The sequence below is a fragment of the Bos mutus genome, chromosome 2, assembly GCF_027580195.1.
Source record: "Bos mutus isolate GX-2022 chromosome 2, NWIPB_WYAK_1.1, whole genome shotgun sequence".
Classification (NCBI taxonomy): domain Eukaryota; kingdom Metazoa; phylum Chordata; class Mammalia; order Artiodactyla; family Bovidae; genus Bos; species Bos mutus.
This window is the reverse complement of record NC_091618.1, coordinates 32420726-32546160: the sequence shown is the minus strand read 5'-3', so window position 1 is coordinate 32546160 and position 125435 is coordinate 32420726. Positions and strand designations below refer to the sequence as shown.

The 125435-nt window shown below is 39.4% G+C and overlaps 1 protein-coding gene across 12 annotated transcripts; it reads right to left on the bottom strand.

Annotated features, from left to right (window-relative positions):
• Positions 1–7194: 7194 nt before the first annotated feature.
• On the bottom strand, positions 7195–76337 carry FN1 (fibronectin 1). 12 transcript variants are annotated; one of them, XM_005909594.3, is made up of 46 exons: positions 75953–76337; positions 74902–75030; positions 73783–73920; positions 72181–72312; positions 70850–70987; positions 67682–67840; positions 65225–65416; positions 64171–64350; positions 63374–63550; positions 61680–61832; positions 60186–60314; positions 59020–59163; positions 53755–53876; positions 50737–50917; positions 50083–50259; positions 49172–49300; positions 48990–49079; positions 48025–48219; positions 47016–47288; positions 45500–45766; positions 40381–40475; positions 38786–38954; positions 38004–38090; positions 35434–35625; positions 33896–34168; positions 32624–32806; positions 30202–30291; positions 29396–29665; positions 28573–28689; positions 27457–27621; positions 26775–26930; positions 25986–26099; positions 24948–25217; positions 23580–23767; positions 22670–22757; positions 21613–21789; positions 20738–20827; positions 20342–20521; positions 19150–19239; positions 17729–18195; positions 16503–16641; positions 13624–13788; positions 11657–11782; positions 11028–11134; positions 8305–8415; positions 7195–7951 (listed from the first exon to the last, which is right to left on the bottom strand). In XM_005909594.3, the coding sequence occupies exons 1-46, from the start codon at positions 76101–76103 to the stop codon at positions 7880–7882; spliced, it is 7437 nt and encodes a 2478-aa protein (XP_005909656.2). In that variant the 5' UTR covers positions 76104–76337; the 3' UTR covers positions 7195–7879. The 12 variants fall into 12 exon arrangements, with proteins under 12 accessions (XP_005909656.2, XP_070243107.1, XP_070243152.1 ...); XM_070387006.1 differs by having other exon boundaries at positions 17729–18120; XM_070387051.1 differs by having other exon boundaries at positions 17729–17835.
• Positions 76338–125435: the final 49098 nt, after the last annotated feature.

Genomic DNA, 125435 nt, shown 5'->3' with positions numbered 1-125435 from the left:
AAGCACAAGCTGGAATCAAGATTGCTGGGAGAAATATCAGTAACCTCAGATATGCAGATAATACCGCCTTTAGGGCAAAAAGTGAAGAATTAAAGAGCCGCTTGATGAAAGTGAAAGAGGAGAGTGAAAGAGTTGGCTTAAAGCTCAACATTCAGAAAACCAAGATGATGGACCAGAGGTCCCATCACTTCATGGCAAATAGATGGGGAAACAGTGGCAGACTTTATTTTGGGGGGCTCCAAAATCACTGCAGATGGTGATTGCAGCCATGAAATTAAAAGATGCTTACTCCTTGGGAGAAAAGTTATGACCAACCTAGATAGCATATTAAAAAGCAGAGACATTACTTTGCCAACAAAGGTCTGTCTAGTCAAAGCTATGGTTTTTCTAGTAATCGTGTATGGATGTGAGAGTTGGACTATAAAGAAAGCTGAGCCCCGAAGAATTGAGGCTTTTGAACTGCAGTGTTGGAGAAGACTCTTGAGAGTCCCTTGAACTACAAGGAGATCCAACCAGTCCATCCTAAAGGAGATCAATCCTGGATATTCATTGGAAAGACTGATGTTGAAGCTGAAACTCCAATACTTTTGCCACCTGATGCAAAGAACTGACTCATTGGAAAAGACCCTGATGCTGGGAATGGTTGAAGGCGATGACAGAGGATGAGATGGTTGAATAGCATCACCAACTCAATGGACATGAGGTTGAGTAAACTCTGGGAGTTGATGGTGGACAGGGAGGCCTGGTGTGCTGCAGTCCACAGGGTCACAAAGAGTTGGACACAACTGAGTGACAGAACTGAACTGATTCAAGGACAAGGCTGTGGTTTGGATCTGGAGACCAATGCAACACCTCTTCTCAATCTATATGGGTGCTAGTGGGTGTGTCAGCATATGCTAATACATTACAATGAGCATATTACAAGACTCCTGGGCTAGTGAAAGTCAGCTATGTCAACATCTTGGGCCTAGGTGATTATCTAAACAGTTCTTGTTTCTTCTCTTTGCAGCTTCCTTCTGAAACTTAGATAAAAGTAATCAGTCTCCATTTGAGAGAGGGGCAGGGATGTGATTTTGGAGTGACAGCCTTACATTACCAGTAAGCAACAGGATATTACAGAGGCTTTCTGTAACTAAAGTGCCATTTTTTCCATTGAAATAAAATGCACATATAAAATTTATCATCTTTTAAAACTGTGAAAATCAGTGATTTTTAGTATATTCATAAAGTTGTAGAGCCATCAACCACTATTTAATTCTAGAACATTTCCATCACCCCAAAAAGAAGGCACATTCTGATTGCCAGCTATTTTCTGTTCTTCTCTCTGGTAACCATTAGTATATTCTCTGTCTCTATTAGTTTGCCTATTCTGGACATTGTGTATAAATGGAGCCATATACATCGTGTGGTCTTTTGTGCCTGACTTCTTTCATTTAGCATGTTTCTAAGGTTCATGACATAGCATGTATGAGTACTTCATTCCTTTTTATGATCAAATAATATTCCATTATTTGAATATACCACATGTTTATTCATTTATCAGTTGATAGACATTTGAGTTGTTTCCACTGTTTGGAAGAAAAATGGTGAACATTTGTGTACAAGTTTTTATGTGAACACATGTTTTCAGTTCTCTTGGGTATATACATGGGAGTACAAATGCTGGGTCATGTGATAACCCAAAGGTTAGCTTTTTTTTCTAATGAATTACTTTCTTTTTGGCTGGGTCTTTGTTCCTATGTGAGGGCTTCCTCTAGTTGTCGTGCGTGAGCTTCTCACGGTGGTGGCTTCTCTTGTTGCAGAGCACAGGCTCTAGGGCCTGATGGCTCAGTGGTTGTGGTACATGGTTTTGTTGCCCCACGGCATACGGAATCTTTCCAGACCAGGGATCACACTCATGTCCCCTGGATTTGCAGGAGGATTCTTAACCACTGGACCATCAGAAAAGTCCGATGATTAGCCTTTTAAGGAACCACCAGACTGTTTTCCACAGCAGCTGCACCATTTTTACTTTTCTACGAGCAGTGTATATAAGGGTTCCAATTTCTCCACCAAAGTGACATGATCAGCGCTTGGCTCCACATATTACAGCTAATGCAGAATTATACAGCACAGCAGGTTTCATTGTAAAATCCTGTCCAGCAGTCTCCAAACATGAGAAGTCCCAAGAGTGATCTTTTTTTTAATGGTTGAAATGTATCTACTGAAAATGGGTTTTTTTAATTGGAACTTGCCACTTTTCCTACCACAGTAATGGGAGTTTACTGAATGGGAAGCAATTTCAGCACTTAAATGTGCTGATGTTTTGTTTCTTAATCACTTTAATGAGTTTCATACAACTAGAAATGGAATAGAATTTTCAGTGGAAATATAATTAAACGGAAAAGTCATTTCCTGTACTTGTAATTTCCACCTGATCATTTCTGTATTCACCTCCACAGAATATCTGCCTTATAGGCTTATGTCATCAGTATTAGTCACTCAGTCATATCTGAATCTTTGCGTCCCCATGGACGTAGCCCACCAGGCTCCTCTGTCCGTGCAATTTCCAGGCAAGAATACTGGAATGGGTTGCCATTTCCTTCTCAAGGCGATCTTCCCGACGCAGGGTTTGAACCCAGGTCTCCTGCATTGCAGGCAGATTATTTCTGTCTGAGCCACCAAGGAATGTAGCGATATTTTAATACCCATTAACTTGCATAGTTCACTCAGGTCATGAAAGCTGAAAACAACAAAAATACGTAATAAGTTTTCTTACAAATCAAGTGCAGCAAGACAAAGTGTAACTTCAAAACCGCAATTTTTCTTTTTTAAGGCTCATATGTTTACAACTTTATCTAATTTTGCTTGAATTGCCAATGTCTTACCTATATCCAGATCGGTGTTTTAGTTGTGCCTTTTCAATCTGGACTGCTTGAGAAGGCAATGGCAACCCACTCCAGTACTCTTGCCTGGCAAATCCCATGGATGGATAAGCCTGGTAGGCTGCAGTCCATGGGGTCCCTAGGAGTCGGACACGACTGAGCGACTTCACTTTCACTTTTCACTTTTCACTTTCATGTGTTGGAGAAGGAAATGGCAAACCATTCCAGTGTTCTTGCCTGGAGAATCCCAGGGACGGGGGAGCCTGGTGGGCTGCTGTCTCTGGGGTCGCACAGAGTTGGACACGACTGAAGTGACTTAGCAACAGCAGCAGCAGCAATCTGGCCTGCTTAAGACTGTTCTCAGAGACAACAGTAACATGAGTCAGTAAAAACTGAAATGCTCATGTTTGAATGATTTTGCTGAGAAGCAGTAAACAAGAAAGTTTTACCATTTTGCATTGTGATACCAACACATAATAGGCCACTGATTTTGTTTAATTTGTTCTAATTATCTAAATGTAGTTCAGTCGCTCAGTCGTGTCCGACTCTTTGCGACCCCATGAATCGCAGCACGCCAGGCCTCCCTGTCCATCACCAACTCCCGGAGTTCACTCAGACTCACATCCATCGAGTCAGTGATGCCATCCAGCCATCTCATCCTCTGTCGTCCCCTTCTCCTCCTGCCCCCAATCCCTCCCAGCATCAGAGTCTTTTCCAATGAATCAACTTTTCACATGAGGTGGCCAAAGTACTGGAGTTTCAGCTTTAGCATCATTCCTTCCAAAGAAATCTCGGGGCTGATCTCCTTCAGAATGGACTGGTTGGATCTCCTTGCAGTCCAAGGGACTCTCAAGAGTCTTCTCCAACACCACAGTTCAAAAGCATCAATTCTTCGGCGCTCAGCCTTCTTCACAGTCCAACTCTCACATCCATACATGACCACTGGAAAAACCATAGCCTTGACTAGACAGACCTTTGTTGGCAAAGTAATGTCTCTGCTTTTGAATATGCTATCTAGGTTGGTCATAACTTTCCTTCCAAGGAGTAAGCGTCTTTTAATTTCATGGCTGCAGTCACCATCTGCCGTGATTTTGGAGCCCCCCAAAATAAAGTCTGACACTGTTTCCACTGTTTCCCCATCTATTTCCACTGTTTTCCCATCTATTTCCCATGAAGTGATGGGACTGGATGCCATGATCTTCATTTTCTGAATGTTGAGCTTTAAACCAACTTTTTCACTCTGCACTTTCACTTTCATCAAGAGGCTTTTGAGTTCCTCTTCACTTTCTGCCGTAAGGGTGGTGTCATCTGCATATCTGAGGTTATTGATATTTCTTCCAGCAGTCTCGATTCCAGCTTGTGTTTCTTCCAGTCCAACGTTTCTCATGATGTACTCTGCACAGAAGTTAAATAAGCAGGGTGACAATATACAGCCTTGACATACTCCTTTTCCTATTTGGAACCAGTCTGTTGTTCCATGTCCAGTTCTAACTGTTGCTTCTTGACCTGCATACAGATTTCTCAAGAGGCAGGTCAGGTGGTCTGGTATTCCCATCTCTTTCAGAATTTTCCACACTTTATTGTGATCTGCACAGTCAAAGGCTTTGGAATAGTCAATAAAGCAGAAATAGATGTTTTTCTTTTCAGAATGGACTATTGAAATAACTTCATTTGTAAGTTTGGTATATTGCTTTTGAGACTCTAGCAGGCATTTTGGAAAGGTGGTACTTTTTTTTAATCTTAAATGTGAAACTTGCAGGTTTTATATTTCAGTGTGCAAGTTGTTGAGAGGCTCACTGTGCATTTAATTAATATAATCCAGTTGGATTTACCTAAATGCACATTGGGGAAAATAGTTTTAGGCTTGTGATTAGATAAGTAGTTTAAAGCCAAGTCAGTCTCAACTCGTTCATTTTTTTTTTTTTTTTTGACCATGCCAAGTGGCATATCAGATCTTAGTTCCCCGGCCAGGGATTGAACCTGCACCTCCTGCAGTGGGAGTGTGGAGTCTTACCCACTGCACAGCTAGGGAAGTCCTTCCTTTTTTTTTTTTTTTTTTTTAAGTAATTTATTTGTCTGCACTCAGTTTTTCTAGTTGCAGAGAGTGGGGGGCTACTCTCTAGTTGAGGTGCTTGGGCTTCTCTCTGGGGCGGCTTTCCTTGTGGAGCACGGACTTTAGGGTGCATGGGCTTCAGCAGTTGTAGCTCACAGGCTCAGTAGTCGTGGCGTGGGGACTTCCTTGTTCTGCAGTATGTGGGATCTTCCTGGACCAGGGATCGAACCCATGTACCCTGCTTTGCAAGGCAGATTCTCAACCACTGGACTAGGGAACCCTCCTCCTTATGTTTTTAAATGCAAAATTTTTCAACAGGATGGAGCTGAGGTGCAGACTTTCACTAGTGGGCCTCTTCACCTTGAAGATGGAGGCAACAGCCACTTTCTCTTTAGCAAGCCTACAGTAGGGTTTCCCCTTACACCGTGAGTGGATTTGTTCTGGGTCACATCCTCTCCCCATAAGCACTGATGACTCACATTATGTGGGACAGTCATCTAATATCACTGTAATCTCTTCTTCCTAAATGATTTTTCTTATCTTTCACATGTACAGTGCAGCTATCTTGGTAACTACCAGCTTGACAAAGCTGTACATTTACTGATGCTAACAGAAGTGTGGGGTCTGTGTCCTGCTTAGGACTCATCTGAGCTGTAGTCTCTGTAAAATTAGACCATAAGACCTCTCCCAAATGAGATGCTAAATGGCAAAGGAACTTTGTAAGCTATACTATAAACCTGTTCCAACCTGAGGTTTTGGTTTTTTAAACAAATGAACCCTGAGAAAATCTCTTTCTGTATTTAGTCTTAATATTCATTGCCAGGTGTTTCTTGAAATAGTTTCTTTCATTGCACAATGGTGTATTAAAAAGTATTTTCCATGTCTTGTATATTATGAATTACTAATCTTTTACTATTTACTAATTTATTTCCAGTGCTGCTGTTTTACTATTCTAGATGCTAGATATAATCTCAAAAGTTTTGTGGTTCCTCAAAGTTAAACTGAAAAGAAACAGCCTTTCCAGACCAGGACTATGCAAACTCTTCATCTGAGCACTTCAGGGTCAGCTAGCAGTAATTAAGGCAAGTTGGATTGAGGTTATTACACCACAGTGCTTCCCTAAGATTAGACTCCTCTTGGCCATATGATTTAAGTAGTTTGAACACCTCAGTCATCTTTTTCTTTCCCTTATATTCCCTCTTTGAACAGATGTTTATTTAATGAAGCGAAGAAAGGAAGTGGGAAAGAGGAGAGAATTATAATGGTTAGAAAAGAATAGTGAAAAGGTTATTTCGATTATACTTCTGAGGAGCTAACTAGCAAGTTAAATAAGTATTTGAATCCACCTAAATGTGGTAAAGTGGAAAATATAAAATTACCTGGAAGAGATAAAATGACAAGACCGAATCTGGGTTTAGGGACTGACAGACTTAGCAAATCGTGTTTTTAAATCACCAGAATCTATGAGACTGACGCACTACCTACTGTGCTAACGAGGCACCTTGCTGCTGCTGCTGCTGCTAAGTCACTTCAGTCATGTCCGACTCTTAGCAACCCCATGGACTGCAGCCTACCAGGCTCCTCCGCCCATAGGATTTTCCAGGCAAGAGTACTGGAATGGGGTGCCATTGCCTTCTCTGATGAGGCACCTTGCTTGCTTGCTTGCTAAGTTGCTTCAGTCGTGTCTGACTCTGTGCAACCCCATAGACGGCAGCCCACCAGGCTCCCCCATCCCTGGGATTCTCCAGGCAAGAACACTGGAGTGGGTTGCCATTTCCTTCTCCAATGCAGGAAAGTGAAAAGTGAAAGTGAAATTGCTCAGTCGTGTCCAACTCTTAGCGACCCCATGGACTGCAGCCTACCAGGCTCCTCCATCCATGGGATTTTCCAGGCAAGAGTGCTGGAGTGGGGTGCCATCGCCTTCTCTACGAGGCACCTTAGATCACCAAAATTTAGAGCCATGTACATAAGTTTTCAAATGTTTGCTGAGTAACAAAGAAAAAAAAACATTTAGGAGGAATCTTTATCTTCCCCCTGAAGTTCTTTCTTTTCGGCTGCATCGGGTCTTGGTTGCAGCAGCAGGATCTTTTGTTTCGGCACAGGGGCTTAGTTGCCCCGTGGCACGTGGCCTCTTAGTTTCCCACCCAGGGATCAAACCTGTCTCCCGTGCATTGGAAGGCAGATTCTTGGCCACTAGACCACCAGGGAAATCCGGCCCTCCCACCCCACCTCTCGCCAATTTCTTTATGTAAAAAAGAAGACACAATATTCAAGTGATGGAATGTAAATCTTTTATTAAACAGTTGTCTTTCCACAGTAGTAAAGCTTTGGCACATACAGTATAAAAAATAATCACCAACCATAATTAGACCAGATTCCTCTTATCAACTGCATACTAAGTATCTTCAGTACAATTTTTTTTCCATATAAAAATACTGGGGAAAATTGATAAATAACAGGTAAGAAAAAGATATTTCTAGGCAATTACTAGAATCATTTGGAAAAAGTGAGTACTGTGGCTGTTCTGAATACCACAGTACAAAGGACATGCTGTTCCTACAATATTGCGGGCCAGTCAGTTAAGTGGAAGCAGAAGTGTTCAGGTAACTTTCCTACTTAAAATTTTGGTAATATCATTTCAAGACATTTTGTATCTTGGTTGGTGCATGTGCTTCCCTATGGATCCCAATCCAAATCACAAGTTAGAATCACTTCATTTAAAATACTGAGCGGCATGGAATATTTTGAAGAATAGATAACCTACTGCTCCCACGTATGAGAAAAGTCTCAAAACACTCCCAGGGTGATGCTTGGAGAAGCTGTGAGTTGAGCTGAAGCTGGAGAAGTTACTCCAGAGCAAAGGGCTTAAGAAAGGAACACACTAACATGGGGTCTGCGAACACCACTCCAGTTTGGATGGACCTTGGCAGAGATCCACGCTTGTTTCTCTGGGTTGGAAATATTACTCTCGGGAATCTTCTCTGTCAGCCTGTACATCCAAAGGCATGAAGCACTCAATTGGGCAGTTGACATTCTGTGAAAATAGAAGAGAGAAGAAAAATCAACAGCAAATACTGTAAAGCCTACAGAAGAAAAAAGGGGAAGGGTGGCTTCTCTGACAATTACTTATAGATGGGAGAATACTTCTAGCTTTAAGCACTTGAGCTATACACTGGGCAACAGGAGATGCTCAAGAGAACCCACATTATATTACAGGATACAGTATTCTCCTCTTAGGTCATTTAAAAGAGCTTTTAAAAATGTGGTTCATTCAGAAGAAAGGTACTTCTTTCTTCTGAATAGTAGGGAAATAGTAGGGAAAGAGACTCCCTACTACATGCCTAATCGCCTTTTAAGGAGAAACATGCAGGGCGCCAATGTACTTACAGTGTTTGTTCTCTGATGGTATCTCTGGGAATACTGGTTGTAGGAGTGGGCAGTGGAGCCTTCGTTACCCGGTTCAGCCCCAGGTCTGCGGCAGTTGTCACAGCGCCAGCCCTGAGAGCAGAGGCATTTAGAAGAGGTTTAGGATAACACAAGAAGATTGCAATTTAGTGCTTGTGTGGAAGAAGAATTTCAGTGCTCAAGCTGGCAGAATACACGCAATTTATCACAAAGGAAGTATTGGTGATGATTTCATGCATTTATAACTCAGAGAATACATTCTGGCTAGCTTCTCACGATTGTACAGCTGCCTTTGTTTATGCTTTTCCTTTTTCTTGAAATGTCCTGTAAACTCCCATGTATGCTAGGTCACTTCAGACTCTTTGTGACCCTATGGACTACAGCCACCAGGCTCCTCTGTCCATGGGATTCTCCAGGCAAGAATACCGGTGTAGACTGCCATTTCCTTCTCCAGGGGATCTTCCCAACCCAGAGATCGAATCCATGTCTCTCATGTCTCCTGCATTGGTAGGTGGGTTCTTTACCATTAGCACCACCTGGGAACCATCTGGTAAGGCTCATTCCACTCCTTTCTTAATAAGCTTTCCACACTAGATGAAGGGAGAGGTTTTCCTAGAGTCCTAGGGCTTTTAAACCCACTCCAGTACTCTTGCCTGGAAAATCCCATGGACAGAGGAGCCTGGTGGGCTGCAGTCCACAGGGTCGTGAAGAGTCAGACACGACTGAGTGACTTCACTTTTCACTTTCATGCACTGGAGAAGGAAATGGCAACCCACTCCAGTGTTCTTGCCTGGAGAATCCCAGGGATGGGGGAGCCTGGTGGGCTGCCATCTATGGGGTTGCACAGAGTCAGACACAACTGAAGCGACTTAGCAGCAGCAGCAGGGCTTTTAAAAAGGACGTAAGATCACTTGGACAGACACCCTTATTTTACAGGTAAGGGTAAAGAGACCCAGATAAATGACTGGCTGTGAGGAGCCTGAAAATCACAGTGACTTGCCACCCAGCTGGGTGAATACCAGTCATGTTCTTTCACTGGAAGGTCCTGGGACTTTCCAGTCAAGTGAGCTGCCTTTTGCCTAAATTAACCTGAGTTGGGCTTTTTTTCTTATAACCCAAAGAAACCTAAATAATACGATCACTTTCTTTTTTATATTGCCAGTTAAATATTTCAGAAGTATTTTTCCATTTAAAAGCATATTCCCATAATACATTACCAAGACAATTCAGGTAAATACATATTATAGAATCAATGAATCTTGCTTTCATATAAATGATGTAATAGTACCCACTCCTGTCTCTAGTGTTTCATTTAGCACTTTGCTTTAGAAGAGGTGTCACACATGAAAGATTTTATGTGCATAAATCAAGAGGCAGAGTCTAAAGTGAGACCAAAACTGCACAACAAATTCACTCACCAGCACCCATTTATACAATGAGCACATGACTAGAAATGACTAGGTTCTGTGATCTTTATACATGTAAATAAGAGACCAAGACTTCCCCTCTACCCAACTACAAGTGGTGGGATAAGATCAGAGTAGCTTCCGGGGCTGCCCTCAGCCAGACTCCTGATGACCCTTCCCTGCTGCCAGTTTAATTTTCCTAAAAAAAAAAAAGAAACCCATCTTCCATCACGTTCCCTTTCTTCTTGGGCACCTGCAACTGGCTAATACCAAAGGCATCAACTGGTGAGTCCTACCCAGGAGTGTGAGCATGTTCTTGAGGTACCAGAATTTGAAAAAGCTATTGGGGAGGCTATGTTTTCATTGAAAATAAAGCAATGTTATGCTCCATTGCTTTTATGTGAGTTACAAAGGCATTTTATTTTGATGTTTCAAAGATTAGAGGAAAGAACAGGACTTTGGATTAGAGGAAAGAACAGGACTTTTTTGTTATACTGAAGTAAGACAGATTAGAAATGGTTGAGAAGTACTGGCATAAATAATGGCCTTGCAAGGCCCTCCGTAAGTGGCCCCCACTTCTTCCCATTTAATGTCTTACCACTGACAACAGGCAGAGGGTGATTTCCCCAGAGCCCATCTGTGCCAGCTCCTTGCCATCCCAGGAGGTGTACTCTTTCTGCTTCCCTGCTGCCTCAACCACAATTTGCTCATCCTAAACCCCAGCCAGTTCATGATTCTCTTTTCCACCAAACCTTGCCTGCTGACATCAGCCTACCTGGGAGTTGGATTTGTCAGACCCACTCAGAACCTGACTTACTCAGCCTGACTTTCAGTGTATGCTAATTTAATTTAATGCCTCCAACTGTGTTGTTAAGATCCAGGACCATCTTGTACTCTTTTTATTTGTCCCATATTCCTGAGCACAACACCCGACCTATGGTAGGCATCTATTTGGGATTAAGGGAGGATATAAAGAAGTGATATTTTCTAAGATCTGGGTATTATTCAGAATATTTAACAGCAGTGTCACAGGGCACCTGCCCATCAGAATGGAGCAGGAGGCCTAGTGCTCCCCAAACATTTAACACTTTAGTTGCTGAAGAACGGAGGCAGTCTGAGAATAGAAGGTGTGGGGGAGAGGCTGAGGTTGCCAAGAAAGGGGAGAACTGGAAAGGGGTATGCGGTAGTCTTATGTGCCAACAGGAAATGGGCACCCATAGGAAGGGTAACTCTTAATCATTAGCACAGAAACCTCCCCCCTCATCTAAATAGCAAGGAGCCTGGACTATCTGGTCTTACCCGCTGGCCTCCAAAGCATGTGCAGGAGCAAATGGCACCAAGATATTCCTTCTGCCACTGTTCTCCCACGTGGTAAGTCTTCCCATCGTCATAGCACGTGGCCTCATCTACACAGACACACAAGTCCGAAGTGTTTACAGACCGATAACAATAATACAGACTTGATCCTTCTATGAGGGTGGGTTCTGTTTTTTTCCTAAGTTTGTATCATCACAGCCCACATTCCACATGTTAATAGGAATCATCCGTACAAGAGGTACTGCTGTACAGATCTGAGGGCAGTATTTCCAAAGACCAGATATAATGAACTAGAAAAAGTTCAATGCCAAGACAGAGAGCATATTTTAAAAGTTGAATCCAAAGACTTATAAAGCTTTCTTGTAACATTTCACTGCAGATTATAGTCAAAATACTCAGGTCGGAGAAGTGCTAAAGCGCCCTACGATAACATTAAATCATGGCTCATTTTTGAAGCCTATCTCTGCTTTGCCAAATCAAAAGATTAACAAACCCACTGTTCACTCCTCAAGAAAATCTAAAGTCAATCATTTCCAGGGATGAGAGTTACAGCTTAGTAATGAAAAGCAGGAGTATTCAATAGGCACTAAAAATGATCTGTGGCAACGTACGAGGATCACACTTGAATTCTCCTTTTCCATTTCCAAGACACGTGCAGCTCATCATCTGGCCATTCTCTCCCTGACGATCCCACTTCTCTCCAATCTTGTAGTTCACTCCATTGTCATGGCACCATTCTGGGAGGTGGGGAAAATCAGAGGCAAGGAGTTATTGGCATTTCTGACTCATACGATGCTGAGTGAAAGGGGACATGCCCCCGAATTTTCAAAGCCCTGTATCTGGAAGGAGTAGTAAGGAAAGTTGAAGGTCACGATTCCTCTGACAAGCCACTTTTTTGGTTGGATTTTAAAATATTATCTTTGCAGCTTAACATTTTCTCAGACATCTTAAGAACCAATTTATTCCATCATAATCATTTCACGAGAATAGTCAACGACCTTCATTTGACTTCTCCCTATTAAGATTTAAAATTGGGAAGGCTAAACTAGGATTTGAGTAGGTTTTTAGGAATAGATCATAGATGAAAAGTCACTTTCGCAGAGATCCTGGGTACAAAGTTCAATTAACCAAAAAACAAAGATCGGTTGGCTTCTTATAAATATGAAAAGTGAAAGAATAAACCTAAACATCAAAATAAAAACAAAAGTAATGATAAATCAATGGTTGTCATTCCTACAAATAAAACTGGTTCCAAGGAATATCTAAAATTCACAGTTATATATTCTTTAACTTCTATACATAAAAGATGACTTTTTAATCTTCAAAGTTTATACTAAAAACAAACTTCAGAAGTTTGTATAACATACACAACTTCTATTTTATCAACAAGTCAGTCATTCCTAAAACTTTAAAAATGTTATTCAATAATTATGACATCAAGGAAAAAAATATGTAAGTTGAGCCAAAGAATCACATAAATCAGCTTACAGCTCTACTCTCATAACTGTGCCTAAGTACTTACATAGGTAATAAATACATAGACTTAAAAACAATTCAGTTTCAGAAATTAAAAACCACCTAATTGATACCAAGTGTTAAAGCTTCCAACTTCTAAACAGCAGTACGACACTTACACAGCTCTTTCCATTTTCAAACGGTCAAGCATAGTAGTTCTGCATTGAAAAAATTAGTTGTTTTTATATTTCAGTTTGAATTAAACTGTTTCAAATACATAAGTAAAATACTCTGAAAATCTTTAAAAAGTCTATTATGTTGTATTTTCCAGAATACAATTTTTGTATGTGTATGTAGGAGGCTTGTTATAAGGCATAATGGTTAAAACCTATAAAAATAAACCAGTTTTCAATAATAATCACATCTCCTAAAAACAAAGACATAAATGCTAATACTAAATCTCAAAGCATGATAAGCAATTCCTAGGATTATTTTAACTAAAACATATTTTAAAATATTAAAATCTCTTTTAATTAAAAATCAAATATTTTTCAACTGAAGTTGATTCTTGACTATCTACAAATGGATACTCTTTACTCTCTAGATTACTTGGCAAGGTTCAAGCTATCCAATGTGTGTATGTGTATGTATGATATCTGTGTACAGGAGATGTGAAAGAGTTAAGTGTGTGTATATACTATGATATGTGTGTATTTGGTTTGAACTGAAACAGAGTGTTTGTGAGTATAAATGTTCATCTCTTACCATGCTAAACACTAAAGATTCAGAGATTTGAGGTTTCTTTGTGTCTCTGCTACCCTTCATTAGACTTGACTCATTAAGCCTGACTTTATTCATTTATTTTAACAATAAAACTTAAAAAATCATATTACCATTGCAAATTAATGTTTAATAGTCATATTGAAATATAACCTTTGAGATGAAGCCATATTCAACAAGTAAAATTTCCCATCATTTTTATATGATGCAAAATGTTACTTTGAGTCAAGCAATGTCCCTTCATTTGCTTCATGTTTGGAAGAGGCTTGTCTGCCAAACATGCTTCCTGGCACACTGTGCGATTGCATGGAACTGCAAGAGATGGACAAAGCAAGCTACTCACTAGATGAATCGCATCTGAAATGACCACTGCCAAAGCCTAAGCACTGGCACGAGAGTTTAAAGCCAGAATCAGACAATCGTTCCCACTCCTCTCCAATGGCATAATGGGAGACCGTGTAGGGATCGAAGCAGGAGTCATCTGTGGGCTGACTCAGGCCCTGGTCAACTACAGGAAGAAAGAGAGAAGGAAAAAAGACATTTTATTATAGCTCTGGACCATAAGAAGAAAACCAAATTATCGTATATGATGACTTATTCTAAACCAAAAATCCCAGCAGCATTAAGAAGCACTCAGTGCTCCATCAGTGCATCAGCTGCTCTAATGAACAATGCTTAGATTTTGCTGGTCAACACTTGCCACAGCCTCTTAAAAGGAGTCCATCTTCCATTTTTGCCCTCAGTTCTAAAAAAAAAACTACATCATTTCTGGTTAGTATAATTCATAGAACATGGAACAGATCGTGAGGCAATTAAGAGCTTCATGGGGTGCAAATGCTGGAAATTCCTCTCCATCAGTGTATGAGTGACCTTAAGCTAGTAATATAATGTTTCTCTGCCTTTTTTCCTTCCTTGGTAATGTGGGGATAATAATAAAAATACTTCCTCCTGCTGAGGATCTTGTGAAGATCACATGCGATCATGAATTCCAGGTACTGGCCTATTGCCAACACTTAGAACATGCTCACCAAATAGAGAGTAATTATTAGAGGGCGCCTTTTGCTTTTAATGCAAAAGTCATAGCAATTTTATATACCATTAAAATGTAATCACATAAATGTGATAGTCACTTTCACTGCATGTTTTGCATAATCGTGCAAAAAGCCTAGATTTTGTACATTATTGTCATAATGGTCAGACTGCTTTACTTTTATCAATAAACCCAACTGTTCCAAGTAAAAGGAAATAGTGGAATATCAGTGACTTAGGAATCACTAATGGAATCTCTTCATGTTGTCTAAGATCCAGTCTTTTATGTTTTGTGAAAGCTGATTTTAAAATAATCTACGCAAATAAAGCATGCTTCAATTCAGTCTCTAAAAATTAAATAAACTAACTTCTGTGACTTTGAATACCACTGCGTACATTTCTTTTCACAGTGCAAAAACAAAAAACTCAAAAGCAATAATATTTGAAGTGCCTAATATTTTGAAAGGGATCAAACTGGAAGAAAATAAGAGTTTTGTTAAAACTAAGACATCTGTAATGTCTCAGAGCTGGGAGAACCTGGCTAGAATGCAGAATATTGCTGTTGGTAATGAGTCGGAAGGAAAAATGGAAGGAACTTAAACTAAGAGGGTTTCAATAACCCTCCTAAAAATAACCAGAAGTAAAGTTTTGGAGATGGAATCTTTTTAAAAAACGATGAGGAAAAAGCACAAAGTCCTTTGTGCTCTTGAAAATTCCTTTCACGTGGCATTCTACTTGCAAAACCACACGAAGCAAAAGGTGTGCATTAAATGGATATATAATTCAATAAGCATAAAATCATCCATGACCCCCCCCAAAAAAAATTCAACTGCTAATTCAGAGGAGTTTATATGTAAAAGAACACAGTGATCTATCAAATGAGAAAGAAGGCTGAGGTTAAGTATCTGGCCATAGGAATAAAACCTATCACTGGGCAGATAGAATTTAGGGTTAGGAAACAGAGAACTCTCCGGTGGGAAGATTCATGGTTCTGATTATTTCTCTATTTCATGTTTCTGGTGAATATTTAGCTGTCGCAGTTTGAAAAGCTAGCTGATACACTACTGGTTTAAAAGGACTTTCTAGGGAATTCCCCAGTAGTCCAGTAGTTAGGCCTTGGCACTTCCACTGCCATGGCCTGGGTTCAATCCCTGGTCAGGGAACTAAGATCCTGCAAGCCACAAGGCATGGCCAAAAAACGAAAACAAACAAATATCCAGGTGCTATAAAGAAGAGTCAATGACCATTTAACCTCTATTGCAGGTTTGGGCCTCTATAATCATGAAATATCAGCTAGAATCTGCCTGCCAACACATGAGATGTAGGTTCAATCAATCCCTGAGTCAGAGCCCCTAGTATTCTTGCCTGGGAAATCCCATGGACAGAGGAGCTTGATGGACTACAGTCCATGGGGTCACAAAGAGTCAGACACAAGTGAGTAACCGAGCATATATACACAATCATGAAATAATGTGGGAATAAGGGAGCTCTTTGGACAGAAATGGGCTATGTTGGTAGCATTTTACATCAGGAACAAAACCCAACAGGCACTGATATATATATGCAGATAAGGAATTTCCTTTACAGGTAATCACCAGGACTTCCCTGGTAGCTCAGATGGTAAAGAATCTGCCTGCAATATGGGAGACCTGGGTCCCAGGTTCAATCCCTGGGTTGGGAAGATCCCCTGGAGAAGGGAATGGAAACCCACTCCAGTATGCTTGCCTGGAGAATTCCACAGACAGAGGAGCCAGGCGGGCTACAGCCCATGGACTTGCAAAGAGTCAGACATGACTGAAGCAAGTAACACTTTCACTTTTAATCGTTTCAGTACTTAAACATTACTCAGGAGCAGCAACCTAGTAAGATGAAGAGGGTCTGGCAATAGAGATCTGGAGACTTGTGTCCTGTGTCATACCCGGTACTTACAGCTGGAACTCAGAGTGTTGGACTAAACAATATTTGAAGTCCCTTCCAGGCCTATCACCAAATCATGTTTGAGACTCTTTCTTATTTATTTTACAAACATACTAGGATACTTTGAGGGAAAAAGGATGGAATTTAAAGTTGCTCATTTTCTTCACGGAATTATTTCCCAAAGTCAAAAGACAAAAACGGGAAAAGAACAGTTGCTTGAAGAAGCATCACTGGGCTGGTCCACAGTGTGCCCGAATAACCTGGACATTCACATACCAGAATTGCCCACGGTAACCACCTCCTCGCGAACCTTCTGCCTCTGCTGGTCTTTTACTGCCTCCACTATGATGTTGTAGGTGGCCCCTCTGGTGAGGCCCGTCAAGGTGGCACTAGCAGAGGTTCCAGGAACTCGGAACTGCAATGATTAGCACATCCAAAGCGGGGGAGACAGTGTTACAGTGAGGAATTGACACGACTTCCCCTATTCTTTTCTCAATAACCCCTACTGTGTAAACAAGCAAAGGCAGACAAATAAAAATGGAGAGTGCAAAGGTCCCAACCAATCAGGGAGTGAAATGGAACTTAAGTGAGGGGTCGTTCCTATCTGCCGGATTTTCCTGCCCCAAATCTACCCTGTGAGCACCATAGTTACCAGGAACCCTCACTAATTCTAGAGACAGCCTCATTTTCACTCTACTTTAGCTGCAAGTCTGGGCAAGCGGAAGCCCGGGCCATCCCCCCTCACATAAAAGGGGGACACTGTGCTATGTGAGGGACATTCATCCCACCAAGTGGCATCTGACTCCAACATGGGGTCCTTCAAACACTTTGTTTGAGGGGCAAATCCTCAAACTCCTATTTCTAAGCTCATAAGTCTTCAGTTTTTAAAATTCTGCCACTTTCTAAAACTAAGAAAACAGTAAAAACTGGTATCAGCAAAACAAATTAAAGAAGAGAAATTTCAGTGAGCGAATCAATCACTTATAGGCACAGCTTCAGCCAAGGTCTTTCTCCTTTGACATATGGTAGATAATGGGATTTGATTCTTCAAAGACAAACCATAATGATAGCATTTGAGCCCTTCCTAAACAAAAGTCAATTCAGGCAAGATCTCTCTCTCTCTTTTTCTTTGTCTATATTACTGTGGAACCTCAAACAATTGAGAGTAACAGAAGTAATTTTATTCTCTCCACTAAATGAAAGCTAATGACACTGTCTGGTACATCTCTTAAAGTAGAGTCATCTTGAGATTAAAAAAAAAAAAATCAGGACTTTAAGGGATAAATGTATACATATAGCTGATTCACTTTGCTGTACAGCAGAAACTAATACAACACTGTAAAGCAATTAAACTCCAATCAAAAAAATACCAAGACTTAAGCACATCACATTTCTAAGAGGTCCTAGAAGTAGGGTCACTGGACATCAGAGCTTTGGTCATTTCAGTAGCCTAGCTTACTTTTTCCCCAAGTGTCCCAGAAGTAAAAGGAAACATGAGTTACCTGTAAGGGTTCTTCATCAATGCCAACTGGATGACATGAAATGATATACTCAGAGCTTTCCTGGAATGGGGTCCATGAGATGGTTGTCTGAGAGAGAGCTTCTTGTCCTGTAGAAGCATTTGGATTGAGTCCCACAACGTGAGGGTAGAGATGATGGTCTACGTCTCCCCTGGGGACATGACCAATTTGGATCTCCTCATTTACATTCGGCGGATACGGTCTTGGCCTATGCCTTACGGGGGTGGCCGTTGTGGGCGGTGTGGTTCGCCTAAAACCATGCTCCTCAAAGATCATTTGTTGCCCAAGACTGGGCTGCTGACCAGAAGTGCCGGGAAGCTGAATACCGTTTCCAGTGTCATACCCAGGGTTGGTGATGAAAGGGGTCTTTTGAACTGTGGAGGGAACATCCAAGATCTCTGGTCCATGAAGATTGGGGTGTGGAAGGGTTACCAGCTGGGGGAGCTCATCTAGCCAAGAGAGGTTAGAGCCAAAAAAGCAAAGCGTGTTAAGCTCCCAGAAGTAGCCTCAGGAAGTCATTATCAATTCAGGCAACAACAACTATTTTACAATCTAATCAAAGCTCCTGAAAAATTAGCAGTTTTTAAATCACAAAACACTTTTTTTCCCCAGAAAGAAATCTTTATGATTTTTCTCAAAGTTTTCTTTATAGTTTAGAAGGAAAAAAAGTGTTAGTATGAATTTATCATACAAAGCTTTGAAACGCTAAGCCACATAAAAGCTGCCTCTGCTTGAATTAAGCCTAATGGAACTGAAATATGCAGGCTTTTTCCCCCTCTTTCTCACTTGAGAATCATGTTATAATTACTAGAATCTAGACTAATTATATCAGCATCTGAAGTATGAGAATATCAGAGGTTTGGTGCAGTAGTTTTTCATCATTTGAAATGTTAAGAATAGGTTAAAACACATAACGTAAAATTCATTTAAAAATTCTATCAGCATAAATAAAGCACTTTATTCAAATTAAACTGAAATTGGATAAAAAGTAAGACATTATTTAGTTCAAGCTTCAGAAACCAAATAGTAAATAAAGACAAATGAGAAAGAGTTTTCTCTTCCCTCCCCTCTTTTTATAAAAACACTTTTAACTCCAAAAGAATATACAGACCAACAGCAATGATCGAAACTTGGCTTTTACATTCTAATATCTGGTTTGAACTTTCTAAAGATGAATAAAAGGTCTTTATATTGACTGGCTAGGAAAAAAATAAAACTGAACTCTGCAGATGGTCAGGCCATTCTTGCTATCAAAAAGCACAACATACATGCTAGGCTGTTAGAGGAAAAAGAGTTCCATGAGAAATACATCAAAACCCGGAGCATTTTTTCACTGCAAGATAAATCGTCTGTAATTAGTTTTGTCATGGCCGGCTCCCCATTACCCAGAAGGTGCTCGTTACCTGTCTTTTTCCTCCCAATCAAAGGCTCACTCTTCTGATTGTTCTTGAGGGCAATGACTTGGATTGTGTACTCTGTTCCTGGTTCCAGACCTGATGGAAGGACAAATCATTACATTACATCTGTGGGCTCAGCTCATCAAATGGAAGTTGATCTTTGAAGCAAGCATCCTCTCTTCAGCTGGTCGCCAGCCTCTTGAAAGGCAATGGAGACTTTGCTTTGCATCTGTAAACACTCAAATACTCTGTATACAATGGGCACTTAGCAAATTAATTATCTTCCTATCAAATCTGACACCCGAATAAGCACTTTAACTTCTCTGGGGTATTCTTTTAACATGTTGTCTCATCTGCTCTTTGAATTCAATAAAACCTATCAGCATTGTACACTGCCAGCGAAATACACATGTAGGAGCAATCAATGCAGACTGCATACATGAATCTACTTAGTGCCTAGGCCAGACCACTCCCAGTGGCAGGATCAATGAAAAGTCAGACTACAGAACAGTGCTCTGCAGAAAGAATGTTCACTCTTTGTGTGGTCCTGGTAGGAAGTATCCAAATCAACACCTTCCATATCTGATTCTGTTTTCCTAACTCCAAAGTTTCTAAAAAAGCAGTGTTTCCTGGTACCTGTATGTTCTATAGGATATTTTAAGTCAAGATGATATCCTATATACACAGTTTTAATTTCTTGGACAAAAATGATACCAGAGGCCTATGATCTCTTATTCCCCATCCCAAGCACACTCTCCAGTATGAGTGAGAATCAATTTGCCTCAAGAACTATCCTGAGAAACTGGATATGAAGGCCATGAGAGGTGGCACTCTGGCAAATCTTCTAGCTTATCTTTCTTTAGGTTGCCGAGTAAGAGAACAGTGTCAGCATTTGGTAGTTTGCTTTGAAAAATGTCTTTTTCTAGGAAGAACTGATATGTGTTTGGCAAACATACAGCAAATAAAAAGATTCCAGAATACCATTATGACAGTACTGAAATTATTGCATTTTCATGAATTCATGACTTCTGAGATGTATTGCGCTTAACAGCTCCTGTGTAGACAATGCCCTCTGAAGTTATCAGAAATGGGCTTCTTGATCTGATGGTAGAGCACCAAAGACACAGCTGTAGTCTGCTAAGCACTTTGTGTGTCCCAAAGAGTAACAAGGAAAATGGTAGCATGGATGCAGCAATACCAGTAATAGTAGCTTCTGTGACACCAGGGCGGGGCCGAGGGACCACTTCTCTAGGAGGGGACCCAGGCTTCTCGTACTTGATGATGTAACCAGTAATCCTGGCACGGGGTGGCTGCCATGATACCAGCAGGGAGTTGGGTGTGGTGGCCAGGAAACGCAGGTTGGATGGTGCATCAATGGCTAAAAGAAAACAAAATTACATTTATGTAAAAATAAACATTTATGCATTTCCCTAGACTTTAAAAATGGACTTGAATCTAAGAATTCTATAAACTGTAAAAATGATTCACTGTGATCTTAATACAGAAGTATCAACCTCATTTTTGTTGCTCAAGTCCACATGACTGATCATACATACATATAAAGGGGCATTTCTTCAGTAGAAAGTGTAGTTACCAGTGGAGGCATCGATGACCACAGGGGAGCTCCGGGCATTGTCATTCAAGGTGTACAAGTGGATCTTGTAGTCAGTACCAGGTTGTAAACCTGAAATTGGTAAAGAGATGATTTTTATCTGATCTCCATTAACTAGGAAAATTTTCAAACTCATCTGTGATTTTCATGATTCCTCCTATCATTGCCTACTTATACAAACCACTAAAGTGGTTCAAACTGAATAAATTAGAGCATGGTATGGGTGTTAACTGTCCATGAGAAATATATATATATCAAAAGAAAGGCACTGATGCACACAAAGACAATTCCTAAAATAAATTTTAAAATACAAAAATGCTGTGTTAAAAGTGGCCATTTTGGTGATAAATAGGGGTGAGGACCTATTATCTGTGTTTTAATCTGATGGTCACTGGTTGGTAACTGGGATCAGAACTTTAAACCTCAAAAAGTTCTAAACTGACCCAGATATTAAACATTCTCTGACAACAATTTTGATCTCTGTGAAATAGTACTGTTTCCTTTTTAAATTTAATTTTGCTTTACAATCTACATAAATGTTAAAAACTATACATTCTTTCTGAGTTTCTTTTGGATTTCAAGCGTTTGTATAATTTTTTTTTTTCATAAGAAAGGGTTCATTGCTGAAAGATCAAATTTGATGAATGGGACTTTCTCTGGCAAACATTAGCAAAACCAGGCATTTACAGGACAAAATTTTTGATCACAGGATGAAAACAGGTTGTAAACAATAGAGCTGGGTTATCATAAAACACTGAAGATAAATTTAATCAGTGTAAGTGGTAGAAAAACTAATAAGCTAATTTATGTTGTGAATTGCAATTAACAAATGTGGTCAGAAGAGTGGGTTCTCAGACCTGTGATGGTGTAACTTCTGACATCTGGCCTGATGGTTCTCTGAATTGGGGTCTGGCCATTTGCTGGGATAGCATCAACTTGGAAGCCGGTGATCGTCTCAGTCTTAGTTCTCCAGCTAATGGTGATGGTGGTCTCAGTAGCATCTGTTACACGGGCCCTTCTTGGAGGGCTGACATCTGCATGGGGTGATAGCCATAGATTAGTATTAGTGCCTGGCTGGCTCATATAGTTAAGGTTTTGATACTAATTTTTTTTTATATACCAAATATATCCATTTTTATATATTACTAATAATGTGTAGATTTTCTCCTGTGGCAACCAGAGAGAAAAGCTGCCAGTAGTCAGGAAAAAAGAAAATATTCACCTCGTGTATCTGTTTTTTTGAGAAATGAAAAGCTTTAGAGATATGGCCAGTGTTTTCCAAGGCTGGCTTTAGATATCTATAAATACCTCAGCAAGTGTTAAAATTATTGTTATCACAATATAAAATATATGTAGTAACAGAAGGAAGGTATATATATTATACATGTATATATAATATATATATAATAATACATTGCTAGTATTTTGTCATTCTTATAAGGATTCATATTTTTTCTCAACAGGTATGATGCCATCCCTGCTTTGTAGATCAGAAAACTTTGACACTTTATTTGATTTCTGAAAGAGAATAACTGTGGGTTATTGATATTGCAGAAAACTAGAATCTGGGCCACCATTGTCTAATACTCACGACACTGTTAAGATACAACAGAAGCCAGCATGCCGGCATCCCCAACCTTCACTCTATGAAAACAAATTCTAACCAGTAGAACAGAACCTAAGTGTAAGTCCTAGTTCATTGCACTAACACTATCACACCATGATTCTATGTATGTGCCAGTACACCACTTTCTGGAGAGGGCCACAGAAGTAACTCAAAAAAATAGGTAAGCTAATCAATTTCCAAATCGGGAATCAATCCATTGTTAACTTAGTGATCTAGAAAGCATTTGCCATTCTTTAATTTTTGTTTATAAAGAATGTTAATCAACACTAAAAAGTTTGATTACTCACTCTCCAGAGTTGTAACGACTCCCTGAGCCGGTCTGCTTGTCAAAGTGTCCTTAAGAGCATAGACACTCACTTCATATTTGGTGGCAACCTAGAAAGAAGGGCACGGTAAGCTTCAGCAATGAGATATTCTGAAGCCCGGGAATTTTCACTCCAGCATTCAAAAAAATGCAATGGTTAGAAAAGAAAAAGACAAAGCTAGCGAAAACCACAGACATTCTTAGCTTAATCTGCAGATGATCAACAACATATTTAACTACATGACTTTAAAAATGTATTTAGGGTTAAGCCCAAGTAAGCTATAATTCAGTTATTTCCACTCAGCTGACACAAAATGAGGAAAATGCTATTAGCCTGTTTTCTCCTTTGTGACTTGAAAGGTGCAAACCATGAATCTGTCTGATCATAGAGAGGAAAAGAATAGTCTTATCTCTGAACCCTCTTTCTGTAGTTTCTCCTGAAATTGGCCTTATGTTAAGAAGTACACTAGTTTCCTAGGTACCTGGCTAGCTCTTTGCATGTACCTCTAGAGGTTAAAAATGACTTCAGGAAGGTAGTATTAGGCTGTGTTGGTAAAAATTGGAGAGTATTTCTTGCAAGGGTAATAACATTCAGAAAAGCCAAAAATAAGATGGATTTATGCATTCAGCCTATGGCTATATAAATTGCTCCCCCCACCACACACACACACACTATTTTAAAATAAACAGAATACATGTAAGAGCTATGCAACATCCAGTGCTCCTCATAAAATCCTGTCATCTGGAAAAGCTTCATTCTACTTGACACAAAATTATGACAAAATTAATCTGACAGCAAAGAACACAGATTTCTTATGACATTTTTTTCCACCACTGTCAACTGTGTAAGAGATGACCTAATACTTTACTCCAGTGAAAAACACACTTCTTACCATGAGTCCTGACACAACCACAGATGAGCTATCAGGAGCAAGGTTGATTTCTTTCATCGGTCCGGTCTTCTCCTTCGGGGTCACCCGCACTCGATACCCAGTGAGCTGAACATTGGGTGCCGTCCACTGGGCAGTCAGGCTGGTTGGTGTCACCTGAGTAAACTTCAGGTTGGTTGGTGCAGGAATGGCTGTTGGGATGGTTATCGGTTAGAGTTGATCTTATATAAATGGGGGAAAGGGGGAAATAAAGTGAATTCCAACGAGTACATAGGTTGTGCTTGTTTGGTTTGGTAGGTACCCCAGTCAAGCAAAGATTCAGTATAGAAAAGTACAAAAGGGGATGCAAAATGAAGAAAATGCTTGCTGAAAAATAAAGTGCTTTTTAATCCAGCAATGCTCAGGATCACTGGAAACATCTGGGTAAATGCCAACAGTCTAAGAGAATTTAGGTTTTAGTAGTTTGGTTTTTTTTTTTCTTCTTTCCCTTAACAAATTAAAAAAAAAAAGTCACATTGGTTTATTGACCATTAGGATTGATTTTCCATTTCTAAGGGAAGATGAGCAGCAGCCCCTTTCTGACAAAAATTATCTTTGTACAGAAAACCATTTCACAGAGTATTCCATTCCAAAGATAGAATTATGTTTTTATTGTCTTTATTTGGACCCCATCACTGCTAAATCTGAAGTATTCTCCGTGGTGCAGCATAGGAAGAAAATTGGCTCACAAGAGAAGCAGAAAAGAGAAGCAAAGAGCAATAATACGGATTGTCACCTCCAGGTTTTACGCTGTCACAAGGGGACATCTTTAGCATCCCACGCTGCTTCAGAGACAAAGCACAAGAAGATAAAGCATGGTGGAAAGCATCTGCCCTACCAACTCTTTCCTATGCATCTGATTCTTAGGCCTTTAAGCAAAATTATACACTGAGCATGTGACCTCTAACCAGAGAAGGAAGGGCTTACCCATGTTTTCTCAGAATCCTGCTACTATGAAATGGCTCAGTTTGGGTTCTTTTCTGAGAGTAGGCTCTAAGATGCCAGATTTCTTTCTTTTATACACAGTGAGCATAACCACAGGGAGACAAGAAATAATCCACAATTTTCATGTTAACTTCAAATGTCTTGCTTTATGGCCTTGGAGGTAAGCCAAGCCACTCCAAAATTTCCTATTATTAGAATTTCTCTATGTCACCTACACTTCACTGCTTATTACTGTTCCCCTTTAAAGAGGGGCTTTCCTAATAAAGAGGCTGTGTTTCTGGGTACCCCCTTACATGGGAATCAATAGCCTGATAAAAGTGTGATGCACTCAGCAGGGCATAAAGCCACTGCTCCCATGAGCACCCAGTGGTGCGATGAACGATATACCTGTGGACTGGGTTCCAATCAGGGGCTGGCTCTCCATATCATCGTGCAAGGCAACCACACTGACTGTGTACTCAGAACCCGGCCTGAGGCCTTGCAGCTCTGCAGTCTCTTCTTCACCATCAGGTGCAGGGAATAGCTCATGGATTCCATCCTCAGGGCTCGAGTAGGTCACCCTGTACCTGGAAACTTGCCCCTGTGGGCTTTCCCAAGCAATTTTGATGGAATCGACATCCACATCAGTGAATGCCAGTCCTTTAGGGCGATCAATGTCTGTTAGGCAAATTAATGGTAAGAGGTTATGTGAAAAGCAAGTTGTGAAATAAGCATTTTGATAACATGCAAAGCAGTTCTGCAGATACCATTTTTTCTTTGATGAATTAAATTCCAATTAACCCACTATTAAATAGAAAATTACTTGACCCTTGCTTAAGGCTTTTTGGTTCAGAAAATATTTAATGTCGCATCACTTACTAAAACATAGGTGTACGTGAGATGCATAGATACCCTGCAAAATGTCCCCAAATAAGGATTTATTTATATACATTTTAGGATATTCTACCAAGATTTGTTTTGGCAATGTGATGTTAGTCTCACAGACCTGGATTTTTTTATACTTGGAAGTGGTAAAGTTGATTTTAAATGTTAGATTCAGATTGTTATAATCTTTAACTACCTCCCACCCACCCATTGAGTATTTAAATTAAACATTGGACCAGCCACACAAATGCTCCAAACATAATAGCTTCATGTGGCACGCTTCAATCAACTTTACCATCCAGCTGTCGAAAAGGAGGTGCAAGCACAACATTTTATAGATTTGCTATAGGCTAATAAGATTTTGCTGAGGCCATTTGAGCAAAAGCAATTCAAAGCATAGCACAACTAAGTATGGTAGTTCCCCAACTTCTTTCCCTGTATGTTCATCACTAAGAAGGAAAAGTGTTTGCAATGGGCTCAGCTCAAGATACAAACTAGGTATCCAGACACCTAAGAACAAAGTTTGACTTTGAACATGGGAAACAGACACTGGTTACGTACTGGTTACCGCTGTCTGAACCAGAGGCTGACTCTCTCCGTTTTGATTCTGAGCATAGACACTGACCACATACTCCACTGTGGGCTGCAAGCCTTCAATTGTCATTTCTGTTTGATCTGCAAAGGGAGTGAAAAGCAAATGCAGCTTCCATGTCATTCATTATGACAACCAAGGACTTTCAGAATTCGTAATACACGTGTGGTGGCCAGGAATTTTCATTTGTAGAATTATCATGAAAACATTAGAGAACTCACACATGGATTTCCTCCTGGACAAACATGTTCATTGCTAATACAAATTACCATATTGGAGTGAAGTACATCAAAGGCTAAACTCTAAAACTGAATATGATGGTGCCAACAATGAATGATGCTGCTCTTGAAAAAATGAAAACTAACTGGACTTTAAGATATCGCCTAAAGATCTTAATTTCACAATGATTTTATATGAAAACAGAAACAAGAGGTAAAAGAATCTAGTCAGCTAGGCCCATCTGTCTTTTCTTAATGTGCATAATAAACAAAAACACAAAGATGAAATCTAATAATTTAAGATGTGCACACCATCAAACACTACTACACATATAAAAACAGAAATGCACTCCTCCTAAAACTTCTACTGTATAGGGAGTTGGTAACAACCTTGAGCCCCAAATTCACAAAAAGGGAAACTTTGACACGTGATATGAAACAGTGTAGTACTCAGAGCCAGCTGGTCATTTATTTACAGAAACATATCATGTGGTCCTCCTCTGTTTATCCTGATGTATGTGAGATGTTGGCTCTTCTTACCTGGACCTACAGTTTTCGTTTTCGATGGTCCTGGGCCATTTTTAGGAGCAGTGGTCACTCTGTAACCAGTAACAGGGGAACTTGAAGGCAGCCACCTGACACTAATGCTGTTGTCTTGGACATCAGTCACTTGCATCTGGGATGGTTTGTCAATTTCTACAAATAAAAACCAAGAGAAACCAATGAAGCCCCAGCTCCTAGGGACAAGACTAGACTAGTCTTTGTCTCCAGTTCTGTACAGACAGAATAATCTCTTACTACTACTAATGACTCTCAGATGTTTATTTTGCAGATGCAGAGAGAACTTTTGAGAGCTGGTGCTTGGATCTTGATACATTGCCTATTTTCAATATGACTGTTTCATTCACAAAGAAATTGTATTTCCTATAGAGGCTCGTCTCCTTATCTTATCAGCTCATCCACTCATTCATTAACAAGTATTTACTGAACATCCTCTGTGCCTGTCTGTATTACAGGCACATGAAATACAGCAATCAACAAAACAGACAAAAATCCCTGCCCTTAGGGTGCTTCTTATATATCTGGCTCAAAACTCTGTAGCTGCTGCTTCATCTTTTTTACAAAAGAAAATCGGTTCCACAATGAGGAAAATACTTTGGGAGAACACTGTAAAAATTTTTTGAGTAAACAAGCTTGGGTCATCCAAGAGGAAGATAAGTACCTGTTCGGTAATTGATGGAAACGGGCTTGCTGCTTGCCGGGCTGTCCCCACGGCCGGTGACAGCATAGACAGTGATGGTGTAGTCCACTCCAGGTTTAAGACCACTGATGGTAGCTGTAGACTTGCTCCCAGGCACGGTGAACTCCTGGACAGGGCTACTTCCTCCTGTTTGAAACGGGGTTAGTTCAAAGTGTGAGGGACTGACAGACACTTGGGGATTGCTGAGTTACTGAATTAACATATTGAGAGCAGCAGGTAAGTTACGCCTTTGCTTATTCACTTTTAAAGAGTGCTATTAACAGATCCTGAACAGAAAAGTATATTTACTTATGTATGTAGTAAGCCTTGAGTGTGTAAAAATTGAGAGAAAAATTGCAGTTAAAATGCTACTTTAACCTTGTAGCTTTAACATGTGGTAGGTTAAAATTAGAAGGGAAAAGAAGGTAAGTCCTCAACTCAAGACTGCCCATATTGGGCTTCCCTGGTGGCTCAGTGGTAAAAAAATATCTGCCTGCCAAGGCAGGAGATGTGGGTTCGATCCCTGAACCCACATCCCTGGAAAAATCCCACATGCCATAGACCACATGCCGTGTACCACAACTACTGAGCCTGTGCTCTAGGGCTTGTGCTCTTCAGCAAGAGAAGCCACTGCAATGAGAAGCCCGTGTACCGCAACTAGAAAAAGGCCTATGCAGCAACAAAGACCCAGCAGAGCCACAAACAAATTTTATATATATATATAAAAGATTTCATATACTGGGGTCCTTTTCCAAAATCTTAATGGAATACATTCATGTTAAATAAAGTCTTGAAAATACAGGAAAGTAAAAGGAAGAGAAATACAAATTACTTATCATTTCACCACTGATAATATAGTTGTGAATTTAAATCCTTCTTCCTCAGCTCTACTGTTCCCCTCTAGTATTATACAAACAACGTTTTATCTTGATTTTGCCAAGTTATATCATACATATTTCCTACACACTCTTAAGAAAAATCAAGGCTCCACTGAATGGACTTGCCAAAGTTTCTTTAATTAGGCATCCAATACTGGGCTTTAAGGTTACCCATGACAGAAGACTCGATCGGGTGTGAAGAAGCCCTTCCCTAACGCACCTGTTTCTCCATAGGTGATCCTGTAGTATCTCACTGTGACGGCAGGAGCATCCCAGCTGATCAGCAGGCTAGTGGGGGTTGCAGCAATGACTTCCAGGTCCCTTGGAACATCAGAAACTAGAAACACAAGGGAAAGTTTTTACATCCGTAACTTTCAAAGGATGCCCCGATCCACCTTTTGTTCACTCTCTGGAACACTGCTTTTGTGTGTCCTCCATATAATAATGTAAATGCTATACAAAATCAGCAAAATTAAAAATTATGAACAACGCTAGGTTAGGGGTCAAGGAGACAATTCAAATCGTGGCAAGATGATTATTTCAAGTTTATTGAAGAGTTTTCCCCTCAACTTCTTATTTTGAAAAAATTTTGGAACAAAGTAAAAGTTATAAAAATAATATAATGAACACCCATATTTCCTGTCTTTAGGTATTTGCTATTTGGTGATATTTGCCACATTTCCTTGCCTCTGTGACTTTTTGTTAATCCATTTGAGATTGAAGTACAGAAATGATATTTCTTCCCTAAGTACTTAAGCATCTATAGCCTAAGAACAATTTATAATGTTATATTAAAATGATTTTGTTTTTAAGAGAACTTTGAAACAGAACATTTTCAACTTTTCGAATAAAACTTTAGTTCTTAAAAATGCACATACACCTAATTCAAGTAAGAAATTTCTTGGAATAAAGAAGTTATCTCATAACCATAATCTATTTTGTTTAAGATATGATGACTTAGACAACACAAAGCTGTGTCACAGAGCTATTGCCTGCATAGGAAAAGTCCTCTGCGTTTCTTTGCAGATGGGAAAACAAGTTACCTGTTGATTGTTGGCCAACCAAGGGCAGACTTTCCTCTTTGCTATTAAGAGCAACAATGCTGACCACATATTCTGTGCCTGGGTTCAGGTTGGTGAGGGTGATGGAATTCCGAGAGGGGGGCACTCGATCTTCCCGAGGTCTTCCACCCATGTGTTCAGGATGATGGCGGATCCTGTAGCCAGTGATGGTGGCTCGTGGAGCAATCCAATGGACAGTGAAAGAGTTGGCAGTGATATCAGAAAAGTCAATGCCACTTGGGGAGTCAAGAGCTGTTTTTCCCATCCAGGGGAAGAAGAGATAAAGAGGAAAGTTATGATATAACTTCTGGCAAAATCAAGATAAAACATTGTTTGTATAATACAAATGGCATTATTATTTCATTGTTTTAAAATGACTGAGTAGTATCCCAATAAATATATGTACCACATCTTCTTTAGCCATTCATCTGTCGATGGTCATTTAGGCTATTTCCATATCTTGGCTATTGTAAACAGTGCCACTATGAACATAGGGTTGTGTGTGTCCTTTTGAATTATAGTTTGGCTGTGTATATGCTCAGGAGTGGGATTACTGGATCATATGGTAACTTAATTTTCAGTTTTCTAAGGAATCTCCTCACTGTTTTCCACAGTGGCTGTACCCATTTACATCCCCATAAGGTGTCTTAATTTTTAAGAACAGTGGTTAAAGATAATGGCCGCTCCCTCCAAAAATGGAGATGTAGTGTTAGAAGCAGCACCAAATCTTGCTCTTCAAAACTGGTAGGTGAAAGCCACTCTATAAGCGTGTCACCCACGTGACTCACCGGTTTTCTGTCTTCCTCTAAGAGGTATGCTCTCATGCTGCTCGTAAACACTGGAGACGCTGACTAAATACTCGGTGCCGGGCAGGAGATCTGAAAAGACAGATGAGAATTATTTTTATACTGTGCTTGAAAGAATGAAAAACTGAAGCACCCTTGGTACTATTTCAACTAATAAAATATCCAAGAGTCCAGTTCTAGAGCCTATTTACACTGAAGTGAACATTGCTACCTGGAGAGGGGCTGTCGGCAGTGATGAGGAAGGGCCGCCCTACCCTGTAGCATCTTCAAGCCTCAACTCCACTTCTGTGGGTGTGACTCAGCTGCATCCAAAATAAGCTGGAGCTTCTGCAGCACAGTAATATTTCTGTCACTCACTTAACAGCGCGTCTGTTGAGGGCATGTGATCATGACTATGGCGCTGCAGATATCATTTATACTCCTCACAACAACACAAGGAGGAGACTGCAACTTTTTAAAACTGGTTTGTTGCCAAACAATAAACTGCCAATATTTAAAATGTCTAATTTGAAGGATTTTGACAATCGTATAGACTTCTGAAACCATCACCACATTCAAGACAATGAACATATCCATTACCTCCAAAAGTTTGGTTTACAATTATCCCCAGCTGACAAATGAGAAAAATAAGGCACAGAGAAGTTATCTTTTCTGATATATGTGCCCAAGATGACGCAGGAGATGACCCAAGCCAAGACCAATGGTCTTAACAATTAACCTTTACTTGAAAAGAGTCATACTTAATATCAAGAGTGATGGATTCTGCCATATTAAGGTAAGAACAGAAAATTTAAGGGGCTTCCCAGGTGGCTCACTGGTAAAGAATCTGCCTGCACTGCAGGAGATGGACAAGACATGGATTTGATCTCTGGGTCAGGAAGATCCCCTGGAGTAGGAAATGGCAACCCACTCCAGAATTCTTGCCTGGGAAAATCCCATAGACAGAGGAGTCTGGAGGGCTATAGTCCATGGAGTTACAAAGCCAAACATAACTGAGCAACTGAAGCACACACACACAGAATATTTGAGTTGAATATACATTCCTGGGTCTCCTTTCATTCTGAGGCACGAAAAAGATACAGAGTAAGGTTTCTAACCTTTGAATTCCTATTCACAAGACCCTTTTCCCGCTACACCATCTCCCCTTCTGCAGGGGACCCTGAAAGTTTTGAAAAATCACGAGACTAGGAAACAGGATGTTTGGACTCCCGTTTCCTCCTTCCTGCTTGGCCAGGGGCAATGGACTTGGCCCCTGGAGACCTCAGTTGCTTCAACTGTATAATCAGGATAATTAAAGGCTTCTCTGGGGGAAAATGGCTACCTTGAGATCTAGAATTGGATCTAGAATAAGACCTTAGAACATTTGAACACGTGACAGGTCTGTGGCTAATGTGGGACAGACAGTGCTCCTGAAGCAGAGCCTTGTGTATGGGTAATGCTGTAACTACTGATTCCAGAATGCTCCAGAACAGAATCATAGCCCCACTGAAAGGCAGACATAAGGATTTCTCACCCTCAGCCACAAAATGAGAAGCCAGGACTATGGTCATGCTGAGTTGCTTTTTCTTTGTATTTCATTCTCTAAAATACGTCTGAAAGATGGAGGATGTCTTCAGCCCATCATTAGGTAGTGTACCTAAGTGTGAGCTAGTGTTCCCTCATGTAAAAATGTTTGCTGTTCTTATATGTGTATTTTACTATTATAGCAAAAATAATGAGAAGCAATATTTATGTGAAAAGCAACATGTAGCAGTCTCCTTTTATTTTCTTTAATAAAAAATATCAATTTCAAAAGGGTAGGAACTAGAAAGAAACAATTTCCATAAACTGTGGCTGTTTATTTTAGTGTCAGTTATTTTCAAAAGTCCTCCGCCTTCAGAGAAATCCTGCTAACAGATTCTTTTTGAAGTACAAATTAAACTTCTGGCTCCTTCTTCAAAATAAAATCCTGATCTACCCTGAGTGACCAGTCACTGTTTCTAAGTTTCAAATACCAAACAGATTACCTGCTGACACTTAAATGAGAATAAAACAGATGCCATGACACTAGCTTCAATCCTCATTTTTTTCTCTCACTAAACACTGAGATTTAGTCATGTAACGTCTCTTGGCACACATTTGTTTTTAATGTGCTTATTTGGAAGCAGAACTTGTTTGAAGTCTTTGAACTTCACAGTTGGTGTTTCTCCACTGATTTTTAAAAAGTTGTAGATATCAAAGATATATTAAAATAACAACAAATGTAACATCTTTCAAAATTACAGAGCTGTGCATTAGATTTGGAATCTAGTTTGTAGTTCTGTTTTATCTGTCTTAATCTCTGTTGCTCCTACCCGAGAACACAAAATTCTTTTCCTTATGCGCTAGCCTAGTATTTATTGAACAAATACACTTGAATGCTTACTTGTTAAGACCACTGCGTTGTCTGAAGGAGAAATGGACAGCTCGGCAACATCCTCCTCATTTTTCACAGGCGAGTAGCGTACCAGGAGGTTGGTCAGTTCAATGGATGAGGGTGGAGCCCAGGTGACACGCATTGTGTCAGGACCAACATTGGTAAATCGCAAATCAGTGGGAGGAGGGACAGCTGGTTTCAAATAAGAGGGAAGATTCAGTTAATGTCACTTAAAAAATAAAGCTTAACAAGGATAGCTGGAAAGGTAAAAACCAGTATTTCATGCATAAAGGAAACGAGTCACCATCATGCAAATAGTCTCATCTAAAGTCATAGTGAACTACTGTTAAAAATAAAACACTACACCCAGTACTGTTAGGCCCCTTTAACCTTTCTGCCGTCCATATATTTTAAAGAAAACTTTTAATTCACTTTCAAATACATAAAATCAAGGTACATGATTAATATCACTGATGATTATTTGATCCCAGGCTGAAGAGGCTTAAGTTGCCACACAGCAAAGAGAAACATAGCGATACTTTCCAAAGAAACACATGCACACAGACAAGACAGAAGGGCCCTAAATGTCCCCCTGAAGGACTGACTACAGCTACGCCACAGCTACAATTCCATCAGTGAATCTACTCACGAGTGAGAAGGGTTCATGCAAATGGGTTCTCAGCATGTTTCTTACCATGCAGGGCAGAGAACCTTTATAATGTTGCATGCTGGTCCCCAGTCTGTGGTTAAAGAGGAGCTTCTTCACCTTATCATGGCATTAAAACCTAGAATGTACCAAAGTCTCTTTTTCTCCTACCACAAAAAAACCCTCCTTCCACTCTAACCTAAATTTCAATTAGTTTTTAGACACTCACAAACAAGATGGTAGAGTTTATGAAAGAGTAGAAGGAAGAGTCTAATGGTACATTTTGGAAGTACATTTCTTCTTATTAACTGGTGCTCTTGATACAATTTGGTATAAATGTTAGATTTTTTAAAAAAATTCCAGGTCTGCAATTTGATAGATTAGGTATCTATATTTCTCTAGCTTTATACAAATTCATATTCATGGCTTCAGTGAAAATGTACTTAAGACTACGGCATATGTCTTCATCCAATCAGTGAAGCATATGCCCTCCACTCCTTACCCCCTGATCTACCCTCTCTTAATCTTTGGGAAATTGCTGGGTTTTCCCCTGAAACATCCAAATTTAACCAGAGTGACTGGGGACAGCATGCAACACCATCCATGTCTCAAACACAGAAGTTTTCAAAATTCACCCGTTTGTTGTGTCAGTGTAGTAGGGGCACTCTCTCCGCCATTAATGAGAGTGATAACGCTGATGTCATAGTCAATGCCGGGCTCCAGCCCTGTGACTGTGTAGTATCCTACTGAGGAGTCCACAAAATCTTCAAAAATAGGGATACCTTCTCCTGCCGCAACTACTGTGATGCGGTACCCAATAATGGTGGAAGAGTTTAGCGGGGTCCACCTCAGGCCGATGCTTGAATCAGTTATATCAACAAAGCTTAGGTCAGTGAGTTGGGGCACCTCTATTGAGTTACAAAGCAAAGGAGGGCAAAAGGAAAACAGAGGCAAAAAAGAGGAAAAAATAAAGCAGTGTACATCAGGTTACTAGTGGTAAAATAGTGCTAAAGCAATGATGGTAATATGCAATCTGTTCCAAATTATCTGAAAAGACTTTAAGCACCATGAATAGTTTGCTTCCCTGGGAGAATAAAACAGGTTACAATATTCTTTTAGGGATTTTTGGTTTGTTTCTTTTTTGAAAATCCCCAAAACAGTAAAGTTTGAACCTCTCGGGGTCTAAAGATTATAGTCCTGTTTGGGATATCAAAACCATTCTTAGAACCTAGATATAATATCTATAGTAAGTAACAGCAAAGTTTAAAAAATAATCTAAAACTTTTTAGTAGGAGAATAAAGCTTGCATGAAAAAGGTCCAAAAAATTAACTGATGAGTTTTTCTTTTTTTTCCCATAGAAAAACTCATGACAACATCAGGGCCATAATGCTAACGCATTATGAATGTATGGTATAAAATGTGCCATTCAAAAGCACATTCAGGTGAAAGACAGGCCTGAGTCCAAGGCCACTGTTAATATTTTGTTCATTTCATAATCAAAGTTATTTAATTAGTATTAGTAAAAGCATTCTACCAAATTGTGCAAAGAACACAATCTGTCCAACGCTTTCATTCCGTCATGATTCATTTTGGACGAACAATAGACCTATCCCAAGGCAGGTCTCTTCAATGTTGTCATTCAACCACAAGAAAGTACACCCTAAAAGTGTGGCCTTTCTTTTTCCTTTTTCTTTTTCAATTAAAAAAAAGAGGGATTTGAAATAGCAAGATGAAGAACTGAATGTGTGTGTCAACCAAGAGCTATTTCAGTGCTCACATATGGAGACTGTAAGATCAGGCAAAAATGTACAGATGGGATGCATTTACCATATTACTTTTTGCCTGTTGGTACTGAGTACAGACATATGACATCGTTTTAGTAATATTTCCACGTGAGCGGACAGTACAGAGTTAATGCCATGGTTGCCACTCCACTGCATACCCATCGCGACAAAAAGCATCCCAGTGAAGCACAGACAGTCAAGCAAGTGTTAACAGCAAGCATTTGTCCAAATAGTGGCTTTGACGTCATGGTTCTAGAGAGTGTGGTTGGGAGCTCAGAATTAAATCCCAAACATATTTTGACACACTCAACCATCTGGGAATGAAGAGGTTAATCCCCACTCTTATTGGAACTACCTCTCTGAAGATAAGAGCTGATTTTTCCATTACCTGGGATGATGGTATCAGAGATAGGGACACTTTCCTTGTCATCTTTGACAGTGTAAACACTGACATTGTACTCCAGGCCCGGACTCAGGTTTTCAAAGGTGCAGGAACTCTGATCGGCATGGACCACTTCCTCCAGAGAGTATCCCTGCTGGCCGTTTGTTGGGGTGGTGGTGATTCTGTAGCCAGTAATGTCTGCAGAAAACAAAAAGGAGAAAGTTACTGCCCAGAACCTTTGCCACCCAGAGCCAATTACTAGACTGATGCACCCTCGAAGGGTAATGGGGAAAGGACTCAATATTCACGTGCTGAAGACTCCACCAACTGTCATTCAGCATTTACAACAACCCTTTGAGGAAGGTATTAATATCCTCAGTTTAAAGACAACCTTGGAAAGGGAAAATGATTACCAAAGGCTCTTCTGTCTTACATTCCATGTTCCTCCTACCATGTGTGCCCTGATTTTCCTTAGTGGGTCATTTGCAGGACAGCTGAAGGATATTCTATTATACCTGCTTAGCACGGAACTGGCTCTCACCCTTAGGCATACTCCCCAAAATAGGTTCTCCTCGTTTATTAAAATAAGGTCTGAACCTAGGGGATTTATAGGTGGGGAAGATCCCCTGGAGAAGGGAATGGCTACCCACTCCAGTATTCTTGCCTGGAGAATTCCATGGACAGATGAGCCTGGCGGGCTACAGTCTATGAGGTTGCAAAGAGTCAGACATGACTGAGTGACTAATACTATTCAACAATAAGGAAAGGAGAAAAAGTGAAGAACAAAGGTGACTCTATTTATTCTAGGAAAAGTATATTGGGATTTCCCTGGTGGTTCAGTGGTTAAGACTCTGCGCTTTCAATGCAGGGCCTTGGGTTTGATACCTGGTCAGGGAATTAAAATCCCATATGCTACATGGCATGGCCAAATTAAAAAAAATAGTGTATTAACTGCTGAAGACTTCAGAAATCATAGAAGTGGGGCAGTGAGAGGGTTGAGGGGAGGAGAGAGACATTCAAATTAAAATAGCAATGACCAGAGAGTCACAGGGACAGACAAAGAGTAAACTGAGAAAGTATGTTTAAGTTAAACTTACTAAAAAGGGAGAAAATGATGGTATATTTTATAATTAGGAATAAGGTGACCACTTTGGAAGGAATGATGCTAAAGCTGAAATTCCAGTACTTTGACCACCTCATGCGAAGAGTTGACTCATTGGAAAAGACTCTGATGCTGGGAGGAATTGGGGGCAGGAGGAGAAGGGGACGACAGAGGATGAGATGGCTAGATGGCATCACTGACTCGATGGATGTGAGTCTGAGTGAACTCCAGGAGTTGGTGATGGACAGGGAGGCCTGGCGTGCTGCGATTCATGGGGTTGCCAAGAGTCAGACACGACTGAGAGACTGAACTGAACTGAACTGAAAGTAGTATATACAAGGAATTCCAACTGGATGGGAAATGAATGTTTGGGTCATTACATGTGCTAATGACCATTCAGATGGACAGACTAAACCATCCATTAAGACTAAATATTAATGATCTAGCTTCTGACAAGCATGAAACTTGCCAACCTAAAAGTTTCAACTTAAGAGTGATTCAACTGGAAATAGTGTAGTTTGGGCTTAAATGATGCTTCTACAGGTAATGAAAACTTCACAAAATCACTTTACTTCAGAGGGAATTAAAAAGGATATTCTGAGCTAGCTTTATTGTGTGTGACAGCACATATTGATCCGATTTAGAGATAATTGCCTCAACTGTGTATCCCAGCAAAGGTAAGAACTATTTTTAAAAAATGAGAGTACAAATCAGAACAGTGAAATAATAAGCAAAATAAAGCCATCTAATAAGTACACATAGTAGTTAATGTTAATGCCATCAACATTAGTTGGCATTTGTTTCTAATTTGGAATTTTCCCAATAATGAATATCCTGATATCTCAATAGTAATTCCCCCAATATAACCAATGATAAATATTTTAGTTAACATTTCTCATAGACTTGACAAAGATCAGGAATATCTAAAATTTCTCTTGCCATTGCCCCATTCCATAATGATACTTGAATATTGTCATAGATATCTCTACACATATTAGGATTGTATGGGGCTTCCCTGATGGCTCAGCAGGTAAAGAAACAGACTTAAATGCAGGAGATACCGGTTCAATCCCTGGGTCGGGAAGATCTCCTGGAGGAAATGGCAACCCACTCCAGTATTCTTGCCTGGAAAATTCCATGAACAGAGGAACTTGGCAGGCTACAGAACATGGGTCTAAATATGTGTGAACGAGTTTAGATAAAAGCTTTATGTAAAGCTTTAAAAAAACAATCATGGAATGCATTTAGCCAAATTTCTCAGTATTGAGTATAAGTAAAACTAATAATTAAGATCCAAATACATGACGCTGAATGTGAGAGGTAGTCTGAACACTTAAGTTACAATCCCAGTTCTGTAACATTTGTGACAATGGATGTAAGTTAATTTTTTCCAAGTCTTTTCATTCTGTAAAAGTGAGGTCGTTTCTACCTGTCATCACCCTTAGAATTCTGTCCTGACGCATAGCGGGCTTACCGGGAGTGGTGCTCCTCTCCCAGGAGACAGTAAGCACTCCGGTGTCAGGGTTTGCCTCCAGGTGCAAGTTCGTTGGTGGGGACAGTGCTACACAGAAAAGAATTTTAATTAAAAGTTAAAGTTCGGATGGAGTTTCCCAGCTGGTGCTAGTAGTAAAGACCCTGCCTGCCAATGCAGTTGTTGTAAGAGATGTGGGTTCAACTCCTAGGTCAGGAAGATCCCCTGGAGGAGGGCATGCAAACCCACTCCAGTATTCTTGCCTGGAGAATCGCATGGACAGAGGAGCCTGGAAGGCTACGGTCCATGGGGTCACAAAGAGCTGGACACGACTGAAGTGACTTAGCATGCACACACACATGTACACAAAACTAGCATAAAGTGCTTGAGCTGTAGAACTTCTCTCCCTTCCTCCCCGCCCCTCCCTCTCTCCCTTCCTTCAATTACCAGTAAAAATAAAGAAGTTGTACTGTAAAACCATGATGGATAGCAATTCTCTGAGAGCACTTTTTTTTTACTATTTTAAATTTTGCAACACTGCTGAAATCTTTTTCTGTGTTGTCAATTCACAGATAACTTTTGATATGGAAAGAACACTTCTGATGTCATGAATTATATGATATCAGTTGAACTTGCTACTCCAGACTTAGAGAATAGCTAATAATATAAGTAGGAATGAAATCTTTCCCTTGTGTCATTATCATAAGTAAAAAGCGATACCTCTATCAGTTACCTTTAAAAAGTGCCAACAGTTTAAAATATGAAAAGAGGCAAGGAACTCTTACGTGTCACCACTTTCTTCACAATTGGCGCATCTCTCTCTTGCCCGTCTCTGAGGACAGAGATGGTGTAAACGTATTCCACACCTGGAGTCAGGCCAGACACCACGATGCTTCCTGACTCTGAAGTCACTTCTCGGGGTGCTTCTCCTCCCTGGCTTGGTCGTACACCCAGCTAGGAGAAAGAAGACAAAATCAACACCAAGGACAAATATTTCCAGAGCTGGGTTACTGCTGAGAATCTGTGGTTACGCTTCGCATAATGTGGACTCCTCAGGAACTGTACTCTGCTTTTAGTTGGGAATAAGTTGGGACCTTACTTTAGCTCTACTAAATAATTTCACTGGAAATTCCCCAGAACTGTGGGGAGGGTGCCAGTTAAGGCAAGTATCTTCCAAAACTAAGTTAAGGTAGTTTATAATGGAAGGTTCCAGAGAAACATCATTACATATTGCTTCGCTTGATAAACAACCTCCTGGTACAAACCAGAAGTACACAAAGGCTTTCTGCTACATGTCCATTCGTTTCTTATTTTCTTTTTGCTGGAAGAAATCCTCGAGTTCTCTCTTTAATGAGTTACTAACATTCAACTTAGGTACCAGCCCCTGTAACACTTTGTACTTCAAAAACAGTCCTTTTGAAGAAGTATATTCACAGCTTCAAATGCAAGATTGTTATGTTACAAAAGAAGAATTAAGATTACTATGCCCAGAATTTTCAACCCTTTTAGTATTTAATTAAAAAAAACCTAGGTAATATTGTGTCATCAGGGTTCAACTCTGCAGGCAGCCTTAGTAAGGTATAAGGCTTCTGAAAGTCCAAATGACACTACTAAGGGAAATTTAAAAGATACATTGATGATCTTCAAAAAGGGATTCTCTGTATTTAAGTAGTGTAATTATCAATATGCTATTGCATATTTCAAAAAAGAAGTGGTCTTTGGTATATATTTTAAAACAAACAATTATTAGGATTTAGTCTTGATTTTCAAGTATAATAAATATTTCTCTCTCCACACTCTAAATTCCAAAGAAAGGAAATCTTTTAAATACATTCATTTGTATTCCTCACTTCCCTAATACCATTAGTTTAAAAAAACAAGTATCCAGATCTATAGGGAAGAGCTTAATCTTAACTTCTATTAAGAGATTCACCCAAGGGGCTCTGAACAAGTTGAGATGAAACTGATTGAATAAAAATGTGATTTTTGAGCTATTCTGAGTTTAATTGGTCTCCCTAAATTGGTTTTTGTGAACTTGATACCTATTTAGAACAACACAACAAATGCGGTTTCCCTATATATATCTTTAAATGTAATTCCCTGGGGGAAAGGATAGAGAAAATAAGATAACAACAAATAACAGCTTCATACTAATGTTTTCTTCTTTGCAAAGCACTTTTACAGCCTCAATTCATCTTTCCAGCAATTCAGGGAGGCAGAAGTATTGTAATGCCCTGACAATGTGGCCAGAGAGGTATGAACAGAAACAGGATAAAACCCAAGTCACCCGATTCTTGAAACATCCTGTTTTAACCACATCCAGAAACACGAGGGCACCTCAGGGCTATATCACTAGAGATTAGGAACATCTGCAATTTACCTTAAAGCCAATCCTTGGGGCAGGTGTCCATGTAATCACAATGGTGGTCTCAGTCACCTCTGTGTTGTAATGTGGGATAGAGCCCAGAGGCTGCACTGTGAAATGGAATCAAAAAAGCATGTGTTCAAACCTCGGAATCACAAAGAATGCAGATAAATGTTTTTTATCTGGTACCTCAGTTCAGCCGACTAACGATCCAAAATGTAACATTTAACATACATGAAAATTTGGAGTAGATCAGTGCCTTTCAATCTTTCATGTACCACACAAATCATCTGAGACCTGGCTTAAATGCAGGATCTGATTCTATAGGTGCATACGTGGCTGGGTAGTTTGCCTTTCTGTAACACTAATGCCGTAGGTCCATGAATCACATTTGAATAACGAGGAGCTGGATGACCACAGAGGACACATTCAACTCCTTGGATTCTGTAATCTGTGTATTTTCACTATGTTTGGGATTTGAGTTTGATGACAACAACTTTCCCTATCATCAGTATAAAATCCCATATAAAATGTAAAATTGGTTATCACAAACTGATTATCACTCTGCTTCTTAATCATTATTTTGAGAACAATGGTTAAATTATAGATTATGCTGAGTCATTCCATGATGATGGCCAATTATTATTTTTTATTTCATATAGGAGTAACTAACTAACAATACTGTTAGTTTCAGGTGGAAAGCAAAGGGACTCAGCCATACATATACACGCATCCATTGTCCCCCAAACTCCCTTCCCATTCAAGCTGATGGCCAATTATTTTTGGTTGCAAAAAGAGATGTCATATTACAGTTAAACAAAATCTGCCACCATGGATGAACTTATAAATTCTAAATAGTCTTTCTTTAAATATATAATTATTCATTCAGAATAATCACACTACAGAAATTTAGCATTCTGCCACTGGAATTAGGTATTATAAGAAAAGTTGATTTCAAATCTCCTAGATCCTGACATCATTTTTATTTCTTAGTGAAAATAATACTTAAAAAAAAAAGGAAGAGTATGTGTACACAAAGTTGAAATACACATTTTCAACAGTCTTACAGACTTTATCATAAACTTAAACTCTTTAAAATATAATTGGCAGAACAACTAAACCTTGTAATAAGGGGAACAAGCATTTTGATAACTGGCTGCTATGGGAAAGGTGAGGTCTTAGACGTTAAGGCATTTGTATCAGGTGAGTCAAATTCCAGGTTTTCAAGCATGTGGCCATGGCACATGGCCTTCATAATCTCTTCCTCTTTGCATCCCAACCAAATTTTTGTACCCACCGAGAAAAAACTTAAAAAATGCATTTTTCTTCTAAATTATGAATGGTTGATTTGACAAAGACATCCTGCAGACTTAGACAAATGAATATTAAAAGTCTTTAAGACTACTCTGTTATTACTCAGCTCCAGTCATGGGAAAATTCAGGCCCAGCACTGCAATTGTCTTCCAATCTAGATTTTCATGTGCAACTTTTAAAAAAATTACTTTTAAAATCCTGTTGTCTGAAAAAACAAAATATGTGTGTGGGCTCCTTTGTAATGACTGCTCTAATGGCTGGACTGAAGTTCTACTGGTTTAGAGGCATGTTTCATGAGTATGTTATTATTTTGATGATGTTTTCAGGAGAATTAGGATGGGTGACCCATGATGCCTTTCCAGACTCACTGAAATCATACACTATTTGGTTGCCACTGACTTTGCCAAAATGCCATGGCCATCCCTGAGTGACAATTTAATGACCACAAGAAACAATTCAGGGAGCAGTCAGTTTCTTTCACTGAACATCTGGGAAAGCCACAATTTTTTCAAAAAAAACATTCTCAACTGTCTTGGGCTTTACGATTGGGTGTTTTCTATTGCTTGAGCCAGCCAGCTAAAAGGTTCCCAAGTTTAAGATGATGCTCTCTGCCTGGGAACACCATTACGGGAAACCCTCCAAACCACAAACCCACAAACGGATGGCAAACAAAGAATGTGACTGTAAGTATGAGCTATGGATTCTGGCAGGTCTTGTTAGGTGAAGGACAGCCTGGATGTTAAAAAAATAAAATTTGCCCTATTTATAAAGGAGTAGGCTGGTTTTCCCCCAGAAACAGCTCTCCTACCCCCACCATATGCTCTTAAGAATTTAGTACAAGTTATAAAACCCAGAAAAGTTATTCCAGAATTTAGTTTGGTAACAGTAAAAAAAACTACAGAAACTTAGAGCAATTCCAAAAATATGCAAGTCCAGCTGATGTTCACAACCTCAGAACTCCCTGCTAACAGAAGCTTATTTAAATCTAAAGTATGGGGAGGCTTCCCAGGTGGTCCAGTGGTTAGAAGGCATGGATTCTACCCCTGGTCAGGGAACTAAGATCGTGCATGCTGCACAGTGTAGCCAAAGAAAAAAATGTTAAACCTAACTTTGATTGAGCTGTTTTCACAATCATCTAGTCAACAAATATTTTTTGAAAGCATACTATATGCAAGGCATAACTTTTATCTAATAAAAGAAGTTTTGTCAGTTAACTCAAATAAAATTTTATTTTTATAAATGTACTGTGTACACAATAAAATAACATGTCCAATATATCAAAGTCTCCAAAAGTACTTGAAATAGCCAATAACTGCCCCACCCATGCCACTTATTATTGTTAGTATCATTAAAAATGCTTTTTCTTAGAGAAATGCAAATTAAAACTACAATAAGATACCACCTCACACCAATCTGAATGGCCATCATTATAAAGTCTACAAATAAAAAACATTGGGATCGCTTCTCGGCCTTTTGGCTAAGATCAAGTGTAAAAAACATTGGAGAGGGTGTGGAGAAAAGGGACCCACTCCTACACTGTTGTGGGAATGTAAATTGGTGCGGTCACTACGGAGAACAGTATGGAGGTTTTTCAAAAGAACTCAAAATAGAGTTGCCATGTGATCCAGCAATTCCACTCCTGGACATATACACAGACAAATTATAATTCTGAAAGATACATGCATCCCTAGATTTATAGCAGCACTATTTACAACAGCCAAGACACAGGAGCAACCTAAATGTCCATCAACATATGAATGAATAAAGATGTAGTACATACATTAAAATAGAATATTACTCAGCCATGAAAAAGAATGAATGCCATTTGTAGTAACATGGGTGGATCTAGAGATTTTCATACTAAATGAAGTCAGAAAGAAGGACAGATGCCATATATCACTTATGTGTGGAATCTAAAATAAAACACAAATGAACATATCTACAAAAAAAAAAGTCTCACAAATGCAGAGAACACCCTTGCGACTGCCAAAGGAAGGGGAGGTGGGGGAGGAAAGATTGGGAGTTTGGGCTTACAAAGTTCAACTAGTATACATAGGATGGATATACAACAAGGTCCTACTGTACAGCACAGGGACCTATACACAATATCCTGTGACAAATCATAATTGAAAAGGATATGAAAAAGAATATATTTTCATATGTATAACTGAGTCATTTTGCTGTTCAGCAGATATTAACCCAACATTGTAAATCAACTATTTTTCCAATAAAATAAACAAGATGCTTATTCTTTTATAGGCATTTATCCAACAAAAGGAAACTATGTAAAATATGTTTCATGTTAAAAAGTAAAAAAGATAACAGTGGTCAGTAAAAGACTACTAAACTCTCTGTTCTAATGCAATGAATGTCATCTATAAGAAGCAGGTATTTATAAGAAATACAAAGATACTGATCTCATGTTAATAGATTTTAGAGTCTTAGTAACATATAACATAAAATAGCAAAATTCAAAGGTCAGCTTATAGATAAAAAGTACGTTTTACTTGTTTATGACTAGTAGTTACTTAGGAAAAAGCATTTACTGCCAAGCTTTATACATGCAATTTAAATAGAAATACATTTTTAGTAAATTATGAATTCCTACAAAGAAAATTTTATAGACACTTTCTTTGTGTGAAATAAATTCCACAGTAATTTATAAACTAAACTTATATTCACTTTTTGAATGCTTTTTAACATCTATTTTTCAAGTTAAGAGTAAGATTTGTGGAAAGCTTTTAGGAAATCGCAAGCTAGTTCACAGTTGCAATATATGCTGAAAAAGTGTTAAGTTAGGTCCTTCTGTAATTCAAAATGAGCTAAAAACAGCAATTAATGCTTATCTAGAAATTATGGGTCTCATATTTCTTTGTAATGTAAATGAGATGCATTAATAGAAATCAATTCATGAATACGAATTTAATAGAAATCAACTCATGAATACAATCCTCTATTGTGATATAGACATGAAAGAGATTTAAGGTCACTTCCTGTAAAGTGTTGAGCAAAAGACAGACATGACCAAAAATTACTGTCAATATTTTTCCTTCTGCGGAATTGAGAGTGATTTAAGAAAAGTTAAAAAAAAAAAAGCTATCCTGTTCTGCAGAAGTACTTTAATCTGCTGTTGTCAACACTCATTACTTCCTTAGCTTCTTGTCCTGTTGGTTTCTATTCAACTGGTAGATGTTTTTCTTCCACATTTAATGCTGTCGTTCGATGCTCAAAGTATCAGGATGTAGACACAGTGGCTGATTTTTTTCTTGCCTTAACTAGTATTTAGTAAATTCATTTAATTCAGTAGCATTCAATTTTCGAATAACTTGGGTGTCTTAAACCATGCTACTCAAAGTACTGGTCTAGGAGGAAATAAGGATCTTGGTAACATATATCATATAACCCACTGCTTCCTTCATCAAGAAAACTTTGCTTCAAAAAAGTATTAACTGAACAGTGTGCTCCTTGATCCATTCTGGCATAAGCTCATTAGTCCATGTAACAAACAACTCACAGAGCAGCAGTGGATCCATGGATCACACTTTGAGTAGGACCACTTTAAATATCTCTTTCAAATTAAAAATAATTATTTAAAACTTGTACAAAATTTTTAAGTTAACTTTGTTCTTTTTTGGCCACACTGCACAGCTTGTGGGATCTTAGTTCCCTGACCAGGGAACTAGGCAGGGACAGCAGAGAGTCTTAACCACTGGACCGCCATGAAATTCCCTAAGTTAACTTCTTAAAAAATGGATGAAGGAGAGAGAATGTAAATACAGATGAGACATCACCAAGAAAAGACATTTAAATTTTGACTTACGAGTGGTGAAGACTCCGGTGACTCTGGGGCTCTGCTGATTGCCCTTCACGGCTACGAGGCTTACAGCATACTCAGAGCCAGGCTGCAGGTTCCTCAGTGGGTACTGCGAGGCTGCGGGCCCCACGTTGTACTGCTTGGGCTGGCCTCCCCGGGTCAGGCCCACGGTCAGTCGGTACCCAACTATCCGGGCGCGAGGTGGAGTCCAGGTCACTATAACCGTGGTATCAGTTTCATTGATAAACTGGAGGTTGGTGGGAGCATCCAATTCTAGAAAAAGAGATGAAACATGTCAAGAAATAGCTGCACTTCAGAATTATCATACTGAAATCCTAAAGCTTGACTGAATTTTCTAAGTTCTTTCTTCTCAAGGTTGAAACAAAGATCAGAACCTTGGAAATACTGAGCCATGAAGAAGAGACTGAGTGCTACAGAGAACTTCACAAAACTCTTGTCAGTCATGAGAAATCACTCACTGTGTTTGCCTGACTTTGATCCTGTGGAAAGTTTATAATTTTCCAGCATGATTTTCCCATTACCCTCAGAAATTACACTAACATTGCAGAGATGGTATTTAAAAACAAAAGCCAGTACTTGTGAAGCTATAGTTTGTTCTGCTCTGAGCCAAATAGGTGAAGAAAACAGAAATAAACCCATTAAAATGAGGGTAAGAAGAAAGTTCCACGTGGAGCACAGTGACGTTTTCTGCATTTATTCAATGACTAATCCTTTGCTTGAATAATAAAAGTAACTTTCACCTGATTCAGATGAGACAAAAATGATAACATATACTCAGAACCTCAGATTCATGGCAAGACCCTTGTGAGTTTGCTCTAGCACAAAGAATCACATAAATTGTTGGTTTTCTTCTTGAGTGTGATAACTGGCAACTTCCCTACAATAATTTAAAACACTTTTCAGAGGGAGGAAATGTTTAAGAGGTAGTCAAGTATAACAACAAAGCATGGGCTTTGGAGTCAAAAAGACATAGGTCTATGTGGATCCCCACTCCATCATTTCTCAGCTCTGTTACTTTACAAGTTGCAGCGTTTTTTATAAGCTTCAGTCTCTTCATGTATCCCGTAGGGATAATAATAAGACCTTCCTTATTAACTCAAAATGAGGATTAAATATGAGGATAATAAAGAACTGAGCATATGACCTGGTGCTTAATACACATTGAATGTTTTAGTAATTACTATTTATAAATAATTTTGCTATAAAAGAATTAGGAGACTATACTTGAAGTCTGACTTAGGTATATTTAGTTACACAAATAGTACTCAAATTTTCAATCCATGTCTCCATTAGCAAGGAAAATTAGGCTAAGTTTTGCTCCTTTCATGTCATGTCCCCATGTATTTGGGAAATGGATTACCATTTAGCCTCTATGGAGGCTATACATTTCCTGTTCTCTGAGTATGTTCCTGTTTCTAATTGTGAACCCAGGAGTGAATGGAGTGCTGCCCATTGATCACAAGTGGAAAGGGAGGGTAGAGATAAAGGACCCCAAACCTACTGGTTGCCTGCTGTGCCGTCAGAGGCTTGCTCTCCCTCCCCTGGTTCACGGCGAAGACTTTGAAGTGATAAGTGACCCCAGGGGACAGCCCGGTGACTTCCGCAAAGGTGTTCCTGCTGACGGGCAGCCTCTGCCCATGCTCCCCGGGCAGGTTGACGGGGATCACATCCACACGGTAACCGGTTACTGGACTCTCTGGGGGTGTCCACATGATGGTGATCTTCACATCTGTCACCTCCACAAACTGCAGGTCCCTGGGAGGGGGAACTTTATCTAACAGACAAGAGCCAAGCGGTCATTCGCAATTCCTGCTGAGGATTATTTTTAAAAAACCAGTTTGCCAAATGTGTATAAGGCAATTCATAGAGCCCCTCTCTTCAGAGCAAAGCTGTTTTCTCTTTAAATCTAAGAACACATTTTTGGGGTTATATTTTCATGGTTTAGTCATCTTGCTTACATTTGACATTTAAAACTATTATGTAAAATGTGAATGTAAGCAGATGAGTTTCCATCAAATGAAGTGTCCTAATGGCGGGTTTAAAATACACATACCCCCCAAAACCCCTAAGCAAACTCTTGTGACAACAGAAAAAAATGTGGTTTTTACTTTAATGAATCTTTTTTTTAATACTTAAGAGCAACAGATGAACTACCCCTTAGGTTTCTTGGGGAAAATATGAAAGCTTTATGCTGTCAATTTTTAATCAGGAAAGCCAATAGCCAGCTTTTATTAGTTACTTTACAGTGAGAACATTTCAGCTAAATTTCATAAGTTCAGGGATAGAGTAATCTATAGGATGACTTGCATATAGGAACCGTAGACAGAGACAAAATAAACCCCCCAAAGAAACAATTATTCTTTGATCTTACACGTCTGGTTGTCCCTAGTAGGCTCATGGAGTGAACACAAGCCAAGGTTGGTTTTGTTCCTCTGGCAAAAGGGAGGTTCAAGATGTAACTTTCTTAAGCCTTAAAAGGTAAGACAGCACAAGAAGCAGCTTTAGGTTACCTGAACGTGGGACTCCAGTGGTTTCTTGCTGGATGAAGACAGGAGTACTTTCTTGATTTTCTTCCACAGCATAGATGGTGATGTTATACTGAACGCCAGGTTGCAAGTCACTGAGAGTGACAGAGTTGGCCGTTTCAGGAAGATTGAGTTCTGTGCTACTACCCTCTACGGATGGGGAATAGACGATTCTATATCCTGCAGATTCAGGAGAAAAACAGTAAAACACACTGATGAAACACAGGTTTCAAAAGGCATAAATTCCCCTTTCCTAATAGCCCTTAGCATCTTGGTAGATCACTCTTGAAGAGTGAGCAATTCTTCTGGACTCATTCAATAGTGCTACTTCTTATAAGGACTGTTCAGTCCAAAGATTAAATAAGAATAGTCATGCAAAGCTTTTTAATAATAAAAATCATCCTCAAAGACCGAGATCCTTAATAAATGTCTATTAGAGAAGCCAGGAGGTGAAAATATTCATGTTAAATCGATTTCTTTTTCTTTGAGCTCTAGATGATGGGAGCAATCAAGGAACCACTCTGAGCCAGAGTTGTCTAGCCTGTCTATGTCTTTTAAGAACTTCAGAAACAGTTAAATCACCTAATGAGCTAATAAGGCATCTTGGCTGCCTCTAAGAATTAGTCTCAGAGTGAGGTTTTCAGAAGAATTACCCCTCTTCTATCATGGGAATGCCTTGTTTAATAAATCCATGAGCTGGATTTCGAGGTTTGTGCCTGTGTGATTGTGTGTGTGCATGTTTGTGTGAAACAGGTTAATTAAGACATATTTAAGAGGAAATTATTCATAAGAAGGTAAGGCTGTACAGACACACATATATCTACACTGTGGTCCAGTAATTACAGTAGAGATATATAAGTGATTTGCCTGCTCATAGATCAGAATCCACTCCCTCACCTCTTAGGGCAACAAGATTAACATAGGAGCCAAGAAGAGGCAGCTAAGCTGACCTGTGATGGGCGCCCTGGGTCTGCTCCAGCGAACGACAATGGAAGTGTCATCAACCTGGTCCACGGTAGGGTCAGGAGGGGCGTCAGGTGCTAACAAAGAAAGGAAGAAATGAGAAAAGCAGCAAATACTGCTACAGGTCTGTTTCACAGGGGGAAAAAAAGTCTTTTCACACCACACATACCTGTGGTCTGTGAGGTAGACAGGATCAAATTCTGCTCTCCTTCCTCGGATATCTCGTAAACATTCACAGTGTATTTTCGGCCGGGAAGCAGGTCAGGGATGTTCACGGAAGTGGCTGTGCTGGGAAGATCTTTGAAATAAAAGGGAAAGGTTACTATCAGAGGATACCAATCCCTCTAATGACTCCATAACCTTTGAGAAGGATAGTTTTAAAACTATATATTCATGGGGGTGGGGGGAATGAATGAAGAAAACTATAAAGAAATATACTAATGTATAGTCAGTAATTATCAGTGCACTATGAGATAATTTTTTTCCCCCTTTCTCAAATATTTTCTCTAAGGATATATAATTTTAAACCACCCCCAAATTTGTAAACATTGTCCTCTGTAGTTAGAAGTCTAAGTAGTGGTTATGGGTGAGGGATGATGGGGGAGGAGGGATGTTCTTTTTCTTGATCTGGGTCCTGGTCACGTGGGTGTGTTCTTTTTATAAAAATTCACTGAGTTCTATGTTTATGATTTGTGTACTTTTCAGTGTGTATATTTCTCCACAATAAAGTTTTTAAAAGTCTGTTACACATGAGAATCTGAAAAGCATGAATAAGGGTACTGTGTCTCTCCCAAAGCTAACAGTCCCCATGCTGGCAATTACTTCCAGGAAGAACACACTATTGTTATGTGGACCTGTGCCCAGGCTAACACATAACACAGCTCCCACCAGGGGCCAGGAAAGTGAGCATGGTTTAGGAAACACCCAGGTTGGTTCTAAAAGGGTCAGTTGTTTTCCATCCTCACACTGGAGGGCCAACTAGTTCCAAACTTCCCAGGCCACCTGCGTGGATGCCCCCCCCGCCCAGCCCCACCCCCAGCAGAATCTGCCAGCAGCTGGTCATCAACACATCGAGCTCACCCAGGTACTGTGGTTCATCTCCCTCTTCACTCAGCTCATACTCCACCCGGAATCCAGACACAGTGTCCGAAGCCGAGACCCAGGAAACCACAAAGCTGCTGGCTGTGATTTCAGTCACCGACTCAGAGGTGGCCACAACAGGAGACAAGGGTGTGGTCTCTCCCGTCACAGTGTTGCCTAGAGTCACAGAGAGGACAAAGAGCCTTCAGCCACGGATAAAACTTACTACCACCATCTGTAAAATACCATTTAAAAAAAAAAATGTAGTTGCCAGACTTCCCCATTAGTCCCAGTGGTTAAGAATCCACCTGCCAGTGCAGCGGACACAGGCTTGATCCCTGCGTCCAGGAACTAAGATCCTACATGTTACAGGGCAACTCAGCCCATGCACCACAGCTACTGAAGCCCATGCGCCCATGCTCAACAAGAGAAGCCACCAGAATGGAAGCCCACACTGCAACAAAAAGTAGCCCCAGTTCACTGCAACTAGAGAAAGTCAGTGCAGCAGTGAAGACCAGCACAACAAAAAAAAATAAAATGTGAGTATTCATATTCATCCACGGAAGAAGATGAATCGAGAAGGAAAGCACTTCCTCTGGGGAGCCCAGGTCTGAGAAAGGCAGGCACAGATGGATGGGCCACTGGGGTACATACTGGTCACCGCTGGGCTCGTGCTGGTGGTGGTAAAGTCGAAGCGCGTCACCTCTCTTTGGCCATAGTGCTGGACGCTGATAAGCTGGCCCTCGTATACCACACCTGGCCTCAGGCCTTTGATGGTGTAGGAGTTTAAGTGGCCAGGAATGGTAGCTTCCTTCCAGCGGTTTGGAGAATTTTTCTAAAAATTTAAGTGAAAAAAAAAAAAAAATCACACAAGAATTTACAAAGATGAATGCTGGGAGAGGATGTGGAGCATTTTTCAAAGAAGAACGAGGAGTCTATGAAGTTCCATTTGAGGGGGATATCACGGAAAATTGGGATCAGAATAGAAACCTGCAGCAGAATTTGTTAATGTTAATAATAATGGTTATTACAGCTAATATTTACTGATGGTTTACTATGTTCCATGCTCCGTGCTGTTTTCCTTCCATTCTCTTATTTAAGGTTTATCTCTTACCTCCTCCAAGTTAGTGGTATTATTGTCCTGATTTTACAGATGAAGAAACAGAGTATGTGACATGCCCAAGATTACACAAAGGGAGGCCCTGGGCACCTTCCTTTTTGCCAGATTAACTATTCAGTTTAATAACAGCAACCCAAGTTTTGCCTTTCCCAATTTTTAAATTTCCACAATGAACTGGGATATATTCCTCTTTGAAGTGGGATAAGGCTTTATAGTCTATATTTATTTAGTGGGATACAAACCAAGTTTCTTACAGAGCAAAGGCATAATATTCTTTCATGACTCAGTTCCCGGGACCATCACATATGAGGTTTAACGCTGCTCTGGTTTTATGACTCATTCTTGGATATGAACTACTCCATCAAAAGTGGTTAGCCAACTTTGGGCAAGACTGCAGAAGAATGTGATCTCAGTTTATTTAATCTTTGTCTCCAGTTTATATTTTCACATCCTGTCCGAATTTATTAATATCATGGATCACAAAATTTATGGCAATAAAATGTGTGAAAAAGAAACATCCTTACTTCAAACAAGTTGAGACCATTTTAAGTATAAATATTCTACACTAATATAAGTCAAAATACATTTTTAATAGCCAGTGATTTTACAAAATTATCCAATCAACCAGTTCCTCAATAATTCAGATACCCTAGTGTCCCTTTATAATTTTTAAATAAATGAAAGTGATCCTGGTACTCTCTAAATTTAAACACCTTGTGAAAAACATTAAAAGTAGTCATTATAATTAGCTCAGATTTAATAGTAAGCCTTTCGCTCAATGTGAAATTTTTGGTTTGTTATTAGAAGAAAATACTCAAGAATACTTAACTATCAGGTGACAAATATTAAAGAAAAACCTAAAAGTGTTAAAAAATTTCAAAGAAATAACCTCCACTCTTTGGAGACTTTCTAACTTATTATACACATTTTATATGTGTGCTAAGTCGCTTCAGTCGTGTCTGACTCTGTGTGACCCTATGAATTGTAGCACACCAGGCATCTGTCCATGGCATTCTTCAGACAAGAATACTGGAGTGGGTTGTCATGCCCTCCTCCAGGGGATCTTCCCGACCCAGGGATCAAACCCACATCTCTTAAGTCTCCTTTATTGGCAGGTGGGTTCTTTACCAGTAGCATCACCTGGGAAGCCCTGATATACATTTTATGCCTATGTGCAATTATCCCTTATTACTGTGGTCTCACAAATACTTCAGAGTTAAGTTTAAATTAAATAAAATCGATGAAGAGAAATGAGAGACAATAAAGTGTTAGAGGGGAAATATATTCATCCCATCGACTAACATCATTAGACAAAAAGTTCTGCAAATGGCTACTACATATCCTGTGGACATTAACAAAAAATGGGTGAGAGAAGAAAAAGAATGATTTCAACAGCTTGAATTTTTCAAAAAGAATTGAATACAATTGCATGAGTTGGTCAAATGTTTTATTTTACATTGCTTTTTTAGTTCCTAGAAACCAATAGCTGTGATTTAAAATGGGCACTTTTCTCCTGTGCTTAAATAGTTTCTCAAATTAATGTCATACATTTTGGAGAGATATAAGGGCAGGCTTGAGAGGGTAAGAGAAACTACAACATAATAGATCAATATCCTCCCTAGTGAGACTTAATAGATCAATATCCTCCTTAGTGAGGTTTCTTCAATTTCTAGATGATTAGTGGGGAGTCACAAAGTCATTCATTAAATACACTAACTATCCTTCATCTATACTTTTCTCTCATCATCTCTCCCTTCTATCCAAATAACTGCAAAGATTAGAAAGTAAGGTTTTATGAAATGATCATGGAAACTCCCTGGAGGTCTAGTGGTTAAGACTTGGGGTGTTCACTGTCATGGCCCAGGTTCAACACCTGGTTGGGGAACTACGATCCCTCAGGCCATGCGGCATGGTCAAAAAAAAAGAAGAAACAATCACTTAAACAGTGAATTAAAAAAGAAAGATATTAATTTAGCTATTTTGTTTTACAAATCATGGAAAATGATGCCAGTAGTTTTCTTTCCCTTTGATGGAGTTGCAAGACTTTTAAAAACTTTAGATTCTCTTCCCGTGGTGGGTAAGAATAATTTTAAGCATTATCATTTCTACTCACAAACAAGATGTTTCTAACATGAAGAGTTAAGTTCTCCTAAATACCAAAAGACAGCTAAGTCTATATGTGAATTAGACTGACCACATATTGTTTGGTCACTAAACAAATATAATGCCAAGTGAATAGTTCGTCAGATCTACTGGCTCAAAAACTGAAACACATTTTCAGAATCTGTTCATTTCCTTCTCCTTTAAAAAAAATATTCGATTATTTACTTTTCTTTATTTCGCTGCACCTAGTCTTAGTTGTAGCACGTGGCATCTTTTAGTTGGGCACGCAAACTCAGATATGACATGCAGTATCTAGTTCCCTGCCCAGGGACTGAACAGGAGTCTCCTGAATTGGGAGCAGGAAGTCTTAGTCACTGGACCACCAGGAAGTCCCCAGAATCTATTAATCAAGAGCTTCAATATCCAAGGTTTCTGAGCAGGATACTCACAGGTTTCCATCTGAGAATGTACTTGGAAATGTGAGATGATTCTGGTGCGCTCCATTGGATGGGGTGAGAGTTGGGTTGACTTGGGGTCTCAGTGATGATTACTTGGACAGGACCACTTGTATCTGCAAATGAAAATATGAGAGTTGGTGATCCTGAGGATTCCCTTACTTCAACTTAAAATTTAGTGCACATGGATGGCCATCAGTAAAGACAGTTTTGCTTATGAGTAAATGGGAGCACAATAAAAATTATCTGGAGTTAATTTTTTACATACTGACATTGGAAATCAATGAGACAAATCCTTTTTCTCTTAATTAATCACTGTCAAATAACAATATTGTGTTAATCTCTGCTGTACAGCTATGTGATTCAGTTATACATACACACACACACATATATATATTCTTTTTTATATTCCTTTCCATTATGGTTTATTACAGGATATTGACTATTGTTCTCTGTGCTAAACAGTAGGATCTTGTGGCTCATGCATTTCGTGTGTGATAGTTTGCGCCTGCTGACCCTTCACTCCCGCTCCATGCCCTCCCTATGCCCTTCCTTTTGTCAACCACAGGTCTGTTCTCTATGAGACAAATTCTTTTTTAGCAGATAGCTTCTTGTCTTTCACATGAAAAATGCAACTCAAACTTATTTATAAGCAAATAAAATAAATTTTTAAATGCCACTTAGTTTGCTTTCTTCTCCTTTTTCAAAGAATTGTGAGAAAACTGTGGAACCACTCTAACACAAATAATGTAATACAGAATACAAACTTCATTTACTTATACTAAACGTCTTTGAAGGAAATTCTAGCTTGTGGAGCTTTTCATCAAGGACAAATCTACCATCAAGAAAGAAAAAACATTCCAAAGGCCATATGACATGATGTAAAACAAACACATTTCTAAATGGGGTAGAATCTTAGACAAACAGACAAAGGTAATAATTAAAGACTCAATTTTATTCCTCATCCTCTCAGTCTAATATCCTATCAGTTTCAGAAAATGTTTTATTTTTATTCAATAAGTTTGCTCTAAAATCATTCCATTGATTGGTCAAATTGCTGAGATCAAAATTACATTTTTTCAAAAGTAGTTATCAATAAAATGACATTTTGAAGTGTATACTAAATTTAATATTTCCACATCTTTAATGTGTAAAACTATTATCAACAAATTTAGTGTGTGGTTTTGGTTCTGCTTTTTTTTAAGGCAAAACAAGAGAAGTAGAATCAATTTCTTAATAGGGTAGATTCTATTTAGGATAATTATTAAATAAATGGAAAATTTATGCCTGCAGAACAGAACACTATTAAATACTGTCTTTTTTATGATGTCACTCAATGTTCAACTTATTAGAAATAAAGTTCCTTGTAATAACGTTTCCAAGAATTTCTAACTGACATTCTGTTAAACAGAGCAAAATTTTGCATGTTAGCTAGAGCAGTTCAGCAGATTATTAACAGATTTAAGTTTTCCATAAGGTCGTAGAAAAAATATTGATTTTCAAACTTAATTATTATCCTCACTATTAAATTTTATTTGAAAATAAAGTTTTATCTAGCAGAACAAATATACAACTTGCATATAATATACTCACTTCCATGATGAGAATAATTCAGTTAGGCTCAAGACTAATAAACATTCTTTAAATCTTAATTTCATCTAATACACATATTTGTAAGCTGTACAAAAACCAAAATTAATAAATAAAATTCTCAATTTTTAATTCTAAAGTGTATATTTCATAGATCATGGCAGGGTATTTGTTTTAATTAACTGGCAGAAGTCAATTCCACAACCCTCTTTGAATCACTCCTTCACCATTATATATATATGAATATAAATACATTTTTAAAAACAAACATTGAGGTAAAATTTTAGAGATGTGATTATTTACTCCCATAATCAGTAAATATAGAACTATCACATTTTTATATTACAATAATTGGTATAAGGCTATTTAAATATTGATCCTTAAAAGAAATCCTACCATAATTTCCTCATGTGAAGAGATGCCTGATATGTATTTTAGTTTAACAACCATGATTTTGAGAGAAAAAAGTTTATGATGCCATGAATGTACACCACCAAGAGTCATTCCTAAAGCTAACCAAGGACTTCGGATGATTAAATGCCAATAGTAGGTTCATTGATTGTAACAAACGTACCACTCTGGTGGGGATGTTGATATTAGAGGATGTTGTGCTGTGTGGGAGCAGAGGAAACACAGGAAATCTCTGTACCTTCCTTTTGATCTTGCTGTGAACCTAAAACTGCTTAAAAATAGTCTTAAATTTTAAAAAAAGATCATGATGATTATGGCTGATTCATGATGATTATGGCTGATTCATGTTGATGTATGGCAGAAACAATACTATAAAGCAATTATCCTCCAATTAAAAATAAATCTTAAGAAAATTATGATGGTTACATGTTTATCAAAATTAAGTTTTAGATAACATAAGTGACCTTTACTGCCTACCTTTAAGCTTAAGCATGCTGCTATGTCCACAAGGAGGAGGATAGTGAAGAAAAGGGGAGGAAAAAGAAACAGGCGACTCAGAGGTTTTTACTCAGTGATGGAGCAAAACAACATAAGGTTTCCTCTAGAACTTCAAGTGCTGGTTTGAAACCCTATGTTTTCAATGTTAGCCTTGTACCATAGCTCACCTTTAAGGGAACTACCCTAAACAGTAATAAGATATCTTGCATTTAGCACAATTTTGTTCAGAGAGTAAAAAATTATCCATGATTTGTAAGGTCAATTAAATTCCAGCTATCACTCTATGCCACTTTTTCCACATATGATTAGAAGACAAGAAATTTGAAAATTCTGACATCATTTATATTTAGACTTAGCATTTTGATAATCCTTTTGATATTGGTTAATTGGTAAAACTTTGTAAAGTAACCTGAGCAATGACTCACACCATTGTGAAAACTTGACTCCCTCTCTTATTCAATATAATCATACTAATTATGAAATAGTTATGAAGAGATATGACAAAATGTCTATACTTTCAAAACCAGTTTGAAAATAAGGCCCAAATGAATAATTTCCAGTAATAGTGACCCTGGAGAAGTTAAACATTCATGCATTTGCAACTCAGCCCTTTTTTTCTTTATTTAGTTTGCTGAGATCTGTGCTTTCCTGGTTGTTTATTGACAAACCAAATGCCTCTTATCTTCTGTTAGTTTGAACAACTCTACTGAATCCTCTGTAGGAGGAACAAACAGGGCAAGGCTCAGAGACAACGGACTGGTGATCTCTTGTTCCATCATCCTTCCCACACTCTGAAAGCCCCACAAGCCAGGCAGGAACCATTGAGTAAACCAAACACACAGATAAGACCCAGACTGTGTACTGAGGCCAATCTCCTCTCTGCTGAAATCGCCTCTATGCTCAATGGGCTCTTCTGTTATGAAGAGTAGAAACAAGGTCAAAACATAAAAGTCCAACACAGGAGGATTCCCTCCCGTTTAGATTTCATCTCTGGCGTGTCAACCTACAGGCTTCCAGCAAGCTGTTATGTGAACAGGCTTACTTTAAAAGAGAGAGCAAAAAAAGTTCTCTCTAATTCACCAAGAAGGAAATCACTTTCAAGACCACCACACCATATGTGGAACCATAAATAGACAGTAAGAGATTTTTTAGAAATGTCGCTGACTCGATGGACGTGAGTCTGAGTGAACTCCGGGAGTTGGTGATGAACAGGGAGGCCTGGCATGCTGCGATTCATGGGGTCGCAAAGAGTTGGACACGACTGAGCGACTGATCTGATCTGATCTGATCCTTTGGTTGTATCATTAAAAAAAAAAAAGCTTCAGTTATATACTTTCTGAACTTACAGTAATTCTGCAGAGCTTTAAAAATTATTGAACAAAAAAAATTATTTTAAGTGATTCCTACACACAAATCTACCACAAAATACAGTTTAAGAGCCAGGTCAATCTATGCTGAGAACCTGTTAAGCAAAGTCATCTTCAGTAGCCCAGACAGCGCCTGAAGCCAGGGGAGAGGAGGGGCTCTTCTAAGTTCAGAAAGGGTATATATGAACAGTTTTTAGGATCACAGATTATTAGTTTGTTGGTGCTGGAAGGAACTTAAAGGTAATCAGCTAAAATCTTCCTGTCTTACAGCTGAGGAAATAATGAATGAAGCTTGACTTGTATCTACTTAGCAGCATGTACAAACCTGGATCCATGTCTTGGCAAACACTGTTTTTGGCCAAGTTGTTCCATATCTTTTTCTTTATGACAGTAAATCTCTTATCACATTAAAAAAGGATTTAGTTAACTGAATCTTGATTTCTGTCATAGGTAGGTTCCAATGTCCTGACGATCTCTCTATTTCTGAATATAGGCCACATCTTAACTTAGCAGAGAGTCAAGAGACTTTGATCTCAGATATTGCTTAAGTAACTGATGCCTAAAAATTAATTTTATTTTTTGGTCACACCACAAGGCATGTGGAACTTCTCTGTCTAGGGATCAAACCCATGCCCCCTGCAGTGGAAGGGCAGAATCTTAGTCGCTGGGCTATCAGGAAGTCCACGATGCCTAAAAATTAGTTTCAGAATTCAACCCATCTTACTGTTAACTCATCACTCAGCAAAAATTAAATTCAATTTTTTAAAAAATGAATAACACCTCCAGCTAGGCATTATGTCCTGTGACCTGAAAAAAATCCAGTAATAAACATTTTTGAGTATTTGAACAGCCTGGGCAGAGAACTGACCAAGTTACTCAACTCTGGACCCAGGATATTTTGTTCCAGACTCCAAAAGATCAAACACATGAACATTCTGACAAAAAAAGGGCCTGGATGAAACACTGAATGAATACATATCATGTGTATGATACACATGAATGAATGTGTATACATTTCATGCGATTTCTCCATGCAATCTTTCTGTTAAGTAACATAACATAAAATCCTGACCTTTACTCCCAGCATCGGTTACTCCATGGTTTCCACTTACAGGTACAGATGAGAAATGAAATTTAGCCAGTGTTTTAACCTAATGGAATGTTCTACAATGTTAAGAAACAAATTTACATGCAGGCACTTTTTCACAGCCTTCTACTCCTACTTGACTAGGGAGAAAGGAAAACCATTTAAGTAAAAAATATTCGATTAATGACTAGACAGTGAAATGAGAAAAAGATAGGAAAAGGAGGAGATACCAATTTCGGCCTCAGAGTGTTAATAAACACTGCTGTTGCCGTGTATTTTATAATACAGTGGCATAAAGCTACTTACCTGGATAGGTCTGTAAGGGCTGGCAGGCCCACTCCCCAATGCCACGGCCATAGCAGTAGCACTGGTACCGGACTCCCTGCAAATACTTCTCCCATGAGTCTCCAATTTGATAAAAGGTGCGGGTTTCTGAATCCTGACATTGATCTGAAACATACACAAGTAGACTATTAAGCAGTCTTCAAAACTTAAAGTGACAAATGTGAATTTGGTGTGCTAGTGCACAGATTCTTAGTTTTAATAAAAACTTGCAACTGTCCTTACAAATACAGCAGTTCAAAAATGTTTTGTTCATATCTTATACCTTACTGGACAGTTAATGGTCAAAAAGTACCCATTGGGAGGAATAATTAGCTTTCTAAAAGAATAACATTTCTAAATAAAAATGTTAAGATTTAGATTTCAGTATATACTGACAACCTGAATCTTAATTTGAGAAAAATAAATTAATTTTATATTTTACCCATCTTAATGCAAACAGTTTACCATTTGAAGAGCAAAGATAAAATACCACTTTATACATGTCTTCAAAATGTGGATGACTTAATTTTACATATAAATGAACTGAGCTAAATTTCAACTAGTGAATAACTTGCTGAGCAGCTTCTAAGAAAGCCTTTCAGGCCTCTCACAGCTTTGACAATCGCAGGTCAAAAAAACTCATCTGATCAGTTTGTTTTCTGGGTGAGCAATATGTCTCTTTGAGTAAAGGAATATTAATGGATTACCTTAAAGCTGGTAACAGAGCTCTTTTAAGGCCCAACCCTCACTATTTGCTTAGATCTATTAAAAGGGCAGCTAAGAAAAATAAGGAATTTGGGAAGGAGATATTTACTGGCATAATCATTTGTCCACATTATTGCACAGTCAGCAAAGGAAAGTTCTCTTTCAGACATGAATTATCTTTATGATTCAGAACCAAAAAACAGATTTGTTTCAACTAAAGGAAACCTTCATGTGTTACCAAATTCAGCAAAAATAAATTGACTACCACTCTCAAGTTTAGATATTGATCCATGATTAGAGAAAAGACTTTGCCAAGCTCTCTGCAGGCCATGATCAAAGTCTAGAGCCAGTTTCAATCAAGTAATATCAAAGAACTCTCCTTATCTGAAACTTGCTAGCTATACTCAGTGTTTAAATCCAGCTAGAGACACAAGGCTACTTACCAACAGGATCGCACTTCCACCGGCCCCGGCCCTGACCGAAGCAGGTACAATTCAGCATGTGTCCCTCTTCATGACGTTTGTGGAATGTGTCATTCACATTGTAAGTGATGCCGTCGACGATGCACTGATCTGTTTAGGAAACAGTGGGATGGGTGGAGAACTTTTAAGTTTCACTGATGAAATAAAAGAAGCTACACTTTTCGAAGCATATAATTCCCTCCACTTAATTAGCAACATCTTCCACTAAAATAACTTTTCTACTGGCATAGAATAAACATTTTTTTCCAAAGCTTAGTCAGTACTACACTTCTTGCAAAAAAAAAAATAATAATTCTCTCTTATAAACTTGTACAGATTAGAGATACAAGTATATACAACAAATGTTAACTTTCGGAACAAGTTCTTGCTGGGTTCAAAATGACCTTTAGATCTCTGCTTGTTACAATAAATAGGAGGCAGATTAAACATTCTAATATGATACCCAGCATGATGCGATGGTCTCATCTCTGGAATAGCAGAGCTAGGGAGATACTTGGAATGTGTAAATAGAATACCATAAATGACATTTGGAGAGTTAACAACAACAACAAAATCAGGCCAACTCTGTTGTTAACTTGCTGAGATCCTAAGAAATTACTTCCCTCTCTGGGCCTCAGTTCCTTCCTCTGTAAAATGAGGACTTGGTCTGGATGCCTTCCTAGTGTCCTTTTCAGCTCTGCAACATCATATGTATTAGACCTGGATTGTGTCATCCATCGGGCCCCATAAAAGGAGAACAAGTCCAGGCCAATGTCAACAGAGAGGCTACATGGACTATTTATCAACCCAGAGCTCTACCTAAGTCTTATTTTTCAAACCAAAGAAATAGAAACACTAAAATAGTTTTAATAGATCAACAACCCTTATATCATACACCAGGGTCCAAAGGGGAAAAACTCGAGTGAACAAAAGAAATTGGTCTTTATGTCTTTGTCTCCTTGAATTAAAGGAGATCTGCCAAGATCTGATTTTAGAATAGCACGGTCTCTTTTCTTTACAAAAATTGACCAGTCTTTTCTAGACAAGAATCCAACAGCATAAAGAAAGAAACTTGAGTTGCTCAGTCGTGTCTGACTCTTTGTAATCCCATGGACTGTAGCCTACCAGGCTCCTCCGTACATGGGATTTTCCAGGCAATACCACTGGAGTGGGCTGCCATTTCCTTAAGCTAAAAGGATCAAGTGATATCAAGTGATCATGTTCTATTCTCTGAAGTCATCTTTTTGGCTCAGCCTAAGTACTTACATCCTGGGAATGTTTCAGAATCTTAGAAATGCTCTGCCAGATTTTCTTAACTGGCTGTCTAACATGTAAAACCTATCCAACACAGTAGGCTAATGGAGTGGCATTGCATACTTCTTCTCCTGCTTTTGGTAAAGCACAAGTTTTCACGAAGAAGTCTGCTTCTCTGTATTCTCTGTCCTCTCAGCTATTTTCATTAACAAGTGCACATACCTCGGAGCTGAGAGTAGGCAACACACGTCCATTCTCCACGACCATTTCCAACACATGTGCATCTCATCATGTGGCCCATATCATGCTGTTTGTCCCACTGGTCTCCAATGCGATACATGACCCCTTCGTTGGTTGTACAGATTTCCTCGTGGGCTGTTTGGAAACAGAAGGGAAATGCATTACTGTATAAACGATCACAAGGGCTAAAATGTATGCAATATTATCAGTCTGGTTTGGTGATCCTAAGAACTCTCTTGGAAGTCTTCTGTGCCTCAAAAATTCACTGAGCTCTGACTACCAGAGAGAGAAAACATAGTCCGAAGATGAGGTTTGTTGTAAGGAAAAATTACAGTATGGTTAAGGGATGTTAACCACAATTATGCCTACCCATTCAAGGGGTTTGCAATGTTCTAGAAATCTGGATTTGACTACTGTCCCATAACATTTTTCTAGTTTCAGTTTATTCTAGATCAAAGGGAAACAATGTGTATGGGTATAGAATTGTAAGTTAATATGTGTTTTCCTTCTAAATCCAAATTTTCTTTTGCTGAAATTAGAGGAATAAAAGTAAGCCTAAGTATTAATAGTTTCCTTCTGATGTTTCATTGCCTCATATTCACACTTGACTGCAGCACATGGATTCTTAATTCTATTATCAGTAGTCTAGTGGCTCTCAAAATTTGAAAACAAAAGGTATTGGTTCTCCTTTCTTCATTCACACAAACTAGAGCATGGCCTTTTAAAACAAGATCCCTACTGATTGGAAAATACAGAGTCTGGGTCATTTTGGTGTTTAATAAGTGACAGACCTTATTCTAAAGCTGTATGTAAATACTGCAGATCTGTGACTGCGGCAGTCACTTGAATGTTTTCAGCTACTCAGCTGTGTGCTTTTTACAAAAGACACACCTGTTTAAAAAAAAAAAAAAGTGTATTTCCAGACTTTTTAAAAGTATTTTTTATTGTATTTACATGTTTTTGGACTTTATAATAGTGGGATTTAAAAATCATGTAAAGTGAAGTGAAGTCGTTCAGTCATGTCCAACTCTTTGCGACCCCATGGACAGTAGCCTTCCAGGCTCCACCGTCCATGGGATTTTCCAGGCAAGAATACTGGAGTAGGCTGCCATTTCCTTCTCCAGGGCATCTTCCCAACCCAGGGATCAAACCCAGGTCTCCTGCATTGAAGACAGACGCTTTACAGTCTGAGCCACCAGGGAAGCCAGAAAGTGAAGTCACTCAGTTGTGTCCGACTCTTTGCGACCCCGTGGACTGTAGCCCACCAGGCTCCTCCGTCCATGGGATTCTCCAGGCAAGAATACTGGAGTGGGTTGCCATTTCCTTCTCTAGGGGATCTTCCGGACCCAGGGATCAAACCCAGGTCTCCCAAATTGCAGGCAGAGGCTTTAACCTGAGCCACCAGGGCAGACCCCTACATATATAATAGTGGGATTTTATAACAGTGGGATTTTAAAATCATATAAACAATTATATAATTCTTATACTTTTAAATAATTATATAATTCTTATAAATCATATGAATAATTATATAATTCTTAAATATTTGATTACATTTAGATCATGACGTTTTCTGCTGTCTAAAAATTAAGTCTTAATGCGTGAAACAGAAGTAAGCCAAACATTATTCTTCGGTCTTACACCACAAACGACTGCCTACAAGGGCTTCATCTTACCAGCCATGGGGCAGAATCCAAACTTCTGGTCAGCGTCATAGTTCTGCGTGGTCCCACACCATTTCATGTTGTCCCTCCTGCCCTCAGAAGTACAGTCCGTGTAGTTGTGGTTGTTGTACAGGAAAGGAAAGTGGCACAAGGCACCATTGGAATTTCCACCTCGAGTCTGAACCAAAACTGTCCAAAACAACACACATGTCAGAAGAAAAAGATTGCAACTGAGCTTCCCAATGTACAGTGGGGAATTACTGCGACTAGACTAGCCAAGTTTCTGCAACTAATTCAGAGTGTGTCTCAGAATAAAAGATGTCTAATAATACAGTTCTAAGCCTCCTTAGCGTATTCACCTTCACCTTTCAAGCAGATTTAAATCCAATTTTTGCTCTCATTTTTCCAGCCAGAAAGAAAAAGATTAAATGGTCGCTTTGAATAAATCATGGTTTTAGCCAAAACAAAAGCAAGAGCACTCAGGCCTGCCTTCTATGTAGTCTTCAGCCTGGGGGAGTGCCTACTGATTTTCCCATATAAGCATCTTTAATCACATAATGATCCCAATGTGTCAAAAATAAATGCACTGGAGGGCTTTTCCCTTGGTGCCATTTCCCAAGACGACTGGGAAACTTGGGAGGATCTTTAACTGTAAAGTTAGTTCCATCCATGTCCCTTGGGTCCAGATAACACAAAGGTGGTACTTCTCAAGTGTAGCCTTGAAAGGAACGCCCAGCTTGCTGGCCAATAAAAACAGAGCATGAGAAATGGGGTTTTCTCACTGTTGTGTTTTCCCCTGGGATACTCACCAGTATGGTCTGTACAGAAAGAATATTTCTGGTCTTGCTCATAATTGGAAGTTGTGCTGCACCAGAGGTGTCCGTCCTGCCGCCCTTCGGTCGTGCAGGAGTAGAAAGTCTTGCCGTTGTAGGTGAACGGGAGGACGCACGGCTCTCCGTTGGAATTGCCACCATAAGTCTGGGTTACAGCTACAAGCATAACCAAAAGGGTCTCAGTAAACAGAGTTGCACTTGTCTCCCACTATTGTTCCTTATTTTCCACTTAACTGAGGCTGACCTTGTGTCCTCAAAGGGGGGAAAAAGTACTATGAATATGACTAGCTATAAGTATTAACCAGATCATAGTGTTATCAAAATACCTTACTCAGAAAGCCACATTTTTTTTGTGGGTAGAACAACACCCGAGTTCTTCTGACATCCATTGTTACCACCTCAGCAGCCATGCCTCAGTTCCCCATTTGCAAAGCTATTGAGTTGGCCAAAAAGTTCATGCGGGTTTTTCTCTAAGGTGTTACTGAAAAACTTGAATGAACTTTTGGCCAACCCAATATATTACTACAGGTTAATTAAGGATGCTGCTCAAGTGATCCTGCAGGGGTATATATGGCTCTGTTGGTGCTATAAGAATTAATACAAGAAGCTGTACTAGGGGAAAAGTCAAGTGCACCAATTATTATTGCTACAATTTCTACCACTTTTATAGCCTGGAAGAGTTGCACCAGGTTGTTGAAAGAAGTTTACATCACAAAGGTTCAGAACTTTGGGATTTAGAGTACTAAATAGGGATGGATTAGTTTACTCAGAAAGTAACCACTTGTAACATTTTAGACAGATAAAAAATACACAGTAGCTTAATACTTACTACAGGAAAGAAAACACATAGATTAAAAAGACTGAAAAAATAGATATCAAATGCCAACCATGGTTGTTATCATAGGCTGGTAAGGTTATAAACTTTTCTTGTTTTATTGTTTTACATTTTTTGGTAAATGAATGTATTGCCTTTCAAAGTCTAAATAATAAGAAAGTCATTGGTCCCCTTTTTAAAAAAGATAACACAGACCTGTCTCTTGGCAGCTGACTCCGTTGCCCAGGCAAGTGCAAAGCATTTGCTTATTCCCTTGTGTCTTCAGCCACTGCATCCCCACAGAGTAAACCACACCGCTGTCTGTGACACAGTGACCATACGGAGGCGGCTGAGGATGAGGCTGGGGCTGGTAGATGGCCGTTCGGACATCAGTGAAGGAGCCAGATCCTGAGGACATGAGAAAGAAAAGTCACAGAGCTGGTTAAGGGAAAGCTACTTCCTGGAGTACTTTTCCGGTATCTTCAAGGTCTCATCCAGATGACTCTACAATCTGTCTTCTTACTGAGCTGAGATTGGAAAGAAATGCCCCTCCCTCTTTGCATTAGCTTTGGCACTCAGCCTAAGAAATAATCCATAAGAGGCTACCCAGTGTTCTCTACCTTCCAGCTTACCTGGAGCTACCAAGAGTGTATTTCCAAATCACCAACATTATTCTGCCACTCCACAGAGCAGGTACCTCCAACGACTGCTTACTCATTTCAGCGAGCCAAAGCCCATGACTTTACAGTCCTCTACACCTAACCTCTGATCAGCTCACTTCATTCTTTCCATTTCATTCAGTTCAGACCACTTTATCCTTTGTTCTATGCCTCATCTGCACTGAGCTTCTCATTTTCCCTTCCTGTACCCTGAGCTGTCCCCAGGCTTTTCCCTTGGCCTGTAATGGTCTGTCTCACCATCTCTTAGCAGCTCCCACTAGCCCAAAATATCTGGGCATTTCTCTTCCTGATATTATTTTGAGAAGTCTCTGCAGCTCTGCAGCAGACCTCTCGCCATCGATGTAACTCTGAGCTCCTCAGACCGTGCCCCGGGCACCCATATTGGATTTCCTATTCACTAGCCCTCCACCTTCCACATTTCGTGTCTCCAAAGATTATTTGGGAATTCTGTTGTGGTTTTTTCCCTAAAATCAGTCAATCCTCTTAAGACAGCTTTCATTTCAGAGTAAGACAACAGAATATGCTGATCTTTTCTTTACACATAGAAATCTGTTCTCTTGGGGGTCAGGCCCAAGGAGGAGCAGAATTAGAACTGAAGCTAGAATGACTGGTAGACTGAATTCAGCATCTCTCTAAGGCAATCCTCTTAAGACATTTTTCCTTTCAGAGTAACAATGGAACCCAAATACTTCATAGACAATGGTCCCAAGGTCACACATATCAGGGGAACATGGCATCTGTTTTCATACACCCCACTTGGGAGAGTCACAATGCAAAGGAATATTAAGCTCCTATAGAAGAAAGTTTTTATTGGTTTAACCCCATGTCTCTCAGACTTTTTTGAACAGAGCCATTTCAGTATTAATATTAGTAATACTAATAAAAATAGATAGCAATCAATGAATGCTTACTCCCCATTAACCTCTACTCTTTTTAATTTAAACTGTTTCAGTAAGCTGAGATTAGTAATTGTTTCTTTTTTAGGTTAGCAGCAATTTTACTGAAAGTAATCAAATAACAAAAAATGTTATCAAATCCAATCTTGTTCTCCTTCTGAAGTGCTCATGGCAAGATGAACACTCATCAAAAGGAGGCAAATCCAAGTAAGTAATTAATACTTTTTGCTAAATGACCTAGATGAAAGACTAAACAATAATGCTAGTGCATTGTATAGTGAAAACTTGACAAAATAGAGCAAGAATAATAACAGAAGTACCCATTCTTGACTGCCCTCTTTCTTTCTTTAGATTCTTACAAAACAAGCTATAATGCAAAGATCCTAGTCTTGTACTAGAAATAATTAAAACTTATTTTTTTAAAAAAGCTTATATTATTATGTCATTCCTTCCCATGTCTAGGACTCCTCTGAATTTTTCAAATGTGAAACCCAACACATGAAGAAAATGACTGTGCATTATTTTATGGAATGCAACAGAGTTTGCTGGAGCATGGAAACCACACATAGAGGATTGTTTTCACAACAAAAAGAATAGAATGTCAGGGTAAGGAGATATATGCCATGCTGAGAAAGAACAAATGTACTTTTCCCCCTCTTCCCAGCAGAAGAATCAAGGGATCATGTAACTCAGCAAAGTTTCTCATTTCCATTAAAATGTACTTTAGATATTCAACATACATATACAAGGGTATATATATGAATATTCACATGTGTATCGATCTACAGATCTCAGTATATTTATTTATATCTTTGTATATAAATCATGTAGGTTTCATGATATTAGTAATTTTTCTTGCCCACCAGTTTAACCTCTTGGAACTAAAATTAGTTTTTTTCCCCCAAGATCCATTTTAGTTTCATTTTTATTTAAGTTTAAAAAACTTGATAGTAAACAAAGTTTTAACTAACAGTCTGCAAAGGAACTCAGCTTCATAGCCACATCATCCTTCAAGGGCACACCAAGGGAAAGATGGCTTTGCGGAAATGCTTAGTGCAAGGTGCCCCCGTTTGGGTCCCCGGGGCCCCGTGCCTCACCTGCAGATGTGGTCTGCAGGGATGTATGCCTCTCACACTTCCACTCGCCACGGCCATTGCCCGTGCAGATGCACTGGAGCAGGTTCCCCCGGTTGTCCTTCTTGCTCCAGGTATCCCCAATTCTATAGGATGTCCTAGTGTCCTGATCGTTGCATCTGTCTGTGTCAGAAAGGGAGCGTTAAAACATGTAAATCAGCTTGAGCTTGGCAAGTGCTTGATGCAAACCTAAAATAAAAATAGAGTTGCTTCTAATAAGGACCTACTGTATAGCACAGGGAACTCTACTCAATACTCTGTAGTAAGTCTGTAATGGTGGTGGTTTAGTCGCTAAGTTGTGTCCAACTCTTATGACCCCAAGGACTGTAGCCTGCCACGTTCTTCTGTCCATGGGATTCTCCAGGCAAGAATAATGGAGGGGGTAGCCATACCCTTCTCCAATCTCCCCAACCCAGGAATCGAACCTGCGTCTCCTGCATTGCAGGCAGATTCTTTCGACTGAGCTAAATGATATAAATAAACAATCTAAAACTGATTCACTTTGCTGTACACCCAAAACTAACACAATACTGTCACTGCTACTGCTAAGTCACTTCAGTCGTGTCTGACTCTGTGCGACCCCATAGACGGCAGCCCACCAAGCTCCCCCGTCCCTGGGATTCTCCAGGCAAGAACACTGGAGTGGGTTGCCATTTCCTTCTCCAGTGCATGAAAGTGAAAAGTTAAAGTGAAGTCGCTCAGTAGTATCCGACTCTTAGTGACCCCACGGACTGCAGCCTACCAGGCTCCTCCATCCATGGGATTTTCCAGGCAAGAGTACTGGAGTGGGGTGCCATTGCCTTCTCCGACAATACTGTTAACTATACTCCAATAAAAAGTTTTTTTTAAAAAAGGAGAATACAGTTGCTTCAAGTTTGGTAAGCTGTTTTTGGGTGATACCTTTATATTCAGCTGTGGTACCATGGGTGGTAAACTTCTGAAAGATGTGACTGTATTTAAATCAGTGTGAAGGAAGCGATATGAATGTAGTCTAATTCCACTCATCTGTTTGCCAGAATGCTATTTTTCACTCATCAAATTTTCATTTAGTCATTCAGTTCATTAAATTTGATAAAAATCTTTCATTCATTACATTTTTTCACATTGTTTATTTGACCAAATTCATCCCCTGGCTTTCTAGTCTTCCCTCTGTATCCTTCTCTGGCTCTCCTGGCTTTGAGTCATGACTATTTACAACCTACCTTATCATAGGGGATTTTCTTTAGAAAACTAGAAACAATAGGGAGGCAAGTAGGTCTCATAGGGTCTCAACTAACTGCCCCAAAGGAGCTATTAAAAGATAGCAGCATCTGTTTTTTCATTTGTTATGTAAAACAATTCAAGGCACCACCAACTTCTCTAACTAAAATATTCTCTCCCCTGGTTCCACCCCACCCGCTACCAAATACAAACCTATTTAACATTACTAACAAAATGGCATCTCTTGAATTGCTCATGGTGTTAACTCTTTGATGGGAAAGTGAGATTATTAATATAAAATAATGTTTGTTTAAGTTCATTTAGTCACGTCTGACTCTTGTGACCCTATGGACTGTAGCCCGCTAGGCTCCTCTGTCCATGGGATTAGACAGACAAGAAAATAAAATGATAATTTGTAACTAAATTACCATCAGTCTATGATTATCTGGCAAATAAACTGTTTCAATTATAATCCAGCTTTGTCCATATGCTGTAATGTGATAGAGAGGATTTGATTGGTTTGTGAAACAGAACTACACTGGGTTAGATAAAAAATAATTAGTTCATGTTAAGTTCAGACAAATACAGACACATATTGATCTCCCACCACAGCAGAAGTCTGCATAAAAGATAGCATTGCTGGTGACACTTTTTCCCAAATCTCCAACCAAGTGTTGTCTTCCCCTGAGCCTCCATAGTACTATTTCAGTATCTGTCTCAAAGTGTTTAATTCTGTGCTTTGTAGAAGATGATATATATAAGCCTTTCTCATCATCCTGACCTACTTACTAAGTTCTCTTTGACAAGTCGGCTAATGTCCAGTTCATTTTTGCATCCCTACACCATCCTGAATAAAGTAGGGACTTAAAAAATTTCATGGAAGAAATGACTTTTCTTTGAGAAGCTTTTCCCAACTTGTTATTAGAAGAGCTTTAAATAATAGATAAGAGTTTGAGTCAAACATCTAACTTGTCTTAAACTAAAACACTGCCGCCAAGGTCTTGAAAGTCTGATAATCATAATAAAATGTTAAATGCAAGAGAACTGGCAAGGTGCTCAAAAACATTTAGTTTAAATTGCTACCACTATTTAAGAGAGATTATTTTTTGTTTGAAAGAATTCAAATTTGGATGGTGAACATGATGAGATGGTTAAAACTTCCAGCTAGATAAGACATGTTCAAAATATTTAGATTTGATTTTAAATGTATAACACTGATAGTTGATAGCTGTTTTGCTTCCACAAACTTTATAGTTTGACATTTCAAAAAAGGAGCATTGAATCCCTAAGGCAAAAAGTAAGGCCTCGGGGCAATCTTAGAAGGAGCTACAGAGATACCAGTGTTTCTTTCAGAAACTTTCAAAGTTTAGCTTCTTCACAGCACTAATAAACCTACAGAGACACTGTCCTTAACCCCAGAATAGGGGTTAAACATAGTTTAACCTATGGGATAAGTACCTTTTATTTTTATCAACTTTGCTAATGTATATGCCTTACTTAAATGTCAAGCACAGAAGGAAGCCCAAAACTTTAGAGCTTTGCTCCTCTCTATGTCAAGAGCATTCACATGCCCAAAGATGCATGTGCCTGTTATTTTAAAGATTTCCTTGCTACTTAGAAAATATCTCAGTGATCACTTAGATGAAACATTTGCAACTTATCTTTGGGTCTGCAACACATTTGGCACTGAAATGAACATTAAGGTTCTTTCTCAGTAGCTGATAACCTGAGACCTTATTGAACTAAGCTGTTTTATTTTAATTTAGTCTTCTTTGACAAAGTAGAATAAGTTGGTTACAAAATCTTTCTTGACATCCAAATGTTAGCATGTTGGAGGAACGGATGTTGTATGTGATATCGTACGACAATTCTCTCTAGGAATCCAGAAAACAATGCCTGGCCTCATCTTTAACATACAGATCTAAAACGTACTTCTGGAGGTGCAAGTGATACGTCCGCTGCCTTCTCCCAGGCAAGTGCAGTCCACCATCATCCAGCCTTGATAAGGCTTTTCCCAGGTCTCCCCAACAACGTAGGAAGTACCAGCAGCTTGATCAAAACACTTCTCAGCTGTAGGGAAATTGGAAGGAAAAACAGAAAAAAAAAAGGAGTTATTTCAAATTGTGCTGTCTCCCTGTAATTTTAAGTATATTGTGTAAGCAAAAACCCAACCACATTTTTTTAAGTGGTACTCTCTTCAAAAAGAAAGGCACGCCCTGTAACTAAGCACAGAACAAGTAACCGAAGTGAAAGGAGGCTCTAGCCAAGTTGGCAGGCAGAAATTCTGTTCTCCGAGTAAGTACACGGATTGGACATTTTCAGCTAGCACCGTTCTTCACACCAGTATTTTGAGCAAAAAGGATCTATGTGCCTCCTGTGGATCTATGAATCTCTTGCATATTGAGACGAAATATGCAAAATTCCAATCTTAATTAAAAATGACCAATTATGAATGCCTGCATAAAATGACAAGAAAGCTATTTAAAATTTGGATTTCTGTAAATATAGAGGCAACACAAAGAAAAAACCTCTGTATTAGAGATCAGAATAAAATTTATAGCCAGAAACTCTTAGATTTGTATCTATAGAGTTCAGCTGAAGATCGACACCAAAGGAAACAGCAATTTTGACAAAAAATGACCAAGAGATGATAAAACACACACCATATGGTGTTTATATCTGCCACGTTCCAATAAAGAAAGATGTTAAAAGTCTCATTTTTTTTTTACCTTTAAAAAATTTACATCTTGACCAAGGAGAAATCTGAGAACAGATCTTAGAGAAAACAAATGACTTCTTCCTAAATCTTTCAACTCTATCTTAAGCTTTGAAAAAAAATTAAGACTTCTATTGATACATGTATGGTCAGTCGTGTCCGACTTTTTTCCAGCCCATGGACTATATGCAGTCTACCAGCATTCTCTGTCCCCAGAATTTTCCAGGCAAGGATAATGGATACTGTTTGAGTTGCCATTTCCTTCTTCCAGATCCAGGAATCGAACCCAGATCTCTTGCATCTCCTACATTGTCATGCGGATTCTTTACCAGGGCGCCACCTGGGAATCCCTAAGACTTCTATACATGGTTGGGAATTTGAACTGATTCCTTGAGGAAGACTATGGATTACACATTTGATTATTTTAAATAAAATTCTCAGTCTCTTATCTTTTTTATTGGAAGGCAGGTATCCTGTCATGTCAATTTTGACTGAACCCAACATTTTGACTGTGTATCCCACCCCCATGTATCCCCAAGTCACACACCTATGGGCTTGCAGGTCCATTCTCCTTTGCCATTACCCAGACACACACACTCTAACATGTAACCACCAGTTTCGTGTGGTCTCCTCCAGGTGTCACCAATCTTGTAGGACTGCCCCCCTTCATGGCAGCGGTCTGTTCAAGATAAAAAGCAAATGTTACAGACAGTGGGACAGAAAATAGTTTTAAAACAGAAAAAGTCTCATATTCCAACCCCTTTGGTTAGCCAAAGAGAGCAGCTTTCCCATCGGGGACAGGGGAAAAGTTAACAGGTCTGGTCATTTGGGGTCCTTCAATTGAATGTCTGGTTTAAGCACAATGGTAAACCACAGAGGAAATCTGAATAGCAAAGAAAGGAGTCATAAATCCTGGATCCCCAGAGAGATCACAGGAAATTGAGTTCTAAAGTAGAAAAGAAAGGCTGCCAGGCATGGCCTCCACACACACATAGTGGGTTTAGCCTGAGACTAATTCAATGCAAAAGGCACACTAGACCTAGAATTCCAGCTTTCAGGATGCAGAGAGTCCGTATTTCACCCTAGGATACAAATGTCTTTTTGATGGAAAGCAAATAGATGTATACATAGCAAGTGTGGAAATCTGGTTAAACACAAGGGCACATACAAAGGTTAAACTCTCCACTATGTAAACATTATGTAAACACTACGGAACACTGACTCTTAACATATACCAATAATCTTGGATAAACTCTAACATTAAACGGAGGACAGGCTGATTGGGCTTATTCACAAGAGACTGATTTGTCTTTTCCAGAAGGCTGTACATCATGCTTTTTTGGGGGAGTGCCACTTAGTTCCCTGACCGGACACTGAACCTCCACCCCCGGCAGTGGAAGCGCAGAGTCTTTACCACTAGATCGCCAGGGAAGTCTGATTTGTCTTTTGGACTGAGCCTTTAAGAGACTTATACAGCGATGGATTAAAAAACACTAAATGCTGTGTTAATAGAAGCTATTGGTAACCCAATGAATCATACTGGAAAGTTTGACTTAGCTAAACTAGAATTGCTGAGAGTAAGTCCAGATCCCTAAGTACCTTGGAAAATTCATTCCACATTATTCCTAGGAATAGAGAGCTCTGCTTCCTGGTTATAAACTACTGGTTACAAAGAAACCAGACTGTTTCTGTGAGATCCAAGCAGTGTGTACATTGCTAACAAGACTAGCAGAGCACACAACGGCTAATTCATTCTTCTTGACCATCTTTCCAATCACTGCAGATCACCACATGAGCAGTCTGGCTTGAACATGCCCAGATAACATAAAATGGGCAACTCCTCTAAGAATGGGATGGAACCCAAGAGATTTGCTTGGTTAGGCTACATACACATGTGTACACACACACACACACACTCTCTCTCTCTGTCTCTCATAAATGCAAACAGACTGAACACTGCCTCCACCTGTGCTCAGAGCCACCTTTCAGAGGCACAGGAATCAGCTGTGTGGCCATAGAAGGGTGTCTGCTCACCTGGGATAAATCCCCACATTAGGAATATCCGGTCATGGATAACAGAAAGTGACAGTGATGGGAATGGAAAAGCTCACACTGTTATCTCAGGTCCTAGACAGAAGGCCATTCTTACTTGCAATGGTGCAGCTTATTCTTCCTCGCCCAGCGCCGATGCAGGTACAGTCCCAGATCATGGAGTCCTTAGGGCGCTCATAAGTGTCACCCACCCGGTAAGTGTTCCCAGTGTACTTGTCAAAGCAAGTCTCTTCAGCTGAGGGAAGATTGAAAGTCCATGTGAACCTTAATAGGGAAAACCGTTTCTATTCCACTCCTCTCATCCAAGGGAAAACCTTTCTTTTCTATTCTGTGAGTAGCAAGGGACAGTGGAAAGTTTTTAAAACTTGAAGTAGGAGATCTCAATTTTACCCTAGGGTCTAACAAAGCCTCAGTTTTCAACCTTTGACAAGTTTTCTAATTTTCTGGTGACGAATTTCCATTGGAAAGGATTCTCAGGCACTAAGGAAAAAGCTATAAAGCACAACCTTAGGACCAGCTAGATTGTGAAGGAAGGACTTTAGATTCCTCTCTCTGGCAGAAAATCAAACCAAGGTCCACTTGAACAATCTGAGCTCCCACCCCCACCCCAGTACTGGCCCTTGTCAATCCTACTATTTCCATTTTGGCCTCATCAGTGGTTCTCTGCAGGAGTTGCCATAATTTACAAGAAATAGATCAAGAGTCATAAAGGAATGAGAACTTTGAAGTAGTCAGTGGTTTTACGTTGAACTGCAGCTGACAAATCGCTTGATAATGTACTGCCCAAAGTGCTTTCTGCCCCATAATCTTACAGTCTAAGATTTGGAATTACTTTCTAATAAATTAGAATTTTATAAGCAATTCTTTTTCTTTGAAGGGAGAAGACACATCATTCATGTTTTTCTTTTTCTTTTTTTTTTCATTCATGTTTTTCATCAAACGTTTTGGGAAAGTAAAACAGAAAGAAGACCCTAGAAACTACTTTGGGATATATTTGTTCTTTTGTTTTAAAGGTAAAAAGAACAATATAATTTGAAAAGCAAATATAAGCAGTTATTAAACATTTTTTAAAGATAATTCTATTAGGGAAATGGAATATGTAATTTTACTACTAATCCTAAATTTAATCAACAAGCCCTACTTCTCTATCTATTAGATTCTAATAACTATAATAAGTAGAAGATACTAAGAACTAGGCAGGCTCCCCATCACTTACGTTCAGGCTTGCTCTCACAATTAAAGCCCCGGCTCCCTCCATAACAGGTACAGACCAAGGCGCTGCCCAGGTAGGTGCGCTCCCATTGTTGGTTTATCTGATAGTGCTTTCCATTGTCATAACAACCAGCTGTAAGAAATGAAGAAAAAAGTCATTAAATTTGGATCCTTCCTTTTTCCAAAGTATGGAATTTTCTTGCATGACTAAATTGATGAGCCTAAGCAACAAACGAAGGGGAAAAAAGTTAATCATCAGAGCATCAGAAGAATTAAAAGTAACTAGATATCTAAAGAGTTAACCACACATTTGCACACGTAGATATTTAGGTATTCCTTTTGTTTTTCTTTTGACTGAGTTAAATGTTATACAATGATGTCATTTCCATCTGGCCATGGGTCTGCACCAAAGGAATGGAAACATTTTGAAAAGCAGATAACTGGGAATTACATTTTAAAATGTGCAAGGAATTTCAGCGCTCTTTGGGGGTAATAAGTCAAGAAGGGCAATGCTAAGCAGTTTCCATTAGCCAAGGAAAAGGGAGGGTGTGTCTTTGAGAAACTGGAAGAGGAATTCCAATCTCTGTTCTTGGAGAAGCATCCTGAGAAAGCATTTTGAAGCAATTACATCTCATTCAAAGTAGGCACAGCACAATTATTCAGCTACTCTCCCCTCATCCCCATTTTGAAAGTATTTAACCAATTACTTAGTAACAAAGAAAATAGGCGTAAGGACCACACTAATCCCAAAAATAAAAGTTTAAAGGGGTGCATCATTTTTCTCTTTAAAAACGAGTTTTGGTTAATTCAAAGGAGGATGACCTGAGTCGGTACCAGCACTGCTGGACATCGCTGAGCTCCGCCTTCCAACGCCTTATCTTACCTAAGCCCACAAAACCAGCCTGCTCAAAGCCAGTCTTTAATGCACCCCTCTTATTTAGGAGTATACACACGCCACGCGCGCGCGCGCACATAAAACTTCAGTCACAACTTTGGTTGGTTTTCTGGCCCCGTCCTGAGGCAGCCTGTTCCAGCCCACTGGGGTCAGTACTCACGTTTGCTCTGACTGACAGTCAGCGGGGACTGGGGCTGAACGATCTGCTGCGCCTGTCTCCTGCTCTTCGAGGCTCCCGCGGAGGGTACCGCTGTCCCCAGGGACAGGACGGCCAGCAGCAGCAGCAGCCCGGGCCCCGGACCCCCGAGCATCTTGAGACGGTGAGGCAACTTGCCGCTTAAGTTTGGTTCCCTTCGCAACCTGCGGGCGGAGTCCCCTTCCAGTACCTCCAAGAGAGTCAGGGCTGGATGATGGGGAAGGGGAAGGGTAGAGGGACAGAGGGGAAGGAGAGGACGAAAGAAGTTGTGGCTGCAGGTCGCCTCGTCCCCGCTCGCGACTAGGGCTCCCCCTCCTCCCCTTGCAAAGCGCAGCCGGCGCGAGCGGCCGAGCCCCGAGAACCAGGGTTTATATGGGACGGTCCCTTCCCGCCCCCCGCGAGGCCCCGGGCGCCGGGGAGGAGGGACCGGCCGGACCCCCTCCCACCCTCCTGCGGCCGCGGCCGCCGCCGACCGCGCGCCCATTGGCCCAGGCTCCGGGTGACGTCAGGGGAACTGTGGGTTCGCCTTGAACAAAAGAGATGCTGATCGCCCGCCAGGATTGGGACAAGAGAACTTTTTTCGGTTTCCTTTGCGGTCGTCAAACTTTTGGGGGGCAGAAGGGGAGGGATGGGAAGCGTCTGGAAACGGGTAGTCTGGGAGGAAAGGGAGGGGCTGGAGTCCCGTGTAGCCAAGGGATAGCAAGTCCATCCTCCCTCTCCCCCCCGCCCCCCGCCGCTTCCCTTTTTAAATATTTTATTGGGGTGAGGCGGGGGGTAGGGGGGAGTTCAGATTGCGTCATCGCTGGGGGTAGGGGGGAAATCTCCGCTCACTGGAGTGTACTTCGACGGGGAGGAAAAACCATAAAGTAGCCACCACCTTGCAGCTGTAGGAATGTAGACTTTGCCGTCCCGGGGAGCGGCTGGCTGGCTTTCCTGCGGTTCCCTCTCTTGGGTCTGTGCAATGACTGGGGACTCACTTTGCCTTCACAGCTTCCTGTTCAAGTCTTCCGCCTTTCTAAACGCAGTATCTGCTGGTTCTGAGGACGTTTTAACTGAGGGTGAGGGGTGGGAAGGGAGGAAGGCAACGGAGGGCGGAAGGGAGAAAGGATCCCTTTAATGAGCTTCTACTATGTACCAGGAATTCCGCGGGGCGGATCTAGACGGAAACTCGGAGAACGAGGTTTCTTTGGAAAGGACAGAGCAGCCGTTTGCCTTTTTTTTTTTTTTTTCTTCCCCAAATATGCAAGAGAGTCTTCTTGTCCTGGGGATGGGATGACTGCTGAAAACTGTAAAGTTGGACCTACCTTGGAGAGAGAAAGATCGTAATGTCCTTGCCCATGTTCACCGTTACACAGAACAGAAATCGTTGAGTCATTAAAAGTTGAGAAAAGACCAGTTCCAGTCTGTCCTTCTTACAGTAGCTTCCTTGCTTTTATTTGGCATTTTCATTTGGTAGACATAGGTTTCATCATAGAATTCCCCTCCCCCAGCCCCGCTGCCAGACTTTTTTTTCCCCAAGTGTTACTTAGTCTAAGAAATGTGGAAAGTTCCCATTTAAGATTTCCCAGTCTTTCCCTCTAAAGGCATGAGTAGAAAGGGAATCTGAGAAGTCGCTAGCATTTAGCAACTCATCACATCAGTTCTTTTTACAGAGAAACACAAGTCACACTTGGTTTTTAAAGATCTTCAAAAGGAGTCTTCAACTTTCTTGAGCAACTCCTGAAAGATCTAAACTCAAAGTTTTGCCTCGCTAGTTTTGTTAGTAGTGCAGACCTCCCCTTGGCTTTGAGAATCTATAAAGGGTGCAAGCAGGTTTGTCTTTTTCTGCACATACTTAGAGAAAAAGTTCCGCCTTTGGTAACTGCCATGGGTAATTCGAACTCTGGTCTATAAAATGCCGAACATCAAAGGCACAAAACTAACATTTGTTTTCATTAACACAGGGACTTAAAGGGGAAAAAACAGCAAATATCAGTTTCCTACAAGAAGTGTAAAACTTCCTAAGGCAACTTTGTGACCAATTTTGCAAGTTGAAAGAGTGCCACAAATTTCCCCAAATTTAGAGTCCTGTCTGGGTTAGAGTTTTTTTTGTTTGTTTGTTTGTTTTTTCAATTTCTCGTCATCACTTGACAAAGCAGTTTTCTCTTTCACACATAAAAGGGCCCCTGTAAATTTCTGGGAAGCCGATGTTCCTTCCAGAGGGAAGGGTACCTGGAAATCAGGATGTAAATAAGATAAACTTGAAGCTAATGCTTTCTTAAAATATACAGATTCTGGGGGAAGGAAATCGGTGGTTAAAAAGTATTTTGCCAACCAAAACCATAATAGTTTGACATATTTACTGTACTCAAAATACATAAGAATAATATACACATGAGAGCTTGGAGGAAATAGCCTAAGTGACTTACATTTCAGAAGAAACTGATATTTCAGTCTGTTGAAATATAATCTGCTTAAGGATATGGTATATTTGTAAAGTCTTACAAGCACAAATACACAATATTCTGACTGAATGTTATAGAAATGGTTGACAGTTTACCCTTTTACTTAAAAGTGGATTTTTTTTTTTTTAACCTTGGAGACAGAAGCATTTTCTTAGTTAAGACAGTAAGGCTTGCTGTAGTATTCTTTCATTATCAGAGTCCCTTGTAATTGTGTAAGTCTGTTATCTCTAGCTGGAGAGATAATTAAATCTCTCCATTCTAACCCTGTTCAAACTAGCCACGCCTGGTGTCCAAGGTTCTCTTGCACTCCCGTAAGAATTCTGAAGTTTATTTTGACAAGGACTGTTTCTTCAGCAAACAGTGTCCTCCTATTTATAGAACATATCTTTGGATTTCTTTTTCTCATCTCGAATTGGAGAGGGAAATGTGACAAAAAGAGATAGAAAGTAGATTGATAGGTGGCTGGCACTGGGGCTGGGAATGGGAATCAGCTGTAAATGGGCATAAGGCATCTTGAAGGGGTGATGGAAAGGAATGTTCTAAAATGAGAATGTAGTGATGGCTGCACAACTTGATGAAGTTACTGAAATTTACCACGTTGTAAACTTAAAATGGGTAAATTTTATGATATGTGAGTTGATTATTGTTTAGTTGCTAAGTCGTGTCTGATTCTTTCGTGACCCCATATACTGGCGCCTTCCTGGCTCCTCTGTCCATAGGATTTCCCAGGCAAGAACACTGGAGTGGGTAGCCTTTTCCTTCCTCAGGGATTCTTCCTGACCCAGTGATCAAACCCTCATCTCCTGCCTTGGCAGGTGGACTCTTTACCACTGAGTCATGTGGGAAGCCCTGGTATATAAATTATACCCCAACGAAGTTGTTTTTAAAATATCGATTAAAACATAGGATATCTTTAATCATTTTTACTTGTACCGTCTTCTGATTTTGTTTCAAGGACATTTGCACTCAAGTGGCAGCAGCATATACAAGCTAGCCTCATTTCTTCATTTTTCTAATAGGAAATTTGCCATTAATACAGTAGTAGATTCTTTCTTCTACACCAGCAACCTGTTACCAAACCTAGTACTGGTGTGATGTCATGTGTGTGGTAGAGACAGAACGTATATTCATTGACAACTGTGCCTGGCTTCTTCTTGGACTTGCCATAGAGATAAGATTTTCTCAGAACTTAGGTCAAATTACATGTTCAGTAACAAAAAGGAACACAAATATTTGTGTGTTGGGGGTATCATTTGGATATTTTATTATTGAAGAAGGCTAATGAGGAACATGGGCAATTATGGAAATCTGAAGTGAATTGACTTCATTTGAGTTGAACATTATGGTTAAGCACAAAAGGAATTGATCAGAGCCAGTCATTTAGAGAAGACTGAAATTAAACAATTTAAGGAATAGTTTTAAAAGGCAGTTTTTTCCTAAGTGAAAAATGACTTCTTTAACGGGAATACACACAGGACAGACAATACCCCTCCTAGTCAAATCCCTTTCCTGTTGAAAAACAAAATCTTATCCCTGATAAGAAATAACTTCTTGAACCCAAGGGTTACATTTAAATGAAGGTGGGCTGTTTTTCCTGAAAACCTTTGGCTTTTATCCTGTTCTTAATCTCTTTCAGTTCTGTTAGAGGGGAGGCCATTGATTAGGTGACCTTTGGAATTTTCTGCCTTAAGAGCCTGTAGTGTCTTTTACTGTTTCACAGTCTTCTCTGGGTAGGTTTTGTTTCTTAACTTGATTTTATTTTGGGGGCATAAGTCCTTCACATCTTCTCTTGAAAACAGTTGAGTTTGCAAAACTGCTACTCATTAAGCACAGGTGTGAGAAGGAAAAATAAACTGCCCCATGGGCAGCCCCATGGGTGGAATGTCTGGACAATTTGTCTAGAACTGACAGGGCCTTGCAACTGTGGAGGGGCGGGGGGTGGGTGGGGTGGAAATACTTGATAAGGACATTAATTTATGCCTTGAAAGCTAGTCGGTTTTCACTTACTCAGCATTCTGTTTGTATTTTAAGTTACTTTATTGTTTAATCAGCACTTTTAAGAGCCTTAATCGGTGCCCTTTGTTGCTTAACAGGAGTGCCCTTTTCCTCACTAGAGTGATGTACCTCCCAAAAGGCTTTGCAAAGATGTCTTATTCATTCAGTAGCATGGAGCCATCTACTTGGTGGCTAGACCACTCACCCAGAACTCTATTACAGAACATTTCAGCTTTCTAGGATAGGTAGCAGTTTCTTGGAAAATATTTATTTTTGTGTGCTGTTGCTCCTTTTTTCCAATTCTGCTTTATTTTATGTAGGTGGCTTTAAAGGTTTGTTTTGAAAGGCTGAAAAAATTATTAGAAAGATTTTTGGTATTTAACTTATTTTTTATCTTTCTTACATTCCATACTTTAAGTATCTTGCATGCTAAGTCACTTCAGTTGTGTCCAACTCTTTGCACCCCTATGGACTGTAGCCCACCAGGCCCCTCTGTCCATGGATTCTCCAGACAAGAATACTGCCATGCCCTCCTCCAGGGGATCTTCCCGATCCAGGGATCAACCTGCACCTCTTGTCTACTGCATTGGCAAGTGGGTTCTTTATCACTAGCGCCACCCAGGGAAGTCTCCTAAGCATCTTATTTGAAGCTAATTTTATTTATTTATTCATTCATTTATTTGTTTTTTGGCCCTGGTGGGTCTTCGTTGCTGCACATGGGCTTTCTCTAGCTGCGGCGAGCGGGGGCCACTCTTCATGGTGGTGTGTGGGCTTCTCGGTGGGTTGGCTTCTCTTACTGTGGAGCACAGGCTCTAAGTGCACCGGCCTCAGTAGTTGTAGCACGTGGGCTCAATAGTCGTGGCACACGCCTTAGCTGCTTCATGGCATGTGGTATCTTCCCAGACCAGGGATCAAACCAGCATCCCTTGCCTCACAAGATGTATTCTTAACCACTCTACCACCTCTACCACCAGGGAAGCTTTGTGCAGCTAATTTTGAAAGTTGCCTCAGATGCTTAAAAACAACCATAAACTTCATCTCTTAGATAAATTTTTATACCAACAATAGACTTTTGTGATATAGGTGGTCAATAGACACTTTTTTTATGGATTAAATTAGTTATTAAAAATTAAGGACTTATTCACCTGAATTACAGCAATAGAAGTATAATTATAACTATTCCTAAATTTGTGCTGAACCATTTTCTTGATAAATTTAATATATTCTCTCATTAGTTGTGAAAATTTTACTGAGATGAAATGGATATTTTAAATTATTACTATGTTTTCACAGTAATAGTAATGTTTCATAGTAAACATGAAAAACTAAGGTAAGCTTAAGCATGTAGTGAACACGTTCATAATGACATGAGTATCTGAAGAGAATTAAGAGAAATTCATTTAAACTGCCAGACTTTATTAAACACTTTCTCTGAGCCAGACTCAGTACTAAATAGTTTAATGCATTTTTTCATGTGTGGGTCACGACAAACTGTGGAACATTCCTAAAAGAATGAGAAAATCAGACAACCTTACCTGTCCCCAGAGAAACCTGTATGTGGATTAAGAAGCAACAGTAAGAACCTAACATGGAACAACTGACTGGTTCAAAATTGGGAAGGAGGTATGATATGACTGTATATTGTCATCCTGATACAACTGTATATTGTCATCCTGCTTATTTAACTTATGTCCAGAGTACATCATGCGAAATGCCAGACTGGATGAATTACAAGCTGGAATCAGTCCTAAAAGAAATCAACCCTGAATTTGCATTGGAAGGATGATGCTGAAACTGAAGCTCCAATACTTTGGCTACCTGATGCAAAGAGCTGACTCATTGGAAAAGACCCTGATGCCGGGAAAGAGTAAAGGCAAAGGATCCAAGGGCAGCAGAGGAGGAGATATTTAGATAGCATACTGACTCAATGGGCATGAATTTGAGCAAACTCCAGGATAGAGTGACAGACAGGGAAACCTGGCATGCTGCAGTCCATGGGATCACAAAAAGTCAGACATGACTTTGCAAGAAAACAACAACAATGCATTTTTTCATTCAACCATCAACCACCCTCTGGATATGTACTCTTATCCTCTTATTGGTACAGATGAGGATACAAAACTTAGAAACATAACAAATGAAGCTTTCTGAATCACCAGCCTTGTAGAAATTGTGGTATTACTTAATGATCTCCTTCTGGAATAAAAATCTGGGCAAAGCAATTGACTAAAAGATTTTGTGGATGACTTTTTCAACATGAGACTAATGCATTCAGTAGGTGTCACACAGACATGCTAGCAGTTTTCTCTGTTGTATCCAAGGCCATTCTTTCTTTTTCTCTTTTAAGACTTTCATTATGTTTTATGAAGACCAGATTTTTCCAAAGCCAGTACCTCATAACTCTTAATTAAGCAGTTAACAGTTCTTCTTTCATTGTTCATTCCTGAATACTAGCATATGTGCTGTGCTTGCCCAGTTGTGTCCAACTCTACAACCCCATGGACTGTAGCCTGCCAGGCTTCTCTGTCTATGGGGATTCTCCAGGCAAGAATAATGGAGTGGGATGCCATGCCCTCCTCCAGGGGACCTTCTGGACCCAAGGATCAAACCCAGGTCTCCCACATTGCAGGCAGATTCTTTCCCTTCTGAGCCACCAGAGACACCCATACTAGCATATAGCACAGTCAAAATCCCCTTTCCCTTCAGGTGTGAGTGTCACTGTAAGATTGTTTTGCCACTCTGTTGACTGCTGCAGACAGCCTCAGAGCCCATCATGGCTGTCAATGAGAGAGAAGATGTGCTTCCCTTACCAGTGTGCTAAAAATTTCTTACCAAGTTCAGCGGTATAATCTGATCTATGTTTATTTAAAAGTTCTTCCCATGAATATTCTTGAAGTCCTTTTGCAAAGCATCAGCTTGCTGCTGCTGCTGCTGCTAAGTCGCTTCAGTCGTGTCCGACTCTGTGCGACCCCATAGACGGCAGCCCACCAGGCTCCCCCGTCCCTGGGATTCTCCAGGCAAGAACACTGGAGTGGGTTGCCATTTCCTGTCTATTAAAGACTGAAAAGGCAAGGTTAAACATTTGATCACAATGTGTTGACAAAGAAGCTTAATCAAGTTGCTGTGAAATAATCAGAATTATAACTGATAGATTATACCAGGACACATCTATAATTCAGAAACTTTGATTTCTAGAAGATCTATAGTAGTAACATTTACCCATATAGTATAATCTTAGAAAACTTATCACTCCTTTGGCAATACTTCCCATGTAATTCAACATATCAAATAAAACTAATCAAATATTCCTCTTGAGATATCTTAAGGGCTCCCTTAATGAACTCCAAAGTTAGCTGGAGTTCAAAAGAAACTAAATTAAAATTTTATATTTGGGTAGTTTGTCAAAAAGTTTCAAAACACTTGGTCAAATAAGATCATTGGTCACTGTCAGACAATACAAAGATAGTCTAAAGCTTAAATATTATGGCACAAGGTCTGGTACTCAATAAAAAATAAATGGCTGACTAAAGGATACATGCAGCAAGATTAGTTAATGCCAATTTCTCTTTTGTTGCCAGAATAAGCACTGCTTCAGAAATTTACTCTTCTGGAAAGTTTCTGTGAGGCCAGTTCTAGATAAATATGCTATAATTTAAAGGAGATTTAACATCCCAGGTTGAGATAATATCAATATATATATTTTCAGAAGAGGTTCCTTTGAACCTATATTTATGAGCATTTCAGGTTTCTTCCAAAACCTTTGGCCACTAAAGAAATATCTGCCTTTTGGGAGGAGCAACTTTGGGGAATTTGGGCTTGATTATCTTAGCAGATTGCTAGTGAAGATGTAGGTGATAGCAGTATTAACCAAGGCCATTCTTTTGTGAACCAGTTTCCTTCAAATTGATTTCCCAAGTGGTTCAGTGATAAAGAATCGGCCTGCCAATGCAGGAGATGCAAGAGACACAGGTTCAATACCTATATCTGGAAGATCCCCTAGAGGAGGAAATGGCAACCCACTCCAGTATCCTTGCCTGGACAATTCCATGGACAGAGGAGCCTGGAGGGCTATAGTCCTTGGGGTCGCAAAGAGTCAGATATGACTGAGCAACTAAGCATGCAAAAAGCCCTCCTTCAAACAACTTGAATGTGTTTTGGCATTTTGATTAATACCTCTGACCCTTCTATAGACTGCAGGTTTGGTGGGCCAGAGTCTTTGTCTTGGCACTTATGAATGAGAAGAAAGAAGGGCAGATGCAAAACTTTCAAATTCACAGTTAGTGATTATTTATCCAGACGGTCACATTAGTAAGTGCTCTGAGTATGTTTTTTTAGTTTATCCTCAAAGCAACTGCCAGAAGTAGATATCCAGAGCCCCAGTTTACTCTCAGAGACTCAGAATGTTTAAAGGTAGTCCTTAAGCCTCTTCAGTGAAAGAGGAACAAAGCTGAAACTTAACATCTTCTTTACACAAAATTCATGTTCTTTCTAAACCATTCAAGGCTTTCCCCAAACAGATTTTTGCCCCTTAATTATAACTTATAATTAAGTTATAAGAAATCTGGAAAAATTATCTGGGGGTTACTCTTTTTGTTCCCTCAGATCTTCATGCTCTGTTCTTCACTGCCTTGCTCTTCTCCCACAGCTGACACCCTGTCCTGTATGGCAGACTCCTCTGCCTGCTGCAGGGTAGGGAGCCAAAAAGGTCAAGGTGTTTCCTCTGAAGCCAAGCTTTAGGGCCACAGTTCTGGTGGCCGCTGCCTCTCTGTAGAACATGCGTGCTCAGTGGGAGCAACATTGCCCCCAAGAGGGTGAAAATTCCGTCGGCGGGCTAGGGGAGTAGGGAGTAAAAAGAAAAAAATAAAGCCAACTCAACCCTACCTGTTTAAATCTTATTCCTTACTTGTTAATATATTTCATCAGATAGAATTTAAATTAGATTTGATTTTTTTTCATGGGTGTGGGAATAATAACTAAAAAGAAGTGGGGAGGAACATAATTCTGGATCAGTGGCTGTTGCCAGGCTGTTCTCTGAAGCGCCAGCTCTCCCATGCACCCTCCAACAATGGCAGCCCTCAGTTCAGTTCAGTTCAGTCGCTCAGTCGTGTCCGACTCTTTGCGACCCTGTGAACCACAGCACGCCAGGCCTCCCTGTCCATCACCAACTCCCGGAGTTCACCCAAACTCATGTGCATCGAGTTGGTGATGTCATCCAGCCATCTCATCCTCTGTGGTCCCCTTCTCCTCCTGCCCCCAATCCCTCCCAGCATCAGGAGGGATTTTCCAGTGAGTCAACTCTTCGCATGAGGTGGCCAAAATTGGAGTTTCAGCCTCAACATCAGTCCTTCCAATGACCCAGGACTGGTCTCCTTTAGGATGGACTGGTTGGATCTTCTTACTGTCCAAGGGACTCTCAAGAGTCTTCTCCAGCACCACAGTTCAAAAGCATCAATTCTTCAGTGCTTAGCTTTCTTCACAGTCCAACTCTCACATTCATACATGACCACTGGAAAAACCATAGCCTTCACTAGATGAACCTTTGTTGGCAAAGTAATGTCTCTGCTTTTCAATATGCTATCTAGGATGGTCATAACTTTTCTTCCAAGGAGTAAGCGTCTTTTAATTTCATGGCTGCAGTCACCATCTGCAGTGATTTTGGAGCCCCCCAAAATAAAGTCTAACACTGTTTCCACTGTTTCCCCATCTATTTCCCATGAAATGATGGGACCAGATACCATGGTCTTAGTCTCCTGAATGGCAGCCCTAGATGCAATAAAACTTCCTGCCTTGCTGGTCCCTGGGAGTCTCAACATCCTTCCTTCTCCATCCCTCAACTGTGCCAACACCCTTTTAACCGTGTCTTCACCAAAGGCTTTCCTTGGAAATCATTTGAATTGTTTCCAGTCGAACCCCTGACAGTCTAGATTCTAACAATCTTAACTGTGACATGAACAGTTCACATAAGCTATGATTTTAGTTGTAAATTGTAGCAAAATAGATTTGGGACACATGAATTATTTTCCAAACTTAGCAACTGTCATTACTCAGTGATTTGCCCTTGTATTTCAATGTCTTGAATAGCTCTCTCTCTCTCTTTTTCTCATTCTCTTTGCTGAATATATGTCCAGCATATATTGAACACTGTAAATTTCTCAGAGTAAAATACTCTGATGACAGGAGAAAATGACCTAGTGATGGTAACATGACAAAAAAAAGAAACCAGGATTTTATTTGTGAGTATATAATACGGTCTTGGGTTTCCCAAGTGGCCTAGTGGTAAAGAACCCACCTGCCAATGCAGGAGACCTAAGAGATGTGGATTCAATCACTTGGTCAGGACCATCCCCTGAAGGATGGCATGGCAACCCACTCTAGTAGTCTTGCCTGGAGAATCTTACAGACAGAGGAACCTGGTGGGTTACAGTCCATGGGGTCACACAGAGTCTGACATGACCTAAGTGACTAAGCATGCACACATGCAGTGTGTGTTTTAACTACTTTTAAACTCTTAACTACCTTGGAAATAATTTGATTTGTCCACCAAGTATTTGGTTCATGAAAAGAAGTTGGAATCAGGAATCCAAAATATTTTTAAAAGTCCATCATAAATCTACAATGTCATGTAGGTAAAAGTTAAAGATTTTTATATGTTTTTTACATATGTAAAAATACAAGTTTTATTTTTTATTCATTTTAGATACTGAAATATTTAGCTGAAAGCCTGTAAAGTCAAGGAAAGTTTGCTCATTATTTTGAAGTAAAATAATACAGATATTTATAGACCCAAATTTTTAACCATCTCAGTTTAGAAGAACAACAGAGTTAGTATAGAATTATCATTAGAATATCAAGTTCTGATTTTTTTTAACCTCTCTTAAGAACTGAGTTTTTCAATATAGGTACACAATATATCAAATTCAAAAGTATTTTCCTTTACTCCTGAAAATCCTTGTCCTTTAATTGCTCTTTTTAAAATTTGGTTTTTAATTAAAGACTAATGAAAATTGTTTAAAGTTACAACTTAGAGAATTAATTTGAAAAGTTTAGCAAATTGTGATTCTAGTTGTTCCCAACATAAAAGGCAATTTTAAAAATGTAAAAACATGGATATGGATATATTGTTTTCTTTAAAATGTTCCCTTCCAATTTTTTAAACAGCTTCATTGAGCTATAGTTGACATATAATGAACTGTGCAAACAAGTATACAGTTTGATAAATGTTAATATATATATACACACACTCAAGAAATGATTACCACAGTTAAGACAGTGAGCAATATCCATCACCCCCCAAAGTTTCCTTGCACCCCATGGCAATCTCACCCTCCTGATTTACCTATTCCTAGGCAACCACTCATCTGTTTTCTGTCACTAAGGATTAATTTGCATTTTTCTAGATTTTTGTATAATTGGAACCACACAGCATATAATCATTTGAATTTCAAGCCGTGTAATTATTTTGAGAGTCACCCACACTGTTACATGTATCAGTAGTTCAGTCTTTTTGTTACTGAGTGGTATTCCATTAGATATCCCACAATATGTTTATCCATTCATCTGCTGATGGGCATTTGAGTAGTTTCTAGTGACTAGAAACAAAAGTACAGTAGAAATTATGTATGAGTCTTTGTTTGGACATATACTTTCTTTTCTCTTGGGTAAATGTCTAGGAATGGAATAGTCGGATCATACCGTAAGTGTATTTTTTAACATTTTGAGAATATACAGAATAGTTTTCCTAACAAGCTGTCCCATTTCCTCCCTACCTGCAATGTCCGAGGAGTCCAGTTTCGTAACATCCTGTCAACACTTAGTTTAATCAGTGTTTTTCATTTTAGTCATAGTACCAGGTGTGTAATTCCTTTTTCTGTGGTTTTCATTTGCATTTCCTTAATGATGAGTAACCGTGAGCCTCTTTTCATGTACGTTTTGCCATTTGTGCATCTCCTCTTGTAAAGTGGCTGTTTGAGTCTTTTGCTTGTTTTTCATTGGGTATTTATTTTGTATTGAGTTTTTTGAAAATGCTGTATATTCTAGATGCAAGTTGTTTATTAGGTAGTTATTTTATATTTCTCACAGTGTGTAGCTTGTCTTTTTTTCCCTAATAATGTCTTTTGTCACACATTCCTGCATGTGTGAGTACTCAGTCATGTCCCACTCTTTGAGATCTGTAGCCAGCCGGGATCTTCTGTCCATGGAATTTTCCAGGCAAGAATACTGGACAGGGTTGCTATTTCCTCCTCCAAGGGATCTTCCTGCCACAGAGATCGAACTCGTGTCTCTTGCTTGGCAGGCGGATTCTTTACCACTGAGCCACCTGGGAAGCTGCTCTGAAATGCAGAGTTTTCTATTTTGGTTAAGTACAGTTTATCAAATTTTTTGTGTGTCTCTAAAAGATAACTGCCCTTTGTTGCCTGATGTTCAGTGCCTTGAAGACCATGGTTTTATATACTTTTTCTAGAGACTTCTCCGTCTTTGTTTCTCTGTCTCTGTTTCTGTGTTTCTCTCTCCTTCCTCCCTCCCTCTCTTTGGTTGTTTCAAGTGAGATAAAAAGTTTAGTCTCTAATACTCTATCTTGGCTGCCTAGTGGCTCAACAATAAAGAACCCATCTGCAATGCAAGAGACTTGCAGAAGATGGGGGTTCGACCCCTGGGTTGGGAAGGTCCCCTGGATGAGAAAATGGCAACCCACTCTAGTATTCTTGCCTGGAAAATCCCCGTGGACAGAAGAGCTTAGTCCAGTCCAGTCCATGGAGTCACAACAGTCAGACACAACTGAGCAACTAAACAACAACAGCACTCTCTTTTACCTGGAAGTAAGAATTCCATTCAGTTTTCAAGGTTTTAAAGATACTAATCAACAACATGACAAATCCTGTTCTTTGAGATCTTCAGTTCAGTTCAGTCTCTCAGTCGTGTCTGCTTCTTTGCGACCCCATGGACTGCAGCACGCCAGGCCTCCCTGTCCATCACCAACCCCCAGAACTTACTCAAACTCACGTCCATACACTTGGTGATGCCATCCAACCATCTCATCCTCTGTCATCCCCTTTTCTTCCCGCCTTCAGTCTTTTGCAACATCAGGGTCTTTGCCAGTGAGTCAGTTTTTCTCATCAGGTAGCCAAAGGATTGGAGTTTCAGCTTCAGCATCAGTCCTTCCAATGAATATTCAGGATTGATTTCCTTTAGGATGGACTGGTTGGATCTCCTTGCAGTCCAAGGGACTCTCAAGAGTCTCCTCCAATACCACAGCTCAAAGCATCAATTCTTCGGCACTTAGCTTTCTTCACAGTCCAACTCTCACATCTATACATGACCACTGGAAAAACCATAGCCTTGACTAGACAGACCTTTTTGGCAAAGTAATGTCTGCTTTTTAATATGCTGTCTAGATTGGTCATCACTTTTCTTCCAAGGAGCAAGCATCTTTTAATTTCATGGCTGCAGTCACCAACTGCAGTGATTTAGGAGCTCAGGAAAATGTCTGCCACTCTTTCTTTTGTTTCACCCTTTATTTGCCATGAAGTGATGGGACTGGACGCCATGATCTTAGTTTTTTGAATGTTGATTTTTAAGCCAACATCTTACTTCAAATATAACTTGAATTTTTAGACAGTTTCGTGTCTCTTATTTTGTGCCCAATAGAAGTATTACTTTTGAGATCTTTTTTATATAACTTTTAACTATTGTTTTAATATTTCCTTTTAGCTTACTATATCCTTTTGTACCAGTCTATTCTTTGAGAACAAATTTTATTTCTCTTGGGAAGTGATATCAAATTATGAAGTTGAAGGAAAGTTTCAGCTTGAATCCACAGGGAGAAAAGATACCACAGGAAACAAATATTATAACCACAGTGTCTCTAGGTATTGAACTAAATGGTTTTTAAACTACTTGGCAGGTAATTATGGGATCTATTATCATTTTATGTAAGTAGTACATAAATAAGATGATATAAATGTGTTCTCTGTGAAGTTGTTACTAATAATGGTGCTTATCTCCACGTGCAAGTGAGAAAACCACCAGGAAAATGATGATTATTACTGACAATTGTAATAATTATAGGTCTCTGAGTATTCTGGGCCAATCTGCTATTTTTCTTCTCCTCATTTTGATTATACGTATACTCTTTTCCATGTGCTGAGTTGCTCAGTTGTGTCCGACTCTTTGCGACCCCATGGACTGTAGCCTGCCAGGCTCCTCTGTCCATAAGGATTTTCCAGGCAAAAATTCTGGAATGGGCAGCCATTGCCTTCTCCATGGGAGCTTCCTAACCCAGAGATCAAATCTGGGTCTCCTGCACTGCAGGTGGATTGGGAAGCCCAAAGAGTGGTTTTGCTCTCAACCCCATGGACCATAGCCCAGCAGGCTCCTCTGTCCATGGGGATTCTCCATGCAAGAATACTGTAGTGGGTAACCATTCCCTTCTCCAGGAGCTTTTCCTGATTTAGGGATTGAACCCGTGTCTCCTGCATTGCATTTTCATATCATGATAGCCCACTGAAAGAAGTTTACACCAATTCTTTTCTGCCCAATAACACTATATACTCTTTGATTTGGGGCACTGACTTTAGCCCCAGTAGAAGCTGTTTTCTTTCTATCCTGTGGAGTTCTTGAAGGTGTATGGTGGAGACTGCTGGTTGTCCACCCATATCCATTTTCTTCTTCCACAGTTAGTCCCACTGTGGACAACTAGATCACATTTTACAGCCCCTCTAGCTGCTAGGCATCACAGTGGAAATAGTTCTCACCAGTGGAATGTGAGAAGTGATGTCTCCCTACTCTGGGTCTGGGATTTTATTCATTCAACGTGCCTGTCCCAAATTTTTTTATTCCTTCCCACCAGCTGAAATGCAGGCATGGAAAGCACCCAGATTTTACCAAGAAAATGATAGAAATGTCTTAGTGAATCATAGTGAACATAGTTTTTCCACTGACCTGGACCTTTGACCTGGAACTATTGCAGGAAAAATACACTCCTTTATTCTTTAATCATCTTTGTAGCAGCAAAACAGTTGTGGCTCGAGGCCTTAGTTGTCCTGTAGCATGTGGGATCTTCCTGGCCTGAGATCGAACCCATGTCTCCTTCATTGGCAGGCGGATTTTTAATTGCTGGACCACCAGGGAAGACTGTCAACTTGCTTTTGTTACTAAGGAAGGCTTCCCAGGTGGTGCTAGTGGTAAAGAATCTGCCTGCCAATGCAGGAGACATAAGAGACCCAGGTTCGATCCCTGGGTTGGGAAGATCCTCTGGAGAAGGGCATGGTAACCCACTCCAATATTCTTGCCTGGAGAATCCCACGGACAGGGGAGTCTGGTGGGCTACAATCCACGGGGTTGCAAAGAGTCAGACATGACTGAAGTGACTTAGCACACACAGGAGCTAAAGCTTTACTTCTTGTAAGAATAAACATATTGTTTTTTCTCTCTGTTTAAGTAATCCAAAGACCTTTGTTGCTCTACTTCATGATGTCCCACATTTGGGATCCCTGGAGGTAGGAAGTGCAGCTCATAAATCCATTTCTTCCCTGCTTGAGTTCTAAATAGATGACTGATAGGGGCAAAGCTGAAGGAAGTGATTCAGCATGAGAGTAAGGTAAGCCTGCTAACTGTGCCCTGAATTAGGGAGTCTCATCTGTCTATTATAGGTCCCATTGGACTGGAATGACCCACGCAGGGCATGTGACAGCCTGAGAAAGGCCAACTGCACGGAGGAACAGAGAAGAAACAAAAATTTCCATGGCCAAGCTCCATCCCTAGGGGAGAGAAAAGAGTGCAGGCTTGTCTGGTTATTCTTACATATTTACAAATTCAGTAAGTCATTTTACTTCTCCAGAGGAGAGACAAAATGAGAAAAAGCTCAGAGAGTTACCAGGACTGTGCTTATGGAAACTTATCAGGTACTGAGTAAAGATGTCCCCTTTTTATTTATTTATTTTCGTGTATGTGGGATATAGTTCCCCAGCCAGGGATTGAACTCAGGCCTCCTGCATTGGGATCTCAGAGTCTTGGCCACTGGACCACCAGGGAGGTCCCCAAGATGTCCCCTTCCTTAAACTATTATCATAATCATTAATAGCTATGTTCTCTAGAAATAAACCTTTGAAAAAAAATTTTTAACTCTTAAAGAATGCCAAGATATGGCATGTAAAATAATTTGATACAACTTTTCAAGCAGATTTGTGTATAATGAAATGTTTCATGGTTCTACCTTTGCAGATGCTCTTTGCAAAGAAATGCATGCATGTTTAACATTTACCTTTGATATTAACTGTGTGAGTATTACTATTGCTTCCTTTGACATTTGAGCTTTAACATTTCTATTTAGAGGAATTAAAAAAACACAACCTCAAAGGAGCTTTAATTCATTGTCATAGTATGAGTTCATGTGAGTGTTTTAGAAGACACTTCAGAAATGGCTTTGAGTGAATTTCAGTAATGAAGTGCCCATTGAGACAAAGTTTAAGATCATGCCATTTGAAATTAAAATCCTACTTGTGGAAATTGCTTCAATGGAAATACATATTGAGGTACAATGTAGTTTGATAGAATGAGTATGTTAGCAGAATTTTCATTGTGATCAGATAAAGACCTGTAATTAAATAATAACTAGCAAGATAAGAACAAAACAGCTACAATCTTAAGTACAATTTGACTTTTATGGCAATAGAGAGAAATTATAGAGGTAGATTTTATTTCAACATAAAGACAAACTTCCTAATAGAGCTATCCAAGACTGAAACAGACTGTAGTAATCAAAGACTAGATAATCACTTGATTATGGTACTTGTAGCAGACTCATTGATGGCTGTATTGTACTGGGCTATATTGAACTTGATTTCCAAATTCTCTTTCAGTTCTAATATTCTATGAGAGGTACTGAAACATGCAAGCCCTTTCAAAGTTTTTTTATTAGCTAATAAAATATACTAAGACTATTCAGCACACTTCTGCTAATAATAATAGAAGAGAACCAGAAACATTTAAAATAAGGAAGAAGGGGACCATTTGAAATAATTTCTTTACAAATTAAGGTGTTGAGAACCATATCTCTTTTCAAAAATTATTTTAAAAGGATCCTTGTGTATATGGAGGGTCTTAGTCTATTAGTATTCCTTAGCTAGTTCTGAAAATATTACTCCTTCAACAGTAATGAAGTAATGAAGGATCATTTATTTCACAAATCATCTTTTTGAAATTACTTGCCTGATTCTAAAATTTATAAGAGGAAACTCAGTAACAAAAGCTGCCCCCAAAATGGATCGTATTGACTTGGAAATGTGGTCCTAACAATTTGGAAGCGTTCATTCTAGTGAATCAGCCATCATTTATAATTAATCACAGTTTCTTATCTGGATAGATGAAGCAACACTGAGTTACAATCCTTGAGGCAACAATGGTCAGGACGCATGACTAAGTTCTTTATTCCATCTTAGAGTTAGCCTTCACTAGAAACATATTTCCTGATATGTTAATAAATGCCACACTCTCAATGACAACTAGGAGGAGCTGTTCAGTCTTTACTCTGTCTCAGCACCCTCTCTGTGGAATCAAAACATTGTACCTACTTACACTGAATTCACTTTTGTGTCTTTTGGGTTACATATATAAATGGTAAAGGAAAATACATGTTTTGTAATGAAAGCATGATCTCTGGGGTCTTTTTTTTTCTTCTTTAAAAAAATTTTTTTTTTCTTTTATTGAAGCATAGTTGCTTTACAATGTTGTTTTAGTTTCTCCTGTACAGCAAAAGAAATCAGTTGTATGTATACATATATTCCCTCTTTTTTGGATTTCCTTTCCATTTAGGTCACCATAGAGCACTGAGTAGAGTTCCCTGTACTCTGCAGTAGATTCTCATTAGTTATCTATTTAATACATTGTATCAGTAGTGTATTTATGTCAATCCCAGTCTTCCAATTCATCCCCCTCCCCTCTGCCCCTTGGTATCCATACATTTGTTCCCTACATCTTGTCTCTATTTCTGCTTTGCTAACAAGATCATCTATACCATTTTTGTAGGTTCCATATTAATTTGGTAATATACGATATTATTCTTTCTGACTCATCTTACTCCATATGATATTCTCTAAGTCCATCCATGTCTCTGCAAATGGCACAGTTTTGTTCTTTTTTATGGCTGAGTAATAGATTGTTGGATTCTTTTATGCCAGTGAAGATTCCTCTACCCATTTTTGTTCTCAAATGCTTTCATGAGCTGTTTTGAAAGGATGACTTGTTGAATTCTCCGGTCAATCATCAGCATCTTGTTTCTGTGCATGGGAACTTCTACACTCCTCTATTGCTCTTTCATTTTGAAGAAAAAAAGGTCAAAAGTCTCAATCTGTGGTCTAAACTGTAAAACAGTTTCTCTCTCCCCAGTGGTCATAGCAAAACAAAGCCCTGTCTATCACTCTTCATAACTGAATCAGATAATATTTACATGTCAAAAGCCATCATTGTCAACCTTAATGTTGTATTGTTTGTTAACAGAGTATGTACAAAAAATTGTATGGGTAATAAAGATATGCTTTCTGACCTCAAACACTTTAAGATCATATTTGAGAACAGACACTAGGTAACAGTTAGAAACAACAACGATTAAGCATAGGAGACATTTTCTCTAGTATAGAACTCAAGCAATGATCAACATCTATCCATTTTTTGGTGCGTGCATTTGGGGGAATAAAGAACAAAGGAGTGAGTAAAGTCTGTGAACATTTGTTTCTGCAGTTTTCCTAAGATGTCAAGGATGTAAGAACTCATCAACCAAATAATATTAAGTGGAACACACCCAAATAATATTAGGCTGAACCAAATGAAATCATTATTTCTATAGAGCAAAAATAGACAATATTGTCAATTTCATGTGGGTCAATCAATAAAAATCTGCGTTAGTTATTTTTAAGTTCTTTTTATGCAGATTTAAAGTCTTTATTTATTGAATTTGTTACAACACTGCTTTTGTTTTACTTTTCAGCTTTTGCCACCCAAGGCTTGTAAGATTTTAGCTCCCTGACCAGTGATGCAACCAGCATCCCCTGCATTGGAAGATGAAATCTTAACCACAGGACTGCCAGGGAAGTCCCTCTAATAGAATTTTTTGACATCAAAAATAAGGAAGTCCCTGCATTAGTTTTCTGTTGGTGGTGATGGTGGTGGTTTAGTCACTCAGTCGTGTCCAGCTCTTTGTGACAGTATGGACTATAGCCCACAAATCTCCTCTGTATATGGGATTTTCCAGGCAAGAATACTGGAGTGGATTGCAATTTCCTCCAGAGGATCTTCCTGACCCAGGGATCAAATCTGCGTCTCCTGCATTGGCAAGCATGTTCTTTACCACTGAGCCACTTGGGAAACCCTAATTGCTCAGCGAGTAGCACTTATTGTTACTGCTGAAGGCATGGAAGATGGAAGGAAAAAGAAGTGGAAGGAAACTGAACTAGGCAAAATGATTTAGGGAAGATTTATAAAAGAGATGAAAGTTGACTTGTATTGAATTAAATAGAATTTTTATAATTGATAAAGAGGGTAAATCTATTCATTCTCAATTATTTCAAATTTGCCAATATGAAGCTTTTATTTTGGGAAGTGAGAAACTGATGATATCTGCTTCTTTGGACAGTGACTGAGATTAGAGACAAGCCATACATTCAGCCTTTTGGCAAATACCAGGTCTATGTAATTTTATTTTGTTCAAGGATAAGTGAACTGGTGTCTAGTCCGTTAAGGCTGCTATAACAAAATACCACAGCCTAGATGACTTATAAACAAAAGAATTCCTTTCTCACAGTTCTGGAAGCTAGAAGTCTAAGATCAGAGTGGCATCGTGATTGGGTTCTGATGAAGGCCCCTTCTGGAATGCAGACTTACCTCCTTGTTGTGTCCTTACATGGTGGAAGGGGCTGGCAAGCCCTCTCAGTTTTCTTTTACAAGGGCATTAATGACCTAATCACCTTTCAAAGGCCCCATACCATCACATTTGGCATTAGGATGTCAACATACAAGTTTTGGGGAAATATAGACATTCAGACCATAGCAATAGGCAAACAAACCAAACAACGCACACTGGACCAATAGGCCCTCAGGCTCCACTGGAGAAGCAGGATTGTTTCTGACGCATTGGGCTCACTCCGGGGAACTTGCTAAACTGAGTTTGAATATTTAGCTTGACTAGGGAGGAACCTGGTATATATTCTTTCATCATCATTTGATTGGCTCAAGTACCTTAGTCATGCCCTTGCAACATAAACCAAGCTAAGATGAACAACAGCAAATGATTTAAGGTTCAACCTTCAGTCAGAACAATGGGAAAGCATCACAGTCATTGAGATTTAAAAAAAAAAGTCTGGGTTTATAACTGCCCAGTCAGTCCATTCTGTGGACAACTTTGCATTTATATACTTCCCATCCAAGAACTGACTAATCCAAGAGTGCTCCTAGATGATCAATCCACAGATCAGTTAACCAGCAACCAATTAACCAATCAATGCTCACCCTTTTCCCCCCCTAATATATGACCCCATAACGTAATAAAGCACCTCAGTTTTCCTCTGAAGAAGCATTCCTTCTCCAGTTTCAGCCCCTAATCTTTGGGCATGGCTCACCTCAAGGGTAGGATTTTGACTTGTGTCTGGGTAATGAGAGCATGTTCTAGCTACTTTGCTATTGGTTCAAGGACTCACAATCCAAACTAGGCCAATCAAAGTCTTTCCTAAGAATTTCTGTAGAATTAACTAATAGTTGTTCTTCCTTTGTGCTTAGCCACTCAGTCATGTCCAGCTCTTTGCAATCCCATGTGTAGCCCACCATAATCCTCTGTCCATGGGGATTCTCCAGGCAAGAATACTGGAGTGGGTTGTCATGCTCTCCTCCAGGGGCTCTTCCCAATTCAGAGATGGAACCCAGGTCTCGTGCATTGAAGGTGGATTCTTTACTGTGTGAGCCATTTGGGAAGCTTCTGATGCTTCCTTTAGGGAATTGCTAAAGTGGTGGATTATAGGTGTGAAGCTAATGGTAGATGATTTCCTCTGTAGAGGATGATGCTGCCTCTGAATGAAAACAACCCCAAGAAAATGAACTCAGAAATGGATTGATTCAGCCCTGAAGATGTCATCTGAGCACTTAAAACCAGTCATGTTATAACATCATTCCTCTGAATGATGAATCCAGTGCATCAGGAACAATCCTACTTCTCCATTTTAAATTAATGAGCCCAATAAATTATTTGTATTTTTAAAGCACATTTAAAATTTCATTTCTGGCACTATCAACCAAAAGAGTTCTAACACAGATTTAATATTTCCATATTAACCATCCATATTAATTAATTAATTTTAGTTCCAAATTATAGAATCCTGGTGGAGAGAATCTTTACCTTCTGGTCCAGTCAACTGTGTTGAGCATCAGACAGGCTCATGGTGCACAAACATGCCTGTTGTTGGGGTTCACCCTGGTGGGTGGATAAGGAGAGGTGGTGCTCTCAAAGAGAGACAGAGATGCATGTCAAAAAGTCATTTGGTTTAATCTCTAAGGACATTTTGGAAAAGAGTAATTATAAAAGGGAATTTTCTCTAATGACTATAAATTACAACAATTAAAAGGTTTATAACTTTTATAATCAGAATATTTATTAAAGAAAGAAAAAAATAAAATTTCTCTTTTGTTAAAGTCAGTGGCCTCTAGGAGTTTTTAGCCTTCAAATATTAATTTAATAATGGAAATGTGTGAAGCAAAAATGTTTCCTCTACGTCATTTGAAATAAGGGGACTAGTGCTCATATGGTATGTGGAAAGCCAGACCAATGTAGTCATCCTTCCTTTTCATGTCTCATAGTCTCACTCTTTAGCCAAATTCCTACAACCAGTTCTAAGATCTATTCTCAGTCTCTAACTACCCCCTCTTTCTAAGGCACGTTTGCTCCATGTACTCATCTAATCTATTGCTAAGTAGATGGTAGAGATTATTTAGAATAGCTTTCTTTTGGGATCATGTTTCCAAGAAGTCAGGAAGAGTGAAACATACAAAAGGGAAGGAAACCTAATTTTATCAGAATCCCCTCAACAATGTGATCTTGCTGTACTTAAATCTTAACTCAGACTATGTCTGGTGGGGTCCCCTGTTTATAGACTTTGTTCCTAAGTAGATCTTTTTCCTTAGAAGTGAGTGGTCAACCTAGCTCAATAATTATAAGATGGAAGAGACTTTGGAAGTTATCTGGTCCAACCCCACCATTTTACAGAAGAAGGAACTCAGACTCAGAAAATGGAATCCAACAAGTAAAGTTAAGAGAGAAGAGCATTTCAGGAATGAAAAACAGCTTGAATAAAGGCAGTGATTTGAGAAAAGGGAGGTGCTCAGGGAAGCTTTCCTGGGAAGCTCAGGGATGGACTTCCCAGGTGTCTCAGTGGGTAAAGAATCCACCTGCAACCCAGAAGATGTAGGAGACTCGGGTTTGATCCATGGGTCGGGAAGTTCCCCTGGAGGAGAGCATGGCAACCCACCCCGGTATTCTTGCCTGAAGAATCCCACGGACAGAGGAGTGTGGTTGGTCACGACTGAAGTGACTGCGCACACACACAAGCTCAGGGACAACAGTTCAACAATGATTTGATATGGCTTTGGATGCTTGCAAAATTGACTATAAACCTGAAAAGTAAATCACTAGGCCCAATTTATAAGAAGATTTGAAAGTTAATATTGAGTCTCTTTTGTTCAACTTTATAAAATAGAGAAAAATCTGATACTGAACCCCTTGAACCCATCTTCAACAATGATCAACTCATGGCCAATCTGAATCCATCAATGCCTCCACTCCTTCCCTCCCTTCACAGGCCCCTAGGTTATTTTGAAACAAATCAGGTCATAATATCAATTTATCTATATTGATTTCAGTACATATATCTAGAAAAAGTTGTTTTTTTTTTTTAACTGTTTGAGTGTTTTTAACCTGAGGTGCAATGTGTTCAGACCTATGGTTTTTAGGAAGGTTATTCTGGCAATTACTGGTAGATGGGTTATGGAAGGACAAGGCAGCATGGACAATATTTTCCATTGTCACTGTCACATATGCTACTTGAAAATTCTTTCCTCTTCTCAAATTTAAAATAGCTGTATGGTTTCCCATGTTGATATTTAGGGTAGAAATAATTTATACTCTTGGCCGATGAGCTGCTTCCCTTTGGATGTTTTGTCATCTTGACATTTCAGTTTCATGATCTGTAGTTCTTTTATTCATTGAGGTAGATGGCAATGATGTAAGTGTGAATTTTTGTTTCTGCTTATATATTAAATATTCATCTTTTAATTTATTATATTGCTTATAAAGACATTCTGAGTATTATCTTGATGTTTATGGAGGAATACAGCTTTCTAAAAAATTAGCTTCTCAGTTCCTCTTCTCCACGTGTAGCAACATAAATTACACAAATTATTCAGGCGATATGAAAATAAATACAGTTCAAGTGGCCATTTATGAGTCATTTTGGTGAGTCCTGAGTTCTCTTTCATATAGACACAGCAGAACCATGAAAGACTGAAATATTTTCTGAATGAAAAAGTTTTCAAGATGATGCAGGACACAGGGCATTGCAAAAAGAAATGAAAATAAGCCCTGTCTGGCCATAGGATTCATATTGAATATTTAGAGTGGGAAACACCCATTTCAGGGTACATTTTTTTTTATCCCTGTCATCTCAAAGTAGAACAACAACCTTAGGGAAGAGATAAGAGTGTGCGTCTGGCCAGTCGAAAATGCTGTCTTCCATGCTGCTGAAAGATTTACAGAGTATAGTAGAGGTCTTCAGATCCTGAATCCATACAATTCATCTTCTGCTTTTAATTTATGCTTTGAAGATTTACACAAAATGGAAAGACCAAATAACTCACTTTCCAGTTAAAGCACTCACATTTCCATCTGGCATATTGCTCTGAATAGCATGTCTGCATTACATAATAGTACATTTTTCATACCAAGGCTCGTTTGTGATCAATTTATAATCACAAATGTCACACGATGTATTGAAAAGAATTTAGAATTACACATGGCTGCTATATTTACCTCCTTATATTTCTTACCAGAAGTGTTTTCCTTCTGTTAGTTACCTCGGCAAATTATGAGGAATTGTTCCAAAAATATCCACTTGAAGAGCCAGAAACTTCACAAAACTGTAAAAAGACTTTGTTTAACCATCACAATAGTAGAGCATCTTTTAAACTTTTCCTTATCTTTATGGGTGTATTTTTTCTTTCTCCCTCTCTTTCTTTCCTTCCTTCCATCTTTTTCTTCTTTCTTTTTTCCAAGGAAGTTTTCTCTCATCACATTTATTTATTTTACATTTCAGCTTCATGATGGCATAGTTGACAATATTTTAAGATATTTAAAGTGTGCATTGTGGTGATTTGATATCTGTATACATTGTGAAAGGACTCCCCCCATCTGGTTATTCAACCCATTTGGGGATATATTTTCAAATCTAAATGCAAAGTTGATGACAGATAACCAAGAATTTTTATAACCAAGTCTCTTTTAATGCTTGAAATTTTTGACAGACCAGCAGGAAGAGATATGAGCATGTGGGAATTGTTAAAATGGGTCAGGCTGATACATCATGCTACCACAAACTCTATCTTTGATTGTGGCAGTCATGTATGTTTTCTGCAAATAGAGTTCTAATCACCCTACAGAATTTCAGTCTTAAAAAGTCAGAGATGTGCCCAAAGCTTTCTCAGATGTCTTCTAATCAACACAGAAGAGAGGTGGGAAAGCCGAAATCTCATTCCTGATCTTCCAGAGTGTGTTGGGCTAACTTGAGCATGATATTGATTTTCTTGCTTTAAGTGCTTCACTTTTTAAAATATTTCCAAGTAAGAAAAGATTTTAATTATAAAACAGTTTTAAAAGAGCCCATACATAAGACAGTGAGTGCTTTTATTTTTATTTACCTAAATTTTATTTACATAAGACAGTAGTTGCTCTTATTTTTATTTACCTAAGATTGCTAACAATCATTCAGCCACAAAAATTTTATTGACTGTCCATTCAATAAATTGTTCAAATAAATTGCTGCTAGGGATCTAGTAGTGAACCAGACTGGGTCTCTGCTCCACTAGACATCAAGTGGGAGAGTCAGACATTGATGAAAGTAATTTTAAGTGCCACAAATATTTCAAAAGGCAGAGTAGAAAGCTCTTTGGCACTGAATGTTAGGGTGTCCTAACCAAATGTGGGCATTCAGGGAAGGCCTAGAAGAACTGATGTAAAAGTTAAATCTCAAAGGCTGAGCTAAGTGAAGAGTTGGTGCATTGTATTCCAGGCAGTGGAAACATCACTAATAAAAGCCCTGAAGGGGAGGAGAAGCTAATGCATTTGTGGGATTGGAAGGGGATCAGCATAGCTGGAGTAGAGCAATGCTTCCTGGTATTTTTCACATCACTGGACATGACAGTCAGTGGACCAGCCTGTGCCTCTGAGACCTCGATATCTTGGTATATGTGCCATCAGTTTGTGGAAGTGCTTTGAGTCTTGGCTAACCAGTTGGGAATCTCAAGCATGGCATTCAAGAGAGAACTTGGCATGAAAGGATGCTGATGAAGTAGACAAGGACCAGATTAGAGGGGATTGGGTGGTGAGTGAGAGGTAGGAAAGGCGGAGTTAGAACAGGCCACACTTAAGATTGGCTAAGGTGACGGAGGCCTCTCTGAGTGTACTTGATTATACGAAGGACAATGGAGAGTTACAGAAGGAGAGAAGTTCATCTAGAAAGGGGAGGGAGTGATCCTAAAATGTCTTCCTGGAATCTAGTTGTAGGTGTTACAGATCTGGAGCTCAGAGAAGAGTCTGGCCCTAAACCCAGTTGTCTAGTTTCATGCTGATTCTAAGAAACTTTGATATTCTTCCAAAACATTCCTTTTTACCTACAGCAGCCAACTTGATTTATTGCTGCTGCTTGCAGTCAAGAAAGTCTAATATAATCATGTGGAAATAACAATGAAGATGACACTGATTTACACAAGATAGGCACTCAGTTTAATTTATTGAATAAAGAAACAGAACAAAATGTCCAGTGTTTCCTAATACTGCATCCCCCTTAGGAGTATGTTGAGTTGCCTGGCCTGCAAGGCCTTTGTGAGAGTTTATAGCATTGAAAGATTATACAGCATTTTCTTTAGGGAAAAAAGAAATGTAGAGCATTCTCTTTAAAATAGGTCATATTCATTGTAATTAAAAGTTGTAAAAATTATGGACTGTGTAGGAAAAAAAGTCCCAGTGTCAACACTATGCATGAATTTTATGAAAGAAATATCTACTATAACATATCAAGTCACATATGATAGACATATAGTTAAAAAACTAAAAAGCTGTCAAACTTGCTGTCTCATTTTTACAGTCAGTAAAAGCCTTTATTTTTCTGAGTATTTAGGGAAGCCAACTTTTAAAGTTATTTAATATTTAAAATTTTGCCTCAGTAGGTATAAATAGAGCACAAATTAGCTATACTGTTTCCCAAGAGTAAATTATGTCATTTTACTTAGCTTTTTCTTGTTTTACATGAGTTCCATTTTTTTTTTTTCAGAATAAGGAATAAGAGATATATTTCTTAACTTGTATTACTTCAGTAGATTAATTTTCCATTTCACTTTAAGATTGAGATGGCATCATTTCTATAAAAAGCATCTTACTACACATATTTATGAAGAGGTTTTGCCAAAATTAATGAAGTGAAGTCATTCATTTTTTTTAATGCAGATATATTCCACATTTATTAATAGGTAGAGCCATTATTTTTAAGATGTTCATTCTTCTCAGTATTGTCCACAGATTCAACACAATTTCATTCAAAACCCTAGTAGGTTATTATTTGGATATAAACAAAATAATTTTAGAATCTAATGCCTTACATTAGACTTTAAATGACAACAAAATATTGAAGAAGAACATAGAGTACAAATACTACTCAACTTCCAAACCGTGTATGAAGCTGCAGTTATCAATAAAGTGTAGTTGTATTTAAATTTATTATTATTATTGCCCATCTGCATGACCTGCAGAATCTTGGTTTCCTGACTAAGGTTTGAACCTGTGCCCTCTGCAGTAGAATCCCAGAGTCTTCTGGACTTCTGGAAGTCCACTGAACTGCCATGGAAGTTCCCATAAAGTGTGTATGGTGCTGATGGACGTCATGGAAACAGTCAGTGAACAAGCAGAATGTAATGGGTAAGCAGGAGACAGGAGTTGTATCCAGAGGGAATGGCATCTGAAGTAGGTGTTGGGAAGGAGGTGTGGGAAGGGGCCTCTGAGGCCTGACAGAGGGGACAACAGGAAACCTGGCATGAGTGAGGCCCACAGGACGTTTGACGGGTCAGTAGATAAAGCACCAGGAGCTGGAATCGAAGGAGGCACCATTCAATTTTGACAGTGATTTTCAGAGGTAGAGTCAACAGTGTGTAAATAACCTAAAGAATTTACTAGACATAAAAGAAAGAAAGCCTATAAAAGCACATAAAAAATTAACTCGAGGGGTTGTTCAATTTACACATGGTTTCTCCTCATAAATTCAGTCATAAGTGTAACCTATTCCTCACCCCCATTTCTTGGTAAATTCTTCCTGTTCTGATGTATGATTGTGTATGGATTCAGTCTAGACATACCAACCATGAAGCAACTGGTTTCACAGTGAACTGAATTGTCTGTTTAGATTTCCTGTTGGTCTCTTAAGCCCTGTTGACTTCTTCCCTTGTGATCAACAAATTATACACCACAGTGAGTATCCCATTTCAGAGATACAACCCAGTGGCTCTCATCCTAGTGAAGAACATTTCTAGTAGAATTCCCACCGTATCCTGTTGGACATGATTTTTTTTTTTTTTTTTTTGCCCTAGAGCAATTGTCTCAGCTTTACAATTGAGTCTTGATAAGGGAGTCCTGAGGAAATTCTTTTATGATGACAGGCATATTTGTACTCCTAAAATGTTAATAAGACAAACATGAAATGTTTTAAATTCTCTATGCTGTTAATTTATAATTAATGTGCCTTTATTTCTGACATCTTCTTTAAGGAAGCATATTTAATTTATCACATATCTTTTAATTTCCATTAACATTCCCTGAATGAGAAGTGCCACTCTTTCCAAACTTTCAAATGTGAGCTACTAAAGCTATTGCCACGAGACATTTGAAAATCAAATATATGTTGGAGAAGGAAATGGCAACCCACTCCAGTATTCTTGCCTGGAAGATTCCATGGACAGAGGAGCCTGGCGGGCTACAGTCTATGGAGTGGCAAGAGTCGGACACGACTGAGCAACTAAGCACACATATATTCATGTGTGAAGAAAATTAACTTACTACAAAAGCTAAAAATAGCAACAAGAAAACCCAAACAGAAAGTATAACATAATGTAGTTAACCAGCAAGCAGCCCTTTTATTTTGGAAAGTTACATTCTATTCCTCAGTCATACTTGCCACCTGTACGCTCCAGGTACCTGACAAGAGCATCTCTGAAAGGGATAAGGTTGGGAGCAGCTACTAACTTCGTCTGCCAGCCCAATATTTTCAACTCAAGCTAATGATTTGCAACTTTGAAATTTACATTTTATCCAGTTTAGAAACAGATTAAGAAGCAGATGTTTTCGTGACTAAGATGTAAGAAAAACAGCTCATCCTTAAACAATATTGGTCAGCTTCAGCGCAAGAGTCCAAAATCTAACTGTAACTGGCCTGAGAAAAAGAGGGAATGTGTTGGCTCTTATAACGGCAGAGTTCACAGGCATCAGATACAGCTGGACACAGATGATCAATGTGTGTCATCAGGACATGGTCTCGTTCCAATACCCCTGGCTCTGTATTCTTCTCATTGGCTTGTTTTCAGGAAGGACTGCACCCCGGCCGCCCCCACTGCCCACCCCAAATACAGTGATAAGATGTCTACCAGCGATTTCAGGCTCCTAATCTAATAATTTGAAACTCTAGCAGAATGGATGCCTCTTTTTGGATTGATATGATCTTTCTGGGGCTTAGTAAATATCATTCATTCTTTATTTTCTGTGGCAATTGAGAAATAAGGCAAATAATAAGGAACCCAGATACCACTTTTATTACCCATGGGGGCTATCAGTTGCATTAGATGTCAGTTGGCATTAGAGCCAGTCGGATTTCCGAATATGAACCCATAGAATTGGGGAGCCTTTCAACCCAGTCCTGGGTCCAGGCAGTGTGCACTGTGAGTAGGTTGGCCAGTGAATGTACCCAATTTATTCTTTTCAAATGTATCCGTTGGGTAAGTCACTTTTCCTCTGTGGGCTAGAGTGTGGAGGGTGAAAGGCCAGGACTGTCATAGCTAGTGGAACAGCTTTCATCTGGAAGGAAATGTCAGGAATGTGGAGAAAGTTCCTACCTCATGTTCTCTGGTTCCTAGGTCTCTTCATGAACTGAATTAACCATTAAACCCATGGGCAGCTGCTGTCCAGCTTTCTCTTTATAGGGCCATCCCCAATACTAGTTTCCCTTCCATTGAAAATCCCTTTGGGACCTTCAGTAGGCAAGGTAGTTTGAGGACCCAGAAAGCTCTGAAGTGAATCAAAGAATGCATTAATTCAGTTAACTATAAAGCCAGTTTGTATCCAAGGTTCAGTGTTCAGTTATTCTCCTTCCCAACCCACATGAATATCTGCAGTCATTCAAAATAATCTTTCAGAGATCAAATAATATAAATATACCCCATTAATAAAATGCATAGAAATTCTGCTAGTAAAATTCCAACCATTTAAAGATTTCCCAAATGTAAGTATAATATCCTTTCAATGATCACAATTCTAGAAAGAAGTTATAAAGCCCATAAACAAAGCCCTCTTTTATTTTAAAAAATATTCATTTATTTATTTGGCTGCAGCGGGGCTTAGTTGCAGCGGACAGGATCTTCACTGCTGTGTATGGGATCTTAGTTGCAGCATACAGGGTCCAGTTCCCTGTTGTTGTTCTTCAGTTGCCCATTCATGTCTGACTCTTTGCGGCCCCATGGACTACAGCGTGCCAGACCTCCCCGTCCCTCGCCATTTCCCAGAGTTCCGCCTAAGTTCATGTGCATTGTGTCGGTGATGACATGCACCCTTCTTATCCTCTGATGCCCTTTGCTCCTTCTGCCCTCAATCTTTCTCAGCATCAGGGACTTTTCCAATGAGTCGGCTGTCTGCATCAGATGAGCAAAATACTGGAGCATCAGCTTCAACATCAGTCCTTCCAACAAGTATACAGGGTTGATTTCCCTTGATATTGACTGGCTTGATCTCCTTGCTGTCCAAGGAACCCTCAGGAGTCTTCTCCGGCACCACAGTTCAAAGGTATCAATTCTTTTGCTCTCTGCCTTCTTTACAATCAGCAATTACAACCGTACCTGACCACTGGGAAAACCATAGCCTTGACTATATGAACTTTTGTCAGCAGAATAATGTCTTTGCTTTTCAGCACACTGTCTAGGTTTGTCATAGCTTTCCTGCCAGGAAGCAATCATCTTCTAATTTCGTGGCGGCAGTCACCATCTGAAGTGATTTTAGAGCCCAAGAAGAGGTAATCTGTCACTACTTCCACCTTTTCCCCTTCTATTTGCCATGAAGTAAGGGGGCAAGAACCTTGTATGCAGGTCAGGAAGAAACAGTTAGAACTGGAAATGGAACAACAGATTGGTTCCAAATAGGAAAAGTAGTACGTCTAGGCTGTATATTGTCACCCTGCTTATTTAACTTATATGCAGAGTACTTCATGAGAAATGCTGGGCTGGATGAAGCACAAGCTAGAATCAAGACTGCTGGGAGAAATATCAATAACCTCAGATATGCAGATGACACCACCCTTATGGCAGAAAGTTAAGAAGAACTAAAGAGCCTATGATGAAACTGAAAGAGGAGAGTGAAAAAGTTGGCTTAAAGCTCAACATTCAGAAAACTAAGATCATGGCATCTGGTCCCATCACTTCATGGGAAATAGATGGGGAAACAGTGGAAACAGTGGCAGACTTTATTTTTCTGGGCTCCAAATCACTGCAGATGGTGACTGCAGCCATGAAATTAAAAGACGCTTACTCCTTGGAAGGAGAGTTATGACCAACCTAGACAGCATATTAAAAAGCAGGACAGAGGATGAGATGGTTGGATGGCATCACTGACTCAATGGACATGGGTTTGGGTGAACTCTGGGAATTGATAATGGACAGGGAGGCCTGGTGTGCTGCGGTTCATGGGGTCGCAAAGAGTTGGACATGACTGAGCGACTGAACTGAACTGAACTGAAGGGGAACAAGTGTCATGATCTTCAGTTCAGTTCAGTCACTCAGTTGTGTCCAACTCTTTGCAACCCCGTGGACTGTAGCACACCTGGCTTCTCTGTCCATCACCAACTCCTGGAGCTTATTCAAACTCATGTCCATCAAGTCATTGATGCCATCCAACTATCTCATCCTCTGCCGTCCCCTTCTCCTCCTGCCCTCAATCTTTCCCAGCATCAGAATCTTTTCCAATGAGTCACCTCTTTGCATCAGGTGGCCAGAGTATTAGAGTTTCGGCTTCAACATCAATCCTTCCAATGAACACCCAGGACTGATCTCTTTTAGGATGGACTGGTTAGATTTCCTTGCAGTCCAAGGGACTCTCAAGAGTCTTCTCCAACACCACAGTTCAAAAGCATCAGTTCTTCAGTGCTCAGCTTTCTTTATAGTACAACTCTCACATCCATACGTGACTACTCGAAAAACCATAGCCTTGACTAGATGGACCTTTGTTGGCAAAGTAATATCTCTGCTTTTTAATATGCTGTCTAGGTTGGTCATAGCTTTTCTTCCAAGGAGCAAGCGTCTTTTAATTTCATGGCCGCAGTCACCATCTGCAGTGATTTTGGAGCCCCCAAAAATAAAGTCTGTCAGTTTCCATTGTTTCCCCCTCTATTTGCCATGAAGTGATGGGACCAGATGCCACGATCTTAGTTTTCTGAATGTTGAGTTTTAAGCCAACTTTTTCACTCTCCTCTTTCACTTTTATCAAGAGGCTCTTTAGTTCCTCTTGGGTTTCTGCCATAAGAATGGTATCATCCGCATCTCTGAGGTTGTTGAAGTTTCTCCTGCTTATCTTGATTCCAGCTTATAACTCATCCACCCTGGCATTTCTCATGATATACTCAGTATAGGTTAAACAAACAGGGTGACAGCAGACAGCCCTGTTGTTACTCCTTTCTCAATCTTGAACCAATCAGTTGTTCCATACAGGGTCCTAACTGTAGCTTCTTGACCCACATACAGGTTTCTCAGAAGACAGATAAGATGGTCAGTTATCTAGTTCCCTGGCCAGGGATCAAACCTGGGCCTGAGGCTTAATAGCTGGACCACCAAGGAAGTCCCAACAAAGCCCTCTTTTAAATGCAAATACTTAGATATTGAATCTAGAAACATTGAATTCTACAATAAATGTCATTGTCCTTGTGAACTAAAAGCCCAAGGTTCAAAATGTTTACATAGAATTAAAAGCTCAAAAGCCATTCTCACTGCTTTACTATGCAGCATATTAGTCTTGGAATATGGGGCTGCAGGTACCTTGGGAGGGGGGAGGTTCTTTGACCATGTAGAGCCTGCATGATTTTTTTCAGGAGAGTGTAGTTCTTTTAGGGCCTCAGAAGTTGTATTTTTAATGTCAAATCTATCATTTTCTTAAAAATGCCAAACGTCAGTAGGATACATTAGATTTCCATAGCACTGGCTTCACATCCATCTTTTATAGAAACAAGATGTCTAAGCCCCTAGAGCAGTCATTCCCAGTAAGACTGTGCACAGTGCTGAGTGTTTATGGCTGCCAAAGAGCATTACAGTGACTTGGGTTGTCTACAGCAGGAGGAGTGGAGGAAAATCTTAGTTTTAGCCTTGACCAATGTTGATTAGTCAATGCTAGTTACCTGGAATCCATAGCCTGTTAAGAAACGTATCAAGGAGATTTTCCTTGAGTATTTGGGTGGTCCCAGTGCTGGCTCAGCAGGTAAAGAACCCGCCTGCAGTGCAGGAGATGCAGGAGACTCAGGTTCAATCCTTGGGTCAGGAAGATTCCCTGGAGAAGGAAATGGCAAGTCGCTCCAGATCTTGACTGAAAAACCCCATGTACAGAAGAGCCTGGTGGGTTATAGTCCATAGGGTCACCAAGAGTCAGACACGACTGAGCACAAGATCGATTTGATTGAATATAATCCCAAGGGTTCTTAAAACCGGGAGCTGGAGGGTGAGAGTCAGAGGAGTGGGGAATGACTGAAGCAGCGGAGGGTGTGACATGATTGCTGGAGGGAGGCCACAAGCCAAGGAATGAAGGCAGTCTATAGATGCTGGAATAGACAAGAAAACGGATTCTGCCCAAGAGCCTTCAGAAGGAACATCTTAATTTTAGCCCAGTGGAGTCCATTTTGGACCTCTGAACTCCAGAACTGTAAGAGAAACAATTCATGTTATTTTAAGCCACCTAGGTTATGGTTATGGAGAAGGCAATGGCAAGCCACTCCAGTACTCTTGCCTAGAAAATCCCATGGATGGAGGAGCCTGGTGGGCTACAGTCCATGGGGTCGCCACGAGTGAGTCGCGACTGAGTGACTTCACTTTCACTTTTCACTTTCACTCAATGGAGAAGGAAATGGCAACCCACTTCAGTGTTCTTGCCTGGAGAATCCCAGGGACGGCGGAGACTGGTGGGCTGCCATCTATGCGGTCACACAGAGTAGGACATAACTGAAGCAACTTAGCAGCAGCAGCAGCAGGTTGTGGTTATGTGTTATAACAGCTCTGGAAACTAATACAGTCCTCACCACCCACCTCTGAACTCTTCATTTCCCTCACCTGTTTAGTTTTCTCCATGTACTTATCACCATAAGATACACTAAATGTTTTCCTTATTAATTTCTTTACTTTCTCCTCTACCCACTACAATGTTACGCCATGATTCTAAGGAATATTTTTGTTTGCTGTTGATCCCTAACATCTAGAACAGTATCTGCCATATCCTAGACCCTCAATACTTAGTTGTCAAAAGAAAGGAATTTTTTTCATTAAAAAGTATTACATCATATCATTACTTTTTTTTTAAAAATTTATTTTTTAAAAAATTTATTTTTGGCTGCACTGGGTCTTTGTTGCTGTCAGGAGGCTTTTGCTGGTTGTAGCAAGTGGGGGCCCCTCTAGTTGCGGTGCACAGACTTTTTGTTTCAGTGGCTTCTCTTATTCCAGAGCATAGGCTCTAGGATACTCAGGCTCAGTAGCTGTGGTGTGCGGGCTTAGTTGTCCTGTGGAGTGTGGACTTTCACGGTCCAGAGAATGAAACTGTGTCCCCTGCCTTGGCAGGTGCATTCTTAACCAATGGACCTCTAGGGAAATCCATCTTAGTTGTTTTTACCAAGGCAGCCTTTTAAAAATAAATGGTAATAATGATATCTTCTTTCTTGTAACAAAGAATTTATTTTCCTAGTTTTCCAGCTCTTTCAAACGTAAGACAATTGGCAGTACTCTATTATTGATTTTTTTTTTTACTTTAGACGAATATTAGCAGCTTCATCTACAAACTCTACTCCTGCATTTTAAGTGTTCTGAAATAGAAAAAAACAGTCTTCACATTTTAGATTCTTAAAGAAACTCATGTTCCAAAAGCATTAGAAAATTCAGAAATTATGTTCTTACCTAATAAAGTAAGCAATCTTTAAATTCCTGGCAAAATATCAATTTCCTGAACTCATATAACTTCAAATCTAAGGACCTGAAGTCTTTTAGTGAGAATTCCAAAATATGTTTCTCATAGATCCAGGGAAAGTAAATCAACTTAAAATAATTGCCTTCTTCCCTCCTTCCTTACTATTACATTGTCTTTTTCACATTTCAAGTAGAGGAGAATGAGAAAATGTGCTATGTTCTGGTTTTTATGAAATCTACTGTGATGTATTTTATCGTTATGACCCTGTGTCCCATGTGGGATTAATGGTTTTCCACTTCCTGCCCGTGTAATTGAAGAATATTACTTTTTCTTCTCACCTTTGGAAAGGATATGGTAGTGCTACATGTGGTCATTCTGTTCCAATGTTTATTGGGGTTGTCATCAACTCTGCATTTTATCTAGTGCTAGAGAAGCAGTTGTCTGCACAGCTTTTCCTTCTATTCATCAAAGAGTAATTATGATGCGTCTATTTTATGAGAGGTACTAGAGGTACAAAGATCACAGTCTCTGATCACCTTTCAGTATAGTGAGTACCCTCCATCTTGCTTTCAAACAATGAAGTGTCAGAGCTTTGTATGTAATCAATTCCAACAGGCAAGGAGAAAAATGTAGGAGAAATCTTTATTTTTCAGAGAATAGTTTTTTAGCTTGTAAAACATATTATTCAAGCTTTTTTTTATAGAAGAAAAATGCAGTGCTTCCATTTCAAGGTGGCATTTTGAGCTCATATGTTTGGATCCCTCTTTCTCCAAATTCCCATGAAAATGCAGAGGAAACTGGATCATTGCTGAGGCCACATGTTCAAACTGAATAGAATTCTTGAGAGATGCTATGCAGATAGATTGGGTTGAATGATGGGCCAAACAACCATTGCTTGGTTAACTGATTAAGAAGTCAGATGTACAAGCAAAGGGATAAATCTCACAAGTACTTCATATCTCAGAGGCACACGAGTTAGATGAAAAGGGGGGGGGGGCTATGGGAGGTCTTTGAAGTACACATATCCATGACAGTGGCCATAGCACACACAGAGCATGATTCTATAAGGAAAACATGTCCATATTTGTTTGCTCAGAGCAAGTTATCTGAGCTCACACTTGATATAGATGGCCATTCCTAGGCAAAAAGCCAGAGCTCCTTTAGCTGGCTTCTAATGAGGGTAGTTATGCCAGTTAGAAAAGGGAAGCACTGCTTCAGCTGGCTGGTTACCTCACCAAGGAGAAAAGGAATTCTCCTTAACTGAAGAGAGCTCTTGGGACTAATGGCTTTTGGCTCGGAGTTCCTGTCCTAGGTCCTAGTCCACAAGCTAATGGGCCACCAAATCTGAGAAAGACGTGCACGTTTTTCTGAGTTTCCTCTTTTCTCTCTTCTTTTCTCTTTCCCTCCCTTAATCCCTCCCTCCCTTTCCTTTTCTTTCTTCTCCTAATGAATCATTTCAACAGGTACACTTGAAATTTCTGATGAAAGCCACAACAATGGATAAACCTCTTCCTGCTTTTGTAAGAAGGCTTGTAAACAGAGATAAATAACAGGTTAGATAGGGAAGTGCATTCAGCTGTCCAAAGGAGGGAATGATTCTGAGAAAAGATGTTCTTGTTAGACAATGATCATAAAAGATAAGGTCCAAAGGTCTAAAAGTTCGTTATTCACCATTGATTAAATAAATTACAATGCCACACAAAAAGTGGTAGCCATTAAAAATGATATTATTAGAAACTTTTACTGACACAGAAAGATTTTCACAGTATACTGCTAGGTTTAGTGAGAGAAAGAAATCAGGTAACAAAACAGTCAAGTCAAGGCTCTGTGTTTATGTATTTGCCTAAAGAGCACAGGTGAACATTGTCAATGACAAGAAGATAAATACTGGAAAATTGTGGGCCAATAAAATAATAGGCAAACAGTTAATATACACTCTTAAATGTGACGATAAAATGATACTATAAACTTCTTTATGATGAGCTATGTTTTTAATTTTTTCAGAGCTTAACATAAATGGACATGTATTCCTTATAGAATTATAAAAAAGTAAATACTGTTTGTTAGAAAGCTTATTTCTAAAAAAGTGTCAACTAGGAAAATTTGATACATGAGTCCTTAAAACTTAACAAAGAGAAGGGCAATTTCCATTTTATTGAAAATATTCTGTAATGCAGGAAAAGAGAGAAAAAGTGTACTGATCCATCTTATGCAACCATCAGATCTCTGTATATCAAAACCTAATGAAGAGCTAAAAAAAAAATCAACAACGAGCCAAATTTTACTTGTGAATACAATGCAAAACTTTACAAATCGTAATGTCGACTATAAGGATGCACAAAGTGAGAGTTGTGAGTTAAACTTTCTTTGGGGCAAAATGAGGACTTCAGCCTGGGAGACAGCACCTCAGATAGCTCTGAGCGAATGCTTCAGAGAGACAGTGGGGGAAGGTCAATACAAAAGATTTTGGTGAAAGGGGAGTTCAGTGCTATCAAGCATTAATTTTATAAAAGGTTTTCTGCTAGTCAAAAGGAGCTGATGTCACCATGAAGGGATTTTTGTTGTTGTTCAGTTGCTAAGTTGTGTCAGACTCTTTGTGGCCCCATGAACTGCAACATGCCAGGCTTCCCTGTCCATCACTATCTCCTGGAGTTTGCTCAACTCATGTCCATTGAGCTGGTGATCTCATCCAACCATCTGATATTTTGTCACCCTTTTCTCCTCCGCCCTCAAACTTTCCCAGCATCAGGGTCTTTTCCAATGAGTCAGCTCTTCGCATAAGGTGGCCAAAGGATTGGAGCTTCAGCTTCAGCATCAGTCCTTCCAATGAATATTCAGAATTGATTCCCTTTAGGATTGACTGGTTTGATCTCCTTGCTATCCCAGAAACTCTCAAGAGTCTTCTCCAGCACCACAATGTGAAAGCATCAATTCTTCAGTGCTCAGTCTTCTTTATGGTCCAACTCTCCCATCCATATCCTACTGGAAAAACTATAGCTTCGACTATATGGACCTCTGTTGGCTAAGTGATATCTCTGCTTTTTATTATTCTGTCTAGGTTTATCATAGCTTTTTTTCCCCAAGGACCAAATATCTTTTAATTTCATGGCTGCAGTCACTGTCTGCAGTGATTTTTGAATCTAAGAAAATCAAATCTGCCATTGTTTCCCCATCTATTTGCCATGAAGTGATGGGACTGGATGCCATGATCTTCATTTTTTGAATGTTGAGTTTTAAGTTCACCTTTTTCACTCTCCTCTTTCACCTTCATCAACAGGCCCTCTAGTTCCTCTTCTCTTTCTGCCATGAGGGTGGTGTCATATCTGAGGTTGTTTGTATTTCTCCCAGCAATCTTGATTCCAGCTTGTGCTTCATCCAGCCTGGCATTTGCATGATGTACTCTGCATATAATTTAAACAAACAGGGTGACAATATACAGCCTTGATGTACCCCTTTCCAAATTTTGAACCAGTCCATTGCTCCATGTAATTTTCTAACTGTTGCTTCTTGACCTACATAAAGGTTTCTCAGGAGACAGGTAAGGTAGTCTGGTATTCCTATCTCTAAGAATTTTCCACAGTTTGTTGTGATCCACATAGTCCAAGATTTTAGCATATTCAGTGAAGCAGAAGTAGATATTTTTCTGGAATTCTCTTGCTTTTTCTATGACCCAGTGGATGTTGGCAATTTGATCTCTTGTTCCTCTGCCTATTCCAAACCCGATTTGAACATCTGGAAGTTCTCAATTTACGTACTCTTTGAAGCCTAGCTTTGAGAATTTTGTGCATTACCTTGCTAGTATGTGGAATGAGCACAATTGTATGGTAGTTTGATAATCTTTGGCATTGCCTTTTTTTGGGAATTGGAATCAAAACTGACCTTTTCCAGTCCTGTGGCCACTGCTGAGTTTTCTAAATTTTCTGGCATATTGAGTGCAGCACTTTCACCACATCATCTTTTAGGATTTGAATTGGCTCAGTTGGAACTCCATCACCTCCATTAGCTTTGTTCATTGTAATGCTTCCTAAAGCCCACTTGACTTCAAACTCCAGGATGTCTGGTTCTAGGTGAGTGATCACACTATCATGATTATCTGGGTCATGAAGATCTTTTTACCAAGGCATCCTTTTAAAAAAAAAATGGTAATAATGATATCTTCTTCTTTGTAACAAACAATTTGTTTTCCTAGTTCATCTGTATTCTTGCCACCTCTTCTTAATATCTTCTGCTTCTGTTAGGTCCATACCATTTCTGTCCTTTATTTTGCCCATCTGTGTATGAAATATTCCCTGGTATCTCTAATTTTCTTGAAGAGATTGCTAATCTTTCCCATTCTGTTGTTTTCCTCTATTTCTTTGCATTGTTCACTTAAGAAGGCTTTCTTATCTCTCCTTGCTATTCTCTGGAACTCTGCATTCAATTGGGTATATATTTCCCTTTTTCCTTTGCCTTTTACTTCTCTTCTTTTCTCAGCTACATGTAAGGCCTCCGCAGACAACCACTTTGCCTTTTTGCATTTCTTTTTGGGATGGTTTTGATCACCTTCCTGAACAATGTTATGAACCTCTGTCTATAGTTCTTCACTCACTGTTTACCAGATCTAATCCCTTGAATCTCTTCATCACTTCCACTGTATAATCACAAGGGATTTGATGTAGATCGTAACTGAATGGATCATACCTGAATCAACAACTCAATGGACATGAGTTTGAGTAAACTCTGAGAGTTGGTGATGGACAGGGAGGCCTGGCGTGCTGCAGTCCAGCACTCTTTGGGATCACAAAGAGTCAGACATGATTGAGTGACTGAACTGACTGACTGATACCTGAATGGTCAAGTGTTTTCCTCTATTTTCTTCAATTTAAGTCTGAATTTTGCAATAAGGAGCTCATGATCAGAATCATAGTCAGCTCCTCGTCTTGTTTTTGTTCATTTTATAGAGCTTCTTCTCCATCTTTGGCTGCAAAGAATATAATCAATCTGATTTTGATATTGACCATCTGGTGCTGTCCTTGTGTAGAGCTGTCTCCTGTGTTGTTGGAAGCAGATATTTTCTATGCCTAGTGCGTTATCTTGGCAAAACTCTGTTAGCTTTTGCCCTGTTTCATTTTGTACTCCAAGCCCAAACTTGTCTGTTACTCTAGATATATCTTGATTATCCTACTTTTTTATCCCAATCCCCTATGATGAAAAAGACTTTTTTTTTTTTTGGTGTTAGTTTTAGAAGGTCTTGCTGGTCTTCATTAAACTGTTCACCTTCAGCTTCTTTGGCATTAGTGGTTGGGGCACAGCCTTGGATTATTCAGATGTTGAATGGTTTGCTTCAAAATGAACAAAGAGCATTCTGTCATTTTTGAGCTTGCATCCAAGTACTGCATTTCAGACTCTTTTGTTGACTATGAGGGTTACTCCATTTTTTCTAAGGGATTCTTGCCCACAGTGGTAGATACGATGGCCATCTGAATTAAATTCACCCATTCCCCTCGACTTTAGTTCACTGATTCCTAAAATGTCAGTATTCATTCTTTCTGTGTCCTGACTGACCATGTCCAATTTACCTTGATTCATGGACCTAAATTCCAGGTTCCTATATAATATTGTACTTTACAGCATCAGAATTTACTTTCACTGCCAGATACATCCACAGCTGAGTGTTCTTTCTGCTTTGGCCCAGCCTCTTCTTTCTTTCTGGAGCTGTTTCTCCTCTCTTCTCCAGGAGCATATTGAACACCTGACTTGGTGGGCTCATCTTCCAGTGTCATATCTTTTTGCCTTTGTATACCGTTTGTAGGTTTCTCAAGGGCCGAAGTGGTTTGCCCTTCTCCAGGGGACCACATTTTGTTAAAATTCTCCACCATGATCTATCCATCTCAGGTGGCCCTGCAGGACAAGGCTCATATTGATGAAGGGATGTAGTGCTTTTCTAGATATGAGTAGATGCAAAGATTGGGATTATGAAATCAGTTCCTAAAAATACCCAACTATCTAAAGACCTGTTTCACCACTTTCTCTGGAGAACAGAGTGCCTCACTCTCCACCCTGAATTCCTTTAAGGGAGTGTCCAAGGTCAGCTGCTGCAGCAGTGCAGACAGATGGCAAATGTCCTTCTTGTTGTTGTCTAGTCACTGGCAATGCTCTTGGCAAGTGCCAATTTTAGTTGACAATAGCAATTTGTTTTAGTATTATGCTAAAACAGCGTTATGCCATAAGCAAGTAAGATTTATTCTTAATCTGAAAGCCTGTTTCAATATTATCTAGGTTAATAAAATTTTTGATCAATAGATCAAAGACAAACTATTTGACATTGAAGTGTTCAATAGATTCTGAAAAAACATCTTATGACAAAAGGCCCAGTTCATTAAAAACAAGTAACAAAAAATTGACCTCTTCACTTCAGACTAGAGATTAGAATGACAGGTCCCCCCAAAAGATAGAATGTTTATCTGAAGCATACACCCAATACTTTGCTAAACAATTGAACAGTAAAGGCATTTCTGTTAGGATTATCATTATTTGTAAAGATAATCTATAAAATCCTAAAGTTGTCAATTGAAAAGTGGTTATACTATTAAGATTTGGGCAGTTGGTCAGTGACCAAGTCAAACAGGTAAATTACATATAACTAAAGGACTGAAGAGAGCAATGACCTAAGTAAGTGAGCCCCACTAAGACATTTTAAATACATGACTCTGTTTGGTAATTTACTTTGTTGTTTCCCTTGGACAAGTAACTTTCTTCCTACTCTGTTTATTGGGTTAAGTTACCACCCATGAGGTAACTGGCCTTCCCAAGTCTCCTGGGGCAGGAGTTGGAAGCAAAGTTAAGCACTGATGCACTTAAGGGAAATGCACATATAAGTTAAGCTGAGACTCAAGAAATGAATATACTTGTGACACAAAGAACATAGGAAATGGCTTTCATTCTGGTTGTATACTTTTCTGGGATGGGGCACTGTCAGGTGTTTCTTCCTCCTGACACCAAATGTGTGTCCCACAATTAATTCATTTCTGCCACTAACTACCTACAGGTTCAAGTGGTCTGTCTACAAGGTACTCTCATTTAGATGTCAGCCACAGCACAGGTCCCCAGGTTACCCACAAACTGACTTGGCTACAAACCTAGAGATTATCACAACTGCTTTTCATAGAGCTTACTTCTGAAAATAGTTTTGGACTGAGACAACTTGACAGATACACTCTTAATACTTAATAGTAAAGTAAAGAAATGGGTATTTTTTATTTTATTTCAAATATTCTATAATGCAGGAAAAGATAAGAAGTATTTTGATAATTCACTAGAATAGCTCACAAAACTCAGGGAAACATTTGACTTAGGTGTATCTATTTACGAAAAAGGATATAAATGACCAGCCAGATAAAGAGGTGCATAGAGTGGGGTCTAGAGGGATAATGAATGAAGTAGCTTCTCCTTCCATTGATTGGGGAGGCACCGCCTTCGTGGTATGGGGATGTGTTTGGCAATTTGGAAGCTCCCTCAAACCCATTGTTTAGAGCTTTATATGGAAGTTTCATTACAGAGCTATACCTGATTAAATCACTAGCCAGTCAGTCAGTCAGTTCAGTTGCTCAGTCATGTTCAGCTCTTTGCAACCCCATGGACTGCAGCACACCAGGCTTCCCTGTCCATCACCAACTCCTAGAGTTTACTCAAACTCATATCCATTGAGTCAGTGATGCCATCCAGCCATCTCATCCTCTGTTGACCCTTTCTCCTCCTGCCTTCAATCTCTCCCAGCATCAGGGTCTTTTCAAATGAGTCTGTTCCTCACATCAGGTGGCCAAAGTATTGGAGCTTCAGCTTCAACATTAGTCCTTCCAATGAATATTTAGGACTGATTTTCTTCAGGATGGACTGATTGGATCTCCGTGCAGTCCAAGGGACTCTCAAGAGTCTTCTCCAACACCACAGTTCAAAAGCATCAATTCTTCAGCACTCAGCTTCCTTTATAGTCCAACTCTCACATCCATACATGACCACTGGAAAAACCATAGCCTTGACTAGATGGCCCTTTGTTGGTAAAGTAATGTCTCTGCTTTTCAATATGCTATCTAGGTTGGTCATAACTTTCCTTCCAAAGAGTAAGCGTCTTTTAATTTCATGGCTGTAGTCACCATCTGCAGTGATTTTGGAGCCCACAAAAATAAAGTCAGCCACTGTTTCCAGTGTTTCCCCATCCATTTGCCATGAAGTGATGGGACCAGATGCCATGATCTTCATTTTCTGAATGTTGAGCTTTAAGCCAACTTTTTCACTCTCCTCTTTCATTTTCATCAAGAGGCTCTTTAGTTTTTCTTCACTTTGTGCCAAAGGCTGGTGTTATCTTTATATCTGAGGTTATTGATATTTCTCCTGGTAATTTTGATTTCAGCTTGTGCTTCATCCAGCCCAGTGTTTCTCATGATGTACTCTACATATAAGTTAAATAAGCAGGGTGACAATATACAGCCCTAACGTACTCCTTTCCCAATTTCGAACGAGTCTGTTGTTCCATGTACAATTCTAACTGTTGTTTCCTGACCTGAATACAGATTTCTCAAGAGGCAGGTCAGGTGGTCTGGTATGACCATCTCTTTCAGAATTTTCCACAGTTTATTGTGATCTACACAGTCAAAGCCTTTGGCATAGTCAATAAAGCAGAAGTAGACATTTTCCTGGAACTCTCTTGCTTTTTCAATGATCCAATGGATATTGGCAATTTGATCTCTGGTTCCTCTGCTTTTTCTAAAACCAGCTTCAGCATCTGGAAGTTCATGGTTCACGTATTGCTGAAGCCTGGCTTGGAGAACTTTGAGCATTACTTTACTAGCGTGTGAGATGAGTGCAATTGTGTGGTCATTTGAGCATTCTTTGACATTGCCTTTCTTTGGGATTGGAATGAAAACTTACCTTTTCCAGTCCTGTGGCATCTGCTGAGTTTTCCAAATTTGCTGGCATATTGAGTGCAGCACTTTCACAGCATCATCTTTTAGGATTGAAATAGCTCCACTGGAATTCCATCACCTCCACTAGCTTTGTTCATAATGATGCTTACCACCAGGGAAAAAATCACTGGCCATTAGTGATTTAGTTCCCCCTACAACCCTTTTCCTCTTCCTGGAGGTATAGGGGTAGGAAGGAAAGTTCCAACCCTTTAATCATGCCTTGAGTTTTCTGGCAACCAGAATGTATCTAAGGGTTCCCAGCTACTGATACCTCCCCCGCCACAGATCTTCTCAGTAGCATATGGAACATACTTTTATCACTGGAGATCACAAGGGTTTTAGGACCTGTGTGCCAGGAAGTAGGGAGGAGGACCAAATGTTTACTTTTTATTGTATTCAACGAAGAAGGAGGATTCTGTAATAGCTAAAGGATTAGCTATTGCCAGTAGTTGAATGAGACCACGGTAGACTGCCACAATTACTAAGAAGAGACTTCAAATCAAGGGTGATGCCTTCTAACTCGGTGTATGCGCTTAGTCACTCAGTTGTGGCTGACTCTGTGACCCCATGGACTATAGCCCACTGGATTCCTCTGTCCATGAAATTGTCCAGGCAAGAATACTGGGGTGGGTTGTCATGCCCTTGTCCAAGGGTTCTTCCCGACCCAGGGATCAAACCCAGGTCTTCCGCATTGCAGGCAGATTCTTTATCATCTAAGTTACCAAGGAAATACACTCTTTATTTCCTCAGAAGGCTGATCTTTTAAAATGACTACAGAAAGCAACAACAGCAAATACAAGAAAGCAAAAAAATCTAAGTTTTACCTTGTTACTCTCACCTGAAAGACTTTTGCTGGGATTTATGCAGTCTTTGACAAAATCCCCTATAAAATGGACAGTGCAACAAAAAAATTTTATAAAATATATCATTAATTTTATTATTAAAAACATAATGGCAGGAATAAAAGCCAATAAATTGGAAAACAACTCAGGAATTCTCCCAGCACAGAGAGAAGACTGAAAAAATAAATATGAAGAAAGAAGGGACAACTGACCTGGAAGAGAGATCTGAGTGGTTCAGTGTATGTGTGGGAATTTTCAGGAGTTGATGAGAAAAACTCACAGATCTGAGTCAATAAAGATTTGGTATTTATAACAAGAAGGCTAACAAAATACCAGGCATATTGTTTAATAAACCCACACATAGGCATAAGCATAAAATTTCTGAATTTTAAAGATGAAATTCTTTAAGTAGAGAGTTAAAGGTATCCTGACATTGAGATGCAAAGGCAGAGATTATGTCCTCATGGGATGGACCCCAACCCCTAACGTGATTGAGTGGTGGAGAACAGAGTTTGAAATGTTCAAGCTGAGGTGAGTCTGCAAATATATCAACTACTACTCTGCTCTATATAAAAGAAACCAGATAGTGATTTTCCCAAATATGACAAGGATGCAAAAAAGATTATGTCACACTATCAATAACAAGTTATAAAATTAAAAGTAATTTTTGAAACTATCAGTAATCTGAAGGAAAATTTGGTCAGTTATGCTCTAGGAATTTCCTTTTGCCTCTCCATATAAAAATGATATTAAAAAATTGTCATGACAAGGTGAATAAAGAAGATGTGATTAAAAATATGTAGAAAAATATGTACTGTAGCAGTCAATTAATATCAATGCTGTGTTATTTTCTGGATTTTATGCCATTTGTAGTATTTGTTCATACTTTAAGATTTTGCAATTTATTTCTCATCCTGAGTAAAAGTTTATTTTCATACCTAATTTTTTTTTATCAGGTTACAATTACATACCATAAAATGAGCATTCATAACTGTGTGTTTTTCTTAATAGATAGAATTCCTAAAATTACTGAAGTTTCAGGCCTCCCAAACCTGGTTTCTTCTCCTGTGTGTTACCCAAGTGACCTTCCTGTATTTCCCCATCCTATCAAGAAATGAATCAACACAAAGATATAAAATGTAACTTTAAAAAGGGGGAAGATTAGGAATTAAAAAGATTCTGGGTGATACCAAGACCAGAAAACATGTTTGCTATCTAAATAATTAATAGGCTTATAAAACCTAGCATAAATGTAAAAATTGATTCTTAAGAGAGAAAAATAATATGAAAAATCAGTTGCCATTGATCATAAACATTGAATCATTTTCATAAAATGTGGTGTGGAGTGGGAGGAGATATGAAACGGTTCTATTCCTCATCTTCCATAAGTTTTGTATTTAGTTTATTGATGGCATGGGGTTTTGCTGTCTGATATAAAAAGTGCATAATATTCTAAATATGTCATAACTGGTGCGTTATGAGGATTTAGCAATTAGAAAGGCCACATTCTTAACAACCCATATGTGCATTCTCGTATATACAGAAGTAACAGTATCTTAGATATAAATGGTAATCAAAGGTGGTAAAGTAGGAATTTATAATTCCTAAATTGCTACATTTTTTTAAAAAGGAAATTCCTTTTTGGGGGGGGAATTCCATTATTTTAATTAACATCTGATAATTTTTCAGTGAGAACAGTGGCTTTGGGGGTGATAAATATTCAGTGGGTGAAAAATTAGCTGTCTTTGCTTTGCTGTCATTAAGCTGAGGCAAATAAAGAGATAGAGACTTATTATCTTCTATATTGGATTGTTAGGTTACCAGTGCTCAAAACATAGGAGCTGCAAAGCCTCTGATGCTTTAGTGTTGGCATCAAAGACAGAAAGCAGTTGCAATTTCTGTGAACTATTGAAGAGCTAATCACATGGTCATTTTCTTTTCTTTCAGGAATGAAAGCAAAGCCTTTCTGAAAAACCCATACTCATCATCTACTACTGCTTTGACTTTGTTCTTTCCGTTTCAAGTTCTTTGGTTAAGAAAAAACATGTTTGCTATAATAGGCAAAGACTGATAAATAAATAGGCAAATAAGTCCCCCAAACTCAAAACAACCACTACTTCCAGGAAATTATTGATTAATTGATGCATTTGTTTTACGAGAACTGTTGGAATTGGCAAAGTACTGAACTTTGGCTTGGAACTTTGAAAAGAGTAATTCTTTGAATGATTCTTTCCTATGCAAGGCATGGATTTTAATTTTTAAGGCCTCTAAGTTCTATATTATATTCTTTTACTTGTCACTCATTTCAGCTCTTTTATCATCCCTAGATTGTTGGCATACAGTCATCATCCCAATTGTTCATCTATCTATCTGTGCATGACAACAGTGGTTTTTTTTTTTTTTTTTCATTTTTTTTCATTTAGCTGTGAACTGTGTAGCTAAACTGAGCACCAGTTAGCTTGCTGGCTATAGGAGTGTGTGTCTGTTTGTCTGTGCATGCGGGTATCCTACATCTGTCTCCATGTACAAAATTTTCAAGTACATTAAGAGTGTGATACCACCAAAGTAACTTTAAGAGTGTGATACCAAGACAAATGTTTCCAGCTTCCAAAATAATTTTTTCATGAGCCTGTCATTTTTTTGGCTTTGACTTAGAATAGTTTAGTTCAGCTGCTTGGGTACAACTGATTGAATACAGTTGCAACAACTGAAAAAATCTGTTATAAGTTAGGGGCACTTTACATTTGCACTCCATTGATTTCAATACGATGCATTATTTTCAACCCAAAATTTAGTGCCAGTAAAAACTCTGAAGCCTTGACTAACAACGGAGAGGATGAGGGAAGCATGAATTCACTTTGAAACAAAGAATAGTTTATTAAAAATATAATATTCTATAAAAAGGTGACCAAAGCAGTTTCTTTCTCTTGTCTTGTTAAAAATAGGTAAGGCTCCCTTGCAACAGGACTTCCTGTTAAAGGTTGGATCTGGCCAGTGGAGGCCACAGTAGGAAATTGGAGGATGAAAGGAGTGTGACGTCCTGTATTTATCCTCCCAACTTCTTGTCTGCCGGGTTGCTGAGAGCTGGCTTTGTTCCTCTCCCAAAGGCCACAGTTCATGTTGGGGAACCTCTCCGTCTAGTTTTGTATCTGAGTTCTAATACTCTTTCTCTCTCTTTGCTTTTTCAGACCTAGGATTGGTCACAGTTCCCTTCTGTTGCTAGTTCCAAGGTGCTGTACCAGGCCTTCTAACTTCCCTTAAACCCGGAATGCACCTTTGCAAAAAAATGGTTTTAATTAAATGCTCCTCAAATTTTCCGGTGTTTAAGTGTACCTTTTGGTTTCAACCAGATCATTGAGTAAGCAGTAATTTGAAATAAAAAGAAGCATTTTGACCAATATTAGAGATGAGTAAGAGAGAGTAAGGGCTTCCCAGCTGGCACTAGTGGTAAAGAAACCCCTGCCAGTGCAAGAGTCCTAAGAAACGTGGGCTTGATCCCTGAATCAGGAAGATCCCCTGGAAGAGGGCATGGCAACCTACTCCAGTATTCTTGCCTGGAGAATCCCATGGACAGAGGAGCGTGGCAGGCTGTCATCCATAGTGTCGCAAAGAGTCAGAACCAACTGAAGTGACTTAGCATGTGTGCACATATGCAAGAGAGAGTAAAGGGGCCATGGAGCACTAACTGCAGTTTCTACACAGCCCCTTCCTATCTCCCAGTTCTACTTGATCATCATGATCTCTTTCCCTTTTTCTGGTCCCCAGTTTCCTCATGACTGACCAAAGTCTTTTATTTCATTCTCCAAGGAATCCTCTCTAGTTGGGATTAAGTTCAATACTCTAAAATATAGCACTTTCTCCCATCTCCTAATGGGAATCAGTTTTCATCTCATATGCCCCATTCTCTCAGAACACCAATGTCAACTGGCAATTAAATAGAGAAACAATTTGATACACTAATTTATGCTGCTGCTGATGCTGCTTAGTCACTTCAGTTGTGTCCTGTGTGATTCTATGGACTATAGCCTGCCAGGCTCCTCTGTCCATAGTATTCTCCAGACAGGAGTACTGGAGTGGGTGGCCATATTCTCCTCCAGGGGATCTTCCCAACCCAGGGATCAAACCCAGGTCTCCTGCATTGCAGACAGATCTTTACCACTGAGCCACCAGGAAGCCCACACTAATTTAATGCTAAGGTATAAATCTCTAATAATGCCTTAAGCATGTGTTGCATTTCACAGAATAATGACTTTTAATGAAGACTTCTAAGATAAAAATGTCTTGTCCCAGATTATACAGCATAAATAAAGGAATGACTCTCTAATGGTGAGGATATCATCCACAAAGTCTGGAAATTCCTTTGGGGAAATATTACTAGACAACAAGTTCAACTCTTAGGTCATATGATAAGAGTTGACAGCTCTACTTGGATGTAAGTTTTACAATGAGAAACTAAATAGTAGGCTTAGTGTAAAGATTATGCCAAAATGAAACCATTTCTCTTCCTGGTAAAATGGGGGGAAAAGG

What these genes read in the sequence shown, in the direction of transcription:
- FN1 (XM_005909594.3), bottom strand. Translation starts at nt 76,103, where the DNA reads ATGCTCGGGGGTCCGGGGCCCGGGCTGCTGCTGCTGCTGGCCGTCCTG. An exon ending in CAACGCAGTGGTCTTAACAA is followed by an intron (nt 30,292 to 32,623) that starts GTAAGCATTCAA and finishes CTGTCTTTTCAG; the next exon opens with ATCTCCTGCCCGGCACCGAG. An exon ending in TTCCATCAATTACCGAACAG is followed by an intron (nt 26,931 to 27,456) that starts GTACTTATCTTC and finishes TTTTATTTGTAG; the next exon opens with AAATTGACAAACCATCCCAG.